This window comes from Atractosteus spatula, chromosome 13 (genome assembly GCF_055471065.1).
Source record: "Atractosteus spatula isolate fAtrSpa1 chromosome 13, fAtrSpa1.hap1, whole genome shotgun sequence".
Taxonomy (NCBI): domain Eukaryota; kingdom Metazoa; phylum Chordata; class Actinopteri; order Semionotiformes; family Lepisosteidae; genus Atractosteus; species Atractosteus spatula.
In genome coordinates, this window is record NC_142718.1 from 3,336,808 (window position 1) to 3,478,462 (window position 141,655).

General features: G+C 45.3%; 8 protein-coding genes across 14 annotated transcripts; 2 read left to right on the forward strand and 6 right to left on the reverse strand.

Annotated features, from left to right (window-relative positions):
- Positions 1-5,203: 5,203 nt before the first annotated feature.
- tmprss6 (transmembrane serine protease 6) lies at positions 5,204-27,588 on the reverse strand. Its single transcript, XM_088929860.1, has 18 exons — positions 27,346-27,588; positions 25,135-25,264; positions 22,899-23,041; positions 22,427-22,494; positions 21,590-21,768; positions 20,683-20,724; positions 19,574-19,778; positions 19,104-19,240; positions 18,435-18,547; positions 16,653-16,762; positions 15,366-15,508; positions 13,934-14,032; positions 12,514-12,627; positions 11,706-11,822; positions 10,772-10,940; positions 9,448-9,719; positions 8,101-8,237; positions 5,204-7,622 (listed from the first exon to the last, which is right to left on the reverse strand). The coding sequence occupies exons 1-18, from the start codon at positions 27,433-27,435 to the stop codon at positions 7,464-7,466; spliced, it is 2,427 nt and encodes an 808-aa protein (XP_088785986.1). The 5' UTR covers positions 27,436-27,588; the 3' UTR covers positions 5,204-7,463.
- An 11,331-nt stretch (positions 27,589-38,919) lies between these two features.
- LOC148821663 (interleukin-2 receptor subunit beta) lies at positions 38,920-76,980 on the reverse strand. Of its 3 annotated transcripts, none has more exons than XM_088931264.1 (10): positions 76,895-76,980; positions 53,900-53,993; positions 51,819-51,924; positions 50,691-50,775; positions 50,054-50,156; positions 49,517-49,650; positions 48,344-48,533; positions 46,604-46,730; positions 46,263-46,341; positions 38,920-43,300 (listed from the first exon to the last, which is right to left on the reverse strand). In XM_088931264.1, the coding sequence occupies exons 1-10, from the start codon at positions 76,931-76,933 to the stop codon at positions 42,572-42,574; spliced, it is 1,686 nt and encodes a 561-aa protein (XP_088787390.1). In that variant the 5' UTR covers positions 76,934-76,980; the 3' UTR covers positions 38,920-42,571. The 3 variants fall into 3 exon arrangements, with proteins under 3 accessions (XP_088787390.1, XP_088787389.1, XP_088787391.1); XM_088931263.1 differs by having other exon boundaries at positions 50,691-50,778; XM_088931265.1 differs by lacking the exon at positions 76,895-76,980 and adding an exon at positions 56,744-57,331 and having other exon boundaries at positions 50,691-50,778.
- A 13,507-nt stretch (positions 76,981-90,487) lies between these two features.
- On the reverse strand, positions 90,488-98,988 carry LOC148821664 (SUMO-conjugating enzyme UBC9-like). 2 transcript variants are annotated; one of them, XM_088931216.1, is made up of 7 exons: positions 98,963-98,988; positions 98,029-98,122; positions 96,890-96,973; positions 94,633-94,705; positions 92,656-92,765; positions 91,751-91,830; positions 90,488-90,790 (listed from the first exon to the last, which is right to left on the reverse strand). In XM_088931216.1, the coding sequence occupies exons 2-7, from the start codon at positions 98,092-98,094 to the stop codon at positions 90,727-90,729; spliced, it is 477 nt and encodes a 158-aa protein (XP_088787342.1). In that variant the 5' UTR covers positions 98,095-98,122; positions 98,963-98,988; the 3' UTR covers positions 90,488-90,726. The 2 variants fall into 2 exon arrangements, with proteins under 2 accessions (XP_088787342.1, XP_088787341.1); XM_088931215.1 differs by lacking the exon at positions 98,963-98,988 and adding an exon at positions 98,737-98,946.
- Positions 98,989-101,420: 2,432 nt separating this feature from the next.
- On the forward strand, positions 101,421-103,689 carry LOC148821665 (3-mercaptopyruvate sulfurtransferase-like). The gene is made up of 2 exons (XM_088929971.1): positions 101,421-102,000; positions 103,195-103,689. The coding sequence occupies exons 1-2, from the start codon at positions 101,421-101,423 to the stop codon at positions 103,515-103,517; spliced, it is 903 nt and encodes a 300-aa protein (XP_088786097.1). The 3' UTR covers positions 103,518-103,689.
- Positions 103,690-104,989: 1,300 nt separating this feature from the next.
- On the reverse strand, positions 104,990-110,575 carry mpst (mercaptopyruvate sulfurtransferase). Its single transcript, XM_088931205.1, has 2 exons — positions 109,934-110,575; positions 104,990-106,700 (listed from the first exon to the last, which is right to left on the reverse strand). Exons 1-2 carry the CDS (start codon positions 110,520-110,522, stop codon positions 106,402-106,404), a joined length of 888 nt encoding a protein of 295 aa, XP_088787331.1. The 5' UTR covers positions 110,523-110,575; the 3' UTR covers positions 104,990-106,401.
- Positions 110,576-110,884: 309 nt separating this feature from the next.
- Positions 110,885-115,183, forward strand: rps19bp1 (ribosomal protein S19 binding protein 1). Its single transcript, XM_088931274.1, has 4 exons — positions 110,885-111,082; positions 112,230-112,415; positions 113,012-113,109; positions 113,784-115,183. Exons 1-4 carry the CDS (start codon positions 111,028-111,030, stop codon positions 113,931-113,933), a joined length of 489 nt encoding a protein of 162 aa, XP_088787400.1. The 5' UTR covers positions 110,885-111,027; the 3' UTR covers positions 113,934-115,183.
- Positions 115,184-116,758: 1,575 nt separating this feature from the next.
- LOC148821668 (uncharacterized) lies at positions 116,759-122,387 on the reverse strand. 3 transcript variants are annotated; one of them, XM_088931272.1, is made up of 4 exons: positions 121,926-122,387; positions 120,977-121,381; positions 119,790-120,765; positions 116,759-119,738 (listed from the first exon to the last, which is right to left on the reverse strand). In XM_088931272.1, exons 1-4 carry the CDS (start codon positions 122,385-122,387, stop codon positions 116,875-116,877), a joined length of 4,707 nt encoding a protein of 1,568 aa, XP_088787398.1. In that variant the 3' UTR covers positions 116,759-116,874. The 3 variants fall into 3 exon arrangements, with proteins under 3 accessions (XP_088787398.1, XP_088787399.1, XP_088787397.1); XM_088931273.1 differs by having other exon boundaries at positions 116,759-119,698; positions 119,777-120,765; XM_088931271.1 differs by having other exon boundaries at positions 116,759-120,765.
- Positions 122,388-125,914: 3,527 nt separating this feature from the next.
- Positions 125,915-136,783, reverse strand: LOC148821669 (uncharacterized). 2 transcript variants are annotated; one of them, XM_088929883.1, is made up of 4 exons: positions 136,611-136,783; positions 131,139-131,601; positions 130,241-130,645; positions 125,915-129,834 (listed from the first exon to the last, which is right to left on the reverse strand). In XM_088929883.1, exons 2-4 carry the CDS (start codon positions 131,598-131,600, stop codon positions 125,944-125,946), a joined length of 4,758 nt encoding a protein of 1,585 aa, XP_088786009.1. In that variant the 5' UTR covers position 131,601; positions 136,611-136,783; the 3' UTR covers positions 125,915-125,943. The 2 variants fall into 2 exon arrangements, with proteins under 2 accessions (XP_088786009.1, XP_088786010.1); XM_088929884.1 differs by lacking the exon at positions 136,611-136,783 and adding an exon at positions 136,070-136,125.
- Positions 136,784-141,655: the final 4,872 nt, after the last annotated feature.

Here is a 141,655-nt window from a genome sequence, read left to right on the forward strand (position 1 = left end):
TGAAGGAAACCCAATGCCCTGTCTTGCTTGGTTGGTTGGTTGCTGAAACTTCATTGATCACTGAAAGATTTAGATTTTAAAAAAGGAGGCAATTCTGGAAACAAAAGAATGATTTAGGCTGGAAAATAGGTTAAATTCAGGTCATGCCTACAGATTCTTATCTTGCATGGGTCATGGGATTGATTTAGGTACTCACATCGTTAACTAATTTGGATGAGATCTGCTCTTGAGATGCTTTGACGTGTACACAAGTACAGAGACACGTTTCTATTTGATTGTCTTTACTTACAGCAGTTCACAACTGCAATTGCCATGATAATGCCTCCCAAGCTTTGTAAGATGTTCTGCCTGTGAAATATAACAAAATGAACCATGAATTTAAAAAAGGCGTTGCTGCCAGCAAATCAACTCAGTGTTATGCATGGCCTAACATGCCCTTTGTCTGAGCTGGAAAAAAACAGAGGTCTCTTCTACAAGGATAAAGAATCTATAATTTCCATAAATACACCAGCAAATGTAGCTCGCTCTCTCTGTGGCAGGGCACATAGTGGGGGTTCTGGTTCTAATTATATTAAGTCCACACCCTTTCCCTGAGTTCTGGTTCTAATCTGTACAAACAGCGGTCAAGACTGCTAGCCAGCTGGAAGATTGACATACTGTAGGCTAACAATGGATCCCTCTGCATAGTACTGGGTTCATAAAGAAGCTGCAGAAATAAGTCATGAGATTTTTTTAAAAAAATCAGAGTATCTGGAGAGACCATAAAATCTGGAGAACCCCAGTCCAGGATGAGCCCCTACAGCCTGGACATCACAGCCAGGGCCCCAGTCCAGGATGAGCCCCTACAGCCCAGAGATCACAGCCAGGGTCCCAGTCCAGCATGAGCCCCTACAGTCTGGAGATCACAGCCAGGGTCCCAGTCCAGGATGAGCCCCTACAGCCCAGAGATCACAGCCAGGGTCCCAGTCCAGGATGAGCCCCTACAGCCTGGAGATCACAGCCAGGGTCCCAGTCCAGGATGAGTCTCTACAGCCTGGAGATCACAGCCAGGGTCCCAGTCCAGGATGAGCCCCTACAGCCTGGAGATCACAGCCAGGGTCCCAGTCCAGGATGAGCCCCTACAGCCTGGAGATCACAGCCAGGGTCCCAGTCCAGGGGCTTCTCTCCCTGTCTGTGTGTCTCATGGAGAGCAAGTTGGGGTATGCGAAAAAAGACAAATTCTTAATACAAGAAATTGTATATGGCCAATAAAGTGATCTTATCTTATCCTGGACTGGGACCCTGGCTGTGATCTCCAGGCTGTAGGGGCTCATCCTGGACTGGGACCCTGGCTGTGATCTCCGGGCTATAGGGGCTCATCCTGGACTGGGACCCTGGCTGTGATCTCCAGGCTGTAGGGGCTCATCCTGGACTGGGACCCTGGCTGTGATCTCCGGGCTGTAGGGGCTCATCCTGGACTGGGACCCTGGCTGTGATCTCCAGGCTGTAGGGGCTCATCCTGGACTGGGACCCTGGCTGTGATCTCCAGGCTGTAGGGGCTCATCCTGGACTGGGACCCTGGCTGTGATCTCCAGGCTGTAGGGGCTCATCCTGGACTGGGACCCTGGCTGTGATCTCCAGGCTGTAGGGGCTCATCCTGGACTGGGACCCTGGCTGTGATCTCCGGGCTGTAGGGGCTCATCCTGGACTGGGACCCTGGCTGTGATCTCCAGGCTGTAGGGGCTCATCCTGGACTGGGACCCTGGCTGTGATCTCCAGCCTGTGGGGTTTTATCTTGGACTCCAAAACACATTCAACGTCAGAGATGGTGGTCCAGCTGCTAAGAACAACATATTATACGCAGAAATTTCAGAACGTCAGCTTTCACTGACAAGCACACCCGCTGAGCGTGCAGTTGGCAGACAAGGTGTTTGTGCCAACTCGTGAGCAATTGACTTTCTAGGATGAAGTCATGACAAGTCCATTAAAGAACCCACTCCCCCCCCCCCCCCCAATTTAATTTAATTGCATTCGCCAAAGAGCCTAGTACAACATGCAAGAAACTGGTTATTAGCTTATTCTGACTGTAGGGTTTTTTTACACTGTTCCATCACAGTTCTGTGAAATACAAGGTCTTCCTTACACATCTATGACATTGTTTTTTTTTTTTTAAAGTTGCAATATGTCAACCCCATCAAATACACTAACAACCCTAATGGCACTGACAGCCTTGACTGCAGTGATTGAGATGAAAGTGGTGGTTTGCTCTTATTAATCGACCGCCTCATTGGAAGCAACAAAGGCATCTTCAAAGGAAAGATTCTTCATGCCAACCCCTCCCCCCTCTCTTTCAAGTCATGTTTTATTGCTCCCCATCAAACATACAGGAAAAGCCATTTTCATTTGATTTGCATAATTGAAATGAGGGGACACAGGAACATCAGTGCCCAAATAGCAGTAGTCTGCTAAAGACTATTTTAATAACTGAATAATTGTTGTATGCAGCTGTGACTGCAATCTACTTTTAAAATTGCAATTCTGGTGAACTGTATTTTGTTCCCCCAGAACCTGCAATAGCACCAGGCCCAGGTACACACGGTGGAATGCAGTTTGGGAGCATTCAGACCAGAAGGCAGGAGAAGATTCTTCACACAGAGAATCACTAGGATCTGGAAACCACTTCCTAACCATGTGGCTGAAGCCCGTTCTGAGGGATGTGCTGAAAAACTCTTTGATGGAATTCTTTGATCATTAGCGACCCAAGCCAAGCGAGCACGAAAGCTCTGAAGTAAGTTTCATTACTCATTTTTCTATTGTTGTCTCGTTGTTGTTTACTCATGATACAAACTTTCTATTCATCCCCTATAAATAGTTTTAAAAGGGACTTATTATACAATTATTGCACCTAATTGTACAAGGCTTTCCATTAATCAAGAAAGAAAGAAAGAAAGACTCTTCTTAAAGGAAAACTGCCCACTTCCAGCCTCTTGCCCTTCTTTAACACCACGAGTTTGTCAGCTGAATCAGTCAGTTTCAGCACAGTTTGCACAAACTCTTAAGAGGCCACAACTGGAAAATAAGTTAGGACAAGCCCACAATGGGATCTGCCTACTCTGCTCTGCTGTGATTTTGCAGTACCGATTAATTTTGGAGTAAAAAAAATATTTGCACATCAGCGAAGGTTTCTGTTTCTGTCTCCATTTCAAGATGCAATTACTTAAAGAATCTTTGCTTATAAAATGCATACAGCTACCTTGAAATTACCACCCTGCTTAAGACTAATACTTACACAGGGCCAACAGAGGAAATAGTTCTAGTAAAGCAATGGAAGATGGCAAAACTCCATTTCAAACTCGGTGATTTTATCTTGTCACCATTCCCTTCTGGGCCACTAGGTGGCAGTGGTAGTGTAGCAATACAGCGGTGGAGCTGGCAGGCGGCCTGCTTGATTGGCCGCAGCCTTTGTTTACTCCGGAGAGACGTTCAGTCTGCGGCGGCCGATAACTCTGTAACTCAAGGCTGGGAGAGGTGTTTGACACGGGGTTTGCCCCCGGGGTCTTCATCGGCTTCTTTCGAGCTGCTCACGCATACAGTATGCAGACATCAGGTGTTGCATACAAAGCGGCGCTGCCCTCCCCCCCCTTCCAGGACTTTGAATATCGTAATTGCACGTTTCCTATTGGCTCCTTTTCAGTGGCAAAGAGATTCATGGGGATCGCATGTGGGGGCGTCTAGGTTGCACACAATACAGCTGGACTTTGCTCCCCCCCACTGAGCTGGGACCTAAGACTCATTTTTAATATTCATTTCCATACAACCAAAATAAGTTCAATCATCTTGACCTTTCAGTTTTTTTTCCCCAGAGTATAGTACGGTGGAGTGCTGTTATCTCCCTAGACATCAAAAGCCAGAGAATTTAGAAGTTCTATTTAATTTCCATCTAGGAACAGATAGAGCATAATTCTTTTAGTTGGTGCAAAGAACACAGGCAGTGGTCTACTGAGCAGTGAGTGGAAAAGAGCCATATAGTCAGACGAGTCCTCCTTCACCCTGTCCTCAACAAATGGATGAGCACATGGGTGGAGCATGCCAAAAGAGACGCCTACGGGCTTAAGTGCTTGTCTGCCACAGTGAAAAGTTCGGGTGGGTCCGTTATCATGTGGGGTGCACTTTTCTGGCATGGCTTAGGTCCATTAAACCCCTTACAGGCCAAGATCAATGCTAATAAACATACAGCCATGCTGAGGTGAAGTACTTTATCCTGCTGGGATGACAAGGCCCTGCTGTGGTCACTGAGTGGTTTGTTGAGGCATGGCTGGCCCAGTCGCTGGAGCTCAACCCAGTCGTCCATTATGGGAGATTTTGGAATTCTGGAAAGGTGCCTGAGCCAGTGCTTTCCATCACCATCAACAAAACATCAACCGATGGAATTTCTAGTGGAGGAATGGTGTCACATCCCTCCGATAGAGTTCAAGACACTTGTAGAGTCTACACAGAGGCACACTGGAGTCATGCTGATGGCTCCTGGTTGCCAAACACCCTATTCAAGACCCTTAGCGTTTTCATACTGCAGTCAACTTGCAACGTATGCAGGAGTTTCATACTTTGAGTAGAACGTAAAGCCAAATTTGTGTATAGTAAACTTTTACCCTATAAGCCTTGTAAAACCCTCCTACTACCCTCTTGCGTGAATACAGATGATTAAATAAATATTAGGATAAAAAAGTAAATAAGACAATGGTAGAGGCTCACCAACTGGCCACTGCACACGGCTCAGCATTTTTATTTTCTGTTCTGCTTTCTGGTTTTCAGCCTGGAATTAATCTCTACTACTTGTCCCCCAAACCAGTAAAGGTGGTTTCTTGCTCTATGAGCCTCAGGTTCTTTAAGCCATGTCCCATCTGCCATTTAAAAGCTGTCTGTTAGCGTTGGCCTAGAGAGCAGGAAAATAAACCATGGACTTGGCTGGTGCAGTCCCTTGCTTTATTGCTTCCCTTGCTCTTATGTACAGAAGCATTCCAAAGTGCAAACATTCCATTCCTTTTACTAGCGCAGCCCAAAAATCGGGGGGAGAACAGCCTGACAGCATTGAAGGAACAGCCCCAAATCCAGCGGGGATAAACACCTGCCAGTCTGTTTATTTCAAAGCAGCCGTTTCATGGGAACCAAACAGCTGCTCGCCCTACCTGACGACAAGCTGTACAAAGAAAACAGGAGAGGGGTATAGGATCTTTAGTTTATTGCTTTCTGCCAGCGTCCCTGTCTTTAATGCATTCAGGCTCCACAATCCTTCTATAAGATAACCTTATTAAGAACAAGGCATTAAAGCGATCTTCCGCAACAGCACCTGTCTGAGAAAACCTGAAGATTATGGAAAGCCTGGGCATTAAAGAGAAAATAAAAACTAAGTAACAGCCTCAATGGCTTTGCTTATCTTAACAGCTTAACCGGTTGCCCATTTTATTTTTGCACATACAGTACAAGAACTGCAACAAGGGCTTCAAAGAGAAAGGGAAGATTTGCAATAATTACATTGGCCAACGTCTACCTGGATGTTTCAGGCTACAGCTCATCACCATAAGTCCGCGTGATGAGCTGCAAGTGTAAATGGTGTGCCACTGAGAAGGAAAAATGCCATCTTAGCCACATTCAGGTTGCACACTCTAAAATGGTCTCCCTTTGCATTCATGAAGAATGTTTCTTGTGAGCTTCGCCATGTATTAATGTCTTTCCCCCCACATTGACCTAGACAATGTACAGCTGAATCATTACTCCATGAATGCATATTATTCCCCGTCCTTGATAAATGTATAAAACAAAAACAGACTTCAGATACGTAAAAATTAATTTTCATAATAGTAGGTTGTCACATGATTAACAAGTGCAGAGAGATCTATCAGGACTTATACATCCCAATGTCTTAAATATTTGCTACAACAGTGAGATCTTGTTAGGAAATCGTCCATCATAGGAGACATTCCTCCTAGATGTCGTAGACAAAAAACAATTCAAAGTGGATTCAGTTTGAAACTGGATTAAAGGAAACCCGAATTGATTATAAAGGCCATAGGACCCCATTCAAAACAGCATCCATTCCAAAAAGGTGATGCAGAATAAAATAGAACTCAACCACCTAGTTACTTTAGTACAATTAGTACTTTTATGAGTATTAATGTTTTCCCATCATTTCACAGATGGATCAGGGGCCTGGACTTCAAAGAGTGGCAAGAGTTGAAAGGGATCCTTCATTGGAAATGTGTTCATTTTGCTACTCAATGCCATCTCGTTATAACACACCCCAAACATACCCAATAGATCTCCTCCAACAGTGATTTGCAGCACATGGCAGAAATTCCCCGCATTTTTAATTCCACATCACGCTTGGTCTTATCTCCCAGCCGTAAATCGCAGACTAGCTCTTGATCCCAGCCTCCATTAGCAGCCTCAGCATGAAGATGGGGGGTCGATGCCAGCGCTGCACATGTGCGTTCAAGCTGGATTTGTTTTATAAAAGCACTAATTTAAAACAGTGGAGCGCAAATACCAGGAGCAGTAGAGACGCCCAGCATGGTCTCCCACGTTTCTCGCTAATTTGGGCCCATGAGGCCGATCACAAGCAAGTGGTCACACTCAATGCCCAACCCAAAAATGAGCCCTAGCCTGTTCAGTAGTAGATTGCATCCATCGAAGAAGTCTTCAGGATGCTCTATAGGGCCCGCAATCTCCAATCCAATAAATAGTATATAATTTACTATTCTGGATCGGTCTTCCTCCACTTAAGGAAGACCAGATTACATGGCCTGGCCCTGTGTTCTCCAGTCTGTAAGGTCATCTACATGATGACATGGAGGATAGGCCCTGCAAGATGAACCCTTGCACTTGAAATTCTCAAACTTATCTAGGGATACTAAACCACATGCAGTGGCGACCATTACTTACGCATATTCTGTTCTTAACTGGCCCTCAGAAATTTAAGCCCTGAGTGCTCAATATGTGGGTCCCTATGTTTATTAACCAGGGATCAGTCCAGGCCAAATCCCAGACTCCAGACCTAAATTCCAAATATTTTGCTGGAAAGGGTCCACAAACTACAGAGAGAAGAGATGTACCAGGCGGCAAAATGACATGTTAACACCACGCAACTCCTGCAAAACAACATCCCGGTGTCCACTTGGAAAAACCGTTCAGGATGTCGAAGCCAAAACTTCCGGTTGGCTAGGAGGTTTATCCTGCAAGACTCCATCACCTTTTTGAGAAAGAGTTGAAAGGTGTCCTGCACGGTCATTCGGTCATTCCTCAAGGGGTTCTGCAAGTTACCTCTTGAATCCCAACCCAAAAATTCAGCCGGAACTAAAATCCTTGCAAAAGTGTTTCGTGGTAGGGGGGGGGGAAGGGGAGGGTTACGAAAGCATTCCTAAGTACAGCAGACAACTTGGACCAGGTGACCCGATCTCAGTTCTAATGTTTAGTTTTGAAGCCCATCTTCAGGAAGTCACCTCCTTGATCCAGTCAGTCATCTTGGTTATACGGGTGTAAACACCATAGTAGTTGGGCCGCCCACATCCAACGCCCCAGCTGACCACCCCGGCCAGGAACCAGCGCCCGGAGGGCTCCTTGCACACAAGTGGACCTCCGGAGTCCCCCTGAAAAACAGAGCATCCCCCCCCCCATTACAAACACACCAGCGAGCAAATCCATTGGAACACCTCACAGGTTTGAGGTTACAGTACCAAGCTCCCAACTGTATTCGTAGTGCCAAACATTGTTGGGGCGACTGAATTAGGAGTTGATCAATTTCTTGAACCCTTGCAAAGAAAGCACATCGTTAAGTTAGTTCCAAGGGCACCTTCTTATTTAGCACAATGGAGATACCGGGTGTTAAACATGGCCAACCTCATTATATACACAGGCAAACACTTTCCAACCAGGTATTTACCACAACTACTATGTGTGTTGTAATCTATGCAGTAACAATGACTGCATGATAATTATGACAAGGGAATATGGAATTAATCTTTGGTTAAGTTAGTGAAACACTTCCACTGTGTTTGCAATGCCCTTAATCAGTCCTTCAGACAGCAGGCACTACCGGAGCGCATGAGAAGGGGTTCGCTTCCTCACCTGGCATGCATCCTTCTTCCCATCTGGGTACCCGGCGCATAGCATCCTGGGAGAGATCTGGTAGCGGTACGACCGATTACAGATGTCCTGGCTGATCAAGCGCACGTCAACTTTCTGAAGGATGCTGCTGACGGGACCTAGGAGGATGAAGGTGGCAAAACTCAGGAGGGCCATGCTGGCACTTTCAAATGCACGGTGTCTCGTGACTCATTTACAGCTGGCTGGACTGCGCTTTCAGATTCAAGATCAGAATGCTGGGATTTTACATAGATCTTGCATCATATAGGGCGAGATGCGTGATCACCTGAGAAGTTGGCCGCCGATGCTTATCAAGGCCACTGTAAAAGAGTAACCCCAGATTATCCCAATGCATTCTGGGCTTGTGATCATGGGCTTTCAAGGACAACTTCACTCTTCTCCAGTACCAGGGTCCAGGACAGAGTCCTGACTTTTTAAATGCTTGCATATGGGCAGATTTAACTGATCTGGCTGTTACTCTTCAGCAATTATATATTCATTGCCTTTGTAAGTTGTCTACACTGACGTCTTGGCGTGAGAAGTGTCCCCCACAGTCTGGCATGGAAAAATGAGAGAAGGCAAAATTTGTAGCTACCATTGTCCACTTTCTACCCTCAGTGTGAGGGTGGTTAGTAATGGTCTGAGCATAATATTGAAGAAAATGCCAAGAGGCCACTGCTATCACAGCTAGGCCATAACTACTTAGCATAGCAGAATACCAGAATGCCGAAGCATAGTATTCTGTTTGGATTTCAATTCTCTCTCATTATTACTGTTAGAGCAGTTTCTCTTTTTGTACCAGGAAGTAGGATCCTGGTTCTTCCTGCATTGAGGGCAGCTTAGGCTAAGATGCAGTCCATAGCAAGAATACAAATTTTATCAGCAATATTAAGATTACTGCAGGGACTAGACAGCATTGCTCCAAGGACCAGTCCTGGTTCTTTAATAGAATGTTGCTAGTTTCCCCTGGGCACTATCTGTTGAGAAAAACCAATCAAACCAAGCCTGCCCGACTTTGGAAAGTGGGAAGAAACTGATGCACCTAGCAAAATCCAAAAGCAGAATCAAGCTTGGGTCTCTGGAGCCATGAGGCACTACCAATCTACACGTGAACTAGTTGCAGCTCTCTGTTGTTGTCTCTGCTGTTTTCTTTCATCTTAGACCCAGATCTTTTTGAGCCAGACTCATGTACTTCATCGGGACATCAGACACTATACGGCTCTCGTTGTAACGGTATGGTATTTTAACGTTATTTTGTTTGAGGGCTTTCCTCAAATGTCATGATTGACCCAGATGCTGGCCCTCTCCCGATTTTGAGGCTCAGGTCACCTCCTTCTTTCTTGGCCCCCCAGCCCGTCACCCAGCACAGGATGCCGGGCTCCAGGAGGTGGGTGGGGGCTGGCAGGCAGGCCGGCTGCGCCACTGTGGTCAGGAAGATGGGTTTGTCCAGTCGGAGGAGAGCCAGGTCGTAGTCGTGGGTCTCGTCGTCGTAGTAGTGGTGCGTATGGATCTCCTGCACCCGGAAAGACATCTCGCTCTTGCTGCTCTGGTCCAGGCGGAGCTTCCCCAGGTAGACGGTCCACTGGGAGGGGGAAGCTAGACTGAGGGAGAGCGGAGAGGCAGGAAGGAAGGAGGAGGCATGGAGGAGGGGGCACAGAACGAGATGGAAGAGTGATTAAATCGGCCACATGGCCACACAGGCGAATGTTTTCATCGAACCAAGGTAACCAACTTCATATCCTGAGAAGGGCTAGCTGCTCTGTATCCAAGACTTTCCTCCACAAATGGCAGTAAATGGACTAGGAGGCTACTCCTGCTCAACACCAGGCCTGTGGCTGAATCCCTAATCTGTTATCAGCCAGGCTGAGACAAGAGGTTCTAAACACTATTTCAGAAGTGAGGGCTGTAGTTGAATGTGAGAGAGGGTACAAGTAACATTTCATATCTAAGGATGTCCCTCACCGTTCAATATTCTTACATAGAACATCTTATGGGAATACAACATTTCATCAGCTGAAATCTTTCTGCAGCAGAGAGAATATAAAGCAATCTGCAATGATGTGTCCAATTTCGAGTGCCAAGCACAAATTAAAAAAAGGCACCATCCTTCATGTGTGAATGAAAAACCAAGGGCCTGACTCTGCGTGGTCATTAAAATTCCCAGGGCATTTCTCGAGAAGAGGAGGGGTGTTATCTTGGGCCAGGTGTCCTGGCCAAATTTCCCATTGGCCCTTACCAATCATGGCCTCCTAATAATCCCCATCTATGAACTGGGTTCATCACTCTGTTCTCCTCCCCACCGAGAGCTGGTGTGTGGGGAGTGTACTGGCGCACTCTGGCTGCCATCATATCCTCCAGGTGGGGAGTCCCCATTACCTGCACAACGCTTTGAATGGAGTGTCCAGAAAATCACTACAGAAGTCTAAGGAATTATTAGATTAAGTCTTTGCAAAAGAGATGATGATTCAATTTTTTTCCTTCCACTTCAGTCTGAGAACTCATTACAGCAACCTGCAGTTGATTTCCCATTATATTCTTCTCTCACACATCTGCGATATATCACCCAAAAAAGCATTACCTCATCACGTTTCTTTATCGGATTTTTACAGCACACATCATATAATTTTGACAAAATCAAGGCAGCACTCCTCACCTATCATCTTGGAAGCAATGTGCAGCGGAGACCACCCACTGGCTGGAGATCAGTGCTCCCCCGCAGAGATGGCGACCTTTAACCTGGAGGCTGGCCTGCCATGGCCACTCCCCTTCAGTGGAGTTGGTCCCGCCCACCACCCGACTTGTGAACTGCTGGAGGCCACACTCTGCAACATCGCGAAGGAGGATTAAAATCACGCTGCTCGCTTTAGGACGCAGACCAAAACAGAACACGAAGGCAGAGAGTCAGGGTCATGCCTGGAAAGAAAAAACTGTGTGGCTTTTGTTTCGTCAGCTTTGCGATGTCTGCATCCTGCTATCTGGATCGCACAGAACTGTAGAGCAGACGTTTCAGGAAGTGGCTCACCGTGTGCACCATATCTCTCCTAGGAAAGGATATGAACGGTTGCCAAACTGTGCTTTTGGAATGTTAAACAATTGGAAACACCTTCTCCTTTCCTCACCCACCTCTTCAATAAAATCAGAATCCAGCTTGCCCTTGAAGTGAATTGGTTTTACTACATACTCTAGATTTGCACTTAAATAGGGTATTACTGGCCACTTCCAAGCCATTCTGGTCCAAAGCCTGCACAGTTGCACTCCATTTTGCACCAATACTAAACCTGTCCAAATATTTCCCAGTGCTCCAGATTAATGGCCTACCTACATTCTCTAGGCCGATAGACTGGGATCTCTTTGTCCGACATGGAGAATCATACAAAATACTCAGCTCTTTGAGTATCTCATTTCCTTCATAAAGTTTTATTAATTAATATCATTGTCTTTATGTACCCATACGCCATGATATCTATTAAAAATTCTCTTCATTCAATTCCATTTCCAATAAACCACATCAGTTGCAGTGCAGACTACAGAAGCACGTATTGTTAAAACTCCACAGTTCAGGCGGTTAAAGCAATCTTGGCTCTCACCACAATTCTTCTCATCCGACAGGTCTGGGCAGTCGGTGATGAAATCGCACTGCGGATTGGGCTTCTTGATGCAAGTGCCGTCCGCGCACACATAGGTTGTCCGAGTGCAGTCTACAGCTGGGGTAAGGACAACACAGGCTGACATCTTCGTATTTGGCATTGCGCAATCTACAGTTTCTTTTGCAATGAGACGCGTAATAAGAAAACAAAGGCTATTAATCAAGCTCAGTCTGGCCTGAGTACATGAAACAGCGCGACCCCTGCCAGAATATACTTCCAAGAGCACAAAAAAAGTGGCGTTAAACAATAAAACCAAACTGATTACGTTTTTTAAATGCATTCAGCGCTGATCAGAAAAAAAGTGTTTTTCCCAGCAAACGGATTAAAATTTAAAGCGATTGACTATACTGTTCAAACGAAGATTGTGTTTCTTTCCATAAAGTCGGGAGATTTTGTGCAAGGTTTTAAAATATTCCCTGTAAATGTGTTCCAATTACAGAACCAGTTACTTGTAATTGAGATTTGTACAGCTGAGTATTTTACCAAGTGAAGTATTTGCTCAAGGGGGCAACAGCAATATCCCATACAGAATGCTGTGCCCTCTCCATCACTTGATCCGCAACCAGAGCTTGAACTACCCTCTTCACACTTGTCCCACTTTTTGAAGCTTTTCTACAGAGCGAGATCTGCACAATATATTCTGAAGACAATTAAAATGGTTTAAAAGGCGCATGTGAATATATAGAAAGCACACAATGCTTCATTAACAGGGTGAATTCTGGATGCATCAGTGAAATGCCCAGCCTACCCTGAGTGCAGTTTTCCTCATCCATGCCATTCAGACAGTCCAGATGCTCATCGCAGACCTTATAGTGATCCAGACACTGGCTGTCCTCTGGGCACTGGTATTTTGCAGTGCATACTGCAGGAAACCAATATAAAAACATCTGTTAGCCATGTCTTTTGAGACCTTGGTCGAGCTTGCATTTACAGTAGGGCTGGGGAAATCAGTCCCTGGAAGCCTACTGAGTCTTCTGGTACTCATGCAAACATTGATGCCTCGCATGTAACCATTTCTGGTGCGTTTCCCTCCCCCTGAAGCTTGTAAAAGAAATATTTTCTTGGCGTTGACGGGCATTAGGTGTTCTGGAGACAAAGTATCAAGCCAATTACAGGATTTGCAAATCGGTTTGAGCTCTGTGCTAACTAGTAAGGTTCAGGATTGCATTCAAGGTACGCAAGCTGAAATCTAACCAACTGTTCACTCCCCCAGTGGGCATGTTTAATACAGTGCCAATCCCACCAGTGTGTTCAGCAAAGCCTAAATTCTTAGTTGAGGAGAGCCTACATAAATTTTAGTGTGCTGAAGCCGTTAGAAATATAGCAATTTTTCTACTGTATTTTTTAAACCAAGGTCAGAATTCAGACAAAACATCAGTTACAGGCAGCAATTAGCACCACTGATTAAAGGCAGACACAGTGGTCCTCCAGCATCAGGATGGCAAAGAAATGATTCAACATGATCTTTCTTAATAAAATACCAGCGAACAGAGGGATGTGAAACTTATGATATATTAGCAAAGCCCAAACATACGTCACTGTTTGCATCTTCTTAAGGGCAATTTAAAGAAAATGTCTTGTGTGGAAAGGAATGTAATTTAAATCAAATGTTAAACTTGTTTAGGTCTTATGTCCTCGAACCAGGTTTAAGCACACCACTGCTTAGTTATAAATCATCTAAAACGGAGCTTCAAAATGTAAACCGTAGACCAGAAAGAGAGGCATTTTTCTTACTCTTAAACTTTGTTACCAAAGAAAAAGATTAGTAATTGATTGGCTAAGATATACTGTAAGCCTCCTTCAGCTCTCCTAGGGGAGAGACACATACTCTTTTACACAGAATATATTGATGGGTCATTTTTCAATTTTAACTGTTAATCTATTGCTCAGTTCCAGAGAAGACAAGGGAAGACAATGAACAACTCCATATACGAGACATTCCTGAAGAGGTGATCGTACTTCACAAATGCAAAGAACTTTACTGACATTTTTGGAGCAGTTATGGACTCAAGTTGTCTAGTGAATAAGAAGTCATGATTGCACAGCGACCAGATTTAATAAAGCAATTACACATCTTGCCTACCATGGGGGGGGGGAAAAGACATCTTCAAAAATTAAAAAAAGTTGACACTGAACAGGACAAATCCAGAGATCTCAGTTCGTCTTACCACAGTTCCTCTCATCCAGTTCATCGGGACAGTCCTTGATGCCATCGCAGGCTGGGACACAGAGGCCATTCACAGTGCACAGGAACTGTCCAGGACAAGCTGTGGGGTATCACAGAGATATGGAGAATCCGTACTTCAACACTGCTGTTGTTAAGAAAGCAGGCAGCACACCCGTTTTCAAATGACCCTTTCAGTCAGCTAAGAAAATAACTTGTCTGTGCAAGAGTGGGCAACACTCTCAAATATCTGGGTATCAGAATTTACATTTAGCTGGAAACTCAAATATTCCTATACCATATACTGTATATCCTTTAACATTCTGTTTAGATCCATGTGGTGCCTGTGTGACCGTCGTGGTACTGTGCGGGCTCGTGCCCTCACCGTCCCACCCGCCGGTTCGTCCTGCCACACCTGGGGCTCGAACCTGGGTCTCTGGCGTAACGCAACAGGGGAACCAGCCGAGTGAGCTAAAGGAGATCTCCCCCAGCCCAGGCGGCTGAGGTCCCTGCTACGCGCAGGGAGGGCGATGACGTCACCGTGCCCCAACTAGCTCCGCTACACCTGTGTCCTAAACATGACATTTATGGTAAGGGAAGAGGTTGACCTGGGCAGTGCCTGCTTTATAAAAGGCCCTAGAGAGTTTCTGTCGTTTCAGAACATTTCTCTGCTGTACCTCACAGAAATATGATCGCCTACTAAGAGCGATTTATCATGCTACTGGGAAGTCAACTCTTACTGACAGACTTTTCGGACTTGTTAAGAGATCTACAACTAGGAAGTTCTGAAACCGAGATGTGAATGCAGTAAACAGATCAATTAACCCTAATACTCAAGCTCAGGTTTATGGACCAGGGCTGAGAGACACTGTGAAGGAAACCACTCCGATTCAGAAAAGACCCCTGGTTTATATGAATCAGCTTCTGCCTACTTCCTTTCTATCTGACCAGCTATCACCTCCATGACTGCTTCATTTCTGATACTCTGCCAACCCCTGTGGTTTGGCAACATCACTACCATTGATTGTAATAGGCAAATTAGTCAAAATTAACTGCAAATTAATTGGGGCAAACCAAATCGCCTTAAATATCCTCTACAAACGGGGGATGGCAAAGAAAGTAATGTATAAGGGACTGCGAGTTCACACTTCTCCCATCTGGGAGACGCCTCTGTGCCCGCTGGTGTGATACTAATAGACACAGGAAATCTTTTTCTCGCCCACTGCAATATCTCTTTCAAACAACGTATCGTAACTATCTGCTCCCATATCTTGCTGTAACACTGTTACACTGACTTCTTGGTTGGTAAAATTGTGTCTGTCATCGTGTTGTTATGCTGGGACTGTTCTGTTAAACAAACTTCCCCGAGTGGGACAATAAAGCTTGAATTGAATGGAAGCACTGCCTGTGATTGGCAGGCTGCAGAGGGCACTCACGATCCGATTGGTTGAAGAGGCTGTAGAGGACCTGAACTCCCGGGCCAGTGAGGGAGACCTGTGATGTCATGGCGACGGTGGTGGATGGAGACAGCAAGAAGAGCCTCTCGGCGTAGGGTCGCAGGACCCGAGTGCCACACAACCTGGGGGAAAAGCAGGCAGACTGTCAACAAGCAGCTGGACTGGGGAGACCCCTGTGGACACACTATGATAAGATAAGATTAGCCATATACAATTTCTTGCATTAGGAATGTGTCTTTTCACATACCCCAGCTTGCTCTCCACGAGACACACAGGCACACAGATGGGGAGAGAGAAGCTTGGGGTCAGAGCGCAGGGTCAGCCATTTATACGGCACCCCTGGAGCAGTTGGGGTTAAGGGCCTTGCTCAGGGGCCCAACAGAGTAGGTTTCCTCTGCCGGCCCGGGGGATTTGAACCGGCAACCTTCTGGCCACAGGGGCAGATCCTTAGCCACAGTGCCACCATCTTTCCAACATGTTAAATAAGAAAGCACCTGATACTACAAGCAGGAATACTGTGCAGTCTTAAATTTGATCTTGCCTGGTACTCATTCCACAAACCCAGACCAACAGGTGCTACAGTAACTCCTGGATTTCACTCAAGGCTGGCCTTGACATTAGGCACCTGATCAAATTGCCTGCTTAGGTGGTCATCACAAGCATTTTCCTGTAGTTGTATAATCAGCTGTCATTCAGAACAATAGCAGTGAACCCTACAGGGCCAAGCTCATGTCTCTCTGTTAAAATGCAAGGCAATCACTTGGTACTGAATGTTCTCAAACTCGTCTTGCCATGGGACCTCATTACAAGCCTAGTTTAAAACAAAACCCTGCAGAAGGATCATTTTGGGAAGCCACTACTGGGTAACAGACCATTAAAACTACAGGATCACATAGGAAAGCAGGATAACAAGGTCAGAAGTCAAAATGGAATGAGAGGGGGCTTCGTTTGACAGGTTTGGAGTGCGTCATCATGCTTTCCCTGAAGAACTCTCTCCCCCCAAATCCCCACACAGTCTTGGAGGTGATCCCTGGTTTGAAAAGGCAAGAAAGGTCAATGAAAGAATGAACAGAGAATCACAAACAAAAAGGATTATGGGAATACGAAACAAACTACCCAGCTGTGTTGTTGAACCCGATAACCTGGTTTCTTTCAAGAAATGGCTGATTGACCACCTTGAATTTATGAGCTAATAACTCCCTAATGGCCTAGATGTCCTTATGACAGCCAGCAATGCGCACACACTGACAGCCAGGACACACCTACCTGCGGTTCTGAATCACCCACTGCCCCTGTGTGCATGGCTGATTGTAGTTCGCCCTGCTCAGCTCGTATCCCTCGATGTGTAGCGTCAACCCATACTGCACAGAGGGCACCTAGCGCAGAGACACGGCACACACAGTGAGGACACAGCAGAGCTCCTGCATGTCCCAGCCAAGTCTGGGTTCCTCTGCCGAAGTGCATCTGTTAATGCTCAGGCAGCTGTCATGCGTGATAAACGTCATGGACAGCACGGAGCAAACGGATCACCAGCTCACAAATTTATCAATTTAGCTTCGCATGCAAGAAATATTAGTTTCCGACAGATGTTTGTGCGCAGTTTTGGCAAACATCTCATGTAAAATTAATCCTGAGCCAATGCATTGTCATCTGGTATAGCAAACTTTGATATCAGTAAAGGCTTAATCTATTAAATGGAGTTTCCTGGAAAGTCCCTTTAGAGACTTTTTAGAACTGGTCTCTCAAGACAAGCTTTATCCAATTCCCACTTCGATGATTGGCGTGAAGGTCAAAAGATTTATGATGGGTTTGATGCATTTGTTAAATATCTCCGGGAGTTTCCAACTTTGTCAAACCAACGAGACGTTTCTTAAAAGTGCACTTCTGTCCAACATGAAAAGTTGACCACATTTAACCTACACAGAGTCGTGCTGTGGTTTGCTTTGCTATAGCACTCAGTGACCTGAGATTTCCTCTCTTTTGTGAAAGCTGGACAACTTTTAAATAGTCCTGGGCTCTTTATGTACTGTATGGGTTTTCCCCTAGCGATTTTAAATGAGTGTAGCAAGATATTTTCTGTCGATAAATGGTCTTTCAACAATGTGGCCAAGAAAGTCAATTGCTGTGGCAATTAAAAATACCAAGGGTCAGGAGTGGTGTTTGTTTTTTGGAACAGAGTTCTGAGATGAAGTGATCAGTGAAAATAGTTCAAGTGTTATGATGGACTGGAATGATCTCTGGACTATTCATTTCTCAAGTGGCTCTCCTGTCCTGTTAACCTCTCTTTTTTCCCCACTATCCATTGTTTTCCCCAACTCCAAACGTGTTCCAGTTCAATCTGTAGTGAAGCCAAAACAAGTCATTCTCCTATGAAATATATGGTTCTGAGCTCCTGTGACAAGAACTGGAAAGTGAAGATATGGTCTGGAGAACAAGATCCTGACTGCACTGGACCAGTTTGAAGTTTTAAGGCTTTTGGAGTCACTGAATTAAAATCACACACATGTAGACACTAGTACAGAAATCTCTTGATTTACAAGGTATGAATTTTCACTCTAACAAAGCATGCAATTTCATAACTTTTTTTTTGGCGTTTCAGGAGAGATTTTGGCTAAGAACACGTGTCCCTTGTAGCCCAGTAGAAGATGATATCCTCAGAGTTCGACTTCCTACTATACTTCCTTCGTCTGTCTGTGCTCTTTGAATATTTACAGATTCACCTTCTCTGTATTAACTACTGTACCAGGCTAAAATGAGAGCACTGAATCATGAAAATAAGGATAATCAGGATAATGACCCTGGCAGGGTAAAAACATGCATGCTTGGGTGATTTTCTAGACCTTGGGGACAAATCAGGTTTCACATGAAAAGATGGGGAAACTGCATTTTCAGTTTAAGAAATTTCTCCTTATAAAGGTTCAGTGAAAGATTTGTTTTTAATTCTGAGGGATGGGTGTATTCTGAAAACTGAGGAGTACGTTAACAATAGTATATACAGTATATGGATTAACAGCAGTAAAAAAAAAAAGATTGAAAGACGGTACTTACTCTGAAGTGCCAGGTACAGGATGTATTAGGGGGGTAGTAGCTGGGGTAGAAGGGGGTGCGAATATTACCCTGAACCCCCAACACTGATTCCAGGGTGATATTGCCTGAACACACTACAGAAAGGAGGACAGTGGAAGTTAAAACAGTGATTCACAATGGTAGGAATTCTAGTCGTCGGTAATGGACAGCAATGAGAATAAAGAGTAATCCTTACATTGAGGTTATAATTGTACAAGACATTACTAGTAAATCCTGAATAGGACAATATTGAGTCTTGTGCTCAGGAAGGTCACTCAGACAAAAGTTTCAGTTTAATGTTTAATTCTGATTTAAATACAATTTAAATATTTAAATTATAGTTAAAATAAATTCAATCTAACATTTCAAAATCGACAACGAAACCAGTAGTAAAAACAAAGAGCAGACCCAATAAGGGCTGAAAATAAGGGAGTGGGTCTTTACACAGAGAGTGGCGGATGGATGGAACCAACCACGCCACCACATGCAAGCTTGCTTGCTGGGATGTTTCAGGAAAATGCTTATTGACTTTAGCAAGCTGCAAAGAAAAGAAGCCAATTAAGCTCTTCTTGTCTCTGAGAATTCCCGTGTTTCTTTAGCTAGATCACACTGCCCAGACACGTCTACAAGAACGAGGTGCCAGGGACTTACCCTGATTGGGCCGGGCCCGGGCGAAAAGGAAGAAGGGGTCGTAGTAACTGTACAGGCCCTGCTTCCAGACCACTGACATCACCCCGCCTGATGACATCACCAGCACCACAGGTTCCTGTCTGCTGCAGCCGTACAAACTGAGCCAGAGCGAAAGAGAGAAGAAATAGAGGGAGGGATCACACAGCGAGGGAATCAGACTGACTGCAGTGCTGGCTGCTACCCACATCAACGATTTTAAAAAAAAGCCTTCGTAGGGTTGCAGGATTAGTCCCTTGCTAACAAAAGGCTACTCTACATACATCACAAATAGAAATTTCAGACCTCTTGAGCACTGTCAAATTTATAAAACTTTCTTTAATATAGGACTTGCCGAAACTTGCAGGGCTGGCCACAAGATTCAGGTTTCGGGATTCAATGGAGGAAAAGAGTGGTGAACTGTAATTTTCTTAAACTAACGGGCGCAGACTCACGAGGTGATGAGCTGGGAGTCGGAGGGGGCGATGGAGTCGTACACGGCCAGGCGGTCCCGACACTCAGGGAGCGCCCACTCCAGGCGCAGCTCCACCTGGTGGCCGGAGGGGGCGTGGATGTGCCACAGGCAGGAGGAATGCTGGGAGTCTGGGCTTCTGAGGGCTTGGAAGTCTTCAGTACCCACTGAGTCATACCTATAGCAGCCTAGGCCAAGGGGAAAAGAGGACTTTATAACACTACAGGAAAAAAAAGCCCTGGTGAAAGGAACGTTATTTAATCTCCTAATACAGAAGTGGCACAATATCGCATCACCCCAATTTTCATATCACACACACTGTGGGGGAAAACATGTCCAACTAAGGTGTAGGTCTCGTAGCCATCAGAAGGGCACCATAAACATGAAAGTGACGCACAGATCCTCTCGAGCACAGAAAACAGAAGTGCTAATTAGAGTTTAGAGCCATCCGAAGGCTGGCAGTTTAAAGGGGAATGTCATACACAAGGTAGGGCAATGGAACAGAGGTGTTCCGTTCTTGAGCGCTGAGGACGTACAATGCAAGTATGCAGAATCTCGAAAGCTCTCATCAGCATCAAACCAGTGGATTTCTTTATGCTCAGTAGTAGGAAAAATGAAATAAACCTGAGAGTACTACCAGACACTGTGTTTAACAAAGAGAAGGTGAAGCTCTTTCCACACAGAGGATTGCAGGAGTCTGGAACAAGCACCCAATTTACTGTAAACCTCTAAAAAGGCTGTACAGCTCCTAGCATTCAAACTAGCACAGTGGATTATTGTGTGGTTCATAGCCTTTAAAGGTTTGTATCGAAGGACATTTCAAGACACCTGTGACCCAAAAAGGATGTTCCACAAACCCAAACTTGACAATGGAACTGGTGCTCATCTTTTTTTTGAGAAGAGACGCCTTGGCAGACAGTCCTTCGGAGTTTTAAAATGATCAGTGGTGGATACAAACGACTAGAAGTCATGATCTGAATTACACAACCCTAACAGGATGCATTTTGAGGCTGGCTCACTGTGGCTTAAACAAAATGAAATGGAGAAATGAAGAGGAGAAAATGAAATTAAAATGAAGAAAAAAAAACCTACCAAAAGTAGCTTTGAAGACATCTATAACTTTGGATTCACTTTCTGCACAAAAAACAAATAAAAAACAAAAGAAAAGGTTATAGAAAATCAACAAGGAAAAAAATCTCATGCAGTAGCTTGATTCCTCTCAGGTTTTTAATCTACAGTCTCGAATATAACCAAACACCAGGTGCTGGGTTATTTTAAGACAGACATCAAATTAACAGTTAACATTTAGCTTAACTGTTTCTTCAAGAGCTTTTGAGCAACTCCCTACATCTTGAACTCCTATGCAAGATGAATAGGTGGTAAATTGGAGTAGTCCTTTTTCCAGCATCAACTTTGATTACAAGCAGCAATAACTGCTTGCTTGTTATTCTGGTAGGATCCCTCAAGTACTTCAGATACAGAAAGGGACCCACTTCATCCACCACTGAGCAGATAATACGCACACAGTAGATAATCTGCACCAGCAACCCCACTTCACAGCAGATAAGGGGGAAAAGGGAGAAACTACTCAAATATTCTTCTTCATATCACATTCAGGTGGATCCTCAAGTAAGGCAGATTGTACAAGCAAAGTTTATTCTAGAGATCAGGTGTTGAACTTTGAAGCAACAGCTAAAGTAGGCTGTAGTACAGTGTGTATAACCTGGTCTTGAATGTACGTCTTATTGAAACCACAAACAGGTTAGATGGTGGTCAGGGCAGGGAGGGGTGTTACATCATCTTAAGCCCTTCTATCTTCTTCCCTGAACCGAACTCCAACATTTCCAAACTCCAGATTCTAAAATATGGCCTCCTGAAAATCTGTCCTGACACTCTCATATCTACACAATTTTCCCCAATGTTAAAACAGGTCTTTAGGATGCGTCCTAGCTCAGCGAAGGGTAAAGGATGCCGGGCCAGCGATGGAGAAGATTCCCACCAGTGATATCCAGTGAGGAGAGGCGGAGAAGGTAGTCCCCTTGTCTGGCAACAGTCTCTGTCCCGCTGGCTCTTAGGGCTTCATACAGACTGCTGTTGACCCGGCTGACTGTCACCTTCTCACTCTGGCTCACCGGCACGGACAGAGTCAGCCAGAAGTGCGCCACCACACTCCCTTCCCTGTGGAACAACACTGCGTCACAAAATGGTTCCTATTAATACAGCTGCCCTCAGGACCTCTTTTAAATTCCTTTCAAGTCACCAAGAACTGCAAATGTTAGATAGCACAGGGACCTGGTAGAAAACAGAGGGCAATGTAGGTGTGTGGGACATATCACTCAAGCCATGTGACAGATAGAGAGTTACAGGGAGTACTTGGGAACAGTCCTGATAGAATTCTAACAAATGAGAAAGTGAAACAGGCCAATCAGTTGTCCTTTTAAAGTTCTCCTGCCATTTATATAAACTTTTGGATGTGTTGCTCCAAGCCATGGCAAAAATGTCTTGTTCACAGGGGATTTGTCTTCATCTCTCTCATCAAGATAGATTGAAATCACACTTTCGGAGCAAAAACAAGTCATCTGAGACCGTTACGCCTGCAAACCGACTGTTAAGGCAAACTCACAACCAAAAGCTTCAATCACAATTCACAGGCAATTTTGAAGTCTCAAATTTTGTCCCAAAAAACTGTTTGGCCTGAGTGAGACACTGTCTCACAAGTGGAAAAGTTAACCGATTCATGGTGCTTGTATAAGTTTACATTAAGGAGTCCCACCGAAGGTGAAAATAAGACTTCATCCACATGGAGTGGGAGTAAATACACATTCACACCCCTTACCCAAAGGCAAAGACGGTGGTTGAATTGTAGTACCAGGAAAGATCGGAGGATTTCACCAGCTTCTCCACCTGATACAGACCGAAACAACAACAACAAGGGGGAGAATCACTCTATGACCTCGGGCTCCATAATGACGAGATATTCACTTGAAAGAACCCTGAGGCTCCAGGAAGAATGGAACAGGTGAAGGTTTTATTCCATGCTGAAAAGAAAAGCGAGACGATGTTTCAGCTGTGGAGCCTTCTTCAGGCGTGACACCTGAAGGATTCACGGAGGAGGCTCCACAGCCGAAACGCGTTTTCTCTTTTCCTTTCCTTTCAGCGGGGAATAAACCTTCACCTGCTCCTGTGCAGCCTGCGCAGGCTGACGCAGCTCCCCGTGAGAGCAGAGGGAGCTGCTTAGGAAGCGGAACGCGATCAACTTCGACGCAAACCCAGTTTCAGACGGACGGTAAGGCCGCACGCGGTCCTACCATGTCCTGGACTCCGCCGGCTTCGGCTCTAAAGATGGCGGAGGAGTGGCAGGCCAGCTCTGAAGAGAAGTTGCGATTGAGGATGGCGATCGTGGCCGTGTAGTGGTGCGACGCGCGGGGCTCCAGCAGTCTCACCCTGTAATCTGAACAGCGGGACACAACCCTTAAGACAGCGTTCTACCCCACAAGCCCGCGCCTGCCCCTTGACCCAGAACTTTCCGTGCTCGTTTCACCACGCTGTCATCGCTTAATGAAGGAAAGCACTCAGCAATGAAACAAAACGCTGGCGATGCAGGATAGGGGTCCTAGGCCAAGATATTCACCACAAAATCTTTCCAGCACTAAATGCTAAACAAAAACAATACAAGCAAAAGAGAGAAGGAGGTCCCCACAGGCAGGAACCTCCAGAGAGGCCTAGAGGTTGCTATGGCAATGGGGCCCTGCACCGCAAGGCTACCAGCTGACCCTCCCCAATCCTCCGAGACTTTAAAACCGGAAATGTTGTTAAACATACCGCATGCCTTCCCCAACAGAGACGGCGGCTCTGCGGTCACGTCAAAAAGAGAATCGTCTATTGCGTGTGCGCTCAACAATACTGCAGTCGAAACTGCCGCGCGAGAGAAAGATTAATTCGGGCTACATCCCTTTACACTTCAGACATAAAATCAGAGATTGGAGATTTTCAAATTGGAAGACCAGCAAAACTAGCAGTTGATTTACTGGTCTTTTTCGTGTTTTGCTTTACCCAGACTTTGTTTTGTGTTAACAGGATCGGTCTCAGCTCATTCTACTCAAATAAGCTCTGCTTTTATGCACTGCTACTCAATAGTGGTCCTTTAAAGCATGCGAGAATGGCCCTTGTTGACCTAATACAGATAAAACTCATTTTATCACACCAATATAGGAAACACGAACACAGTTTTGAGTGATATATATATGCAACCTTGAATTCCTAATTCCTTTGTTTTAAGCCATTTTGTCCATTCTCCATATTTCCTATTTGGAGACTGAATAGTCAATACTTGCCCATGTCCTTAGATGTTTACATACAGTATAGACGTCACATGCACATCTTGATGAAATATCAAGATATAGATGTCAATACTGTAATTAACTTCAAACAGCAATTGTTAATATATTTCTTTCGGTTAATTAATGTAACTTAAATGAACTTAAAGCCAATGCATTAGTACTTTAATTATCATGTAAAAGGAGGGTTTCTTATGTCTTTAAACCATACACACTATAAACTGTAGTATGTTATGTGATGGGGTGGACTTTGTTATGTGCGAGTTTGGCTATTCGCTATGGTTCTCTGCACTGAACCCTCGCAAATGTCGAGATCCTACTGTGTACGAAAACATCATTCCGGAAGCTGCCAATGAGTTACATCGGAAACAGCCTCCCGGGACTGTGTGCCAAGGAGGCAGCCCAGGCCTCAGGTGAGCCGTTCCCAGGCAACCGGAACAGGTGACGCTCTCAGGATGGGGAGCGCTCCACCGTAACACTCCGGAAGGAAACCAGGCCCGAGACACAAGGTTCCACCATTGTGTCCAGAAACAGCGGGATGATATCCTCTGATCTCTTTGTTACCAGCAACCAAACAAACAAGATGAGCCCAAATGCCTTCTCTCATTTGTATCCTCCTATGCTTCTTAAAAAAAAAAAAAGACTCCAGGCATCCGATCCAGTGGGAACCCCCCTCCCCCACCCAGCCCCTTGCAACCTGTGTGTCCCAGAAAGGTTCCATTTCAAAAGCCCTTGCTAGAAATAAGCTGCGTTCGTATCGCACAAGAACAGCTGGTGGCGTTTCCAAATCAACACCTGTCAAGAGAGAGTGGGAAAAGCCGAGGAGCTCAATTGCAACCGGATTCAGCTCGGCTCACGGCAAAAAAAAATTAACCCTTCGACCCAGGTTTACCACATGAAATCTTCACCCCCGTTTTCAAATCAGTGAGTTTTAAATCGTGTGCTTATAAGAAAATGGGGGAAAGGAAGGATCTGGATATTGGAAGGTGACGGAGAGGAGAGGAGAGGGAGCCCTGCATGAGCTGGGCACACAGGAGGAGCGAGGCCAGCAGTATTTAACCACAGCGGGTTCGTCTGTAGACAGCGTGGCGAGTGGCCATTTTTTCCCCATCTCTCAGTCTTTCCAGACGACGGCAAGACGCAGAAAGAAAGACTACACAGACTGAGAGAAGCCTGCGTCCAACACGACAGCTGCTCTCCAGCTTACCAAAGAAGTACCACACGAGAAGTCCGGCCCCAGTTACCAGCAGGGCGGCGACAACGAGCAGAGCTGCGATTAACAGCTTGAAGGGCCCCTTCTTTTTCGGACACGGAGGGGCCGTTCCAGGAGGCTGTGCCTGTGGTGAAAATGCCAAGAGTTACAGTTTAACGCAAAAACCGTCTCGGGCGTTGGGAAGAGGTTGGCACCCTAAGAAGCCAGATCACTCTCATCCTCTTCCAAAAGGCCGCTTGGGAACTTCCTTCGAGCTAATGAGGAGCACTGGCCGAGGGCTGATGTGTGAATCAAGTTGCTAGAGCACCCCACCCCGCGACAATTGAAGGACCCCCGCCTTTGACATCAGCCGTCTTGCCAGAAAGCATTGACATTTCTCAAAAACAGACAGCTTGACTTCGGGCCTACTGTGATCAGCTGCACGTATGATCGCGGGACTTCAGTGACGAGGCCTTTCTGCCTCTGCAGGAGGTAAACAACTTAATTAGTACTGCTCGATTACCATCGCTTACTCGCTCGAAGGAAGCCGGCACGCAGCTCATCCTGCAACCTTTTCCGCTAATTAAAATAAGGCTTTGTGTAAGAGGAACACAGCCGAGTCGCCAACATGTTGTGTTGCATTATGGGGGAAATAATGCATTGGCTGAACAGTTCCCTTCGGAATTCCCTGCCCGCGTCACAGTTTCTCACCACCTTCAGCAGGGTGCTCAGATTCCCTCCCTTGGTCTCGGGAAGTGCTGCTCTGCTTTCATTCCAATATTGCATTGCATACAGAGGTCCCCAATATTGCCTTGTGCCTCTATATCTCTCTCTCTCTCACACACACACACACACACACACCTGCTGGCCTGTGCCAGATCCCAGTTGTGCAACTGAACATTGTCCCATTGTCTTCATAACAGGATTCATTTGAGCGTTCACCTGTTCTCAGTTCTTAAACTAGTGAGCAGGAAGGGCTGCTTCACAGCACAGCACAATAATGGTGACTTACAGTACTTTCACAATGTTCCCGATTTTGTGCTCAATTTGAAATGTGTCAAACTATTTTTTAAATTGGTTTTTATTTAAAAAAAAACATCAATTCATTTATCTTGTTACTGACATTTAAGAACCAGTCTGAGAAACTGGGAGTGCAGTTCCCCCTTTCAAGCTCCACTGGAATCAAAACCAGCAGGTGTGTGGGTCTCCAGTAGCAGGAATAAGAGCCCATTTATCTACATGATATGAATTTTGTAATCACAAGAAGTGCACTAGTTCATGCACTACATTTCAATGTATAACTTAACACATTCATTTAACTTATGGTGTTCTTGTATACATAACACATTGGTTATTGCAGTAGGCATGATTGCCCCAACCCCTATCCAAAATACAACACTCTGATGAGGTATATAGCAGATTACATTTTGCCACCTTAAAGCATATTATAGTTAGACACTATATCTTAAAGTAGAGGGTATTTAAACCCAAGTCTCTCAGTGCAATTCATCACCCAAATAAAAAAATAATAATATTCAACATAATCCCTCTTTCGCCAGAACAATAACCTTAGAAGATTTTCTGGTGCACTGCTGGCTGAGAAATATCTATCTACTGACATTTCAGAAGGTTTCCCTCCCTTGTAATTTCTTAGGGCTTTTCATCTTGACGGGACTGGGTCTCGCTCATATCGGCTGTGGCACTCGCAGAGATAGGCTGTCTGCCTGCTTCTAAAAAACTGCGACAGTACCGACTATTCGATTGTGCGAAGAAACCACTGCCAAGACCAAATTCAGACACGTCGGAATGAGCAACTGGACACTTGGTAGAAACATCTGATGTCTCCTGGGCAGGCAGAGCGAGTATCGCAACTCGGCACCTGCTCCGAAACCACGCGCGGGTTGTTGTTGGTGGCACCTCCGTTTTGTGGATCCTGCTGTCGCGTTACTTGCATAACTAGCAGATTTTTCGCTCCACAGTAGAATAAAGACCGCTTTTACCCACAGTGAAAATCTGCCCCCTTATCACCATCTATCCTCTAAGCAGGAAACGCAAAACTCGAGCAATCAGGAGCTCGTGGTTGCGTTGCTATTTGATCTTGATTGAAAGGAAACCGCTTTCTTCCTTATATGTCAGGATTAGTAGACAATAAAATGCTTGACCTTCAGAGGAAGTCAGTATCTTTAAAGTTATAATCAAATACGACATTCAAGTTAAATAACTTGCCTGCTTCTCGTCGTCCTTCGTAGAAACGTCCTCACTCTGTAGGCCTACATCAGAAGCACTCAAATTTTTTAATCCGTTTTCCAAAGCCATAACGCTACTCGCTTTGATCTGTGTGCTCCACTCGATTACACTCGATTTGGAAACACAGGTGTTTGTCTTCACATCTTGTCTGAGATTGTTTTCATCATGGTAAAGGGCGCCGTTTAACCGTACGGGGGGGAAAAAAAGGCAAAGTTCTGACCAGACTCCTGGCTCAGAACAAAATCTATTTGGAAAGGCAAAGGTCTCTGCGGATCAATATTCTACACCATGTCAGTTTAAACAACCTGGTAGCATGATCTTAACCCACTGTGCCGCGGAACGAGATGGTTGAAAAAAATCCGGTTAGGTATTTCAGCAGAAATAAAATATTTAAATAGGGGGAGAGAGAGAAAGTAGCTGTGTATCGTTTAGTAAATACCTGTGTCACACTCATCCTCCACTGGCACAGGTCCAGTTTATTTTGGGCAGGTGTAGGTGAGGAGACAACGCCTTCGATCACTCATCTGGGTCCTAATGCCCATTTCTTATCAAATAGAACCACTTCAATGGAAATTAATCCCAGTCTACACTTATCGCACAACAGACCTAGGTGACTAATGTTCATCTCTGTGCAAAAACATACGATTCGACTTCAGATGGCTGCACGAGTTAAGTAAACCGTTAAACTAGTTAACTGTATGAATTATACTCTCTTCCAAATTACTGCAACTTTGCGCCATTCTTTTCTGTGGTGAAAAATAAAAAACAAAACACTGCACTCGTCACCTTGAGATTGTATATATATATACACTCATATTTAATTCCCGTCGTAAACCCCTGTTAACACAAGATATGCTCTTCCCAGGCAACCGGACAATATCAACCTCCTATAAACTGAAGCCGACCTGCACAGAGATGATTAAGGAATTAGTTTCCCGGTCAGATTGCAAATTTCGCGTCTAGTAACTTTATCAGCACTTACAGTTGACAACACGATTTTCGAGACCCAAAACAAAAACTAGCTCGCAAAGCAGTTCTTAAAATCTGTCTTGTGTCTCTATGAATAGCTTTCAGAGGGTCTGTATACCATGTGCCACAGGTAACTATAAGGTTGCAGACTCTGGAGTTCTTTTGACAAGCGTCACATTAGTGGTTTGTGTTCATTACTGCTTCTCTTTTATGTACCGGTGTCGTATCCATTCTTCTTCTCATCCTCCACATGTAAAACGATGTATATGTAACACCTAAGGAGAAAACTAGCCCCTGTGTGCCATCCTGTAAAGATAACTGAAGCTTTGCTTCACGTGGTAGCCGTAAAACTGTTTATATCACCGTAACCCCTAGCAAACACGCTGCATACTCCGAGAAACCGGTATAAACACACGCCAACAACCGGCCCCTTTTTATCCATGTCGTAACAAGCAAAGACACCATCACGCACACAAGAGCGGCCCGCATCGTGAAGTCTCCTGGGGGAGCTCTGTGGAACGCATGCGCTTTAAGGAGAGGGGGGGTACAGATTTCCTGGGAATACTAATTTGGATACGACACCTGGGCAATTAGCCGCTACGTAACTACTATGCTCAATTGGATTTAAAGGCAAATAGAGGTTTTTTTTTTTAAACGCATGACTACTTAGTGATAAAGTTGGGAAAATATGGCTAATCAAAAGAAAATGTTCTGGGAGGGAGGAATAATAATAATAATAATAATAATAATAATAATAATTTACACTTATATAGCGCTTTTTTGGACACTCCACTCAAAGCGTTGTGCAGGTAATGGGGAATGCCGCTATCACCACCAGTGTGCAGCCCCACCTGGATGATGCGCCAGTCCGCTCCCCACACACCAGCTCTCAGTGGGGAGGAGAGCAGAGTGATGGAGCCAGTTCAGAGAGGGGGATTGTTAGGAGGCCATGACTGGTGAAGGCCCAGGGTAACATACTCTTTTTGAGAAACGCCCTGGGGTTTTTAATGACCACATGGAATCGGGACCTCGGTTTTACGTCTCATCCGAAGGACGGGGCCTTTTTTATGTAGTTATAGTGACGGGGATACACAGTCTGCAGCATGAGCGCCCCCTGCTGGCCCCACTAACATCTCTTCCAGCAGCAACCTTAGTTTTTCCCAGGAGGTCTCCACTGCAGGTACTGACCAGGCTCACAGCTGCTTAACAATCGTTAAGACGATAATTGATCAACAGTCGCGTGTTGTTCGCTCCGTCCGAACTGAAATTACAGACCCAAGATACAAAATGACAACAGTGGCGGAATTGCTAAAGAAATGACAAGGTAAATAAAGTAATAAGATTTTCTCGTTCTTAATTCTGTCCCCGGAGAACCATTTTATTCACATTTAAAATACAGAGTGAAAACTGTATTTAAAAAATATTTTAGTACCTTGAAAACAAGAACATTTGTCAGGTTCTCTTTCGAGAAGGGTCTGACCGGCTTGCTTAGTAGTAGGAAATACATCTCAAAATCGTTTCCAGGCGCTTTTGAAGGATCCCACAAAGTGCGTTTTCACACTATGAATGGAAGCGACGTCAGTAACCCAAGACTTCTTGTATACCTTGTGCATGCTAAATAAGCGTTTCCGTTTTCAGACCTCAATTTCGCTCTTAATTTCCAAACTTGTCCTCGTTTCTCTAATTAAATTGTTTTGATAAACGAGCAGTGGAGTCGAATATGGATTCGATCGCACTGAGAAAAAGTGTAGGGAACAACAAAGGAGTACGTCACTTTTTCTTTTTTAAAAACGCATTTAAATCCAATTTAGCATAGTAGTTCAGGATTACACGATTGTTTCTTGAAATATTTTTTCTTCGCTCTTGGTTTTGGGATACACGTTTTACCTTGTTTGAGCACGTTGAATTTCCTAAGTATATTTTATTACTGGACAAGCACGACGACTTTTGATTAATACGCAATGGTGTCTAGATGACATAATCGGATCGATATTTTGAAAATCTGTGAAGGTATTCATTTTTAAAGCTACAAGTCTGCGTATCGCTGCTAGAAATCTGGCGCATGGTTCTGTCAGGTTGTCATAGAACGATTATTTCAGCTCTCATGTGTTTTTCTTCTGAGGTAAATCTGCTCAGACTCTTTACAGTAAACGAGCCCCGTGGAAAATCTCGTAAACTTCCACAGCTGATCCATTCGATGTGACGCAAGTTTCTTTACCTAGAAGAAACCTCCCAGTATCTATTTCACAACGACAGCTCCCGGGCGCCCGTGCTTTCTCTTTGTCAACCCTGGCGAAAGGCGAGAAAATGGAAAAGCAAAATGCGAGACCACTTCCTTCAGTACAGCGCTAGGGGGCAGCAGACTGTCGCTCTGAAAATGGGAGCTCAGCGCTTCGGCGGCTTCAGCTGCTGTCACAGCAAGAATAAGGACATCGAATCAAATCAAAGATTATTGATCAAATACAATACAGCGTGCAGCAGTAGATGCTGGCAATGAAATGTCTTTTCTACGAGCTCACCGGGGGGTTAAAATCACAAAATTAAGGTTACAAAATAAGGTTACATATTAATAGATAATAATGTAATAGAAATTGAATAAAATAAACTCTGACAAAACTCAATATGAATAGAGCTGCTATGTGTCCATGGTGTATGCGATATATTATGTCCAAGTAGTGCAGTATGCCGAATACAATGAAAACCGTATGTCCGTGTAGTCATTACAGGTGATTTGCTAAAGGAGCTGCAGGTGGGCTGTTTAGCAGTCTTATTGCCTGGACGTAGAAGCTGTTCCGTAGTCTGTTGGACTTGGACCGAATGCTTCGGTACCGTTTACCGGACGGTAGGAGGGAAAACAGTTTGTGACTGGGATGACTGGGCTCCTTGAGAATGGACCTGGCCTTCTTCAGACATCTAGCTGAGTAGATCTCCTGGATGAGGGAGAGGAAGGACACCATGGCAACGTGATCACGTCTCTCGTCTGAAACAAGTCAGACAAATTGCGAGACATAAACTGAAGTTTCCAAACTCCACGTCTGGAAGGAGAATTTGTCTCACGTTCTCCGACAACCTTGTTTAACTTAATGTTCTCTGGATTAATTTCCTTAATTATGTCCTTTCTAATTTCCATATTACTCAGTTGTAACATAAACTGTGAAAATATCATGAGTGAAGAAATAAAGAATTTTTGAGGCCGTGCCGTTGTCTTGAATTGGTATATAGGACGTGCTGAACCAAAACCAGGATTCTCCAGGTTCAATCTAAGTTATAACTCAAAAGGATACGCGCAGCTTTCATTATTAATTTTGCGTCTAAAAAAGAATACGAAAAAAAGACAAACTGCTTTATCTTAAAAGTAAGTTCCAAGCTTAATTTCTTTCTCTTTGAAGAGAATAACGGAAAACCAGTTTATGTACAGAAATAGCTTCATTGTATACCTAAGCAGTTTCTATAAAAACATCCTATAATGAATGCGCAAGTCAATCCGATACAGACTCGGAAGAAACCCCAGTAACAGCTACTAGTTCAAACTCTTTTTCTTGCGCCCTCCATTGACCCTATTGGTCACAACGGCGCCGTCTTCTCGGAAAGAGGCAGAAAGCGTGATCTCGCCGTTCTGGTTCGATGCTACGAACCAACGGGGATTTTACAAATCAAAAATGTTTGTTTTTTTTTGTCTATGCATTTTTCTGACTTATTTCAGGCGAGAGACGTGATCGCGTTGCCATGGTGTTATTCCTCTCCCTCATCTAAAAACCTAACAGCACCGAGTCGTGTTAGAGTTAGAATAACAAGAATGGAACCATGGTCTGGTTGGTAGAAGAGAAAGGAAGGTCAAGTTTCAGTGACTCGAAACTAGCAGCCTGAAAGCCCTAAAAAAGTCCAAGCACATTCAGAGTACCAAGAATCAATAATTGTTTCATGGTTGGCAAAGATGAGCTGGTGAAAGGTCATTAGAGTGAAAGGTTTATGCATCTTCCGTTGACTTTGGTATAAGGACAAGCTGGGAAAAGGGGTTCTCTCATTGTTGCTGACTAGTAAAATAGTATCTGGGTCATTTGCACGGAAAAGCAATTCTGGGAAAGGATTTACATACATTTTCCCCTATCAAGTTCTATCACTGAGGTTGTGCGGTTTCTCTAAATCCAAAAATGTTTCCGTTTTTGTGTTTGATTCTCATCGAATTCACTTGAAAACTATTATACCAGTGCTGATAAACCCGATGGCATATAAGGATATAGTTTCAAAGACGTAGGGTATAGAGGAAGGTAACTTCTGGTACAACATTGAAGATTTTGGTGAGATTTGATTTAGAGCAGAGGTGCCTGGTCTTGAATCTGGAGCCCTGCGGTATCTCTGGGGTTTTTAAGATGTCTTTCAAACATCAGTACTGAAAGAGCTGAAAAAAAGTTGTTCTTGATATAAGGATGAAAACACAGCACAGAGCTGAAAACTAACTCATGTTAAAAACACAGTTTGTTGTATGTAGCCATTGTAAATCATACAAACGTAGGACAATTGGAGCACAATGAAATCCTGGCATATGATACACATTCACTGTGGTCACCATTCAGAAGGAGACGTCCTAAGAACTTTCAAGAACTGTAGGGATGAGATAGAGTGATCTAGTGGTCTCCTGTTTATTAGCTTCATCATTTTACTGCTACTACAGTGCTGTCTGGATTCATATGGAGAAACAGCCTGAATTATTTTCACTCTGACATGTGGCAATACACTTACAGTAGATACACCCAAAGTTGCGTGACCTTTCTGTCAGTCCCACTGTTGTTGTAAATGTTGGTGATCAGAGACCGTGTCCTCACCTAAAGGTGTTCTGTGATTGATTACTTTGTGAATGGCTACCGTTTGAACGGTTGTAATAACTGGGACTCCCCAGCCCACACACACACAATACAGTAATTCAGTTGTCTCCGAGAGCAGAGAATTGCACATAACTGGGAATTGGAACTGATCATTTTCGTTTTCTACTCTTCAGTCTTCAGTCAACACTGTCGGTACCCTGGCTCATTGCTGCTGCCCGTGTTCCAGCAGAAAAGCAATGCAGACCACATGCCAACCCTTGCCAAAGCCCACATCAGCAACAGCAGGGTCAAATGCCACATAAAGGACAGAGGAGGCACCTCTCGGTGATGTCACTGTAGATCACAGTGCCCGTCAGGCCATGAGGTCAATCACGTGCAGCTTCAAGTCCATTGTACCACCTTAGCACCACTGCTTTGGACACTGCTCTAAAGTTGACTAATCTCCTAGCCCAGATTAAAGCCAGGCTTATACATTGCCCAGCCTGTATGACTTTACAAAGCCGGCAGTGGTCCTGCAAGCTGTAAGATGTTTCGGGGCACATCCATTCCAGGCAGAAATGGAGGATGAATGGTGGGCTGGAGCTTTGCTCACCTTCCCTGCTTCCTCATGTTGACCCTGCCTGCTCCTGTTATGTTCTGCAGTTAAGTTCTGTTATGTGGCTGGTTCAGTCACACCATCCTAGCAGACCATTCCAGCAAAACCTGCAGCACAGATGGACAGGTGGAGCTGAAGCCAACCGGTTTCAGTGTTTCGGTGCTGCGCTGAGTTGTCCTGTCCTGTAAGCTGGGTTTCACGCTCCAGTATGCTTGATTTCTCACTCGCTGGTATTGGGATTTTGTTTTTGGAACTGCCAATTCTGATCCACCGCCCCCGTCCCCACGCCTCCACCAGCTGCCTTTTCGAGCTCTCCTTTCGTGGGGCTGTAGGCAAAGAGGAAGTATAAATCAACCCACATGAAAGCAACAGTTTCCTTTAACAAGCTTACTCTTTAAAAGAAAAATCAGGCTTCCTGTCGCACGCCAGACACTGGCACTGTCTTTCACAGCCTAATAAGGCAGTGAGCTTGAAAAGGTGTCTCATCAGTTCTTTCCTTTTCTTTGCCTTCTGATTCAGGACTACCCCTCCACTCCCTGCCCTGAAGTAACCTGTACTGGAAGTTGTGAAAAGCATTATTTTTTGTAGAAAAAAGATAAAAGTGTGGATTTTAAGGTACCTCTAGATTCTGCTGCTGCTATAACTTTGCCATGGCTTGGCCATCTTCATCTGGAGTGAACGCCTGTGGCTCCTGAGGGGCCGAATCAGTAAATGTGCCCCCTCAGACAGTGGGCTAGGCTTGCCAAATTTAGACTGGGGTATTGTTCAGTCCAGTGTTCACCAATCAGGACCATAAGTGGCTGTTTTCTGCCATGGTGGAGGAAGTTTCAGTTAGCTGGGCCTGCCTACACATGCTCTAGCCCCACCCCAGTGACATCATCAGAGCTGTTCTCCTCCTCCAATCAAGTCTGACTCTCCTGTAGGTCACTGTTGATGTCACAGTACAGTATGTCAAATGGCAAATGACTTAGAGAAATAGGTGTGGTGGAAGAATGAGCGCACAGGGCCTTGTTACTTCCAGGTGTGGGGGTGAACCAAGGTACGAACCTGCAGGTGATGCCAGATTGGTGTCACGATCGTTACTCCTCCTCTTAAGGGCGCTCCAGCCCTTCCTCGTTCTGTCCCATTCCCCACACCTGTTCCTTATTCCAGCCCCTCTTTAGTTCCACCTTTAAAGCCAGACGCAGGCGTTTGCCCGGGGCTTCTCATTGATTTCCGCATCGTGAGAGCCCGGGGTCCTGCCGTGTCTGGCTCTGTTATGGTTTTAGTTTCCTGTTCCTGATTCCCTGCCCCGCCAGTCCCGACCCGGTTCTGGTTTTAACTTCGGATGGATCCCCTGGTCTTGGACTAAAGCTCCCGTCTTGGATTCCCCCTCTGGATTTACCCTTGGATTGTTCGCCCTGGATTCACTCCCCCCGGACACCTGCACTCCGCGGACACGCCCCCTGTCTCCTGACCCTTCTCCTGCATGACTATTTTCCCAATTGTATCCTCACATTCCGGATCGTGTCATCTGCGTAGGGCCCGGAAAGAACTGTTCGTGACAATTGGTGGGCAGAAAGTATAAAATAATTAGTAATATTGAAGAAAAGAAAGCAAGCCCCATCCAGTGCGTAAGGACTGTCCTTCACTGACGCATTCAACCCAGAAACCTTCTTGGGCTGTGTTCCCAAATTCCTGTCACACAGCCTGTGGAAGTGGGTATTGCAAATTGCACTTCATAACAAAACGGTATCAGGATTGCTGCTGTCTACACTGATTCACAAGGTGCTTTCTGTAAGTATGAACCCCTCTACCACAGTCACATAATGCATTATTGTCCACTACTTAATGTGATTTTTGAATAAGCAGGAATTAGTCATCTTTCCAAACATTGGCCCTAATAGAATGTAAGCATTGATAGTGTCATTTAAAACTCAGGTTTGTGTTGGACAGATCAGCTACATATTACTACACAGCTATCGAACATTATAGATGATGAAAAATATGTATAGATACCAATATACGTTGGAGAATTTAAATGGATGTAGAAAATAGGACAGTGCATTTTGTAAACGTGTCTAGGGGAGGTACTGTAATAAAGACAAGGCTGCAGTGAAACTTCTTCAGGCCTGTTTCTAGCTGACAAGGTACGGGGTTTTACAGAAAAAAACTGTCAGACAGAAAAGTATAAATTTATCATTAATAGTAACTGAAGCCACAGTGCTTCTCAGAAACCAAACTGGAAAGGAAATAACAACATCCTGTTGCATTTATGTCAGTAATAGTTCTATGATCCATTAAAGGCTGTTGCACACAGATATTCTTACCCAAAAGATCAAGCAGCCTTTGTTTAACTGCAATGTGCATGAGGTCATGGGCTACATTCTGCCAGCGTCATTATGGAGCGTCACAATGTGGCCACGTTCTGTCATGTCCAGAACAGTGTCTGGAATATGAAGTGAAAGAGGGAATGAGTAAGAATGAGCACAGACAGTCGCTGATGAAGAGTCCTCACAGGAAGGGGGATTCTGTGGGAGAGGTGTGAAAAATGAATTCTCTAAATGAACGGAGAGGATTGAAAAAGACATTAGCCTGTCGTAGAGAGAAGGGGGAAGGTGTGATCCAAGGTGAAGGTTAATCTTGGCTTTGGTTGTCTTTCTGGAGTAGGAGCCGACCGTGGCCACCAGAAGTGAAATGGGGAATTATCGGCTTGGAGAGACTAGTGATCCTCTCTGCTCTGACATGCTCCCTGATCTTCATCCAGCCTTCTTGTAGTTTTGTCAAAGTAAACAGCGGGGGGCATTTTCCTCAGTCAGAGACATGGGCATCTAACTGACAAATCTGGAAATACAGTATGTACAGTATATAAAAGATTTGAAATGTCGTGTCCAAAGAGGTAGAGGGAGAGAACTGATGTTCATTCTTACTCACTGCACTCATTAGATTCACTAATACCTTTGAATCTCTCCTGAGAGAAATGCTTGTTCAGTTTTTAAAAAATGCACCACAATGGTTTGATGAGGAATCTGAAGAAAACACCCCTCAATGCCATTTTTATTTCACAAGAGAAACTGGACAGCTGTGCCTATCTTGCCTGATAAATCAGCCTGTTCTTAGATGGACTGATGTGTTTTTCCCATACTGAGAAGGATGTCTGTGAAACTTTGTTTAAGCACATATTTCAATGTACAGCATCTCCTAACAAGAAGGGACACACATTGACCTGTCGTCCCATCAGCTTCTGTAATATAAAAGAAGAATTAGTTGTTGCTTTATACACTTCAATAGAAAGTACCCACTGTTGCTCTATCCCAGCTCCTCCCTGCGATATCTTACAATTTTTATGGTAATTATTGTACTTACAATACAGTATGATGTAGCGATTGGAGACTAACGGCTGGATCCAGATGATGGCAAAGGGAAGATGTCAGCCAGGTGAGAAGCAGGTGAAAACAAAACACAGTCCGGAGCTGTAATCCAAAGGCAGGCTGAAGGTCGAAACCAGGGAACACAAGGAAAAGGACCAAACAGAGATCCATAGGCAGAACCCAGGAAGTTAGCAAGTCCAAAGCCAGGGAAACGTGGAAAGCAGTGGAGGGGAAATCCAGAAATTGTGGGTCAGAGCATAGAGGTGTGAATGATGAGAACCCTGAGATGAGCAATGAATTACTCAGACTGAGCGTTCTAGCAATGCACAGGTAGCCCCGAGCTGAATGCGCGCAGGTGGAACATATCTTCTTCCACAGCGGGTGGTCACAGCCTGATCCACCTGTTGTACACTGGAGAATTTAAAGCATGTAGAGCACAGGACCATGCACTTTGTAGACATGTCTCAGGCTGACTTAAGAAAGACAAGCTTGCACTGAAACTGCTTTTGATCTTTTCCTTACCGACAAAGCATTGGAGTTTTTCCCCAATCAAAAATTCCGCTAATTCAACGAATTGCCTGATTAGTAGATCCACCTGTTGTATTAGGAATGCCCTGGACTTGGGCAAGAGTGAGTATGACAATCCTGGGGGTAGCCCAGGTTTTCTTAAGAAGCAGTACGTTTCTTGTTAATTCATCAGTTAAGTCTCAATCAGAGCTAAAATACAAACAGAACATCATTGTTTGCTGAATTTGAAATTGAAGCTATTTTTTTTAGCTGAATTGCAAATCGGTTTTTAGATTTGTGTTGTGGTACTGGCATTTACAACACTGGTTTAAAACGGTGGCATTCAGTGACTAGTGATGGCATGTGCATTCCTTTAAAACCAGCAGTTAAATTTCAGAGGAGGAGCGAGACTTGTCAATCGTGTGTAAATTGAAAAAATAAATCGCCACCTTCCCCTTTAGCAGATGCGTTGATAGCTGTAATAGCCCTAATCGCTGACATTGTAAAATTTATATTCTGAAAAATTATAATAATAATAATAATAAACTTTATTTTATATAGCGCCTTTAAAGGTGGCTTCTCAAAGCGCTTTACAGGATGACAATAACAATAAATAAGAAGACTACAACAATAAATAAGAAGATTTCACAAGATAGGAGACAATTATAATTACAACAATACAACAATAACAATAGAGGAGACCGTGGAAGGTGGTATTAAGAAGAGCAGAGGGGTGAAGAATGGAACCAGTTAAGTAAAGGCTTTTCTGAAGAAGAAGGTTTTGAGTCTGGATTTGAAGGAGTTTAGAGAAGGTGACTCTCTAATATCCTTGGGCAAAGAGTTCCAGATTGACAGGTTTTCTCTGTTTGTGAATTGCTGTAGATGCTGATAAAGGACAGAGTTCATTTACCCTATATGGAGGCTTGCACGCCTTTAGAAAACCTAATTTCACTCTTCTGCTGTGAAACCCCATCCCAACAACACTATCCCGATACACTATGTACCTGTATCAAATCATGAAATTTCGAACAAGTTCGTTCATTTGAATTGCTGATGAGTCATTTCACATGAGTACCGTATAATCTTTAGAACAGCAGCTGTGCAAAAATTGTATTACCATTACAATCAGTTTTCAGTTCCACAATTTGTAATTAAACCTCTCACGTGGTTGTGTCTGTTGTTAACAGACACATTATGTGGCAAAGCTATAGCTCACACAGCCAATTGAATAAAAACACATGAACAAGCCTTCAATAAAACTACTTTATTACGAATACAGCTGTCAGTGAGTAAGTCCTCATATTTAAACTAGCAGCATGGTTTTTATTTCCGTTCTTATACAAGTACATGCAAATAGAAAAAATGTCATTTTCAGAGTAATTTTGTTTCCACCAGAAGTTACAACTGAAGAGAATTTTGTCGTTCAATTGCAATTCAATGTTTTCTACCTGATAGGAAGTGTAAACCTTCCAAAGAGCAAATTTTACTCTTAACACTATTATGAATGATTAATTTTACTCCTAATAAACAACAGAGATATGCAAAGAAATAATGGAATACAATTTTACTGAACCACAATGAAGGGGCATTGGCTTTACTGTATTTGATGCGCAAATAAACAAATTAGAGCCAATTCTCTCGTTTGCAAAACACTTTGAAGGGCATCCTATTAAGATCTGCTACAGAAAAATGTTGCAATCACTCAAAACATCTGTTCAATTTAAATGCCTGATAAGCCCCTGAAGGTTAGCAAAGCTCTGTCACCTTTTTTCAAACTTTATTAACTTTAAACTTATTAACAGAACATTAAACCCAGAGCAATCTGAAAGATGCTGTGACAGCATTATATCAGACTACAGCTACATTACATGGGTTTCCCCTACAGTGGAAAGACATCTTCTTATGGTATTACTGTTGACTCAGTAGTTACTTTTGTGTACCCAGGTGTGTGCTTGGGGATTGCTTCTAATATTGTAATACTGCATGTGCTTAGGCACATAAAAGTAACAGCAAACACTTAATTCCAAATTCTACTTAATGACATTTGGTGGTGAGCAGACAGACAGGAGTCAGCTATTAACCATACCAACCAACCATTATTATTAATCATATCAGTAAAAATATACAGAAATCATAAATAACGTACTGTATACTATACTAGCCTTGTTTTTGGCCACTAAACAGAAATGCACTTTAAACACTTTCTAAGATGCTAGTGCCTAAGACAGTCATATATGATTAAAAATCCAGACAACAGCTGAATCAACAGAAATAGAAATCATAACGAAAATATACCTTTGAAAAACAAAAACACGCGATACCTAGACATTGACTGCACTGTTTTTTTTTTGGTTTCTTTGCACTGCAGGTTTCTGGGCCAACCACGATAAAGCATTTCTCACATTAAAAAAAAAAAAGGGAGCCCAATCTTCTTCCTCAAAAGTGGAGCTAGTAAGCCTCCTGAATGTTCATAAAACAAAACGATAAAAAAAAGACAGGAGAACCTGTCGAGATACGGTGATAACACTGACACAAGATAACAAGATAACGGCGTCAGAGCCAGGCCAGAAGACGTGTTCTTCGGAGAAATTAACAGTCTGAGGTACCAAAGCATTAGCCTTTAGTTTTTTTTAAAGTATTGGAGACCAGATAGCAGTATTTCTACTCATACAACCAGTATAGAAATGTGCTGCACCAGCAGATGGCATGAAAGACCCAAACTCAATGTGAAGTCTATCAAAATTCATCGAGACTCATATTGTCCTGTACTTTGAACACTTGACAAAACTGTACTTGCTACATCCTGCTGTATATTTCTCCTTGGTGTACAGCAGTCGCATTCCATTCATTTTGCACGCACTGCCCCTGGTCTGGATAATTGCTAAGTGTTGAGTGAAAGAAATGTCAGAAGGCTTCCTGTAAACAGTCAGATGCAAGATTGCTTAATGGCTTGTTGTACTGTTCTTGGAAGAAGCCTCGTGCTTCTGCCTAAGAAGATTCTCCAGACAGCCAGAACACAAAATAGCTTATAAGATGGTGTCCATATTTGGTAGGTAGTCTTGTTTGTATGATGACCTCGGCACGCTTCGTAAATAACATAATGATAACAATAAAGAAATAAATACACAGTCAGCTAGCAATGGCTATTAAAAATGGACCCCTCAATACTAAAAGGGCAAGAGACAAAACCATTTGTCGGTGGTCCCCCTTATGGAAGTTTGTACTGTTCTGCTGTTCCTGTTGTGTCTGCACCTGTCCCATGATTCTCTTCGGCAATGCACAGCAGAGTATGACAATACCATAATTTACCAGAAGAGGGGTGTCACACACACTTTGTAAGTATCTGCTGTCATACAGCTCTTTGTGGAGTGCAGAACGCAAGGTGAAACCGATAGTGTAGAGGAAAATTGGTGAAACTTTAGAAGTGCAGTTGTCAAGCATTTGTGTTGTCAGGCCTTGACAGGTTAAAGCAGTACAGAATGGAAACACTGAGTACAGAACTTTCTGTTCTGCAGGTATGTGACGGCACAGTCTTTTGCATTATATGCAAGTTTTCGCTCACGCCATTCTGGCCAGTTTATAAATGACAGCTGCTACCAGAAGGGAAACAAAACCAAAATCAGCAAAGATCACTTGAGACCACTGTTTCATTGTCGTCATTAGTCATTTCACAAAGAGCAGGCAATCATTCTCCCTGCACATTGCTGTGTATGATGTTTCAAGGCAGCATGACCTAAAACTTCAGGCTTTCCTTTTTGTTTATGTCTTTATTTCCTTTAGGCACAGGAAACCTTTGGCAGAGAATCAGGACCAGCGACCTGTGCTTGTACACACTTCGCTGTGCTATCTGTGTAGAGAGAAGTAGAGATTTGGGGGTTTAGGAGACGTTCCTGTGTTCACTATAGGGCAGACTACACTCTCATTCCCCACCTACTCTCAGGGTAGAGACTTGTTCTGCCAGTGATGGTGCCTATTGAGAGAGTAGATGAATCAGTGTTTCTCAATCCGTTTTTTTGCACCAGAGACCAGCTCTCATTCTTTGAAGACTGTGTAGGTGAAAATATGGTCCAGAACAAGAATACAGTTTTATTGGTAATGTTACTTAAGGTCACAGCAGGGACTGGTGCAGATCCACAGACCAGGTGCTGTGAAACGTGGGGTTAAATGCTGGAGTCCGCTTACTACTTGTCCTGGCTTGGACTATTTCATCGACACAATCAACCAAAATAGAACTAAACCCCTGCAGCAAGTACCTTTTCATAAACCAGTCAGTGCCGTGGCTTGGAAAAGGAGACAAGGCACTGCCTCGTAACTCTGCAAAAGTACAAGCCTATGCTCAAAAAGTGAACACCTGCCCCAAAATTCCCACTATATGCTTGATTTCATTCAAAATTGGAGTATCAGAGACAGCCCTGTATTTTGGCAGGGACTGGCGTTTATTACTCCCGAAAGAAATCAAGCTTGGAAAACATGTAATAATGGAAAAAAAAATTCAGTAATATTTCATTCTTAGCACACCCTCTCTGTCTGGATGTGCATGACTGGGTTTGAGGTGCAGTGAGTTGCTGTGACCTCAGACCTACAGGTTTCTGTTCTACCAATAAGGTCCTGGACCATTCCTGTGACTGAATAGGCCTGATCAATCTGGGACTCAAGACCACGTTAATAATCGACAGGTTAGTCCGATACTTTGGTGTCCCTGAAGCAAAGCAGGCAAAACCCAGGAGGCACGACGGCTCTCCGGGATCCGGTGTGGGAGATCGTGCCCGGAGATCGCCAATGTTCGAGTTCGCTTTACATTCCTTTCCCTGCGCAAGTTAGCTTAGCTGCGAGTCATCCTAGCCGCCACTACGCGCGGCTGGGATTTGAACCAAACAAAACAAGAAGGGTTGCGGGGGTGGGTTGGACAAAAGATGTCGCGCCACACTTGAATCCGAAGTCTCCTTCCAAGCTTCCTGGTTTCAAATGGACTTGTTGCAGTATCGGTTCTGGACATCGTTCACGGACAGATAGCCGCCTCCGGAGGGCTGGATCAGAGCTGAAGAGGCTTTGGAAAGGGCACTGTCCAGCGCCTGTCCGCTGCCGAACGCTCGGAAGTCGAAGCCAGGCAGGGGGAAGGGGAATGGGGGGTGAGCCAGCAGCTGGGGGTGACTTCCTGGCAGGCGAAACGGAGCGGGGAAGGCAGGAAGCATAAAAGCTGGGTTGAAAGGAGGCGGAGGACAATCGGGCCCCACAAGCGAAGGATTTGCTTCTTCTCCTCCCTCTCTCTCGTCCTCCGTCTCCTGGTTGCCTTCTTCCCCTCTTTCCAGGCCGCACCCCGAATCGGGATGCTCGGGATCGGATGGCTCGCGCGAGGAAGGATCCAGCCGCTCGTAGGAAGAGCTGGTTTGAATGGGGGTGTCGCCGCCGTCGCTGCCGCCTCCTTCCTCGCTGTCGAACTCCGCCGGCTGGTAGCTGAAGTAGACGGAGCAGGACTCGATCTCGTACGAGCTGGGGTGCTTGGAGTAGAAGTAGCCCATGTTGGAGAAGCAGGAGGACTGGCCGCTGCTGTCCCAGTGCTCCTGCAGGCTGGGGTAGGCCTTCTTGAAGAGGCTGGTGGTGTCCTTGGCCTCGAACACTTCCACGGGCGAAACAGGCTCCGAGTTGAGGGTGTCAAAGGATTCGGGGGAGAAAGTGGGGCTCAGCCATTTCTGAGACAGAAAGGAAAACAACTTTTTAATCCCCAGGCTCACCAAAAAATCCAAAGGTACTTCCCCAGAGTTCAGGTGCCTTCTAGCTCTGTACCCGATGTTACTGAGATCATTCTGAACAGACTGGCATAATGGTTTCCAAATCAAGCCCCTGGGGAACCCCTTGCAATATTTGCTAACAGAAAATGAATTCATTTAACAAATGTAAAAACACATTTCAAAAATGGACTGTCCGGCTGCATAAGCCTGCCACCGAAGCTTGTTGAAAATGTTTCATTTTCCTAAATCGCACCACAGTTGCATGTTTCGGTGTCTCGCACATAACCGTACCGTATATATACACAACATATGCACGTGCAAGATTAAAGTTACATGACCATTTCCCGTGCATGATAGAAAATACTATCAAGACAAAAATGAGCTGCCACATCTTCTTGATTGCCCAAGCAGTCTAGGACTAAGAAATTCAAAGAACAGATAGCAATTTAAAATAAAAACAGCTAGTGCTCTGGGAAGAAATGAGATTTAAAAAAAACAAAACATGTAGCACAACCCTACTAAAGAGGATGGGTTTATTTGCAAGCAACCATTTTTCTGGATTTTACACCTGTCTTAACCAACTCCATATTTAAGGTTTTAATTTCTGGAAGTGCTCCCTATCACCTGACATCCAAGTATTAAGAAGTAGATCAGAGAACTGTCATCATAGCTGTTTTTTTTCCCAAGTCCCCATGTGGGGTTCTGCTGGAAAACACATATTGCCAGTGAAACATTGGGAAGTGTAAATTAGGGGTAATGTGCTGCAATTCATGACAATGAATTGACAACTGCTAGTAATTATTGCCAGGCGTAAAACCCTAACAGTGCAGGTCTAAGGCGCTGACATCTGACGGTTGTTATTAACTACTGTTTATGTAGTGATGTCAGAACAAGTAATGTTAACTGAGGTGGCTGCCACAATCAAACGATAATGAATGAAAAAAAGTTTTCTTTTCCATTTACATCAAAGACATTGGTCAACTGTTCTGACTGGTTGTGGGAAAAGGGGAACGGCTAACTGGATTGCCTCATTCGTCATGCACGGCAACTACACATCAGTATGCATGTTAGCAAATGCAACATTTCCGTGTTAGATACCTGGAATCGAAGGGGGAATGTAAGCAAGCTTCCCGTTTTACAGGGGTTTGAAGATTATGGCAAATAATGATCGCTGCGACTGATTCACTTGCAGACAATTTCACCATCAAACAACAGATGGCATTTAGCAAGAGCAAACATGACACTACAGAGATTGCCCGAGCGTGAGATTTCAGTGCTCCTCAAGTGTGTGTGAAAAGACTCATTTGTGCCGCGTTTTTCTCAGGCATGAGGAGAACCCACATCCTGCTCAAAAAGCAGGCAGCGCTCTGTTTATCCCTCCATCCATTCATCCACTTGTTGTTTTCATAAACGTGCTTTTTCCTTCTGCTCTTCTCCCTCCTCTCCATCTCTGAACCTTCTCTCCCTCGCCTTTCCCTGCTGGTGCTATCCTTCCCTTGTCTCTCGCTGTCTTTTACTTGCACTCATGATGCCATCAAGCTGGGCCAGGAGCAGGCGGTGTGTGTGTGTGTGTGTGTGTGTGTGTGGGTGTGGGTGTGGGTGTGGGTGTGGGTGTGTGTGGGTGGGGAGGGGGACTCAGCACAATACAGAAACCACACAAAGGCTCTTTTCTCAGAAGGCGTTTCCCTGTGGAACACACTGCGGGGCTTTTCGTGTGGTTGAAAGCACTTCCTTGAGAAAGCAAAAAAGTACTTCAAATTTTTCACACTTTTCTCTTTTTGTGCATGTCTGTAAAATGGCAAAGTCATAAGCATGGGGGGGTTTTGTCCCTTGATTTTTTTTTAAATGAGGCAGTGAGAACAACTCCATTCCCTCAAAATACATCAAATAAACAGTGAGATAAAAAGCCAGCCTTTTGCTTGAATGGCTTGCTGTTCATTTTTTTTTTCTGTGCAGGTTTTGTTAAAGGTCAACCACGGAGTCTGACGTCAGAGAAACCTTTCGATTTTCAAGGATCAGCAATGCTTCTGTGCTTTCCGTAAACTAAACGGGGAGAAGGTATGTTTTAATTATGCTTTAAGGCCTAGCTCACTAACCAACATAAGGTAAAGGATTCAGTAACACACTCACGGAGGAAACTATAGAGAATAATATAGGAAATCATTCCATCGAATTCCATCTATTCTATCCCACTCATCCATCCAATTCCATCCATCCTATCCCAATCCTTCCTATCCCATTCATCCACCTGATTCCATCCATCCTATGCCATTTCCATTCATCCCATCCAATTCATCTACCCAATTCCATCCCATTCAGTTATCCCATTCCATCCATCCTATCCCATTTCATCCCATTCATCCACCCAATTCCATCCTATCCTTTCCCATTCCATCATATTCATCCATTCTATCCCATCTATCCAATTCCATTCATCTTATCCCATTCCCTCCTATCCCTCTTTCCCATTCCATCCATCCTATCCCATTTCATCCCATTCATCCACCCAATTCCATCCTATCCTTTCCCATTCCATCATATTCATCCATTCTATCCCATCTATCCAATTCCATTCATCTTATCCCATTCCCTCCTATCCCTCTTTCCCATTCCATCCATCCTATCCCATTTCATCCCATTCATCCACCCAATTCCATCCTATCCTATCCCATTCCATCATATTCATCCATCCTATCCTTCTATACCATTCCACCCATCCTATCCCATTCTATCCTATTCCATTCCCTCCCATCCATCTCATTCCATTCATCCACCCAATTCCATCCTATCCTATCCCATTAACTCATCCCATTCATCAATCCCATTTCATTCCATCCCATCCCATTATTCCAATTCTATTACATCTCATTCCATGAACGGTTACAGTATCAGCTGTACCAAAGTAAGGTGCAGGTCGCATTACCTGGAAGTTTCCGCCGTGGACAGAGTTCAGAGGGTCAAAGTACTTGGAGGGATCGGGGACATGAAGGCACTTATAGGACCTGAAAAACAGTAGGGAAAGGAAAATCTCAGACACATGCAGAGGCAGCTCCCTCAAGCAGGCAGAAGGCTGTTTAAATCTGTAACTACCATCGCAAGAACTTCAGGACAGCTTTCAAACAGTCCTGCCCTGTTATCTGACTTTTACTAAACCTGACCCTATTTTCCGTACAAAGGGTTAGGTTTAATTAGAAAGGAAATTCAGAACAGTTGAACACTCCTCTCATCCCATGTCCCACACCTCCTCGACGGCTGGCTTCTTACCATTTAGGGCTCCAAATTCCACAAATACAGATGGTCAGGAAAACTGCTATCACCGCTGGAATCGCCACTGCTAAAGTGATGTCCATGATCTCCCTGTCGTTTGAGCCGGGGTTGTAGGCGCGTTTTACTGTTGGAAGCACAGGCATTGGATGAGGAAACGTACAGTAATTCTGTTGTTTTACTTCAAGAGAACAGAAGAAAGGTTACGAGCGAGAGGTGGCCACTTGATCTGAGGGTCTCAACCAGCCCTTCCTTGAAAGGTGCAGGGGTATCGGCTGCAGCAACGTTGCGCGTCCCAAACCCCCTTGATTGAAGATGCGTTCAGTTTTAAACTTCATAAACTCCCTCCGCACACCAGAGTGGCTCAGCCAGCAACAGGGCTTGCTCCGAACCCAGGCTCGAGCTTTATGATCCAGGCTGCACGTCTCAGCCTGGGTCCCGTACTGGCAATGCCAGCGAGGCCAGAGCTTTCTGGGGCCACTGCACCCCAGATGCACCCCAGCTCCTAGCGGGTCAGGAGATTAATGACTCGACAGGCGGCAGGTTGGAGCTCCCTGTCTATACACTTTGCTCGTGATGTCCCTCTTGTGGGCACAGGAGTTGTTGAGTCCAGACGTAAGGGATTTACTCCCAATTCGGTGTATGTAATAAAAAAATCTGCAATTTCAGAATTTAGAATGCCTCCCTCGATTTGATTAGCTTGAGCACCCAGATGAATACCCTTTCCCTCAGATGTTGGAGTATAAAACTTAGGAGGGACGCTTCCTCTCAACAAGATGGCACCTCTTTATCGGTCAAGCTATTGGCTTAAAAGGTTGAAAAGGTGTCACTTTTCTCCAGATCCCAAAATAGGTGAACTGCTTTTGTACTGTATCATGCATCAAACATTTCATATAAATATACTCCTTTTAAAGATGCTGAAACAATAATGACATTAAGACAAATGTTCAGTAGGAGGTAGAACTGTAATTTCACGCATTTCTGCTCACTGGCATATAAATATCACACTTCTTGCTCACTCACTCACAAGCAATGCACTTGTCACTTGTTTTTTTTAGGAATCTGGGGGCAACATCATGTAGTGGGAAAGTCTCTGAACCCATAACTAGTGGTTAGTGGGTTCACGTCCCTGCTGCAGGACCTGATTTTGTTCTTAAGTCAAGTATTGTACCCCAGTTGCTTCAGTCCACCTAGTTGTATAAATTCCTGGGTGTAATCCCTGTGATGGACCAGTGTTCTATGCCCTCTTGTTCTCTTAATGCCATTATATGATGAGCTCCAGCCTACTTAGAAGTGTCTAAGATATGGAAACAGCCTCCCTACGGATCACTATCTGTTATCTTATTTGTTACCAAGTTGTCTTCACCAATGAAAGGAGCTGCCTCAGGTTATTCAGGTGTTACTGTGGTGATGTTTCAGAAGAGAACTCATTACGAACATGACGGATTGGCAGCCCTTATTTTATTCATCCATCCTTGTTCCGACTGCTTCATCCAATTAAGAATCATAAGAGAACTGGTGCCTATCCCGGCAAGCATAGGGCACAAGGCAGGATATACCTTGGACAGGACGCCAGTCCATCGCAGGGCAGACACATTGACACAAACACAAATTTAAAAGCTTAAAATGTTCATGATTTATCCAGTCAGATCGGTATCCCTGGTGTAAGAAATGGAAAACCATCTGCTTATCAAAGTGAAGCAATGAAGCTAGTGTAAGGGGCAATGACAGGGAACATACCGGGCTTGACGATGCCAACAGTGGATGTCCACTCAGAGACAGGGCTCCAGTGGCTCCACACTCCTTTCAGTGAACCCGTTTCAGTTGGACGGACCCTGACCTTGACCTGATACAGTGCACCCTTCTCCAGCATGTTCTCATTCAACTGGGTCGAATTCTCCTTGTTCACAACCACCCTGGACTCTGCCTCCTAGAACACACAGGAGCAAGAACATCAGCAAGCTTTCTCTAGACACAAACCCCCAAATTAAATAATTCCCAGCATCCATGTCCCATAGTTTAAGGTTGCTGAAGTCGAGTGGTTTACTGGAACTGTTTAAAACTTTTCTTTAACATCTCCATACTCTGAATTGGTGCAATCAGTGAAATCCCTAAACGACTAGTAATTAGTACTCCCCCAAAACAGCAATGTACTGTGTCACAGTGTGGTACAAATACTATTCCATAGTATACAGTACAATACCTTTCCATCCCACTCCATTTTCAAGATGCTTTCTCTCATGCACCATTTTTGTTAGGGGTGCAAATGTCTTTACAAATACTTGATAAAAACCAAGAGGAGCTTCAGCTCTCCTGTTCCCATGACATTAGAGGTCATTACTGCTGTGTTACCTGTTCAGGAATGAGGTCAATAGCAATCTGATACTGGTGCAGCCACACTAACACTCTGGAAAGAGAACATTCTGTTCTCGAACAACATACTGTGAGTCATCATTACACACACATATTGACACTGACACATTGGCTGAAGAACATACTGAGAATGACACACCGTTATACAAAGATACTGACAGTGTCAAACCGGATCAAGAGCATGCCGACACTGAGACAGTGTTGCACAAAGATTCAGACACTGACACTCTGGATTAGAAACACACTGACTGACTATTGAACACCCATACTACTCTTTACAATGGCATACTGTTAAACAAAGACATTGACACTGGCACTAAGGAAGAGCAACATACTGGACTGACTGTTAAACACCCATACTGCTCTTTACACTGGGTTACTGTTAAACAAAGATGTTAACACTGGCACTAAGGAGGAGGACAATACTGGACTGACTGTTAAACACCCATACTGCTATTGACAGTGGCACACTAACTAGAACCGAACATGAGCACACACTCTGTCACTGGTCATCTTCCTTTCACATTGTGTCACACTCACCTCCCACGTTTGATCAGCACGTTTGTATTTGATGTGAAATTCATATTCGTATATAAGCCGAGAAACCCGTTCACCAGCACCCCAGGACACAGTGGAGTTCACAATGATTGGTGCGTCTGGTGGGCTCATCCTCACTGTGAAGCACAGCACGAGAGGAAAGCTTAAGAGTCTGTGAGATAGCGCTGCAGTTCTTAATAGTTTTATATTAAACAGCAATATTATTTGTGGTAGAAGCTGTAGCACCAGTAGCAGTGGTGTACAAAACCTAATGATATTTTCATGCAGTGTTTTCAGATTAGCATTATGGCCACTACTGCTGCCACTACAGGTGGCAGGATATAGTTATAGTAGCAGAAAGTAGTAGTTGTTAAAAGGTTTAGCAGCTTATTTTGAAAAGGTGCTCCTTTTTTATAATCGACTAGAGTTAACAGCACTTCCTAACATACCCATCACTCCATTTACAGACATAAATTTTGGAGGACATGTACAATAATATCTTTTCTATTTCTGTGTCATATACACAAGAGAAATAATTACCATTTTCGCAAGGTTTAAAGACCTTTATTTTAGCAGCAGGTTCTTTGGAGTCACCACACCTCACCTCAATAGCACATTCATCTACAAATGTAAATGACTGGGTCTGTGGAAGGGAGATGGTTACAGCATTAGTTTATGTATCAGAATCTGGTGTACCACCTGCTACAGAGTCTGTATCTATGGTTGTAGATGTGCATGCATGTGGATTTACAATGCTTATCTGCAGGTCTAACATATTGTTAATTAGCTTGGTCATGTGAATACAAGTGTTTAGTTCCAGTCCCTGGGAGAGCAATCTGTTGATGTTGGATGGTCAATTGACTTTAAACTGAATGTCCAAGACCCCATGAATAGCATTATCTTCTTGTAACTTATATTGTAACATCTGTGATGATCTGGAGAACACATTCAGGCTTTACCCATTTCACACTCCTCGAAATGGAATTTAAGGGAAACTAAGTTATCGTAGTACTGGAATTTGCTTCCAAACTCTGTTCACATTGTAATCCAATATGTGAGGCTTCCATGCAGTGCAGAGGGTATGTTGCACATCCACTATATTGTGTAAGAAGCGATTAAAACCCCCAACTTTCTATTATTCCATTGCATATGCTGAGAAAAATGTAAAGGATCTTACATTTGCATTTTTTGTAACCTGGATGCTACAACTGCAAACGGTTGGCTCATCTGATGCAATGAGATCGCACTGGAATTGCTTACGCCTTCTGAAACAAAAAAATTCGGATCAGTCTCTTGTTTTTACATAGTTTTCAACATAAAGCAGCAGAATTCACAAAGTCATCCCAGCAGAACCTCTATAAATTCCTTCTCTGAAAAGAGCAAATACAGTACAACACACCCTCCCATCATTAATACTCATACTATTTATCCTAAACCTAACCTGGCCCCTCTCTCTCAATGTATGAGAAAGTAAATATGAAAACACCATCCTCTCCTTAATGCAAACAGAACCCTTCTCCCTCCATTGGCAATCAATAGAAACACTAGTTCCCTGCCTGTGTATGAAACTACACTCCTCTGTGAAATGCTTCTACACATTGTCCTCGAGATTGTGAGAGACATATATCGGGAGGCTACATTCCATTGTTTTTAATTTACCCCCTAAGCTGCTTGTGCTGTTGGTGGTCTAATAGCAGTTATTCCCCTCTGTGATCGTATCTTTCCTGATTGTGTTGTTTTTTTTGTTTAACTTGTTCACCACAATGAACCATGATCGTTATAATCCAGTGTGGCACGGTGCTGTGTTGATCTGATAAAACGAATAAGAATGGATAGCAAAAGTCAGTGTAATGAAGCTGAAGGTAATGCTAAAAGAGAAGAATATTCCTTTTGTAACTGATCTGCGATGAGGGTGAAGTGATCTCCAGAGCCAGGGATGGAGATCCCTGATTTAGGGTGATCTATAGCTTGATTGGGGCTCCCTAGGAAAAGTTTGGAGACACCTGGTTTAGTGTCATATACTGTAGAACACAGCACCACCCAAGTGTCGCCACTAACAGATTCCAGGGGTAAATTGGTCAATTTTCCCACTTTTGCTGAACACCTACTGTCAACCTACTGTCAGTAAGCCCACAGGAGAAATACAGGAGAGCACAGAGAAGGCCAAGCAAATCAGGTTTTAAATATAAAAGAAGACTGATGCCACATTATCATACAAATAGCCCACAAAAACTATCATAAAGACATATCAATTATACCGCTGTGGGCACAAAGGGAACGGCACACCCTAACGGCATACTCCTACCTTACAAGATGAACTCTGCAGGAGGTATTGCTGTAGGCTTCTGAGCTCCTCCACTCACAGGATATATTGTTGATGTAATCGTTTGTGCACGTAAGACTGGGGACAGCTGAGACAAGAACACAAAAGACCATAAAAACTGGGGCAGGAGAAAGGCGTAGTACGATTCTGCGCGCATTTATTAAAAGCCCTTGTGATATCTTATCGGTCAAGCTCTGAATGTAACAGCGCCTTCAGTTTCTCGGGAAATGGCCTGCTCCATCAAGTCATCCGAAATCGAAAATCATTTCAAATTGGGGCCCATGATGTTATGAGAACATGAAATTTGGACCTGGGTTTGATTTGACTGTGAAACTCCAGAAGGCAGAGACAAACCTACCCCACAGGAGCCTTCAGGACTGCCAATGAATCAAGGACACTAGTGGAAATAAGATTCAGGGACCTCAAACCAAGGTCGTGAATACTTGGTCTTTAAAGATCCCAGGCACGCTTCTAAAGAGCAGGGGTATCAACTCCAGAGCCCCAGTAAAATTCCACTGGGCACCTGCTATTCCCCATCATACAGCAGGAGAAGCAATTTCCCCTCCTGATCTGCTGGGTAGCGGGACTGCTGGTGCAGAGGAGATTACCGAGTGTCACCCAGGTGACTTCAGTAGAGGATAAAGTGGTCCCCTCCTGTAAGTGGAGTACGTTAGGCCAGCAATAGTGGAAACATGAGTAATTGCAGTTGCAATATGAGCGGTTTGCAAAGTAGTATCAGCACTACAGGCGGGAATGGCAGCAGTAAAAGAAGATGTTGCAGTTCTGGTATTGCAACAGTTGCGAAATCTGGGTGATTGTGGTTTTGGGAGGTTTTGGGGGACACAGGTGCCATTTGCAGTCAAGTATGGTATGGTATGGGGGTGTAGGGGTCCCCTTAGTGTGAGAGTCAGGCCCGGGGATCTCATTTGCACAAAAGCATTATCTGGGGAATGTTCATGAAGGCCAGGTCTTGGGATGGTTGTGAACAGTTCCCCTGGGAAAGTACTCATCATTCTGGAAAGGCCGCTGGATTATCTGGGGCAGCTGGCAAGCTTCATGGTAGCAGTGGCGGCATTTCCAGTACTAAGATTATTACGAAAAGCCCTCCAAGGGGCAGGGCAGGCAGACACCAGCGTTCGAAAGCACCGGCCATCTCTACATGCTTTTATATCTCAGTCACAGCCAGAACAGTCTCCCGTGTTTCCAAAAATGTCATGTCTTGCCAACACCGGATATCAAAGGACATGCAAAGGCCCAAGTAAACATTAGCTCAATATGACCTGTATATACTGTATGCTCATCTGCTCAAAAATGTCACAGTCTACAGGATCTTATTCAGCTAAATAAAGAGCTGAACTGCAGCAGGTGGAATGTCCTTTATAAGTCGTCCTGAATTCTACACCTTCCTAAAAATCCACCACGCAGAGCAATTTTGCTCTTTTGCCAGGTTTTTCTTCCACTGTTCAGATTCATCGACTTTGTTTCCCCTGTGCTTTCCAAAGTTGTAACCGTGCATTGATTGCATGTTGCTACAGAGCATTAATTATATAGATGCTATGATTCACCTCGGCTGCCTTTTTTTTTTTTACAAGGAGTGTGTAATAAGTAGCACAGCATGTCATAACAGCTGACTGTACTAAAGCCCACTGCGAACATGGGGGCTAAAATGATCAAACGTAAGGGAACTTAAAGTGAAACCTAAAACAATGACCCTGGTAAAAGGGTTCAATTACAATGCATGATTACCAGAACCAGTATGAGCAATACCAGGTGAAGTACTGTTTTGACTAGTCTTGCTTCTAATATAGTTAGTGGTAGGAGGTGTAACATTGATATAAAAGCATTTATAGACTTAGCAGATGAGGCAGCAGATGAGGTTGGCAGCTGCAATAGGAGCAACGGCAGCTGCCTCAGTGGTAGCAAACGCTATCTCTGCTGTAACGGCTGCAGGGACAGCAGGAGCAGCAGGGGTGCAAGTTCATTTTTCGTAGAGACTGCCACTCCTCTGGGTGATGCCCCACGGAGACACTGGGCTCTCTGCGCTTCAACGCAGCAGGACTAACCTGGGCTCACGTGGCTGGACACTTCAGCAGCAGCTAGGGCGACCAGGAGAGGCAGCAAACGCAAGGCCATCATCCCGAGAACGGCACGCTCATTCTGTGGAAAACACAGGAACACAGAGGCGGGGTAAAGAACATGAGGGCCTGAGAGTCCCGATTCACTGCTTGTTGACCAGGATTTCATTTTCCTGCCATTCGTTGCTGGGATATGGAAGGGACAAAGCTATAGAAGATACAAAGTTAGTATGGAGACATTGCTAGTAAAGCCTGGTTTCCAATCCACTGCTTGGCGATCAAGTTATATGAAGGTTCCTTTCTGGGGGTAATTCAGGACAGAAGAATCCCATTATTAACTTCCAGCCTCCAAGGGAAGTTCTTCATCTCTCTCTCTCTCACTCACTCACTCACTCACTCACTCACTCACACACACACAGTGGGTTAAAGGGAGGGAGCCTCCTTTGGGGTTTTGAAGAGAGCAGGTTAAGCACGCAGCGTTCAAAATCCTCATCGGGCGCCGACGTCGCTAAACCCTGCGAAGCCACTTCAAAGGCCACTCATCAGACTGGGGACCCTCGGGGAGCACCCGGCGAGGTCGGGGGGGGGGGACGATTTCTGCCAGAACGGACGCCGAGCGACCCCTGAGCTCCATGGTTCAGGCCGAGCAGAAAGAGCCCCCACAGAAACCAAGGCCCTGCAGCACTGAGCAAGATAACACACGCCACCCAGTCATACAGAAACCAAAACACGGCCGCGAAACTGCACACTGCCTCCCAGTTATGGGAAAGTATGGTACGATTCTCATTAGCGCTGAACTATGGGCAATCATGAAACAGAAAATAGGAGAGAGATCAGTAATTTCAAAAAGCAAAGGCTGAGACTTGAATTTATAATGCTTGTACTGTGCTCCTGCCTACAACAGAAAGCAGAATCAGGAGCTGAATGTTGAAGGGTAGCCTTCTGAAGAGCTTGGTTTTGTGACAGCAGTTTGTATCGAAATGTATTGACTGCTTTCTTACAACCCGTTTTATGCAGACAGTGTTGAAATCCACATGGAGAACTGCTCGTATCTCCGAATACCTGCCTGAGCCGTGAGGAACAGATGAAGCTAGAGAAATTCCTTCCCTGTCATTTCTTTATTCAGTTAATCAACTCCCAGCCAAAGGCGCAGTGCCGTACTCTAGTTATATTTAGAATGTGTTTGCAATTCATTAGTGAAAAACTGGTATTTACCAAGGCGATCTGTCCCAACACTAAGAAACCCTTAATAAAAATATAATGATGTTTTATTTTACACTTTGCTAATTTAGCCATTTATTGTTGCTCATTACACATTACACAGTGCAAGACATAACTAAAAGAGCTGGAGGCTTTATCATGAACAGCACCATCTGACTCTCATTTCAGCTTCAAAGGGCTTAATTGGAACGGTTATTTGTTTAAGGGGATTAAACAGGTTAACCCACATTTTGGGCATGGGCAAATTAAAGTTCCCTTTAAAGACAGCGTGTAACGCGGCAATTACGTCTGGCGAAACGACAACGATCAATATTTTCACACAATTATTTTGCAACATTTTTTCCCACAGATCTCCTCCCCCAGAAAAGCGAAGGTTGTTTCCTCAACCCTCTCTTGTTAGTTTGACGGCAGCTCAATTTCTCTCTCGAGAGAGAAACGAAATACTTGCAGATGTGTTATACGTAGGTATGCGGTAAGTCACCGATCCATCCCAGGGCACGCGAAGAGTCAAACTCACGCACAAAAATGGGGCGATTTTCCCCAGAAGCCAGTTTAACCCACCAGTATGCCTTTGGACTGTGGGAGGAAACCCACGCGAACACGGGGAGGACATACAAAGTCCGCTTCCAGGAGGTGGCACCCCAGGGCCCCAGTGTTGCGTCCAGTTACCCCCCAAATCATGGACAAGAGACAAAAAGACGCGTTTGCATCACCGTTGTCCTAATCTGCTTTTATTGTACCTCCTACTTCATCTAACCTTTGTGACCTAACCTAACTCGCTCTTTCGTACCGGTCACTTGTTCTTAATGTATGCCCCCGCTCAGTTCCCGTAAGAGTGCTGCGCGCTGTGCGGAGTAAACGCTAAAATGTTTCAGTAAATGTGAAAAAGTTACTTTACTTCGCCGCATCCCCTGTATCTTGGTTTAACTTGCCTAAATTAAATCGATAAATGCGAGAAGCGGTTGTTGGAGCTACATTGGTATTCACCGTTTTGAACTCTACAAATAAATCTCCCTCTCCTCTTTCTCGCACAGTGACGCATCTGGTCAAATACTTCAGTTTTGGTACTCGCCAGAAAAAGACATCTCTCCGAATAAAAGCAGGTGGGTTTCTGACTGAACCCACTATAACTGGCTAAACCACAATCTCCCACATTTCTCTCACTGCTCCTTTTGAACTAAGACAGTCAACCAGCAACCTGGAGTCTCATATTTTAGGAGTCTAAAACCTTTATCGAAAGGCACCGAGGCTCCAGCTACATTAAAGGTTTCAAGATTTTTCAGTACACAGTAAGAATCGGTATGGAGTGTCTTGAAAGAAACCTCTTTCACGAAGGCATTATTCGTGTCCATAGTAACGCAGTGCTTGGAAGCACTTAGATTGGGTACAGGGGATGGTTCCCGAGTCTCTCCGAAAGAAACAAACGATCTTATCTGTCTTCCCCACTGAACGTTACAGACAGCACAGCGACTGTTTTTCTCATCCGACACTGACAGCACGCTACCTGCAAACTCAATCATTCACAGGCTGCCCGGGTGTTGAACAAACATACTTCTCCACAGCTGAAATGATTTCAAGCACTCCGAGCAAAGCAATGCGCAATTCACCTACCTGCACAGTGACAGCCAGGGAAACTTCCGTCGCCTGTACTATCCAAAACGTGTATTATAATCTCGGGAGCTGGTTCCCTGAAGACGTGAACCGAGCACCAGAAACTCACGGAGAAAAAAAAACGTTTTAGCCTGACTAAGAAAGTTTTTTTTTAACTCGTAATTGGTTGGTTTTCAGCCCACACGTCTTCTGTTCAAGTATCGATACGCCTTCTTCGGTGGAAAATCGCAGTCAGTTTGTACAAAGACGTTGGTACTGGTGGCTGTTTTGCAAGGTCGGAAATGTTTAAATGTTTTTTTTCAACGTGTTTTCCCTCAAGTTCCTTCTGTCGCTCTGTATATTATCGTAGATAATGTCTGTGCATTAATGATATAAACGGACGGAGCTGGTCTACGCTTAAATGCTAATAACCAATATCTACCTTTCCAAGCGCCCGTCCAACAGAGACCAAGAGCGGTCTCTAAACTTGCAAATAAAAAGCCGTGGACGTTTTTAATATTAAAAACAGCCCAGCCAGTCTCTCTCTGTGCTCTCTCTTTAATGCACACATTCGATCAAGGTGACCAATATATCTATCTTCCTCTCTGACCCAGCGATAAACCGATTGAGATAGAATAGGAGAAGAAAACCGCAATCTCTTCCGAGATATGACATTTGCATTCGTACAGGAAACCAGAGGATGGAGACTGTCAATGCTTTGCTCTCAGACATCACAAACGCACACACACACACTCGCTGTTGAACAAGAGTGTAACACATGGGCCCTCCGGTTGAAGGAAGATGTAAAAAAAACAACAACAGAGAAATATAGTTGAGGTGCTGTTTTAAAAAAACGATCATAAAAAACCACTTCCTTTATTAATGCCATCAAGTACTATAATATTTTCTAGAACAGTGCCGACACAGAAACGCCTACGATCTCGAAAAGACGCTCACGCACAGAGCCCATTCTAATAATATATTATTCGCGTATTTAGATCATGTTAATAATGCACCCATATATCATACATAATAATCACATAATAGTCACATAATAATAGCCTCGAAATTCATTCATCTATACATTTCTTTGTACTATACTGTTTACACAAAATCCAGTCGGTCTTCTTTTCCAAAACACTAACTTTTAGGTGGTTTTGTTTTTGCTCACATTCAACATCTTGCAATTCACTTAACAATGCACCCACATATAATGAACAAAGTCAGTGAATAAAGTCAACTTCTATTTGCCTAGAATTTGTCCCTGTTGTTTGTTCTCCTTCATTTTACTGTGTAACAGTAGCTGGATCTTCAATTCGCACTAAATTAGCACAGCCATAAATGGATATAACCAAGGTGGTCAGCTAACCTGAATCTCCACACATCTGTGGACCTTTAAATCCCCATTTAGAAGAAAAGTAACCCAGCTGCACACTTGGTTACCCACTGAAAACAACGAATAAATTATTTTTATGGCAACTCAGCAAGTACATCTGTGCAAACAGTTTGCTTTCCCTTACTTAAAAACTACTTAGTCCATGCTTCAACAATAACGGAGATGAGAGCTGTATTGAGAGATTTCTTTGAAATCACAAGTCACTTTTTAGCATATTCATAACCAGTCACAGCACAAAGACAAAACGTGCCTTATAAGTCCTACATTTTGTGTTACTATTCAACTATTACAACTAACCCCATGTTTATACATGATCTCAAACAGTATTTTGTGGATTCCTAATCACAAGTGCTGTTAAAGACTGCATCCCACTCCCCAGTGGAAAAGGGTTGGATTGTTCATATGCCTTCTTGGATAATGTTGGGACACATTCAGCAAAACAGCAGACAGCTCACCATTATTCATGGCCTCCATATAAACCAAGAAGTGAAGTCCTCTGTCCACTTACACAAATCGCCTAAAGTGAGACTTTCCCTTGGTTTTTTCCCCAGTATTTCTTTACTTAAAAGTCTAAGCTTCAAAGTGGACAACCATATTGTAATGACTGTCCACGATTAGGGATCTGGCAGTTGGCGGTAAAGCCTTTAGTTACAGGGCCTCTAGCTTATGGAACAGTCTCCCACCCCATATTCGGGATGCCGAGTCAATCTCAGTATTCAAATCTAGACTGAAGACCTCCAGTATTACTTCAGCCTAGCCTACTCACACCTTACATCATAGCCTGCTGCAACCATGGCTGCTGGTGCTGCTGTACATGCCATTGTGTCTCTCTGTGTTGGCCCACCAGGTAGATACATCTGTTCTGACCAAACTATCCTATTCTCCTCCCCACATGTCTGGATGGCAGATCACTGCCATGGATCCAAGAGGGGCATCGTGGATATAGCTATCGTTTAGGAGGATTTTGCTGGTCTACAGAGATCTTCATGGAGTACTAACACACAGAAGACATGATGGGTGGATGGATTAATACCCTCATTCATTTATTTCCTTTTTTTTTTTAATTGTATAATGTTAGCATGCCCAAAGGGGTTGGGCAGCCAGTTGACCTTGGACCCCTAGAGGTTTTTTTTCTCCTTACTAGGGAATTTTTGGTTCCTCTCCTCCATTGTCTTCTGGTCTTTTCTGTGCTGTATTCACAAAATGTATGGTTACTTGCATTGTAAAGAAGTGTAGATTTCAGCCATTGACTAATCAAGGTGTCAGTTCAAGCAGGACCATATCCTGAAGTAACATGTAAAAAGGTCAGACCATTGAAATGCTGCACTCTGGGTGTGGGGAGAAACTCTGCCCTCTCAGCTCAAGCCCCTGAGAGCAGGTTAACAACCGTTTGTCTGCACATTATTTGGGGAGTGTTTTGCATTTCCTTCCAGAAATTCTGCCCGACATCCTTCCTGTCTGGTGTATTTCACACTCCCAAAATGACCTAGACTGGTCTACATCCGTGATTCCCAACCCTGGTGCTGGTGACCCACACCCCTGCTGGTTTAAATTCCAGCCCACCTTCATTAGATCACCAAAGCCTTACCTGAGCTAAGATCTTGGAATATCTGCAGTTTGTCTCCAGCCACCAGTTTGGGATTTTATTTCACTCACAAAATGCAATGGTTAAAGCCCCAGCTTGTGTAAAAGCTGGGAACCAACAGCTCCCAATAATCCTGTTATTATCGAGTCAATGAAGGGTTTGATTGTGTCACTGAGGGCTGGTCTAGAACAAAAACCAGCAGGTGTGAGTGGGTCACCAGGACTAGGACTGGGAATCCGTTTTACTCCTCGGTCTTCAGAGTGCTCTTGATGAAGTATAAGACACCTAACTCCTTTCAAAATTAATTTTGGCTAATACCTTTAGTAGAAGCACCATGCATTTTTACTCAGTGATACAGTTCAGCATTCCACTGTACTTAAGCATACTGGATAACAGCAGTGCTCAACCCCAGAATTTAACCCCCAACAGTCTAGTGACAACTCCAGAGCCTGTCACGATCGCTACCTCTCCTCTTAAGGGCGCTCCAGCCCTTCCCTGTCCTGCCTCATTTCCCGCACCTGTTCCTTATTAAAGCCCCTTTTCAGTTCCCCCTTAAAAGCCAGACGCAGACGATACTCGGGTCTCTACATTGACTCCCGGTTCATGTGAGCCCGGGTCCTGATGCGTCTGGCTCCGTCATGTTTTTAACTTCCTGTTCCGTTTCCCCCTGCTGGTCCCGACCCTGTTCCCGTTTTTAATCTCCTGGATGGATCGCCTGGCCTTGGACTTATGCCTGTGTTTTGGATTCCCCGTTTGGACTTCTTCCTGGATTGTTTTCCCCGGTCTCACTCCCCCTGGACACCTGAGCACCAAGGACACGCCCCCTGTCTCCATTCCCGTCTCCTGCGTGACTTTTCCCCCAGTGTTTCCTCACTACTCCGGATTGTGTCGTCTGCATAGGGCCTGGAAAGAACTGTTCGTGACAGAGCCCTGTGCTTTCCTCTACTCAGCTCTCTGAGTGAAGGTTTCCATGTGTTCTTGTCTATGGTTGTTCTATCTCTGCCATTGTGTTGGGGCCGACGAATGAATGCTCCTTTTTGACTTGTGTCTATTTTTTGTCAAGGTAAATAAAGATGAAGAATTTGATAATTAGGTCCACACACACACACCTCGACAGACACACCATTTAAAAAAAAAAAAGTGTTCAGATATCTGGAAGGAAGGTTTCTTTAGTGCACTACTTGCGGTCTTTACAACCCGATGACTACTACTTTTTTCACGTTATCTCGCCACTTCTCCATACGATTGCGTCGACGTGTGTTTACAAAGCAAAACTGAAACGACTAACCGCTTGCTTCACTGTAAGATAGCATGATATGAGTTCTCAGAGCTAGCTATGTGGAATATTTCACAAATACTTCATCCATTAACTACAGAAATTTGTCATCTTTTTTTTAACTTGGTACACGAAACTAACTAAAATTGCACATGCGTTTCTTCAACGTGTCGTGTGAGGTCATTAGCTTTGTGAAATATGAAATCTTGCCTCATCTTTCCCCTTGGTACTTCTGATTTTGTATGCCTGTTAATGATACCATCTAGGATGTCCACCTCACAAACAAATTAGCCCTCCTAAAAAATCCCCATTTTAAACATTCAACATGTGTGGCTTAAATAAAGCGGTCAACAAGATTATAGAATAATCGTCTTGTTCGGTCAGTAGGTCGATTTCTGACTCGGAAAAAGACCAGTTTTTCATGTATACCCACGCCACAGAAAGTTGGAACGCAGAATAGTAACACTGCTGTTGCTCTACAATGTTAAAATTCGGTACCATTAGCAGAAAGCTTAACGACTGAAGAAGTTCGGGTTGGGAACTGAGTCAGTCTGTGTTGGCTACAAAGGAGCAAGTAAATGTCTAATTCCATGCCGAACATTATAAGAAAGACACATTTAGGCTGTTGAGCTTTCTTCTACAGTAGAAATGTTGTATTTCCTTTTTCTTCCTTTTATGTGATCTTTTAAAGCGTTAAGATGATCCAGTTCTCGGGTTCTGTCCTCAGAACACCTGGGTGTTTAAATCTGGTTTGTTTCCAATGGAGACTCAAGTAGCACAGCGTTCTGAAGAGTGGGCCCTACGCACTGGAAAATGAAGTAGTCACTGACGCAGCAGAAGAAAAATGTCAAGCACCCTGATATTAGTGGTGCGCCCTTCAAGATGAAATAGAATATAGGTCAAAGTCACTAACGGAAAAACCGTGCAATAGGCCTTGAAAATAACTGAATACAGTTATGATACACTTATAACTGAATATGAACTGATTGCTACTTGATTATATATGAACTTTCTGAAACTACAGTCAGATTGGAATTGTGAAGAAGCATCAGCAACAAAGAACCTCACTGATTTAGTCCATAATTTGTTATTAAGCCCACAAGTCCGCCACTTAACGTCACATATTGCCAAAACAAAAAGAAGAGTACCTCATTCTGCCTGTGTGTCAATTCAATTACCTCTTTAGTGACCAACAAAACAATCAGGCAGGAAGAGACGGGAGAGGTAGTGGAATGCTAACCACAGCCCGGCCATGATGCTGTATGACCTTTCGGAAGAAGACACGAAAAACAAGAGGAGATGTGACATGCTTCTGTTTCTTTTCTCTCTCTGTAGGAGGGAAATGAGCACTGGGAAGGTCACGTTTTCACTTTCTCCCTCATGACTGGGGCCACCAAAATCTCACATCTGCTTTTCGGAGGTCAGAGGTCAGAGGCAGTGGGCAGCTGTCTCTTTCTGTGTGTGTGTGTGGGGGGGGGGCATTCACACAGCTTCCAGTCCTCTCGTGCCAAGGTGACCCCAGTGGTCATTTGGAAGTGGGCAGCATGTTACTCTTCCGAGAAAGAAAAAACAGGTTCTGCAAAGCCACATTCCTGACAGCAAAATCGAATAATCTGTGATTTTCTGCACAAGGCGGGATGTCCCTATGCAGGCAGATGACAATGGATCGGGGTCAGCTGGTCGTTTTACAGGCCTTTTTCTGAGGCTGTGCAAAAAAAACTTCAATAGCAATTAATAAAGTAAAAATAAATTCAAGTAAAATAATTACTGTTACCTAAAGAAATAAAACTTTTTAAATCTTAATTTACATCAGCTGCCATGTTGACGTTGCAAAGCCTTCTGCTGATGCTTGTGAACAAGAGCACAGTTGCATAGTCCTGAATTCTTTTGCAAACTCGAACATTTTTTTTGCAAAAACGGGATAGCGTTTCACTTGGCATGGTACTGGCCTAAAAGTGAAGCTGTTTTTGCACTCAGAAGAACGCATATGCAAAGACCATGTTTTTTTTTAACAAAAAACAGGTGGGGGTGTTGATGTATTTTAAAAAAAAGTCATTAGAGGCTTGTTTCTGTCATTCACGGTGGTATGTGGTGTTTTATATGTTTGGACAATATAGCACCTTTGATCTTCAGAAACGCGTCTTATCTCCAAAATCTAGTTTTTAGCGCTCCGGCCTGGTGCCAAATTTTTTCACACCTGCGGAGAGAGCCGATCCATCAGGCGATGCGGTTTCGCTTGCTGTTTGCCGAAGCAAAGGCGACAAGTGTTGTTTTTTTTTCTCATCGAAAAGGTCATCTTCCGGTCTGGAGGGGTCTGCTGCGCGTTTCAGAAATGAGAAGCCGGCACGAAACCAAAAAAAAAAAACCACACAGCCCCCAGGGGGCAGGTTGCAGGGTGGGCGGTGGGGAGCGTTTTCAGGTACAAGAAAACAGATATGCAACAACACAGGCCGAGATGGTGCTACAACTGGCTACAGACGCAGACTGTAGTTGCCGTGGCAAAATCTAAAAATACATAACAGAGGAAAACAAAAAACACATGGTAGGCACAGGTCAACACAGAAAATGGCTTAGTGGTAAGGTTGTAGAATAGAGGGGTTGCTGGAGGTGTCTTACAGGCAAGAAGTCAACCACAAGGCTCAGGTGAACCTGTTGTGTGGTGTCTGCTCTCACTGTGATGAAAATGCCTGTTTTGAAAGTGCACAGCGTGGGTGTGCTCTCAACCCCATTCACATGACAGAAGGCGTTCGAGCTCGCAAGACCACTAACAGCGTTTCACACAGCCCCGCACGCTGTACGCTCTCACTTCTCTGTCTGAAGGCACGTGACAGCTGGGGGGGGGGGGGGGTTGTTGATTTTTTCACAGGAGCCTGCAGTGGCGAGCAGCACCTCACGGAGCTGTTTGGGAATCCTGGCACCTCAGTGACAGAAGCCGTCGCCAGCCCGTCCTTCTCGCCCGTGGGCACAGAGGAGTTTCCCAGCTGCCTTCCTCTCCTCCCAAGGTTTTTAATCATGTGGGCATTGAAGCTGCGGCCATTTCAGGGTTTTGCCTGCCCCCTCCGCGGTGAATTATTAAAACTGCTCATCCGCACATCCGAGACGGTCTTGGTATGTCAACGCCATGTAAACGCATTGGTAACACACAGCCGTAAGCCTAAGAATACCCTCTTCTTTGTGGGTTTCCGAACCTAGCATGATCAGCAAAATATAACATCTGTGGAGGCAATCTGACGCCGTCTTCTTTTCTATCAAATCCATACTGACAACCACCAGCTCACCCAGTCAAACATCATGCTTGGTATCAGGAGAACAGAGTCGTTTGTATAAGTCTCTAGGTTGAGCCATGTTCCCAAATCTTTTAGAATAATAAATAAGAATCTTTTAGAATAGAAAAGTAGATGGATCTTAATGGACATCTTAATAAAAGATGAAGAACGCCCCCTACTAACCCCACCTCTTCCAGCAGCAACCTTAGTTTTTTCCCAGGAGGTCTCCTATCCACGTACTGACCAGGCTCACTCCTGCTGAGCTTCAGTGGATTGTGGCCAGAAAGAAAACCGTTTGACTTGTCTGTCCAGAAAACATGCTTCCAGTAGTCTTTCTGGATCGTCCAGGTGCTCTTCGGCAAACCTGAGCTGGGTAGCTATATTCTTTTTGGCTCTCCTCCCATGAAAGTCATTTCTGTTGAGTCCTTTCCCGACGGGTGGGGCATGAGCACGGACACTAGCTGCAGTGAGGATGGCCTGCAGATCCTTAGCTCTTCCCCTGTGACTTTCTGGATTATATTCTAGGTGGAACTTGGGGGAGATCTACTGCATGGATGGGGCCCAACATGTTTAGAAATAGTTTTGTAACCCTCTCCAGACTGTTGAGCATCAGCTCCTCTTTTGACCTTTTGATTGTGGAATATTGTGTGTCCACTAACCTGCATGGTGGAGATTAAACAAAGTTTCTAACCATTTTACAGGACAGGGTGGCTCAGAGTCAGTCCATTTTTCTTTAAGGAAACATGCTCCAGGACCAGAAATTAGTATCATTATTATTGCCATTCATTCATGCTACATTTAAGTCCCTTGCCAACTGTTTGGAGATCTGATAGTTACAGAAATGCATGTTGCCATGTGTGGCTACATCTGTTTGCAGTAACAACTCTTATTTCCTTGAGCTTACCTCACACCCCAAAAGGGCAGCTGTCAAGTTACCATCCATAACTACCCCAGTGTAGTGGATATACCAATGCCCAGAATAAATGGCATGAATCAAAATAACAGATGGCAAATCTCTCAAATGGCATTCCTCCAAATAACTGTACAGGTGGGTATGAACCGTTTCTCCATGTGTATTTCAGATTCTTGCTCTTTTCTAGCATGCCGAATGCAAAAACATTTTGAGTCCTCGATGTTTAACCTTCAAACTTAATTCCTGGGCTGTGCAATGAGATACCGAGCGCTGGAATGCTTTGAGAGTGTCGTTTCCTCCTTTTATCATACCTGCTTTGCATTTCACAAGCCTTGACGTCTCTCTTCACGATCATTTCCTCTCAAGCCAAAATCGAGTAGGCAAATAAATGAAATGGCTCAGTAGTTATTTTTGATCGGTTTCTTTTTTCTAGTCCATGCAAGCGTTCATGATCTCTGTGGTTATGAAGAACACACAGATGTGGTGTCACCCGCAGCATAAAAAGGGAAACAAGTGGTTAAAAAAATAACTTAGAAATGACATCAGGACATGAACAGGGAAGGAAAAAGTTTGATCCCAGAGCAAGATTATATTTTCAATGCCCTAAATCTTTAGGCTAGATATATAACAGACATATTGAGGTGATTTTGTAATAGAGCACCCCAACAGTATAATTTACACCCCTTAATACAAACAGACTTCTTTCAGCTGTGAATACTGGTGGTGCACTAGTATTTTAGGACTATACTGCAAGGCATGTAACACAGGGATGTGATTTTGTGGACAGAAGTGCCTGCAGGTTTTCCAGGGCTCTACAAAGCAGTATCATCTGAAGAGCTGGGAGAAGCTGTTAAGGTCCCATTAAGCCAATATTGAGCTGATGTAGGGTATTAAAAACCAAGTTGGAAAGAAAACCTGTACCGGCTCTCCAGGATCAGGATTGTCTGTTCCTCACCAAAGACATCATGGATAGCAAATATGGAAACTTTTTATGTGTACTTCTCACATTTTAATGTAATAAATACATACCATATACTTGAGGAACAGCTATTTTGTCTCTGTTTTGTTCAGTGTAATTATTGGTTAAAAGGTTTAGTGTGCTAAACTATTTCAGCTTGTATGTGCAGTGGTTTTAGGTGTGATCAAATGTTCTAAACGGAGTTTTAGGATAAAAGGTTTTGACCTCGTGTCTGCTATTCTTCTGCTTACAGGGCTGGCAGAAGTTCAGACCCTTGCTATGGCATCTCAATTTTTTTTCAAGTTACAAAATGATGCGTCCACATTACACACTTTTTTAAAACTTAATTTCGTTCAAACCTAAATGCACAAACTGAAGACTCTAAGGGTATGATACATTTCGGTAAAAGTCTGAGATATTTTAATTGCCCAAGTATTCACTCTTCCCATTGTGACAGATTTAAGGGTATGATATGTTGCAGTAAATGTCGACAAACACACAGGTCTGAAATATTTTAATGGCAGAAGAACTCGGACCCATTAATTCAATTTTTGCTGGAAGCACTTTTCTCAGCAATTACAGCCCCAAGTCTTTTTGTGTAAAGTCTCTACCGGCTTTACATACTGGCTTGGAGCAATTCATGCCCGTTCTTCTTAGCAGATTGACTTAAGCTCTCGCAGGTTGCTTACGTTTTTCAAAGCATCCTGAATTTAGGAAGCATTTCTCTCGTAGAATAAAAAAAAGGTAGCTTTTAGTTACCTGACCTGTGTAAATGGCCTAATGAACATTAATGCTATTGCATGCTTAGGCCTGTTGTATCACTCTAATTTCCAGCCCTTCTCCAATCCCAACCCCCCCCCCCCGGGCCAGTTCAAATCTAAAAAGATTTAAAAAAGACAGTTCCACTGTAACCGGACTGTACAAGATGTTGTTTTGGGCCCAGACCTCATTCTGATGGCCCTCCTTGGATTTCCTCCAAAGGTACTGGACGTTTTGAACATTCACCCCCCCCCTTGATAAAACCCTCTAAACAGTTCCTGAAGCAAAAACACATCCATCATTCGGGTTGCAGCTGCTCTCGATTTCTACAGCATCACTGAAGGAGCTGGACAGCTGGAGATCCCCACCCTGTAGGCCAGAGGACTGTAGGCTTGAAGATCAGGAGGGGAAACTGGCGAGCAGTAGGTGAATTAGAGTCGACGCCGCGACAAGAATACGAGTAGGAGTGTGTGTGCGCGTGTGCGCGTGTGTGTGTGTGGTTCCTCGGCTTCATAGCCCTCAAATGAAAATTTAAATAACAGGAAATAATAAGTGTTGACTGCTCTCGACCGCAGGCTTGTTTGTCACAAAGGCGGTGGGAGCAGATAGAAGAAACGGTGACCCCACGAGGGCCGTACTCTCTCTCTCTCTCTCTCTCTCTCTCTCTCTCTCTCTCTCTCTCACCCTTCAGAAACTCATTTCTGCGGCCCTCCCTCCCCCCCTTCCATTCCTCACACTTTCTTTCGTTCGGTCGCTTTTCTGCTCGCTTGGTTTCTAATTGGCGAGCTGCTGCGACCACCTCCAGCGCTCTCCATTTTCACCCTTATTGCAAAGCGGCTCCCCCTCTGAAGCTCGCGTGGCAACAGTATTTCACCATCGCCTTTCTTTCGGCTTAGCCTGCTGTTCTGTCCTTGCCCTCTTTCCTCCTCTTTCTCCCGTTTGTATTTCCTGATGCCCGGTCGGATTGCTCTCCTGCCTTCTTGCCGTTTGTTGTGCAAACGTGTGCGCCGGGCTGCGACAAGTATCGCACAGATCGCTGCAGGAAAGGAGAGAGTGTCCTAGCTGCGTCACTTGAGGGTCATGCTGGGCAGTGACCGTCATTTCCACTTTGGCAGTTTACACAAACCCGTTCCTTCCCCCATCTTAATTAGGAAGTTGAATGAGTTAGCTTGTTGGCAGCTGGCTCAGGGAATACAGCCTGGCCAGCAGGACGAGATGGGCAGAATTCTCCCCCTTTTTTTAAAATCAGGGTTCAGCCCGGGACCTGCAGAAAGGGGGAAGGCTGGGTAAGAGGGTAAATGAGCCAGCGAAGGCTCCTGACCTTCCGCTGTACTTCAGTTCGAAACGCCATTGAAACCAAGAAGGTGCGTTTCGTGTCTCTTAAACTTTAAAATACTTTCCCGATTAGGTCTTAAAACTACTTTGAAAAACAAAAAACACAGAAAGCATTTTTTTCAAACTCGTATCAATTGCGATATTCTCAAGTCACCTACAGCTTTAATGCCTGTAGCCAAATTGCTACCATATTAACAATGACCGATTATTAAATTTTTAAATGAACTTTGTTTGCAGTTGCTATATCGATCCAGCATTTTTCAATTACAACGATCATTTGAATGCATTTGTTCTTTGGTTAGTCAGGGGAAAAACACCCACATTTGTGTCTGTAGGTGGAGACTGTCCCATATCACTGAGAACCCATTAAGTGTGAGCAGCCGATGCAAACCCTGGGCAAACAGAGAGATACTGTATGGTGAATTAGGGGCATGGACATTATGTAACGAGACTACTGCCCTTAACTCCCACCCCGAACTAGAAGGGTGTTCGTTCCATTTCTTTTAACTGCACAAAAGGTTTTGTTCGCGTTTCAGCAAGTCACTTGGAAACGAATTCTTTCAAACAAGCAATTTTGGCATTTGAAATCACTGCCAACAATGAAGCAATTGAATTACTGGTTGTATTCAAACAGGATAGCCAAACTAGATGACAAAGCTATCTTCCGGGTGATATTTTTTCTTTGGAGACAGCGTCTTGTTACTGGGGATACTTTACCTTTGCTCAAACCAGATTTCAGGTATGCAAGCCATCGTCTAATGGAACCACAGAAACCAGCATCACCTCTGGGCTCCGACACCAGACCCATCTGTTTAGACAGCACCACTGATCAGCTCTCAGGTCCCACCTCCAGCCTTGCAATAGTCCTTACACTGTATTGACTAATGCTTTGAATTCCCAAACTCGGAATGAAATCTGTGATCACTTTTACTCCTTATAAACCCTGAATACACACCAACAGGGTGTTAAAATTACTCCTCTGTATTCAGGACTTTAGATTTTGCCAAATCATTTGCATTACTTCACCAGCTTGCGCAGGCCTTAAATGCCTTTTTAGACATGCATTTTTACCTAGCTGTACCCGCAAAGGTATTCCTTATACTTACACAGAACGTAAATACATTCCACTTACTGCACATTGCAAGTTGCCCTAGGTATAAGCTTCCGTTCGGCAAATTAAAACATTAAAACACTATCAAGAATAAACTACAGCCCCATTTAAATTGAGGGCAACTAAACTTAACCTCTTGTGTGCATCTATGTCTCAACCAAGACTAACCACTCAACGCTTCACTACCTTAAACTGCTCCATCCGACGTTAAATTTAAAACCATAAATTCGGAGAAAACTTCACCGCCTGGTCACAGCCTTTAACCACAGAGTTAGAACTGATAGGACACAGATTGGCATTCCTAAGCTGTTCCAGATGTATATGGGGGCTCCAGCACAAAATAAAAACATCCTATTTAAAAAAAAAGCACATACAGTACACATGCTTATTTAGAAACCAACCTCTTGTTAAGCTTTGTCTCGCAAATTCAACAAGAAGGCTGAGGTATCCTGACCTTTTTGACAGTTTATTTATGTTAATCTGTAACAGATCTAGAGCTGCTCTTTAGCATGTGATAGTGGGGTTTTCTTGAAGAAGTACTTCACAGAAGTTTAGCCTTAGAGGGTTTAACAGAAAGATAACAGTTCAGCATGCAGATAAGAAGTGCCAGGAGCATAAATTAAGCCCCAGGTATGGTCCTACATATACAGAGTCTTTGCACCAGTACCTTCTGTATTTTTGTACAGTCTGTTCTAGGGTTTCAGCGTGGCACCCCTGTTCCTCACTACCATGATAAAGGCTTCTAATGTTTTTTCACAGTATAGTATAGTGTTCCTGTGGCCCTGTGTAGTACAGCTGGGTGAAGGCATGTTGAAACTCCAGGAAACCATGAAATATTATACTAAATCTATGATAAGAAGTGCAAGAGTAAAGGCCCAGGGACTCTCCAGTCTTACTGTCATTCAATGACGCCGGTATCACTACGGTTACTCTAGATTACTTGAGTCATGCTTCCACAGGGTGAATGCTAGTGAACGATTTGTGTTGCAGACGGCACAACGCCGGCCTGACTGACAACGCTGGGTCAGCTCCGCCGCTGCAACCGGATTTTCCGAAGAGCGGACGGACTGCTCTGAGACCTTGCCCCCGTACGTTCAGGGTGCAAAGTTTCCTGGAAGTCTCAAACAAACCAGGCAGAGGCGAACGTCACAGGAAGCTGCCTGACAGCACAGACCAGAAAAACAAAATAGTGCGATTCCAGCTAAGCTACGAAGGGGGAAGGACATGAATTACTGTGACAAACGGCCGTGCTGTTGCTCTCGTCAGAGCGGGCTATGTGACCTAGCATTGGGTATTTGTCGGATGTATATGGTTGTGTTTTGTGTGTTTAATGCGTGTTGCGGATCCACAGACTTGTCTTGTCCTGTGCTGTCTGTTCCATCATCTTGAGTCGGGTTACAGAACCTGCTGCCTCACCCTGTTAAATGTGGCTCACCGGTTATTCAGTCGGGACCTGGGGGTGGGATTTAGAGTATTTAGCCTGGACTACATGGGGGGAAACAGAGAGTTTTGTTTGTACTGTTGTGCTGTTTGAACCTACCTCCTGTATTACCTTTTAACCAGTAACATTTTGCACCAGTTCAACTTTATCTCTTGGTATCCTGCATTTTTCCGTGACCTGACAGACCATCCTTTTTTGGCGGTCGAGTCACAATTACCAGTACGACTTCCTTTGTCTATGACAAAGGATGTTCAAGCAAGAGCAGTCTATATGATATCCTTCATATAGAAGACAAAAGAGGTAGAGCCTAGTTAGTCCATTTGGCCAGTTCTTCTGACAGAACCCTTGTTCAGTTCTTGAAAGATTCCTTGATCTGCGCATGTTTGCCCACAGCGAAATACTCCAGCAGATCAGGGAGTAAAAGCAGGTTCACACTCTTAAGTCACCAGACCTCCCCCGTCGTTTCCCTTGACCTGGTTTCTGCCTTGCCCCGAAACACAGAGCTGACTTTCAGGATGTGTCACAGGGGGCTGCTGGTATCTGATGGGTGTGGCTCACGTTGGCTCATATTGCCAAAAGACCAGGTCTCCTGCTTGGCAGAATTCTACAAGGTGTAGATTGCAGTGCATAACGTCATCATCTGCAACAGCATCTGCTCCTGAACTGAAAGGCTTCCTTCTACACCAGACTGGTGTGCCATCTGCACCCGCTTGACGATACTCAGATTAATTCCCAGTAGGCATGCGGGTGTAGCCCTGAAAATCAATTTGCTAGTGAGTAAGCCGAGTGTCCTTTCTCTGGGACACTGAATAGAACAAGCACAAAAGTGGTTCTGTGTGTATAAAACAAAACCGACAAAGGCAGGACTAGAAGATCCAGCAAAGATCGGGCTGATAACGCCTTTTAAACTACATAAACTACGATAAACTACAGGTGGCAGTCTGCCATGAGAGTCCTTTCTGCTTCTCACTTCTGCTCAAACAAAGCACAAGGCACAGAGGTTCTACACAGCCTTAACCAACTGGTGTTTGCATTCTTTATACAGTAGTAAGCAGGAAAATAAAATGAGCAGATATGAAGTCGTCCTTTATCACTGCCTTTACTCTTGAGCCGTTAAGTACAATTAGTTCTAGCCTGTGTGGTTAACACAGTCGTGCTTCTGATGTCTGTCAGAGCTGCTGGAAAATCCATTTGCTCCCTTCCTAATAGCGATTATAGTGCCTGCGCAAGGGGACATGTTTAATTGTCAAGCTTTCAACATAGACATTTTCAATAATGGAAACAACCCACTTCAATGGTTACAGCAATGCATGTTGATGCATAAAACCGTATTTCTACTGCTGGCTCTGCTTATCATTAAAATACAGGTTGGAGACACCTGTTATAAGATGTCTCAATTCTTATATAGAGTCAAAAGGCAGAGCTTTGTCTCTGTGTAATTTTTCATAACGCTACCATGTTAATAGACAATGCTACTGCCTAAATAAAGGACCATCACTTGTGAAACTGATATTTTTTAACAGAGACTTATGGAATACAGTGAAACATCCAAACATTTATACTCCCGTTTTTAGAGTTTTGAAACCAGTGTTAGATTTAAGCAGATGCGTTTCCAAAGAATTACAGCAGACACTGTTCTGAGTTTCCCCTAGTATGCTCGTCACAGATGTATCAAAGACGAGCAAAAGGGTTTAGCATGAGATCTAGAAAACGATAGTTTTCCACAGCACTGCGACGCAGAAGGTAATTGAAAGTCAACTGAAAGACTACAAGTCTCTCGCTACCTCCGCCTTTGAAATGCATGGGGTATCTTTGATAGAGTTGTGCAAGAGGGCTGCTTGGGCGCCTCTTCACAACAAGCAGCTGAAAACGAGGTGAAAGACATTTTTCGAGGTGGCTGGGCAGATCTGATACGAAGAGCCGCGCTACACTACAAGTACAAAAGGCTGATACCTCGGGGAAAAAAAACCCAACTACGCCACTGAGCTGCAGACGCGAAGTCCCACCGACGTCAAAGCTGTTATCACCCTGAGCCCGGCTGTTATGAAAGACGTGCTCTATGTCATTTGTGTTCATCAGATTAGCGTTCCTTTTCGTGACCTAGGCCTCACCCGGTTGCTGGCTTCTCATTTTTACCTTACAGAGGCGTCATTCATCATTCCGAAAGCCCACGCAAGACAGGGACACTGGCAAAGTGTCACAGAAAACAGCGACGATTTTATTACATTTCTGAGGCGAATTTGGTGGCTCGGGTCAGAAACAGTCTTTGGACTGTGGAAGGAAACAAGAGCGTCTGGAGGAAACCCACACAAGCTCAGGGAAAGCCTAGAGGACGAGCTCCACACAGGCAACACCTCTGGTCTGGAATAGGAGCCAGAGACCCAGTGCTGCAAGGCCGCAATGCTAACCACAGCACGTGCCCACCCACAAGTGCAAAAACAGGCTTGTGGATATTAAAAGAAAGTGTATGTGGTGAAAGAAAAAAAGCACCTCTTTGCAAAGAATATATATGTCACGAACCAGTCAAGACATGTTAACTAACCTCCTGGGTTCTTTACAAAAAATGGTTTTGTTTCCAGTATCCATTAACTTGTAGCAAACCGGCAAGAGAGACTGATCTGCCATAATGCAGAAATCCCAAAAGAACTAATACATTCCAAGTCACCACCACCCTCTTCTGTGCAATTCAGTTTTGATTCATTCATCTCATGCCACTGAGTGCCACTGTTAAATATACCATGATTCATTGCACCATCACAGCAGATACTGAACGGTACTGTTTGTGTGCAAATTGTGGTCGAAACTTAACAGAGTAAAATTCCCTGGATCTGTAACTTCTGTACTTTCCACGGCTGCTCTTCCTGAAGGGCTGACAGAATCTGATCAGAGGCCGGCTGTCCACGTAGCAGCGCGCAAGGGGAAGTTAGACCACCAAACTGGACCCATACAAGAGTTCAAGACGCAAACCTATTTCAGTGCATCCCCCACTAGAGGGATCAAAGGTCAAGGGCAGACAGGCACCCCCAGCTAAAAACACAGTGCATGAGCAGAGCGATCATATGACAACAGGGAGCATTCAGACAGAATGGGATTTTGAAATCGTGTCCTTTTCTATTGGATCACATTTTTTTTATGTGGATAAAAACGATGACATGACACTGAAAAGAAATGAAATGTCTCCCTCTTTCCTCCACTACCCATTTGACAAAACCCATGGTCTGCCCAACCACAGAGAGCCCCAAGAAGACCCAGCAGATTGCATGGGCTTGGATGGGGTTCACCACAGCACCCCAAGCTCGACAGTCCCCTCTTCTCCTGCACAATGGAATTGTCAATTTAAGACCAATTTCTCACTCTTGCCCAGCTTCAAGGATAGGATATCCTTAGGCATTGAGGAAAACAAATTGAAAGGGGGAATATGAAATAAACTGGGACAAATGTCAGGTTTAATTGTGGAAAGCAACAAAAAAATATCTTAAACAGCTCCGGCAGTACAGGAGTAAAGAGCACTTATTTGCCATTTAAGCTCTCGCATATCCAGTCATTGTGCACTTCATCACCAGTGTCGTGTCATGCTTGTTAAATCTAGAAAGGAGGCCGTGGCTGTTGTAAAAGGTTAAAAAAAAAAAACAGAAAAAAAGCAAAATTGGGCCACGTAGTAGAGATGATCAGAGCAGATTGTGCTGCGGTTACAAGCCACAGAGCTCTATTCCTGCAACTACATCTTGTCACCATTTCTCTGCATATCAGCCAGCAGTCATTTCCAATCACAAACAGGCAGAAAACCACTTCCCAACCCTGCTACGCTACATCCACTCTGCCACCTACTCACACTCCCCCCACCACCCCCACAGCACTGTGGGGCAGACAGGAAGTGGAGCCCACTGCCGAGATGTCCAGACGCAGTCACACTAAGGCTTTTAATCACCGCTAGCGATCCCCAAAACCCTTCACCGACACACCTGTGCTATACTGACTACCAGGACACAGGAAAAGCTGCTAACAAGAGAAGACTGCTTGGCCTAGTTTGGTCATTTCATTGTGCACTTGTTCTGGAATATCATCCACCCTGCTGCTGACGTAACCCAAGGATGGAGTTACACAGATATGAATGCTTAGTTTTTTTTTTTCCAGACCTCTACCACTCTCGGTGTAAAGAAGCGCCTCCAGCTTCTAATCCTAACAGTATTAACAGTATATTGTGGGAGGAAAAGCATAGCCGATTAGCCTTTGGACTCCTGACTGACGGGTTGTGGGTTCGAGTCCCTGCTGTTGTATCTTGAGTGAGGTACTTTACCCCAGTGGCTCCAGTCAACCCAACTAAGACATGTGGGAGATAATCTCTGTGATCAAGCAGTCTTGCATCCAGAGGGGACAGCATGTGCCCTCTAACCTGATTAACGCCATAGAGACCAAGCCGAACTTTGGCCTTATTCTCCTCTGTGGCTCTAGTCTGGACTGGACTTTTTGCCAAAGTGCTTTATTCTTCCTTCTTTTTTCCATTCTCAGCATGGAATTATCCTGGATTTGTTCCATTGCAGCTCCCCAGTCTAAACTCGAAATCCGTTGGCTAACCGAAGTGCAGATATCTAACATCATAACGCACAATTTGATTAAAGACAATGTTTGCAAACTCTCCACACGGGCTGGGTATCTAAGGCCAAAAATGTAAACTCATCTGGTCCTAAAGTAAAGCAGTTTTGGATCTCCAGGCAGTGAGTCTGAGGTCATAACCTTCTTGGAATCAAAACGCGTGGCAAATTACAGCCAATGTGATAGCAGGATGCTGAAGGAATTATGTAGATGCTCAACTCCATCTGTTTTAACCAACACCGAAACAGAAGCAGAATGTGGCAGCTGGTGACCTGTTGCTGTAAGGGACATTCACATTGAACCTTTAAATATTTCATTTCTGACTCTTACATACTCATTATCCAGGCTACAAATGTTCACTAGTTGATTTGGATTTCCAGACTGAAGAGTGCTTGTAGTCATAGAAATGTAGAAAGCTGTAGAGGGGGACCATTTCATGCAAAATTTAATAGGGGGCATTCAGGACTGAAAATAGCAGGGACGCCTCTGCACTGAGAGTGGCGGGTGACAGGAACCAGACCAAACTTCAAGCTCAACTTCAAGGCAGGCTGGGCAAGAGATCGGTGCCCACCAGTGGGAGGTGCCTGTTCGAGTTCCACTCCTTACCAGGTGCCTGAGTCACTCGGACACCTCCTTTCGATTTATAGGAATAGAAACTCCATTCCAAATAGCTCAGCTCCTCCCCTCAGCAACGCACAATCCCTACAAAGACACAGCTTTTACAAAAATAAAAAAATATATATATAAAAAAAAAGAGAGGAAGGTGTTTGACTCGCCTAACCTGTTGGGTAGATTTAGCAGTTAGGTGATCTAAGGATCACATTCCCCTGCGGCATCTGGTTATTTTATTATTAATTATCATTGATAGTTATTTTCTTTTTTTCCCCCCAGAAAAACACGGCATTTTTTTCAAACGTTTTCATATACTGTAAACGATTTTCCTGATTCATGACCTAAATCGCCTGTTAACAACGGGGAGGAGTGAGGTGAGATTTGATCCTTTTTAATAGGACACTGGTCCCATGCTACGTGACTTTATAAGCACAAAAAACATTAGAGAACTGGAGCAGCGGTAAGCGGTGAGCAGAAACAGAAGCCCACTACAGAGAAAAACATGAATCTGGGACTACTGTAAAGATAAGGGTATCTCCCATCGCTTGGAACTTGAAACCGTACTGTAACAGCAGCGCTGTTAATGTTTTCTTCAGAGATGACAGGCAAGTCTTGCTATGCCCTCTCGAGAATGCGTCAGGTAGGAGGTGCGAAGATCATTTTTGAGGTCTTGTTCAAAGGTTTAAAAAAAAAAAATCCCCCAAACAGAACAGAATAATAATAACAACACATATTACCTTTTATCTCACCGTGTTTTCAAAGGATGTCAAAGTAGGGACTCGCCCAGGAAATATACATAAATATAACACCTGCCACTGTTTCATGCATACTGTTATTCTAATTGTTAGTCGTCATCATTGTTGAGCAATTCACGGATGGTTAACAGAGTGGAAAACACTATAATAGTATTTAAACAGGCAATCCTACCCTGTTCATCGCCATTCGGGATGAATGAGCAACTTCCATCAGGTGCTTCAGTAGGCTGCCTTCCTGCGCCTGGTCGCGTGTTTTTTTCTGCGTTCGGCGATTCAGAAGAACAAGCTGTTTTACAACCCCCTTTTCTCGGTCTCTCCCCGTTACGCAGATAACAGCCTGTACTGGGAGGCTGAACTTAAAACGAGAAAAGAAAGCGCTGCTTCAGACGAATCGGGTTTCTGTGGGTTCTTCAATAACCACAGCTTCGGTCTAGTAAACGTTAGATATTATTTCGCTCCTTCAACTCAAAAGGCATGTTGCGACGGAAAACCCCTTCTTTCGTTTCATGTGCTTTTTTTTCTCGATCTTTTTTTTTTCTCTGTTATTCTTTTGTCTTTTCCAGGTCGAGGGTATTTTTTTTTTTCAGCAACCGACTTTTTCTAATGACTTTTCACTCTGCCCGACCTCTCTCTGCCGGTTTGTTTGCAATACAAGTTCAAATGGATCATTAAAAAATATTCGGTGGAAAGAACTATCTTCTAATTAACCCGAAAGTGCTGTGAACTCGTACACCCACGGCTATCTCACCTACACCCCATTCTCATCGAGTTCTTTAAATTACAGGCAACTTAAGACTTGGGAAGTTAGACTGGTTCAACCTCAATTGGAAGTAGTTTATCCTTCCTTCCATCCATCCATCCATCCATCATGGACCTCTAAAACTGTTTAATCATTCATCCATTTTCTAAATTGTTTCTTCCAGTACAGAGTTATGGGACAGCTGGAGCCTATCCCAGCATGCAAATTAATTCTTTTGATGAGTCCTTGTTGCCCTCTGACCTCTAGTGTCTTCTGGCTTTGTTCCAGCCTGATCAGTCAATTAAGTAATGAACCTAATAACTGTCTTCATTGAACATTTTTAGAGGTTTTTCTTATGGGTCGTTTAGAGCTCAAAGTGTTTCTTGGAGGGAGAGTTTCCTATGAAAGGCCTTGCACACAGGCCAGAATATCACGGTCTGCAGTTAACTTAGTTAATCAGGCCAACTATGTCAGTGAAAGCTCATGTGAAGCAAAGGCCAGGAGACACCGGGCCCTCCAGGAGCCGAGGTTGACTCCTGACCTGCACCACGGTCAGGTGTTGTGTTTCGAAAGGTCCCCAGGCTTGGCCTGGGCTTGCTCCTCCACTCCTGGTGGGTCTTCAGGGCAGGTGGGTGGTTAATAAGTTAAATCAGCTTGTTACTGGCTTATCTGGACCAGTTTGATTGCTTCTCCCTTAGGTGCTGCTGAAGCTTCTTTAAACAACCCCAGACAACCTGCGGAGATACCTGATCTCCAGGATCAGGATTGGAGACTCTTGATCTTGGGGACAGACCCGGTGTCTCCGATCCATATATTATAGGGCATGTGTGTTTCTCTAGGTCTCTTTATAGCACCTGGATTTCAACAGCTGAGAAAAGTTGTTAACTTAGGCGCCTAGACCAATATAATAGTAACAAATTGATTTAGGTCATTAAGAACTAAAAATGGAGTAACAGCCCATATACCAGGGGACCCCAGTCCTGATCCTGGAGGGTCAAGGAGCCTGCGGGTTTTCTGTAATGTATCAGCACCTGAAGAGCTGGGTGAAGCTGTTAAACTGGGCAAACAATGCCAATAACGAGCTGCTTTGGGTCACGACGAGACCTTCACTTTCTGAGCAGTCATGCAAATTAAGGTTTTAAGGCTGCCACTCAGATGAACCAGCAGCAGCTGTTGACGAGGTGGGAGGAAAGCAGTACAAACCTTCACAGCCAGCACTGCTAGCTCCCATGCGACTCAGCCACACTCATCTCAGGCCTGGGGTCCTCCTTTCCAGAGGCGGCGTTTTAATGTCACCAGTGAGGCCAGGCTGCATACGTGTACATTTGTGGCCAGAAGCGTAGGCACCCCTGGCCAAATTGTAGGCGACAGTCTGACGCAACCTCTGTGTGGTACAAACGTAAACATCTTTCTGCAAATTTGAATGCACCATTACTATTTATTTGCTGACCTGAACAGACTGGAAAACAAAAAAGTGAAAAGTGTATTTTATTTTGGACTGTGGGTGGAAACCAGAGCTCAGCGAGGAAACCTACAGGGAGAACTTGCAAACTCCACACAGACAGCACCCCAGAAATTGAACCCAGGGCTCCAGCACTGTGAGGCAGGAAATCTAACCCCTGTGCCATGCCACTGAAATCCTAATCCATTAATCAAATTATTGTTTTTAAGACCTGAATTTGACAACACTGTAGCTAAAGGATAAGAGCTGTTCTTTTATGGCACCTTTCAGCAGCTAGTTAAGGTGCTGTAAGAGAATTTCAAGGATGAGCCTAGGGCAGTGCAAATGTCATCACCAGAGCTACTGTCCAGCTAGTGCTACATTTACAGTATATGGCCCCTGGAGCTGTTATTCTGGACCCCTCACATAATCCTTTGCTTTCCAGGGGGGAATTGCTAAATTCCCCCATGCACACTTTGAAAATGGTTTGGTCTGGGAAAGGGAAAGTTCAATTGATCCAGCTGGCATTCCGTACAATGAAAATGTGAAGAAGGTCACTCTCTACTTGAGAACGGGCTGCAACATTAAGATCATTTTATTGGCCATATACAATTTCTTGTATTAGGAATTTGTCTTTTCGCATACCCCCAGCTTGCTCTCCTGAGACACACAGACAGGGAGAGAAGCTTGGGGTCAGAGCGCAGGGTCAGCCATTTACACGGTGCCCCTGGAGCAGCTGGGGTTATGAGCCTTGCTCAGGGGCCCAACGGAGTAGGATTCCTCTGCCAGCCACGGGATTAACGCTTACGTTTGGCGATTCAGTTCAGCTACAGGCAAGACAGCTGCGGACCAGCAGCCTCTTCAAATCCTTACCATCTTCAGATTTGGCCAAGAGGCTAAACTGATCCAATTAAGAAACTAATTGGCTCAACTACCTAATTAAGAACTCAAAGCTAACCAGAGTTAATTGTCATCATGTTAGGCAATTGACAGTGCAGTGTAAGGTAAGGTCTCTTAATTAATTGGTAGGAAAGTCTCCTGGCTGGAAGGTGTTTTGTCTGAACGGTGAATATATTGCATATCACACCTTCATTTTTCTTTCAAAAGACCAACTCTGGTTCTCTTTTTTTTTTAAGAGACCGAGATTCTTGGAATTATAGACCACCACTGCTTCTTCTGCCTCAGTGTCCTTTTAGTGAGAATCATCTCATGATGTCAGAATTAATCTGCCAAGCTCATCAATTTGCGCAAAAAAAACGTCAGTCATGCCTTTTGCAAAAACGTCATCACCACCTCGGTTCCAGCTGCAGGAAGGTTCTCAAGAACAATAATCTCTAAGAAATCGCGTCAAACGGAAGCTCTCTGTCTGTATATGTAAATGAAAATAGATTTGTACAGTTCTGTGAAGAAAAATGACTCAGAAGTGTTAAACCTAAAATCCCATTTTGAGTTCTGAGGTAAGATAAAGATGATCTCCTTGTTGTTATTTTTATATTTCCCCCACAGGCCTTTATCAGCCTGTAGTTCAGCGATAAGAGGTTTTTTTTTTGTAACCTCCAAGAATTTTTCAATTGAAAAAAAGTTACACATTAGGCGGCAGAGATAATGCAACCGCGTGCAAGATCGGATATGATTTGGTGCGGCTGTGGAAAATTCATCGAAACATCGTCTCTGCTTCTGGACTCTTCCAAGAAAAAAAGAAACTTTGATACCGGGGAAACAGGACGGGCCCTGGACAAACTGGAGGTGGGGAAGCTCTGGTCAGGGTGAGAGGCTGCTAAATTTTGACAGGGTTTTGGTGAGAAGGAGATGACGAAGACAAGACCCTGGCTCAGCCAAGATCCCTTCTTAGAAAGCCAATTATTCCTGGTAAGGAATCTCAATGAGGCACAGACCACAAGAGACATTTTCAAACATTTTTCAGTCCACGTCATGTTTTGTACTCCGGATCTGTAAATCTTTCATTTCCAGGACACAGGGGAAAGTCGTCCAAACTGAGAGAACCCCTCTTCCAAGTTGGAATTCCTTTAAATGTTGGGAAACTAGGCTTAAGATGAGGTTACACATTTTGTTAAAAACCCATACTCCCCTCTATTCATGAAAATAGGTACCTGAGCCCTACCTGGGTCTTTGTGTGTTTTAGTAGTGTGTCCACAACAAGACAAGAGACAGAGAAAATACATTTTTGTGCTGAATATTCTTACATATGAGTCCAAGCTCAGACCAATCCATTCCCAACATAGGGACAGAAACAAATACATTAAGAGTTAAAAGTAGATCTATTTCCCCTACACTAGTGCACTGGATACATTAATTTTCAACTCATTTACATCGAAAGGATAATGTACTGGTAAGTTTGTTTGCAATCGGCTACTGTTATGAAAAAAACTTTGAGAAACTTTAAGGTACAGTATTTTAAGTGTAAACCTTGCCATACAGAGCTTTCTAAAGTACTGGTAAGCACAGTGGCACAGTGGTCAGCATTGCAGCCTCACAGTGCTAGGGCCCTGGGTTCAAATCCTGATCTGGGTGCTGTCTGTGGGGAGTTTGTATGTTCTTCCCATGTTTGCGTGGGTTTCCTTTGAGTGCTCTGGTTTCCTCCCACAGCACAAAGATATACTGGTGGGTTCACTGGCTTGTGGGAAATGAGTCTGTGTCTGTGTGTTCCCTGAGATGGACTGGTGTCCCAGCCAGGGTGTATCCTGCTTTGCATCCACTGCTTGCTGGGATAGGCTCCGGCTCTCCCATGACACTGTACTGGATAAAGTGGTTAGAAAATGGATGGATGGTAGGCTTGGTCATATCTTCACAAAAACAATGGAAAGACATCATTAACTGAGGTGTTTTTCCAATCAGGATGAAATCCAAGAAGATCAAAGCTCCCAACAGCAGTCACAACATGGGATGACTGCTGTATGCTGTATAAGATCACTTTATTGGCCATATACAATTTCTTGCATTAGGAATTGGTCTTTTCACATACCACAGCTTGCTCTCCATGAGACACACAGACAGGGAGAGAAGTTTGGGGTCAGAGCACAGGGTCAGCCATTGTACAGCACCCCTAGAGCAGCTGGGGTTAAGGGCCTTGCTCAGAGGCCCAACGGAGTAGGATTCCTCTGCCAGCCCTGGGATTTGAACCGGCAACCTTCCAGCCACAGGCGCAGATCCTTAGCCACAGAATACACCGCGCCGCCCTTGTATTTCAACCAGGCTGCTAATTGCTCTGATGATGACATTACTTTTTCGCATAAAGAAATGCTCAGCAATGCTCTTCAGTTGTGCTAAGTTCCAACACTCCCAGGAGTTGTAAGATATTGTATTCAGAAAACAAATGCATTCTTATGATTTATATCCAGCATAAATTATTTGATTTCCCTTTTGATGAGCCTGGAAATACTAAAAGAACTATTGTTACATCTGTTAATTGTGTATTTTTCCTGTATTTTTTGTCACAAGAATAAAAGCAAAAACAGTGCTAAGGTGTACTGCAAACGTCAGTAAAACTTCTATTATCTGTGAGCGAAGAGGCACGTATATTAAAACTTTCATCACAGTTTCTTAGAATATCACTGCAAGCAAAATCTGCTATGTGTACATTAACAATGAGGCATTACTTGTAAAAAATGGCTTGTAATAAATTTAACAGCACAAAAATACTTTCTGTGCAAACACCATGATTTTCCATTACTGGGTTCAGCCCAAATCTGCATAAATTGAACTCACCAGAGTGGGAAACCAAACAAGAAACAAAATATTCAGGCACCATTTTCTAATGATTTTTTTAAAAAGTTTGTTTTATGAAAGGGAATCTCCTCTTGCTGTCATTATAGATAATATCTTGCAAGGGGGCATTTTCGCAAATTTTGTGACCAAATCATGTAGCACTGACCACATCGACATGCACATGTCCTCTGACATACACAGCAATCACACACTAAATATAATCGCACACAATCACACAGACACATCAGTATTCTGAGACGCAAGATTCACACAGTAACTGGTATAATGCTGAAGTGTTTAATAACACCCCCGCTGTTATGCAGAAAACCATGCAACACCTCCACAGTACATGTATTAACCTCAGGCATTTAATACTCATGCCAGGCATAAACATTTCTATTTTAAGCATTGCATGATTGCATAACACAGGCAGGCATAACCCCTATCTGCGCTTTGTGTGCTGAGGTGAAGATAGTGATGTGGTACAGCATGTTTTTATATCAGTAGTTCTCAACCCTAGTCCTGGAGGACACCTGTGCCTGCTGGTTTGTATTGCAACTGAGCCCTTAATCACCAGTGCTAATTGCTGCCTCTAATAGATTTGCCTGCTGGTTTAGACTCGATCTGCACTCAGTCCTTGGTCTGAAAAACACGCTAGTTAACGGTGCATGATTTACACCACCTTGGGCACTCACAGTCAGTCACAGTTTTCATTTCGGCTCAAGTCCAGTTGTGCTTGTGTGAGACCAGACTTGAACCTGGCTAATTCACGCAGGGTTCATACAGATTACAGACCTCATTCGGCCTTTTAAGAGCGGAAAGCACACTTTAAATGAAAGACTGAAATAGAAAATGGAAACCTGTGGTTCTCAAAATAGCAAGAGCACAAACCAGATTACACAGGGGTCTGAACTGAGAACCTCTGTACAAAGGTTCTCAGTTACTAAAGTAAACCAATGAATTGAACAAGTTCAACAGAGACTTCTGGTTCATGCATTTAAGGATGTTTAAAGATTAAACCACAAACCAGCAGGACATATAAAATAAGATTACTTTCACTATAACAAACTAAAAGAGGCAAACATAAAAAATACCAAAATAAAAAAAATAAAAGATGAAGTAGCTTTTCCTGTCAAGATTTCAGTCAGCATTTCTGCATGTAACAGAGATCATTTTTTTCCAGGAACCACAGCAAATTTTATTAGCAAGGGGCTAGGTTGTGAAGAAACAGGGCTGTCTTCTCCATTTCTGTAGTGAATGAGAAGGTATGTGTGAATTACTAAGTATTTAAGCTCTCAGTTCTTGCCATTCCTACTCCCTGTCTCTCCCAGGGCTTTGTTCAGTTTCTGGTTCATAAAATTTCTTTCTATCCACTTCCCTGAAACAGAGAGAGACAGAAAGGGGTGTGAGGGTTGTGAGACCACAACTATGCTTGCTACAAATATTCCAAATTCTCTAAGGCAAGTCTTTACCCAAAGGGTGGTGGGAGTAGGGAACCTGTTACCCAGCCATCTTGGTGAAGCTGATACCCTGGCTCTCTCTCCACGAAAAGCTGGATGAGACCCCTGTATCGATTAACTACCAACTGGGTTCGATGGGCTGAATAGCCTCTTCTTGTCTGTAACCTTTCTGAGCTTCTCATGAGAAGAAATGCGAGAGAAAGAGAGAGTGTAAATAACACTCTCTAGCCACAAAACATAAGGGGGGCGTACCGAGAGCGTCGGTCTTGCGGCCATGCCAGTGCAGGGGGTCTCGGGGGGGGATCTCAGTGGAGTAGGAGTCGCTGGCCAGGGAACAGCAGGTCTGTGGGAGTCCTGTGCAGTAGGAGGTGGGGCAGACATGAATGTGTTAGTGTACTGTAGATCTCGAGCAGTTCCAGGGTCTTATACTGACATCTATCATCTCACTGCCAAATACCGCAAGTACTGTACAGAAGAGATCCATAAAGCCTAATAAATGAACCTCTGAGTTCCTGCTCATTTTTGTGTCACACATTCTTCTTCTGAAACAAAAAAGTGAAACTTGTGGTTCTAATAATAATAATAAAAATCACATTCCTTTATGTCAGTGCAGGTTCACAGAAAGATGTGTCCTGTACCGCAAACAATGGCATGAGGAATGATATACTTCCACCCTTTAGGACATCTGTTTCTTGATGGAGATCTGTGGTTTTCAGGATGCAGACTAAGATCCTCATAATACGTACAGGGCTCTCCTGCTATCCTGTTGTCTGTATCTTTACAATCCACTTTGGTTTAGAAAGACAGTTGTTTTGCTTTTGCTGTGGTAGGTACTCAGCAATTTGTCCCTCACATGCATTTGTACTGTTTTGGAATCATCACCTTTTAAATAAAATAACCTATATCGGCAAGTAAGCATGCATATCTTAGTCACTGAATGGATCTGCTTCTTCCGAATTATTCTACATAATTCAGCTGTGAGAATAACTGAAACATGTGTGGGACCATCTTGATTCCTGGTGGAAAACTGTTCTGAAGCCTTATTAAAATAATTATCCTCTTCGCTAAACAGATGTAATTTTTTTATTCCTGTATCCTACTTTGACTTCTGATTCTTCTGCATTTCTGCCCAAACATGTTTAAAGGACCTGTGCGGCATCCTATAATAGGGTTAAAACTATTGCTGGAGCTGAAATTCCCCCAGTGGTGCAGTGGCATACAGACACCCGAAGTGTGCATTTTTCACTTACAACCCACATCCTTCAGCACTCTGCAGGTACGATAGTGAAATCATGTCAGAGACTGACATCAAAACCAGTGATTACGGATGTCAGATAGTAAAAAGTAAAGCCTGTGGTGCAGAAGCATTTTTCTGACAAGAATTGATCTGGTTTTATCATTTTTTCATTCAAGTTCCAGTCAATGGGAAATCAGAACAGCATCACACCAGTAAAGGGGTTCCCAAAAACCCACTCCTGAGAAGCTGCAGTACTCCATTCTTTTGTCTTTACCACTGAATTTAACATATTACTTGAACTGGTGGTGCATTAGACAGGCTTGTAAAACCTACAGGATCCAAGGCATCTGTATTTCAGATCTGGGGACAGCTGGGGCAGATATGTAGTGTCAGAATGAAATTTCTTCCAGCTCATACCTGGGAAGATGTTGGTACGAAGGCAGTGTCCAAGGCTGTAGTAGGATCCATGGGGCTGAGGGAAGGTACCCGCGCTCACTCTGAACTCGGGTACGAGGAATGAGGGAACATGGACACAGAGCAGATCTCTTCCCTGAGGCTGCCAGACACACGGGCAGAAAGGTGTGTTCATACAGGCACACCATGTAAAATACAGAAGAAGGAATTCAGAGTTTTTTGCAGTTCTTATATGTCAAGTGACCCATTTTATACTTTTTGCTCCAGGTCCTAAGTTCTTTTTTTTACCGCTTCCAGATGACCTCCAGTTAAGTTTCTAAAGCTATGTGGCATGCTGAAGGGCCATGAATGTACTCAGTTTCTTCATTTCATTGGTCATGCACTAGTGGTTTCACCTGTCAAGAGGTGGAGGTGAGGCATGGTGTTCAAAGCACAAAGGTATGATTCACGGCATGCAATATGAAGGGACCAGCCTACAAAAATTACTGAGTTATCATCAAATGTATATTAGTGCTTTAAAGCAGTCTGTGGCGTTAAGGTCAGAGGTCTCAAATTCTAGTTTTGGAAGACCACTGTGTCCAGCTTTTGTTTCAGTCCAGCTGGGCTCTTAATGTCTTGGGTCAGTTCATAACTGGCTGAACTGAACCCAATTGTCAGCTTCTCCGAACACCTGAAGATGCCTGGACAACCTGACACACTGGTCCTTCAGGACTAGGAATGGACAGCCCTTGATTAAAGACTCACATGGGTGTCTACCAGCGTTCCATCCATGGTCTCAACGGCCCTCTCGCGGTTAGCCTCAGCTTGCTCTTGATGCACCTTAGTAGCTCGGTCTGTGACTGGTGCTTCGGATGCACGGGTATCTGCTATTGGATGACTGCCCATTTCTGATGGACAACCATGTTGACACAGGGCTTCATCTTGTTGGACAACCAGCAACCTTTCCTGGGTTGCAAGGCGTGGATCTGACCTCCCAACCATTACTGGGCTGGGTGCTCTTCACCAGCCTGGAGAACGGGTCCTCGCAAAGCTAAAGCGTCTTTTGCCGGTGGCCAGTAGTTTGGGACAAGACTTCGGCGGAGCCGGTTATCTTCTATTGGCGAAGCAGGGTGAATTTCAGAGCATGTTTTAAGAAAAAGAGACCTGAGAACACAGAGAAACAACGAAGACCCACTTTGTTGCTTCTGCAGTTAATGGAAATGAGAAGGCGGGTGGGAATCTCCTTAAATGCGTGATTACAGTACTGAATGGATCTTATCATTAGTGGATCAAAATAACCATTTCTCCCATGTCTTATTCCCTGAAGGAATGGAATAATAATAAGCCAAATCATAGATAGGGATTATTAGGAGGCCTTGACTGGTAAAGGCCAGGACCTTGGTGATATGTCTCATCTGGTGGATGGTGCCTTTTTTACAGTATCCCACTTCTAAATTGCAGGGTGATATAGCTACGAGCTAAATAGCTTCCAGACGTTAAAACACAGGACACGTATCGCTTGCATTTGGACTGCATTAAATAACTTTAGTTCTTTTAACTACAATTAACCTATCAGAGGTAACTGGGTGACTTCTCAGCCTTGTAAAAGTACATCAGTTCCACGTTTGACACCTGGCTGTGATCTCCAGGCTCGAAGCCCTTATTGTATTGAGTGTCTCTGTGAAATCTTCTTTAATGGATTCATCGCTAAGAGGCAATTTTTACCTGTAGAGTTGTATGAAAAGCTACCTACGCTTTACACTCGCAGTGTGCGACAAAGCTTTAATGGCAGTAGTATGACAATTTGTGTAAATGTCATTAGTCTGCCATCTAGAGGTGCCGATCTGCATTAAAGCGTCTGTTAAGCACCTGATTATTAAATCAGCTCATTCTAGGTTTCCCGTAGGTGGGCAGTGGACAGTTTTAAATCAAAACACTACTAAAGGCCTACTTGTTCTTGCACAAGCACAAAACATAACGAAACGAAAAACTTTCACGAATGAGCAGGCTTGCAGTACAAATACGAGTATCCTTTCTCATATTATTATGTGTCGGTCGTATCTGAGGCGACTACGGTAAGTAACCAGTGCAATTAGATCATCTCGGTGCCACTAGAGGCATTTTCTCGATGTATAAATTTCATTGCAATGCGCGCTGTGCTTAACGGATGAGTTAACAGGGGGAAAAAAGTCGCCCCGTCGTCAGAAGACAGCGCGATCAAGGGTAAACTGACTCACTTCTGTTTAAAATAAGGGTTAAAGTTACCACGTGCGTCACTGCTGCCTGTGTCGGTTATAAAAATATTGCTAAATGTAGTACTTCGAAGTCGAAGTTTCCTGTGTGGGATTTAAATGTCACGCTATGAATAATATAAAGCATAAAATGTAAATGACGAGAAAACCTCGAACTTGAATCCCCTTGAATTGCGTCCATCGCAGCGACAGACTTGCCAAACGCTTAGACTTGCACCGTGCTGAAAAGAGACTGCAGTGCAAGTCTTCAGCCACCTGCGCAAGTCCAGTGGCGTCGGCACCTTTCTCAGCGAATACTCACCTCTGTGCGCCTTAACCAACGTAACAACAACAACAACAACAACAACAGGGAATCGATTTCTCTTTGCACCTGCTGAAGGCACACGAGCGCACGCGGTCACCTAGGGGCATTACGTCATAGGAGCGCTCCGCCGTTGCCCCGGGAGAGCTGTTCACACACACGCGCGCGCGCGCGAGCGGCGCTGCTCTAGAATCTAGAATAACAGTCTAGAATAACCGAACAGGAAAAAAAAAACACGTTTATCTTAATGGCAATCACTAAAGGGTCAGTATTTGACGGACTGCCAGCAGCGGTGTGCGCTGTGCGTAAGCTCTTTTGTCGAGTACTAAACTTCTCGAACTTGCCAAATGTGTGTGACGCGCCACTAATCGCGTTTAGCGCTGCACGGTGATTTCCCTAACCTGTGTTTACGATGTATTTGACCAGGGGTGCACTACGCCCTCCTATCATAATGCAATGCTCCGGAAAATGACAACTTCATTTTACCACATTGTAACCCTGTTTAAAAAAAAAAAGGGGGCAAACTAATAATACTCCCAAATCATGCGAATTTCACGATGAGGTTTTTGTGCAGTACCTGGTTTACGACAGAGTATTTTTCAAAAGCATTTAATCGGGCCTCGGTGCTCTGCGAAGGGATCCTGGCCAGCACGGCATCGTAACCTGGCCGTGGGGTCATGGACGGAATTAAAAATAAAAAAATGTAGACCTGAATCCTACCTTGGCGTCTCTGGGTGTGAAGGATTTCACTGCGAGAGATTCAGTTCTGCAGGACAGCAGCCCCCCCCCTCCTTTGCCTGAAGATTAAAATCAGTTTGAAGGCTATGAAATTATTCTGGACAGTCTCTTAGGAAAGATTCAAGATACCCCTTGAAAGAAACTCCCTGCCCCAGAGTGCATGAGGAAGCGGAGCCGCTTCAGGTCTATAATAGTGCAAGACTTACTTATACATCCCTTGCATTTTTATAGCTCCTTTTTATACTAAAGTGCTTCACATGGTCGATAGGACGCACCGCTGAACTGCGGTCGGCACCTGGGTGACGCCCAGCGGCCATTGTGAGACAGGAGCGCTCAGACAGGGGAGGGAGGGATGACCTTCTCGCTGAATGAAGGCAAAACACTGGGGAACACCGACTGCAAACGCCCGGGGTGGAATTTAATCAGGATTCCAGGGACTGTGCCGTGAGATCTTTAACGGCCATATAATCAGGACCTCGGTCTCACGTCTCATCCGCAGGACGCCCCTCGTACTCCACAGGGCCTCTGGTTACTATACTAGGGCAATGGCATTACCGCTCCGGGGTGGGAAACAGCGCCATCTGCTGCCTCTCCAACACTGCATATAGCAGCAACCTAGTTTTGATGACCCGCGTTTTTAATGTTGTTCAAGTAGTATTGTATGTCCACCTTGTAAGCATTGAAGGAGTAGCATTCGACGTCTTTGTTTTGTGAATAGCTAACCTTGTATTATTGACATGAAATGTGTTTTTTTTTCCCATATCGCATATCTCACATACTTGAGGCTTCAAGGCTGGTGACGTCATGCTTTTTCTCTGTTGTTCCCTCAAACGTTTGACCGCCCTTCGCTAATATTTGAATCGGTCTCTTGTTGCGGGAGGTTTCCGTCCTTGTCAGGATACTTTCACACCTGATACGACTAGATCTTCAGCAAAGCGAACAAATTCACCAGAAACCAGAAAGGCATAACAGCATAACCGCACTACTTGTATATATTGCATACACCATGGACACATAGCAGTTTTATTCAACATCTATTACATCTATTATTATGTAACCTTATTTTCATAACCTCAATTTTGTGATTTTTGTGTTTTTAGGATTTCTGTGATTCTTGTGATTTTTGTGAGCTCGTAGAAAAGACATTTCACTGCCAGCCACTACTGCTGCACGCTGTATTGTTGTGCATTTGATGAATAAACTTTGATTTGATTTGAAATGCTACAGGCGTGTAGAAGAAATTACTCATCCAAAAAGCAGGGAAGGCTGGCAGATTACCTTTTGGTTCTGGTGTCTCTTTTTCTTTTCAGCATTGAACTAACCTTCACCCGTTCTTCTGCAGCCTGCGCACGTGGACACAGCTCCTGACTTTAAACAGCTCTGGCTTCTCCTTGTGCTGGAGTAAATCTGAGCCATCACTTTAACACGTGCTAACAACAACAACAACAACAACAACAAAAAAGAAAAGAAGCTTTTGGTACTAATAAACAAGACTTTAATTAGAATTTTATTTTTTTTTATAATTACATGTTTTGGCCAATCATTAAGACACAAACACTGACTTGCTAAAATAAAAAAACATCTGCAGAACTCACTCTATATTTATATATTTACAGGTGCCTGCCGGTCCCCCCCCCCCGTCACCCTCCCCAGTCCCATCTCCTCCTTCCTCAAGTGCTGGCTTCTGTGGTCAAAGTGCAAAGGTCAGAGTTCAGGCCTATGTGGGAGCAAACTTCTTGGCCTGTGCTCTCACCCTCTTCTCGTACTCCATTCTGTTCTGACTGAAAAAACAAGGGAAATGGCAAACAGGTGTGAAAAATACACTACAGTCAAAGGGATCCGAGGGCATTCTGCAAGTTATTCCTTCTGCATTCACCTTCAGATTTATTCATTTTGCATTACAACTATCAATTGTTTAATAGCAGTGGCTTAAAACAGAGTTTGAAGTTCTGTTTACAGATGAAGGACTTTTATGTCACCCCCCAACTCAGGATATACCCATCAGAGGAGGAGTGTCAATCACAGTCCTATGGGTTTTTATAGCAGGGCTCTCCAAACCAGGTCCTGGGAAGCTCCAGTCCAGTTATTCTTACAGGTCCCCCTCACAGCGGTCTCCTACCATGGTCCTGAGGAGCCCCAGTTGAGTGATTCTTATCGGTCACCCTAAAATCAGGGGTCTCCAACGCTGGTCCCAATCCAGTCATTCTTCTATTGCGTTATTTAAAGATTAGCCACACGTTATTTAAAGATTAAGTTTAAAGGACTTATCAATGTTTCAATAAAGGGAAAACCATACAGCACTGTGTCTAACCAGGACCGGGGTTTGGTACTCCATGGTTGGATGCGTCCATATGAGAAACATGGGATCTTTGGGAATTCACGGACAATTCATGGGAATTAACAGATTAATGGCTATATGTGAACTGCCAAGGTTAACGGAGAAATAGCTTTATGATCAAAGCCCTCTAGCAACAAGCTGCAACATGCTTAATCCCGAATTCACCATGATTTCTCGCAGGCCTCTCAAGTCAGTTAACCGGAGCCCGACGCGACCCATCACAGACTGCTGAGCCACAATGAAAGCAGGCGAATTATGAGAAAGATGAAGTAAACGAGGCCTTAGCTAGAAGGATAACCTGCGGGACGCCAGCCCCCCGATCGAAAGCCCTTGGTGTCGACGTGAATCACAACTAACTTGTTAATCCACGGCTAGGCCGTGGGAGCATCGTCTGAATACTCACCAGTATATTGTGTAGGCTTCAGCCTGTGCTGGGTCCTGTATGTTGGGTTCGTTGAGCAGCTCTTGGACTCCTAACAAAATCTGAAAGGCAGAGAACGACAAACATCGAGAACTGGATATTCCTGGCTGTCCTCAGAGCTAGCGCAGGGTCTTTAAAGATCTCAGCTAATGTCAGCTCATCTACAGAAGAATGCTCATTTAAAATACGTTTACCAGGACTCTGTTGCCTGACGTTACTGCTTTATATATACTTTATTATATTGCAAAGTAGCCCAAGTGAACACAGATTAAAAATGGGGATCTGCCCTAATCTGTTCTCCATCACTACACGCCTGTGGGCAGCTGGGAAGCTGTAGGAGGCACTGTTGAGACAAGAGTTAAAGACAGCCCTTGCCCCTAACCCACGGGCCACCAACTGGGAGTCCCCAGTGTCACAGTCTCATGAACTCTCACCCCGGTGTGAAAATAGGGACCTGCTGTGCCTGCGATACGGACTGCCAGAGGAACCGTATCAGCAGCGCAGCCTCGGGACCACACGGCCCACTGACCTCGCTTCTACTACGGTGACCCCAGAAAGCTCCACCAGCGGCGACGCGAGATGTATGAAAACAGAGAACTGGTGTAACCCTTTTTGGTGTTACTTCTCTGCTTTTGTTCTCACTTTTAAAAAAAAAAAAGCTTAAGAATATTTTACGCTGACAGCAAGGTGCCTTCGAAATGGAACCTGCTGACATGTCCTTGTTTAACAGCACTGAGACCTCCCCTGGTCCCTCCCCCGTGCCCTTAGAAAAAGGAACACGAGCTGCAGGTTTTTTTTATCATTCATAAGACCACACAGACTTCTGTAAGTGCCTGCAGCTCACAGAGCGTGAACTCCCTGGGGGGGGGGGGCCCTCTGTCTCTGACCTGTTTGATGGTGATGGCCGGCCTCCAGTCCTTGTCCTCCTCCAGGATGGACAAACACACAGTCCCCGAGGGATAGACGTTGGGGTGGAAGATGGGGGGTTCAAACTTGCCTGTTTGACACCAAACAAACAAAAAAACTGCTCAACAGCTGTTTGGGTTTTTACATGAAATTCTGTTGATTCTGGACACAGGGGCAACCCTGGCTGTGGAGAGCCCTCGTCCAGTGTGAGCTGGAGGTCACCACTAAATCATTTTGTAAAGATACAGAACAATTCCATTGGGATCAACTAAACAGGCAATATGGTCCATAATTTAGAGATCATTTCGCACTCAAATCTATCTTTTATCCCTTAAAACCCAGATTTCTCTTAAAAAAACAGGCTACTTACTTGAATCATTAGCATCTTAGGTGTTACTAATCTTTGAAAACAGGTGACCCCTAAGACTGCCTGAATTGGGGTGCTACAGGCCCGGGGTAGGTGACCTCTGGACGAGACATTAGTAAAAACATAAGCTGGCAAAGAGCCTGTGTTCCCATGGAGATATATGTTTACAGCACACTGCGGTTAGAAATCTGTAAAAATTGCACTGCTCCGGAACAGACCTGTGTCTTTTTAACCTGAACCAGAAGGAAAATGATTGTAGCAAATGTGACTGACACCATTCCTGAATTGTCAAAACATTATACAAGCACATTTTGTTAAAAAAAATATATATTCTCCACTAAACAATGTTTTTGGTGAAAGCACTTTACAGAATGGCAACATAAGCATTTAAAAAGAGTTTCGATTTTCAGACAGTAAAATCATTTGATGCATATACTGTATATATAACAGTACGCACTTTGTAAACTAGCCCCTTGCTCTTCAAACTGGTCATAATGACTAAAGATTAAGATTATAATGATCTGTTTGTTATGACTCAGGCTGCAATTTAAATAACCTGGTCTGTCTCAGTGTAGAGCCCGCTATAATCTGCTATTTGCTTTTGTTTGTATTGATTACAATGTATTCTTTTGGGGTATTCTTCTCGGACGTTGTATATCTCCGTGTTCTCCAGCTGCCTTATTAATAAAAATTCTGTTCTATAAAATAATGAAGGTGTCGGGGTAACATCAGGCTGGAGCCAAATTTAAAATTGCAAGTACCATTACGGAGGAACTGTACAGGCAAAATAAAGAACATTTAATACAACCATGATGCCGCCCAACAGCTGATGTGAGAAAGCAAAAGGACTTATACATTATATTTTGTGGACGTCACAACAGCTTGTGGTCCACCAATGCCCACAGACCATATTAGATGCAGGATGCTCAAGGAAGATGTCTGGCCATGGCAGGGATTTTCTAAGATTACATGTACTCAGTAGAGTTCATATCCATCAAACAGACAAGCCACAACCCAGTTAGGTAACTCTGTATGGTGCCAGGCCACAGGAGAATTCACAGCTGTCGATCTGTGTAGGATCTCTTAACTTGTGCTGGATAAACAAAATCTTCCAAGAGAGACTTCACTCTCTTTATGCCAAAAGTCATTAAGACAAAAATGGCCAACAGTGAAATACATGTTTCTTTAAACCACACATTCACTGAATAAGGCAGAATAATTCATAAGCAGAAAACGTTAGATGTTGCACTGTTATTTCACTTTGAAGAAGCTGGCTGGGCAGAATTCCATCTTCCAAAAATATAATGAGCGTAATGTCTCAATACACACCAAAAACCAAGTGTGCTTTTAGTTTAAAAATCCTTTTAATGAAGAGCATGAGAAAAAACATATTTCTGTGATAATTAATAACTGAGGATGCATGAAAAGCTCAAATGAAATCATGAGTGGTTCTAATAAATCTGTGCACTCTGCTCATGATCATGCGGTGCTGGAGAACATGCTGTTGATATAAACCGCTCCTTCGCTGTTTCCTTGGAATACGCCAGTTTTATCAGCTCTCTCCCTTCTCCCGTGCCAAGAAAATACTCACATTTCGGAGGAGACGAGGGATAATCATCCTTAAACAGCATCCTCAACTTGTACTGGCCACCTTCCCACAGCGTCTGTCAATAAATTGTATCCATTAATAACCCCTTTCAATATCGCAATACTCCACAAACGGAACGTACCCGACCTTGCAGAAAGGTGTTTGTAAAACATGTTGAACATCCACTCAAAGTACTGTTCAACTTCCAAAATTTGTGTTACAACAATATCTATAAAATTACTGTAAATAATAATCTCTCTTACTTAGACAATGTACAGCATTTTTTTACGGTCTTTAATTGTTAACTAGTCAAAAACATTCACTTCATTAAGGTTACAGTTACCTATAAAACGCCTCAGCATCTGGTTAAAATCACTGTATTTAATCTGGCCAAGAGCTTAGATGACAGAAGAACCAGCAGATAACAGGCCTTCAGGAATATGAGCGTGACACCCCTGCTTCAGAAGATAGAGGGCTCGTCAACTTTGAGAGATGGTTCCATTTTTTTTTGTGCAGTTTTTATTCTCTTTACACTCCTAAGTAACATGGTAATAATTTACATGCTTGCAAAATGACAGCTTTACTTGCTTACTACAAAAATACAAACGGGTAAATGTCACCCAACACTTGCCACTTACAAAGACAATCCCTTTCATCCCAAGCAGTACTGACGACACGATAATACTTTTCCAACTTCTCACAGACTCGTTTTGCATTCAATCATCTATGTTTTACACGGAGATTAACATAAAACATGCAAACATTAAATTAAAACCCATAACATTACATAAAAGCTATTGATTCATACACAGTTACCACATGCCACTTCTACAGGAACCCTCATAGATTACCAGAACCTGCAAAGTTTACTTTCTCCACAATCACCCTCATCCCCTACAACTGCACATACCCCTTTATTTCTGTCAATAACGACCACTGTAGTAACAGACAAATAAGTTGTGGAACCCGAGAAGAAGTTTAAACAACTGAGTTTATTGCATGCAAGGGACAATAAGACCAAAGAACTGTTCGAAATATAGGTACAAAACTTCCAGTTTATATAGCAAATTTCAGCTGCTTCTGATGCAAATTGTTACCATGGTAATGGGGGGCCACCTGTGTTTGGACTTTCCCAAGATCTTGAACACTTTTAATGGTTGGTTTTATCTTTCCTTAGTTGGGGGAGGGGGGGGGGGTCTTTATCTTGCACTTGGAATTTCATATCAATTAACTCCTATCTCTGCCGTAACTCAAAGGTGCCTCAGCACAGAATGGAATGTCTTGTGTTACAAGAAGTCTTTGTGCAGAAAGAAATCAGTTAACCCCTTTTTCACATCTTATATCTTTCTTCATCACTTATTGCACTTGCCCCTACACCTTTACTGTGAGCTCGTGGTCATTCATGGATTGGGTAGTGGATAAAGGAATCCCTCACTTATGTAGAAAGCAATTCCCCATAATCAGTCTGTACTAAGGTCAGAGGATGTGCTGGTGCTATGCCCCACGATTAGGCTGTCCCCTATAAAGCACGAAGACAATTAATAATAATAATAATAATAATAATAATTGCTTACACTTATATAGCGCTTTTCTGGACACTCCACTCAAAGCGCTTTACAGGTAATGGGGATCCCCTCCACCACCACCAGTGTGTGGCCCCACCTGGATGATGTGACGGCAGCCAGAGTGCGCCAGTACACTCCCCACACACCAGCTCTCAGTGGGGAGGAGAGCAGATTGATGAAGCCAATTCATAGATGGGGATTATTAGGAGGCCATGCTTGGTGAGGGCCAATGGGAAATTTGGCCAGGACGCCAGGGTAACCCCCCTATTCTTTTCGAGAAACGCCCTGGGATTTTTAATGACCACAGAGAGTCAGGACCTCGGTTTTACGTCTCACGGTTTTGTCCCCGTCACTATACTGAGGCATTAGGACCCACACAGACCACAGGATGAGCGCCCCCTGCTGGCCCCACTAACACCTCTTCCAGCAGCAACCTTAGTTTTTTTTCCCCAGGAGGTCTCCCCTCCAGGTACTGACCAGGCTCACACCTGCTGAGCTTCAGTGGGTTGCCAGTTGTGAGTTGCAGAGTTATCTGGCTGCTGGCCAATTATCCATCTTGTCTACCGGGCTCTCAAACACAGAGGAGATGTGGCGCATTCTGGTCTGGAACCGGTAGTTTTCAGACCACACCATAAAATCGTAACAGAGGAGTTTGCCCAGGAGTCTGGGAAAACTGAACTGGATGGGTCACTTACCCCTTTTTTCCCAGGAATAGCACATTCCCAGTTCATCAGATTCAGCGTGCCATCGGGATTCTTCGTGGGAACAGCGACAAAGCCCTGTGGAGAGGTGGAGACACTCAAGTACCGGATATCTCAGTTCCATTTCCTTTAACGTTTTAGTAGCTTCAGATGTATATGCAATAATCCAATTATTACATATTCCTTATGTGCCCATAATGAAGTTTATCGCCATTTCTCTCTAGACTGCTTTTAAAACCTATTCTAGAGCCACATAAAATTACAAGTTGCGGATAAAAATTCTCAAGGCAGCCGGGAAGTCCACGTGAAACACTGGGTCTTTCCCGATGAGGGGCGTCGTTTGAAACAGTACTGGAAACGGGAATCACAACAAACACAAATGGACACAGAAGTACAGCTTTACCTCCTACATGCCCTTGCAGATAAGCTCCTGCAGAAAGTTGACACTACTAACACAGGACAGGGAAGTGCCCAGAAGAAAAGACCACATTTATGGGGGGTGGGGGTGGGACGGTCTTACTGTAATGTAGTAGGGATCAGTCACAGTCCATCCACTGTTTTTTTTAATATGGAAACTGCCATTGGAAGCTTTAGCTTTTATTACATTCACAAGCCTACAGCCAGAAAGGTTTTTTTTTTCCAACTAAATCACACGCTGCTCTTCAGGGGAAAACAAGACAATTACCCGACAAGAGTCCGACATGAACGGTAGCAAGGCGTGTAACAAAGGGGTGTCAAAAGTTCACTCCCGGAAAACCTAGTTTCTGGGTTTTGTTCCACCCGATCTCTCACTTCCATAGGCGATCTAATGAATTATGATTGAATTTATCGTTGTTAAGTATGCCAACCCAACGTGAAGGTGTTTAAAAGGGAGTGTACTTGTACTGGTGCGCTTCTCAGCCATCAACTGTAAAAGACCTTAAGAAATTCCATGTGTAGGTCTCATTATCAAAATGATTAATTTAATTGCTTAATTGAGTAATTAAACCAGAAACCAGAAGATAGAAGACAGAACCAAAAACCACTTTGACACAAGGAGTCTTAAGAAGTTAAAGGAAACAAAGCATAAAAGCAGAGTCTTCTGTGTTTTCAGGGCGGAGTTTTATCAGATGAAGTAAAAAGTGAAAACTCACAAATGGGTGGTCTTTCCTCCACGTTTTCCGCTCCTGCGCCAGCCTACTCAGAGCGATACCAGACATGGCTACTCATGAACGCTCCCAGTCGGCGCTAAGGGGGGGGGGAGAAAACACAATTTAACACACCACATTCCTCATAGATCCCCTAATACAACAAAAAAAAATACAACCACAGAAACCCGGGCGCGACAAATTCATGATCAACAACGCGGTAGTGAGTGGTGACTTCGGGACAAAAGATTACTTTCACGGGGTGTTTATTTCAAAGTAACAATTGGCTTAGTCATCTGGGACACTGATTTGACTCAGGCTGTAACGTAGTAATAGCGATCCCTTGTGTTTGTGCGCGTTTTTAGTCGCCTGTGCTCTGACAGGTCCAGATGGCGACTCCTGAGCTCAAAGCGCTTCCACTGAGCCGGGCAACCACGCCAGAGCCCCCCCAGTTACGTCACCCCGTCAGTCTCGCCCCGCTCGTCGGCTCTGCACATCGTACCCCGAGTTTCTCCACACCCACTGCTCTTATATATATATATATTTTTTTTAATTGTGCTGATCGAAAGTGCAAAACCGAAATGTAAAAAGCAAGACAAGAAACGCTGGGACGTCAAGTGCGCTCTCCGTCCCCCTCCCTCCCCCTCTCTCTCTCCCAAGGCAATCAGGGAGATGGTACAGGAACTCCTGTCCCGCTTCGAGCAAAGCGCTTACCTTTCGACTCAAATGACCAAAAAAAAAAAAGATTATTATCCGCGATGGCAGCGCTCTTTTTTGCCGTTTGTATTTAAACCTCTACTGATATTGTTGTTGTTGTTGTTGTTGTTTGTCAAACCACTTGCTCTTTCGCGCACCCTGTGATCGCCTCCTTGCACCATCAGCACCACTCGGTAACGACGCTGTCAAAACTACGCGAAGGTAATTAAATAAAATTGCACACCAATATGGCGAAGGCAAGGACCTCCTTAATTGCCCCCCCCCTCTCCTCCTAGGACCTTCAGGCGCTCCTCCCAGACAGCTCCGCGCCAGGCTGCTGGCGTCAGCGGCCATGCTGGGTGTGTCAAAAACATCCGAGCGCGGCCGGGGTCATTTTTCTTCGTCACCGTTTGAACTACCAAGATTGTGTCAGTATCTTACCTTTCTAGAGGGTGAATGGTCGCATTATTGTTGTGCAGTTACTCGTTTTCATGTTTGAGTGAACTGCTGCACAACAGCTTCATACAGTGGATTGTCTTATTGATATATGTGGACGTGAGCACCGCGCTCTGCCACTCTCAACATGGCGGCGCGTCAACTCTCCCCCCCCCCCGCGCGGCCCGCGATAGCAAAGCGCCGATTCGCGCTAGATTTTAAACTGGCGAACAAGAGAAGGGTGGAAAGTGAGGAGTCCGCGATAAATAATATCGTTACAACCTCAGTAGAAAATACATGTGACAGTCCTGAAAAATTAAAGTAGCTTTTTCGGGGATACTTTAGAGCTGTGAAAAAGTTATTAAAAAAACCCCAACTAAATCAGGCTCTTTTTCGGACTCCTAAATCTTACATTCAAACCAGATTGAACCGGTTCCGTGTCGGCTGAAAGTAGGAAGTTGCTGGAGTTTAATTTCGTTTTGGAACGACTTATGGAAGAAACCACAGCCTTTACAATGTCTGTTGTTTTAGCTACTCCGTGAATTTTACACACTCACAACTGATAATTCTCATTAGTAAATCAAAGATTTGGGCTCTAATTAAAATAAATGCATGACTGGATTCTGGAACGTTCTCAGTGTGACGTCATTTAAGAGCTGCTTAATGACGTAATCAGTTAAATCAGTCTTAAAGGTACAGTTCCTCCGAAAAAAGCAGAGATTCACTTGTATGTATAGTTTCTCGGCCCCCCCTTGTCTTCTGATTTTAGTTCTACTTGGCATTTATTTACTTAATCTTACTAAGCCCTTAGTTGGTGTATTTTTAATCAGCTTTTTTTTTTTAGCTTAGTCTGTGTACTCACTTGTAAAACAGACATACTTTAGGTCTCAAAGGAACAAGCTAAACGTTTATTCCATGCTGAAAAGAGAAGAAAGGAAACACAACGTTTTGGCTGTGGAGCCTTCTTTGGGTGTGAGCAACTGACCGTTACTCTGGGTGGCGTCAGAGTCAAAGAAAAAAGTGTTCAATTTCAGGTGAAATGCTTTGGGAATTATAACGATGACATCTGTAGAGGGATAGGAGGTGGTTAGAAAGCCTGGTCTTGGAACAGATCGCTGTGAAGAGACAGAATGCTGGTTTAGTGAGAGAAGGGGGCAAGTGGCTCAGGGAGGAGGAGGAGCAGGAATGACAGAAGAGATCTAGAAAGAGACTTAGAGGAAGGCATAGTGGGTATTTTTGACCTGCAGAAAATCTGCTAGATTATATTAGCTAATTGTGATATTTTTGTGAACACTAGACTATACTGTAAAAAAGGCAGCGTCCTTTGGATAAGACATAACACCAAGAAGGTTCTGACTCTCCCAAGCTTTACTCAAAAAAAGAGTAGGGTGGCCAAATTTCCCCCTGGCCCTTACCAATCATGGCCTGCTAATAATCCCCATCTGTGAACTGGCTTCATCCCTCTGCTCTCCTCCCCACTGAGAGCTGGTGTGTGAGGAGAGGACTGGTGGGGTACACGCTGGTGGTGATGGTGGGATTCCCCATGACCTGTACAGCACTTTGAGTGGAGTGTCCAGAAAAGCGCTGGATCACTGTCAGGAATGACTAATTATTATTAAAACTATGATTTTAGGACTATCTACTACAAAGTGCTTTTACAACTAACACCTTTGCAAACATGAACACGAGTAGGCTACCGTGGTGTGAGTTTTGTAGTAGCTCTGGGACAGTTGTGCACACCTGGACAGATCTACCGAAGCACAGAAAAAGGAAAAGAACCTCACCTCTTTCTCCATTTATGGAATCACAGGTGCACCTACGCTACTCTGCCTCTTAATTTTTCTATAATGTTTAATCTTTCTATATATCAATATTTTTCTGCTTTCGTGGTTTATTTTACAGTTACGTTATGTTGTTTACATTGTGCCAGCATTAACAATATAAAAACATGCAACTGGTCTCAAGATTGTTGTTGTTCTTGTTTTTTCGTAAAACCAAATGTATGCCTCTGGCGGTGCACAAATATTTCTTTTTTAGGAGCGCCTTTAGCTTAGCCGCACGCCTATCTTCTCAGCTCACACTTCAAGCGCCTTTAATTATCTTATTTAATTCGTCTGTTTCGCAGTCTTATCTTCGGATAGGTGGGCGACGCCTCCGCAGTAGACGTTGAACGCCAAACGTATGAGATACGGTTAAGCAAAATCCAGCATAAACACGCTCCTGACTTGACACCGCAGACAATCCTTCACTGTGCGCGGCATTTCCAAATGTCGGCTCTCGTCTCGGCGCAATGGCTCTGGAGAGCAATCCAAGACCCGGGCAGCCGACCCAATCTTCACATTTTAGATGCGTCATGGTATCTGCCGGAGATGAACCGGGATGCCAAGAAGGAATTCAGGCACCCGGGACACATACCTGGAGCCTCGCTGTTCGATATCGATGCCTGCTCCGACAGAAGGTCCCCCTTCGACCACATGCTCCCAACCGAGAGCGAGTTCGCCGCCTACGTGGGGAAACTGGGCATCGGCAACGACGCGCACGTCGTGGTTTACGACGCCAGCGACTTCGGAGCCTTCTCGGCGCCCCGGGTGTGGTGGATGTTCCGGGTGTTTGGGCACCGGGCTGTGTCGCTGCTGGACGGTGGGTTGGTCAACTGGATCCGGGAAGGATACCCGGTCACCGGGGAGCACTCCGAACCCAAGCCGGTGACGTTCGTGGCGAAACTCGAGGCTTCCCGGGTGAAGAGCTACGAGGACATCCTGGAAAACCTGGAGCAGAGGGCCTTTCAGCTGCTCGACGTGAAAACACCTGGCAGATTCAGAGGAATTGAGCCGGAGCCCATGGAAGGTGAGGAGTCTCTGGTTACTCTCTGGGTCGATGTCTGGTCTATCATGATACTCGCATGTCTTGCATGTGTAAGGGGTCAAGATGGTGAAGAAAAAAGACATTTCTCACCCGGAAAATTAACAAAAAACCCCAACAAAATCTGGATTTCAAAGAGCTGTAGGAGTCTGTAACAAGCTGCTCATGAAGGTTACAGACAAGGAGAGTCCATGTGTTATTTCTTGCTGTGGCTGCAGATGGTTAGCCGTTTCCTGAAGAATCTCAAGAGGATCAGATCCAAACTATTTGATTTTGCAGTTTGTTGACAAGGGATCCCAGATCATCATTTTTAACTACATGTGTGAGAAGTGCGTTCCTTAAGGATACTAGAGAAACAGGGACTGGACAATTTATTTCCTTCAAGTATCTCGAAGAATCAGCTTTAACGACATGACTGAGAAAGTTTGTTCCACAAAGGAGCTGGAAGAAGCAGCTTTAATAACATGGCTGGCCAGCCTATTCCCGAAGAATCAGCTTTAACAGCTTGACTGCTAGATCTTTGCGTCAGAGCTAGGCATCAGAGAATTCGTCCTCGCTGGCTGAAAACATCCATTAACCATTAACAATGTCGTCCCATTGGCTGTCTCCGTTTCTCTCTTCTTCTTTCTTCTCTCATCTCTTATCCTGCTTCCGGGTGAGACCACTTTCACGTAAGGCACAGAGCCAAACAGGCAGGTGAACGTCATTAAGTGCTGAGAGGGAGCTCGTCAACTGACTCAAAGGAGAGCCACCCCGATCATTGTGGGGACCCTAATAAAGAGGAAATTGCACGAATCTAATATAATTATTATATAATATATATATACACTCATACTCTGTTTCCTGCCATTCAGGGTCATGGGGGAGCCAGAGCCTATCCCAGCATGCAACGGGCACAAGGCAGGGTACACCCCGGATGGGACGTTAGTCCATCACAGGGCACACACAGACACACACTCACACCAGGGCCAGTTTTCCCAGAAGCCTACCAGTAGGCCTTTGGACTGTAGGAGGAAACGGGGGGGAACATACAAACTCCACACAGACAGCACTCCAGGAACTGAACCCAGGGCCTCGACCCTGTGAGGCAGCAACGCCAACCGCTGTGCCGCTATGCCACCTGGGTGCTTTGTTATCTCATAGAAGTCCTCTGTGTGCCTTTGGTTTCCTCTCACACAGGTGTGGAACCTGGCCACATCCCCGGCTCAGTGAACATCCCCTTCTACGACTTCTTAACCCCACCTGGGTTCTTCAAGCCTCCCTCCCAGATCCAGGAGCTGTTCGGCGGAAAGGGGCTGGACCTGTCGCGGCCCCTGGCGGTGACCTGCGGGTCAGGGGTCACGGCCTGCCACGCGGTGCTGGCCGCCGCCGCCCTCTGCGGCAAGGACGACGTGGCGGTGTACGACGGGTCCTGGGGCGAGTGGTTCCGCAGGGCCCCGCCCGAGCTGATCCTGTCCGAAGGCGAGGGAAAGAGGTCCCATGATCCCCCCAACCGCCCCTGAGAGCCGAAGTTACGCCAAGCTCTCTTTAGAGGCAGAGGAAGCAGGAGAAGCCGCCCTCTGGCCAGGTCCAGAAGCCTCACATGCTTGATCTCCAGCCCCACATTTTAGCATGCTGGGATCACCACGCTAGTCCCTAAAAACTCAGGGAAGTCTGGGAAATGTATCTGTAAATGACTCCTACGGGCACAAATGACAGGGACAGGACTAAATGTCTGGAAATGAGTTGAATTTTGTAAGGCTTGACGCCATTATCAGCAAGACCATTTTAGTGCCACAGATGTTATCTTCTCACAAAAGAAAAATAAAGATACGTTTGATTACCTTTTCAGGACATTATTTCTTTTATTGTTGTTTTTTTTTTTTAAATATTGAAGCCTCTTTAATTGAAGATGCTCGTATGCCCAGAGCAGCCACTAGAGGGACCACTTCCCATGTGTTTCCGACAGGTGGTGGCTACCGTGCCTTGTCATTTCAATTGGCATCTGCCAATGTCTCATGTCAGGGTACCCACAACCCACCTGGAATAACTTTCCAAGATTTTTCCCGTAGCATTTTTTACTGTAACACAAATAGCCCTCTCCTACAGCTATTAAAAGCAATGTGTCATCACATGAAAAGAGTAGGGGTGTAACCCCGGTGTCCTGGCCAAATTTCCCATTGGCCCTTACCAATCATGGCCTCCTAATAACCCCCCTCTCTGAACTGGCTTCATCACTCTGCTCTCCTCCCCACTGAGAACTGGTGTGTGTGAGGGGACTGGAGCATCATCCAGGTGGGGGCTACACACTGGTGGTGGTGGAGGGGAGTCCCCATTACCTGTAAAGCGCTTTGAGAGGGGTGTCCAGAAAAGCACTATGCAAATGAAAGGAATTAATATTATTAATTAATAAATAATAATATATCTGCACTGCAGTGCAGTGGTTCTCAATCCTGGGCCTGAGTAACCCCTGGCTCAGGTGTTTGTTACAGCCGAGTTCTTAATCGCAGGCTAATTTATTTCAATTCTCTGTTAGAGGCCTTTCTTTAAAAAAGCCGAGCAAGGTCTGTAATGGGTTTGAACCCCGTTTTATTAACAAGGTTCAGGACTATAAGCTGAAATGGACGTGAGCAAGAAAGCAAATTCTAATTTATCAAGACGGGGAGAGACAGTCTCAACGTCTCTGTGTTGACATTGTTGGATAAACTATGCGCTTCAACGGAGGCGTTTTTCACCCCAAGGACTGGACGCGGAGAATCGTTTAAATTAGCAAGTGGGTCAACCACAACAACAATTAGCACAGCTGATTAAGGACCCAGTTGGAACAAAAGAACCAGCAGATGAACAGGTCCTCGAAAACTCGGACTGAGGACGACTGGTGTAAGAGGAATCTGTCATATGATTACCCCAGACACAGGAACGCAATGACAAATGCCTGAGGTTCGGACTAGACCTGCAGTGAACACAGACACAGAGGCTTGCACATCTGTCACTACATGTGTACAAATGATTTTATTACAAGATTACTTACTGGATGATTTAACAGGAGAGTTCTACACAAGAGAAGCCCGTTAGCCCCGATCCCTCCAACACCTGCGAAGTCAGCAAGGAAAGCCAGACACGGTATTAAAAGAAAAGAGGAAGACTCTCCAGCATCGTGTGTGAGACAGGTGGGCAGGGGCGGAGGGAGCAGGCTTCGTGTTCTCACAGGAGGAGAATTCCGAGGAATTCCCGGACAGAAAAGGAATTCCCAATCTTGGTACCGGTGCCCCCAAACGTCCGCAGGTTTTCTTTCCAGCCAGACTCTGGGCTACTTAGTTAAGCCCCTGCAATAAGCTAATAAAACAACAAATTAGACCTTCCTCATTTTGCTGCTCCTACAAAGTGGCACTTTTCGAGGGACGCAAGAATGTCGTCAGGCGAGTTCACATATCGCATCAACCTTTCTGAACTGTTTTTTAGGTTTGGAACCAAGTGGAAAGTGCAATGCGTGATCCAGTTAAACAAACAAGAGCTCGGCTGGAACGCAAACCTGAGGACCTCGGCTTCGGGAAGACCTGGACTGGAACGCCCTGGGCCGGGCAGTGTCTATAGAAATGAACAGGCCCAGGCTCTCTTCCCTTGGCCAGTCCACTCCACATCCTTTCCAGGTCTTTGATCCAGCCGGGACTTTTTAACAGTTAACCTCTCTCATGCTAAAGGCCACTTCAGCGTATAACGAGCTGCAGCTCACACATGGCAAAGAAATGAGAGCAGAGGCTGTCTATCCCTGAGACGGAGAGATGACGGGAAAGAAAAAAAAAAGACGACAAAATACAAGAGCCTCCCAGTTCTGCTCCAGAGACTCTGCCTGACACCCGAGTCTGGAAGCAAGTGCAGCCTCAACTTAATTAAATTGGCTTCATTAAACCTCTCAAACATATTTTCAGTTGCTAGAGACTGAAGACTACCTTTAACAGCTTGAAAACAGGAAAAAAAATCAGGACCCCGGACCATTGCAAAGGACTAATCAATTAAGCCTAGAATGGAAACACCCTAGCGTAAAGGAAAGAGAGAAAAGGGTGCTTTTTTGTTAGTGCAAAGTAGCAAATGCTAGATAATCAGGAGGATCTGAGCTTCCAACAACAAACGTCCAATTATGGACGCACAGAGCCCTGCTATTTTACAACAAGCACCCCCAAAATAAAGTGGCATCTGCCTTAAGCCTAAATGACACTCCCACACACAAGAGCACGCCACTGCCTTGTTTGTGCCTGCTCCGTTTTGTGCTTGGTATTGTGTCTCTCGCACCCCGAAGGCGACTCCGTCTAATGTAGCGGAGCTCTGTAGCTTGCAGGAAAATTGGCAGCTCATTAGACTTGCCCCCACACCCCAACCCCCCCCACCACACCCCAAAAAACCCCGTCTTCAGACGTGCTTGCCCCTGCCCTCAGAGATGACGTGCTCCGGGAGGGCCCGCGTGTACCACTCCGACCAGGCCCCGTCGTACACCGCCGTCTCCGGGTGTCCGCACAGGAAGGCCGCCAGGGCCACGTGACACGCCGTCACCCCAGAGCCGCAGGTCACGGTCAGCGGCAGCCGCAGGTCCACCCCGGCCTTGTGGAACATCGCGGCCAGCTCCCCGGGGGGCTTCTCGTGGCCCGAGGGGCTCAGGAAGGAGCTGAAGGGCATGCTGGTGGAGCCGGGGATGTGGCCCGGTTCCGTGTCTGCGAGGCAGAGCAAGAACACGGGGGATCTGTGTTAGTATCTCAGCTCCCGGCCTCCCGCAGCATCCGGCCCAGGCCCTGCTCGAGCGGGGCACTCTCCACCGCGAGATCACAGATCCCAGACTGGCTTGAGCAAGCTCACTCCCCACTCTCCACGCCCTCACCCGCTCCCCACTCCCTCACCCGCTCCCCACTCCCTCACCCGCTCCCTCACCCGCTCCCCACTCCCTCACCCGCTCCCCACTCCCTCACCCACTCCCTCACCCACTCCCTCACCCGCTCCCCTCGCTCCCTCACCCACTCTCTCACCCACTCCCTCACCCCCTCCCTCACCCGCTCCCCTCGCTCTCTCACCCACTCCCTCACCCACTCCCCTCGCTCCCTCACCCGCTCCCCACTCCCTCACCCGCTCCCTCACCCCCTCCCCTCGCTCCCTCACCCACTCCCCTCGCTCCCTCACCCGCTCCCTCACCCACTCCCCGCTCCCTCAACCACTCCCCGCTCCCTCACCCACTCCCTCACCCGCTCCCCACTCCCTCACCCGCTCCCTCACCCACTCTCTCACCCGCTCCCCACTCCCTCACCCACTCCCCTCGCTCCCTCACCCACTCCCCACTCTCTCACCCGCTCCCTCACCCGCTCCCCGCTCCCTCACCCACTCCCCACTCCCTCACCTGCTCCCTCACCCACTCCCCACTCCCTCACCTGCTCCCTCACCCGCTCCCCGCTCCCTCACCCGCTCCCTCACCCGCTCCCCGCTCCCTCACCCGCTCCCTCACCCGCTCCCCACTCCCTCACCCGCTCCCTCACCCGCTCCCCACTCCCTCAACCACTCCCCGCTCCCTCACCCACTCCCTCACCCACTCCCTCACCCGCTCCCCACTCCCTCACCCGCTCCCTCACCCGCTCCCCACTCCCTCACCTGCTCCCTCACCCACTCCCCACTCCCTCACCTGCTCCCTCACCCGCTCCCCGCTCCCTCACCCGCTCCCTCACCCGCTCTCTCACCCGCTCCCTCACCCGCTCCCCACTCCCTCACCCGCTCCCTCACCCGCTCCCCACTCCCTCAACCACTCCCCGCTCCCTCACCCACTCCCTCACCCACTCCCTCACCCGCTCCCCACTCCCTCACCCGCTCCCTCACCCGCTCCCTCACCCACTCCCCTCGCTCCCTCACCCACTCCCCTCGCTCCCTCACCCACTCCCTCACCCGCTCCCCACTCCCTCACCTGCTCCCTCACCCGCTCCCCGCTCCCTCAACCACTCCCCACTCCCTCACCCACGCCCCACTCCCTCACCCACTCCCTCACCCACTCCCTCACCCGCTCCCCACTCCCTCACCTGCTCCCTCACCTGCTCCCCACTCCCTCACCCGCTCCCTCACCCGCTCCCTCACCCGCTCTCTCACCCGCTCCCTCACCCGCTCCCCACTCCCTCACCTGCTCCCTCACCCACTCCCCACTCCCTCACCTGCTCCCTCACCCGCTCCCCGCTCCCTCACCCGCTCCCTCACCCGCTCTCTCACCCGCTCCCTCACCCGCTCCCCACTCCCTCACCCGCTCCCTCACCCGCTCCCCACTCCCTCAACCACTCCCCGCTCCCTCACCCACTCCCTCACCCACTCCCTCACCCGCTCCCCACTCCCTCACCTGCTCCCTCACCCGCTCCCCGCTCCCTCAACCACTCCCCACTCCCTCAACCACTCCCCACTCCCTCACCCACTCCCTCACCCACTCCCTCACCCGCTCCCCACTCCCTCACCTGCTCCCTCACCCGCTCCCCGCTCCCTCAACCACTCCCCACTCCCTCACCCGCTCCCTCACCCACTCCCTCACCCGCTCCCCACTCCCTCACCCGCTCCCTCACCCGCTCCCCACTCCCTCACCTGCTCCCTCACCCGCTCCCCACTCCCTCACCCACGCCCCACTCCCTCACCCACTCCCTCACCCACTCCCTCACCCGCTCCCCACTCCCTCACCTGCTCCCTCACCCGCTCCCCGCTCCCTCAACCACTCCCCACTCCCTCACCCGCTCCCTCACCCGCTCCCTCACCCACTCCCCGCTCCCTCACCCGCTCCCCACTCCCTCACCCGCTCCCTCACCCACTCCCTCACCCACTCCCCGCTCCCTCACCCGCTCCCTCACCCACTCCCTCACCCACTCCCTCACCCACTCCCCACTCCCTCACCCTCTCACCCAAATCCTGGACTGGCACACTCCAGGACCAGGATTGGGGGCTTGCCGCTTGATGGAACACAAATGCACCGAAACACAGGGGCGGGACATGCAGACTCCACCCAGACAAGTTCCTCAGGCTAGAACTGAAACGGATACACGGTCTAGGTTTTACGTTTTAAGAAATGAAATCGATCCATCCTTCCTGTTGCTGCTAGATCATCAGCATGCACCTCATAAAACAAGGAAGTGATCACAGCATGTGAGGGGGGGATAAAATGAAGCCAGCCCTATTGCTTTGGGTTCCGACGGGTCTGACTGCAGAGAGGTGCTTCAGTCCATTATCAGTGGACTTTAAGTAAACAGAAGAACGGTTAATAGCCGAGTCAGCTACTCTGCTCAAATCAAAGTACGCTTCCGAGATAAGACAGCTCGAATTCATCCTTAACTGAATATTGTTTTTCGTCTCCAATTCCGAGGTTAAGCTGTGCCGTGCATGAACGCAGCTGATAGAATTGCCTCCGACTACCAATACTGGACTCGCAAAATCGGAATGGTTAATTATTACACTGGTTATCGTGGACGAGTTTTAGGTGAAAGATCGTTCTGTTATTATTTTATTAATGTTCAGCCGGGTCAGTTTTTACCTCTTTGACAGACAGAGGTGTCCGAGGTGTCTCCGTCCAAAACTACATTTTCAGCACATCCTGTCCGACGACTATGACATCCACTCAACATGTTGGGTAGAACGGCGCTCCTGACCTATCACAAACCGGCGTTTCGTTTCAATTTGCTTTAATACTATAACTTTAAATCGCAGGAATCCGTCATTAAAAGAAATGGAATTCGGTACTGTCGCCATGTCTCACGGATTATAATAAAAATGAGTGTACAAAAGATTGTTCTAGACTGCACTGCTCATTTCATTTCGATCTTTGACATTTACCAGGGAAACTAGACTTGACACTCACAGCCTCTGGATGCAGGGATATGAAAGGTGTCGTATTCTGGAGACACTGTAAAAACTCATATTGGGGATCTAACAAGTTGATACGTACTGTCTCTCGGTTCTGGTTCGATTCCCCGGAATCTGCCTTCGGGTCTGGCGTCCACCACCTGAAACTGCTTGGTCTCTAGATTATCCAGCATATCCTCGTACGTCTTTATCCAAGAGCGCTTGAGTGTCGCCCGGTACTCCGAAGGCACGGGTTTGGAGTACTCCGAGCTGACGGGGTGTCCCTCCCGGATCCAGTTCTTGAACCCGCCGTCCAGCAGCGACACCGAGCTGTGCCCGAACACCCGGAACATCCACCACACCCGCGGCGCCGAGAAGCTCCCGAAGTCGCTGGCGTCGTACACGACAACGTGGGTGTCGTTCCCGATGCCCAGGTAGCCCACATAATCCGCGAACTCGTTCTCGGTGGGCAGCATGTGATCCAGGGGAGAAGTTCTGTCACAGCACCGGTCGATGTCGAAAAACGAGGCGCCGGGAATGTGCCTCTCCTTGAATTCCTTTCGGGCGTCCCGCTTGAGCTTCGGCAGATACCAGGAGGTGTCCAGGACCCGCAGGCCGGGTCCGATCCGATTGCTTTTCACTGCATCAGCCAGCCACTTCGCAGCCACCAAAGCCCGAGACTGAAGCGCCATGCTGGATTTTCGAGCCAAGGTGAAGCTCCCGCAGGTAGTTACAGAACAGCCACGCCCCCTGACCTCTCAACTTTCAGATCTTAAAAGGCATGAGGCTGCTACCGTATTTGCACTTAATTTGCGCATCCTTTTATTGCGCAGTTTTACAAATACAGTTTGCTTCGTCTGTGGCGCTCACGCTCCTAGTACCTTAGCCTCCAAATCAAAATCTATATATATTGTTTCCACAAAGCGATAAAGAAAACCAAACAAACAGCATCGGGATCCAAATTAGCCTCCTCGTTCACTGTTGTTTCCAGGCGGAACGGTTTCGTTGCCGCACATCACCGCCGCTTAAAAAAAAATAACGTTTCCTACCCGGAAGGTTATACCGAAGCGCCAGGTGCTAAGCGGAAGTAAAAGCCGCGTGTCTTATTTTGACTTGAGAAATAAAGTTTGGCTGTTTTTTCGTGGTGTTTAATCTAGAGGCCTTTAAACAAAGGAAAGGATAAAATACGAGTCTGGTATGTCGGCTTCGCTAATAAGGAGAGGATTGGAACTCTTAAACGATGACCTTAAAGGTATTATTTTCATGATGCCAGGGTCTTGGCAGAGAGATGCATGCTTTTTGAATAGTCATATTCATAAATATGGGTCATAAATGCTTGATGTATGTTTCATGAAAGGGTTGGAGGCATACTTTAAGAAATGTTGGGCTTTAACGGTACAGACAGTTATTTTTGCCTATAAATTAATACCTGGCTAACGGCACTGAGGACTCGAATGGTAGTCCTCATCTCAAATACTGTATAATTCAGTCTATGGATTTTTTACTTTTTTCCCGTGTTTTATGTAATCTAACTAATCTGAAGTACTGTTCTTTTGAAAAGAACTCACAGATGGCCACGGTCAATTCTTTGTTTATATCATGATCTGTGCAGAGGGTGTTGCCTGCTTGCTCGGCTCCCTAGTTTCTCACCCGGAATTTGCAGAACTTGGATCTTGTTTTATTTTGGCGTGCAGTGCGAAAGCTGAGATCGGGCTTTGTGCACCTTTCAGTGTTTCAGCGCCGCCTTGGAATGGAAATCAAAACTGGATTTAAGAGGGGGAAAAAAAAACTTGGAGAAACGCATTCCGCGTCCTCGTGTTTTAAAAGACCCCCCTCGCTCACTATTACCGGTTTCGATTCAAAGTACTTTGCTCGTCGCCGGCGGGAGGGGAAAGATTTAAGCAGCCAGCAGTGCAACATACATCACATACTAAATTAAACAATATGACTAAGGCAAATATTAATACAAGCACCAAACGGACCATACAAATGATCATGAAAGTAACACTGTGCAATATTTAAGAAAGTATTAAATTACATGCGCATTTGCAGAACGGGCTCTATCCAATAGGGATCATAGGAATAAAACGATAGGCTAAATTTCCTGCTCTTTGTCTTGCACTGTGGACAGCGAAAACGTCTTCCTGAAGGCAAACGTTCAAAAGCCCGAGGAAGGACTTGAGATGGGTCTTTAGTGTTGCTGTAGGTCTTCCTCGAGGTCAGCTGCACAGAAAAGCTGTTCCAGCAGTCTTAGAGGCTCACTAATGATTTTTAGTGCCTAAGTCCATGACATTTTGAAGGTGTTTTTTTTTTTATCTTTTTGTCTGAGTGAAGTGAACCAGCACTTCAAGCCGTGAGATAAAGGAACAGAGTTATCGGGTTATTGCCTCTTTTCCCAGGTGAATCAAGCGACGGGAAGCGGAGGAGCCAAAAAAAGCCGGACGTGGCTCCGGGGACCAGCGTGATGGACCGGATCCGCTCCAACAAGCAGGGGGTCACCCGGCAGGTTAGGCGTCTGCGCGGCCAGCCAGGCCCGGGGAAGTCTCAGGCTACGGTCAAGGACAAGCGGATCAAGTCTGCTGTAGGTATGACTGTCGCCCGGCTCCTGTTCTCAAGAGCCTCTGTCAGCGTTCCGTATCTCTCGACCCGGTCCTGGTGACCCACACACCTGCTGGCTTTCATTACATCGCTGAAGCCTTACCTGAGCTAAAAAGCCAGAATATCTGCAATCTGTTTATAGTCACCAGTTTGGGATTTTATTTCAGTTCCTAAAACACAATGCTTAAAACTCCAACATGTTTAAAAGCTGGGAACAATCAGTTCACATTATAATTGTTGTAGTTGTTGTTATTATTAAGGTAACAGAGGGATCAGTTGGAACAGAAAGCAGCAGGTGTGTGTGGGAAACCGCTGTCCTAGAAGCACTGAAATAAAGGGTTTCGTTATTTGTACGATCGCTGATAGTGCCTCGGGCGCCCGTCCTGTGACGCAGTTTGCTACTATTATGAAGAATCGGCATGTTTTGTGTCTGAAATAACAGCCACAGGGTGACATGTAGAACTCATTTCGGTTTGCCCACCAGAACAGTGTCGTTCGATGCCGCTTGAGAAGAGTCACCTGCCTCTTCGATCTCTCTCTCTGACCCACGGCCGATCATGTGCAACCTTCTTGTGTTTTTCAGAGGAGTATCTGAAGAAGCAGAGCAGCAGCCATCTGAAGAGAAACCTGAAATACTTCCTGGGCAAGGGATTCAAAGCCGAGGAGAGCGTCACGGGCAAGGTGAGCTAAGGTGCTCCTTTTTCACTCCCCACCAGTGACAAGAATCTGGCTCTGCCCTGCATACATTATACTGCTCTTTAAACCAATGATATTCACTACCGGTCCTGGGGGAGGCGGGGGGGTCAGGTGTCCTGGTTTTTGTTCTGCGTTAGGCTCTCAATTACTTGATTTGAATCGGAATCACTTAAGTACTTTTTACCGTCGCTATTTCCAAGTCTGAAGAGGTGTAAACTATCACAGACCTGGCCTTCATAAAGTCACGGTGCTAGGTGGGAGCCATGACCAATTAAGCTGGATTTGGGGGGAACAGAGAATGGTTTGAGACTGATGGGTGTCACATCTTAATTGTGGCATCTTGCGTCTCAAAATACTGTTTGTTCCCCCAACTCTAACTTCTCAAAACACTGTGGGGGGAAACTGGAGGTAACCCATGTGAACACAGGGAGAACATACAAGCTCCAGGTCTGGAATTGAACCCAGGACCACAGTTAAGTTAAGTCTTAACACTTTATCTAGTGTTTAGAGAATTAAGATGGGTTTGGGAGAAGTGCCCATGACTGAGGATGAATTATACAAGTTGCTGAACCGGGGCTCTCAGGACCAATGTTTGGACACCCCCTAGTGGATAAAATGTGCAGGGCTGCGCCCGTGACCTCCTCTCTGCCTCTCTGCAGATCTTGTCACAGCACCAGGGCCGACAGGCCCGAGATCGCCCCCGCAGCCCTGCCAAGAAGAAGGAGGAGAAGAGATCGGTGTTCACTGAGGCCGAGTTCGAGCAGTTCCAGAAGGAGTATTTCGGCAGGCTGGTAGAGGAGAACGTCTGACCCTGTAGGGGGTCCCGCGGGACAGGGGTGTGCAGCTGGTTCCTCAAGCAGAGAACAGACCGAGCCCTTTCTGACATTCTTATTTGGGCACCTGATCAGCTTCTCTGAACTGTGCACACAGAAGCAATATACTGTGGATGTGATAGCGGGGGGAAAAAAGATTAACTCTTCCCATCGTTCCTCCTGTTATTATTATAAACGTCTTTGACTGGAGCAGCTTAGCGATTTCTCTTGTTCGAGGGCAGGTGGGCTTGGTGGAATAAACTGGGAAATCTGTTTTATTCCAGCCAGGGCTTGAATAAATCAAGTCCTGAATAATCAAGTGTGTTTGATTAGCAGCACCTGCCTGATAATTACCTTCTTAATTCCTATGGAAGCAGTAAGGGTGTACTTAATTGTTCCCACCTGGTTTCTGCATGTTGGCTTAGTTTTGGTTGAATAAATAATGACAAAGTGAAATCTGTTGTGTGTTATCTGAGGCTAGATTTGTCTAATTATAGAAGTTATTGAGGACCAGATTATTTATGCCCTGAAATGTAAAACCATTGAATTGGAAGAGGGTCAACTTTCTTTTTCACATGACTGTCGGTATATAAAACGTCAGACAGTGGACCTTGCATATCAGAGCTGAGTCCCCCTTTGTGAATGTATTATCTGACAAAGTGGCTGTTTTCTTGTATACTTTATTTCTCATGAGTGCTGGAGCAATAGTCAGTCCCAGTACTGGATGACCAAACAGTAAAAGGACTGTTAAGATATGCAAAAAAAAGTGCTATATGCACAGGGGCATACAACAGACCTTTTTCAGAGCCAAGCCACTTTCTTTTTAAATATTTAATATTGTACTGAAAATATTCATTTTTTTTGTAGGAATTCAAAATGTTGCAGATTAGTTTCCCTCCCCACCTTGCACATTTAAAAATATTTTGGACCTTTATTTCCCTGAGCAACTCGAGGGTAAACTACTGCCAGGAGGGATAGAGTAGCCTTATGAGAAGGAGAACTCATGAGAGCCAGTTGCTCTCAAGGATCACAATGGACTTTTAATTGCTAAAGGTCGCAGGACACCACCATTCTCCATCCAGCAGCAGGTGGGGCAGCTGTGCATGTTCTGAGACTGAGGTGAATTGTGCCTGGGGTCACAGAAGTACCCCCTAGTAGGTATCCCACCTGTCTGAAAGTGTGGCTATAACCAGTGTCAAGAGCTTGACTTCCCTTTTTTTTTTTTAAAATTAAAGGACTTCCAAGAGTGGATATTGTTTCCCTTCACTATACTAATTTCAATTGATTAGTTACATTATGCAATACTATAAAATTAAAAAGGACAGCTTAGGTGAAAAAACAGGAAAAAGTATCTTACTTTAGAAAAGTAAGTATCACTGCTCCAGTGGAGGGGTGCATAATTCCAGTCATGAACAGCCAAGCTCTCTTTGGCTATTTGCTCATTCTCTGCTCTTGAGGACAAAATTGAACAAAACACCACCACAATTTCACAGGTAACATTTATCTAAACCTAGAAATGATACTAGTGTCTGGCCAGAAAGGACTGGAACTGTCCACCACTGTGCTCCAGCTGAGCCCCTAGGGTAAAGGGTTTGTGTACATGTTCCTCTGGACTTTCCCCAACTGTCCAGGGAGATTTGAGGCATTGTCCCTTTAGTGAAAAAGCCATAAAAACCCTCCTACTCAGGCTACCACACACAAAAAAAACCCACACGCTACAGAGGAGATGGGGCCCCTTTTCTAGAAGGGGTGATTATCTGCACTGAAACATCATATTTACATGTAAAAGTAAAGAGCTTTCATCCACAATCCTCAACATGTCAAAGCTCAGTTTTGGATACCAGGCTATTAACTGGATTTCAGTCTGGAGACTGAAATCAAAAGGCAGAGTTCAAGGACAGGTTTCTAGGTGCTTGTGAGCTAGGCATCAACATTTTGCAAGAAAACGGTGCAAATTCAGAATAAAGTAAGAGGAAAGCCTTCGAGTCAAAAATAGAAGTTGCTTTATTAAATGCGACATGATCTTCTATAAAGCAAATAGAAGAAACTTTGAAAAGTGCAATTAATGAGGGATTTAACACCAAGCATTAATCGTAAATGTAATGGTTAGGTCTTGTTTTATGAAAGGGTAAAACTTTAGTTTCTGGTAATGCAGCTTTACCCAATTGAATTCTTTATATAAAAGAAAAGGAAACCAGAGCCAAAAGTGAACGCTTGAACATTTTATTTTAGATCTGAAAGCTGGCCATCTCACTGGCAGTACAGACAAAATCCCATCAAGCTCTGAGCAGGTAACATGATGGAACAGCTTTTGTGAATCAAGATTGCAAAAGTATATTGGGGGGGGAAAATCAATTCTCTTAACAGAGAATGCAATAAGAGAAACTTACCCAAACACCAACACCAGGAGAGCAGAGAAATTCGCAAAAGACAACTGGTTAAGTCAAAATGACAATGTGGGTAGAATGTCAGTTTGCACTTTCTAAAAAGGGGGCAACTACAAATGTATAGATAATCCCTGTTTGATCTGATAAAGATGTCCTCAAATCGAGGTCTCGTGAATGTATAGACCACAAAGCTGTTTCAAGTCAATCAATAAGAGAAACATCAAAATCAGTGGCAACTACTAGCAGGAATTTAGTCGGGGGGGGGGTCTTCATCCTATCAAGTGCTATATCTTGATCACTAACTTTTTAGGTTAGCTTTTCTCCATGACATGCCTTCACAAACATGTCAGGCCCCAAAAATAACCCAAAGTTTCCTAGCTTCAGTCATGGCAGAACTCAAGCCTTTTCCTCCTACATCTGCAGAAGTGGAAAAATGACAACTGCAAAAAAAAAAAAAAACCATTCATGTACATGCATATTGAACAGCCTACATGAAGGACTCGGATGTAGGAAAATAATTCGGGTGCGATGTTATTACATAGCAGTTGCTTTCATGGTAGGCATTTCCTGAATTTCATCCTAGGGATAATGTGCATGTCTCGGACATCATTGTGTTGAAGCAGCCAGCATAGATAACGCTCTGTTCCCATCCCCCACCCACTTGTGAGCAAGGGTTTGACCCGTCTCATATCAACATACCATTTGTAGACCTCTTCGGACACCGTGTGCTGCTTTAGAGCTTCCTGTACCTTCTCGGCAGTGGAGTGCCGTTCACCAAGCCCCAGAGTCTCCCCTAAACCCAGGAGCAGGTCAGCCGCTTTGGCCTTCTGCTTATTGGTGCCATCAACATAGGCTTGATAGAAGGGGACGCCAAGGTGATCCATCTCGGTCAGCCACACGGCACCGCCAAACTTCTCGATCAGTACCCGCTCCCCTTTACGGGTCAGCTTCCTGCCGAACTGGGGCTGGCCCTCTACTACCCACTCCAGGCATTCTTCTGATGGCATCATGGTGAGGGCTTGGTCCAGTGTCACTCTGGGAAAGCATTTCAGCCCGCTAAGCTTTTCAAGGAGGCTCTCGGCATGGGATAGGGTCCCAGCAGTCTTGAGAATGAGGTCCGCATGCCTTCGGAGCATGGAGCGAGTCAGGTACGCCACGTATGCTTCTGCTACTCCGATGGCTTTCTCCATGTCCCCCAGCAGTTCACACTCCACATGGTAAAACTGGTTCAGGTGAGTAGCATCAGGATCTTCTCCCCGGAAACTGGGGGACACATAATAGGTTCCTGGCAAACCTTCCTGAAAGCGGAGAAAGTATTCCAGAACAAACTGCATGGAATCTGCCAGATAGACATCTTGTCCGAGCAAGTTCACACGTACAGGCTCCGAATCGGATCCCAGGCCCATGGGAGAGGAGATTGTGTACGTTGTAATGGGGGTCAAAGCATATGCATACCTGCAGGTGTTGTGGAAGAACTCCACAGTTGCATGGTACAGTGTGTTCTGTATTTGGAAAAGGTTGCGGTACCACTGGCTTTTGATTGCCGAAATAGCATGCTCTCGGGGGTTCTCCCACGAATGAGGAGGCCCGCTTTGGGTAATCTTGGCCTGGAGGTCCTTCAAGTCCTGGGGGTTGGCAGGTGGCCCATCCACAGAAGATACATGGCCTGTGTAGATGGGGCAGAACTGTGGCTCGGGAGCCTCAGGACCTTGAGAGGGCATGATGAGAGGTACAAGCTTGGCATGGGCGTAGTCAATTTCTAACCCCTCGAAGATCAAAGCACAACTCTGGGCTCCAAGGCCCTCCTCCAGTAGCAGGGCCACCGTACGAGCAGCAAGTGCCAGCTCAATATAGTCCTTTTCATCCAGGCTGAAGAGGTCACTAGGAAGATGACGACGAGGCGCCAGCACTGTAAAACCAGGTGAGTTGGGAAAAGGGGTAAGAAAGGCCACGTGGGCGTCATCCTCCCACACTCTCCACTGCTTCTTCTCTGCACCTTGCACAATGCGCGAGAACAGATTATCATCCACGGAATTGCCAAAGAAATGATAGCTGGGGGTAAGAATGGGTGACCTCAGCTTAGCCCGGATCCTTGCCTGGACCTCCTCTAGGTCTGCATCTGTAGCTCGTGGGCCATTCTTGGAAGTGCAGTAGCCTCGATACCAGAGATGGAATTCCTTCTCTTCATGAAGATATGGCTTCCACTCTGGTTCTAACCCATGCAATGGGAGCAACTTGACATGGGCTGGTTGATCCGCCTGAGCCTCCGCAATCAGAGCACACCGGTGAACTGGCATCTGCTGGCACAGCAAACCAGCCACGGCTCGAGCCCCCAGCATCAGTGCTGTGTACTCTGGCAGAGGCAGATGAAAGATACTGGATTGCCAACTTGGGCTCTTTGAGGTCAGGACAGTGGTGCCAGGAGTCCAGGGATTAGGATGAAGGTAGGCCACCAGATCCTCCGATTCCCAGATTACATTTAAATAAATCTTCTTTGGTCTAAGCACTTCTGCACGTGTGACACCGCCTTTGACCGATCCTACAAACATTACTGCAGCATTGGTTTCAACCACTGCTTCCCCCTTGGAACTGACAGCAATGATGCCTCCGCAAGAGCCTTCCAAACTCTCACTGAGGACCTCTTTGCAGGCCTCTCTCAAACTGTATCCTTTTAGGTTGTACATGTGGGCCACTTTGCTGGCTACTGTATTCCTCAAAAATACATCACCATCTCCTGAGCAGGTCACAGCCACGTTCTCATCTGCATAAATCCCTGCACCCACCACAGCCGTGTCCCCGATCCGCCCCTTCCACTTGCCCACAAGTCCACCAGTAGAGGTAGCAGCTGCCAGTTTCCCCCAGCAGTCAAGGGCTATAGCCCCAACAGTCTGGGGATGGCTCGGTCTTGTGGTGAAGCCACTCCGTTTTGCTTGGAGCTCCATCCAGCGCAAGTCAGTATGGAAGTATTCTGAATGCACAGGCTTCTCTTTCAGAGTCTCCAAGAAGGATTCGACCCCTCCACCGGAAAGCAGGGCATGGGGGGATTTTTCCATAACCAGACGGGCAGCCTTTACTGGGTTTTTAATGGTCCGCAGACAAGCCACAGATCCCGATCGCTTTCCGCAGCCCTCAATGATGGTTGCTTCCATTTCCTGTTCACCATCCTGGTTGTATACAGAGCCCCTGCCAGCATTGAACAGGAAGCAGTCTTCAAGGGCTGCAACACAGTTCTCCACAGCATCAAGACTGCTCCCCCCAGAAGAGAGCACCTGAGCCCCAAGTGAGGCAGCAGCTCTCAAGGCAAACTCAATGACCTCCACCACCTCCTGCTTCAACATCATCTCCTCACCAGCTCCTCCATGAATGATCAGGGTACAATTTTGAACTAATTTTGGAGTTGTCCCACTTGGATATACTTCTTCAATCAGACTCTGGCCTGGAAGATTAAAATTCTGATTTATATCGCCCCCTTTTTTCTTATCTTCAGAAGAGTCTCCTCTTTCCATCTTCTGGAAGGACCCCAGCAGGCTTTCAACAGCACCCATCTGCCCCGCGATGGCATATCTCAGAGCCAGACCCTTCACCAGCATAAGTGCTTCTTTCAGGTTCTTCTGAAGGGTTTCCAGACGTTCAACAAATGTTCCTTTCCCTGAAAGCACCATCCGAACCCGATCTCTCCTTCCCATGTATGAGACTGCAAGCTGATCTGTAGCATAGACATTGCCCACCCCGCATTCCACCCCAACCACAAGGTCTTTACCAGTGAGGTAGACTGAAGGACAGCCAAAGGGTTTGAAGAACTGCCCAAGGGGGCTGCCCTGAGGAAGAGAATTGCGGAGGATGGCCAAATGTGGACCAATGCCTTGGCCACTCTTGGTGGCCTTGATGAGCTCTTTGTGCTGCTTGAAAGCCTGGTGAAAGAGGCTATAGAGCTCTTCAGGACTGTACTGGACACTAGAAAGTAAAGCCTTCACCAGCGCGCTGGACTGCTTTGTCAGGGTGTATGTGGGGTCACATCGGCCATGCTTGTAGTGGCGCATATGGGTTGGCGTGACCAAAAGAAAAGCATCCTCTCCACAGGTCTGCTTAAGTGCCAGCTGCAGGGAGAAGTTGACCCAAGCGTCATATACTCCTCTTTGCCCCCGCAAGGTCGAGAACACATCTGGATAGGAGGAGATCTCAAAGGTGACGATCTTGTGGACAGGTTCTGGTGACAAGGATGATGGGATATCTGGATGGCATTTGTCTTGTAGGGAGAAAATCAGGGGCTTCACTGGAGGGGTCTCGGGTGTCCCCGACTGCAGGTCTAGTCCATCTAATTTAAGTGCTTCAGAAAGGTGCCACACACCCTCTGCCACTATTCCTGCCACCATGCCATCCACAGCACTGTGCTCAAACACCATGCCCGCTGTGCCATCCTTAAAGACCACCACGTTGACCACCTAGGCCCAGGGGAAAGGAAGAACAGATCACTACAAAAGGGCCTTACAGAATAAAGATTTGTTCTATTAAGTCAATACCTGTATAAAGTTAAATTCAACACCTTTCTTGCTCGGGATGATAGTAGCAATCATTTGTCAAATGATACCTCCAAGCACAGAATGTTCTTAAAAGCAAAAATAAACCACTAAAACTTAGTTCTGCTGGCCATACCTTGTCATAATATCTGAAGTAGTGCCCGCCCTCGCTGCCCTTCCCCAGCTTCAAAGCGTTCAGCGCATCTGCTGGATCGGGTGGAGGGTGGCCATCTTCCAGCACCAGAGCGACCACCGCACTCTCCAGGACCTCCATCACCTCTGCCACCGCACTCCCGCCTTGCTCCAGCAGGGTGCGCCTCAGGGCGTACCACACCCGCCGCTGCAGGCCAGAGAAGCTGCAGATGGGAACCTGTGTGCTCCTGTCCAGATCTGCATGGCGGAGCACCTCAGACACCTGCCTGTGGATTTCTGGGAGAGGTAGGGGAGAGAGGGAGCCCCCCTCTACCGAGCGGGACAGGATATTCACGGGGAAGACAGCTCCCGCGTGGAACAGTACAGCATGAAGGCTTTGTGGGTACACCTAGAGGAACGACAGCATAGAAGATGGAAAAATCAGGAGCTTGGAAAGTAACACTCTGGTTAATGCAATTTGAAAATCAACTTTCTGTTATGGTCAGACTCTCTCTACTAAGTAGGTTTGATATCAGGAATGCCTTTATTAAATGCACATTTGAAGGTTGTGCAACCTTACAGCTCTTTAAACCAAGCAGTTCACTATTCATGTCCTGGATTTGAACCTACAGCCTCCAGGTTTCAGGGTTATGAAAGTACTAAGGGGCTAGTACCAAGAGCCCCGTCTCAACACTAGGTTTAATGGAGCAACTTTATTCCTCCCCCCACGTTTTATTGTTCAAACTCCAAACAGGAAAATAGTGTAAACCACGCCAGACAAGGAATCCACTACAAAAGACCAAATCCAATGTTGTATAAAATCTAGCCAGCATCAAGTTCTTATTTAAATGAAAAGGAACACCCTTAACTCCTCCCCATCTTTGTTCAGTAGGAGTTAATTATGGACAAAAATCAGAAACAAGAACAATACAAATAAAAACGCTTTGCCTAACCTTGATCTCATCTCGGGTTTCTCCAGGCAAGCGGCTGGCAGAGAAGGCCTCCGACTGCTGGGTGCGCTCGGTCAGGGCACCTCCTTCGACCAGCCAAGGTTCGCTCCGCAGTTTGGCCACTGCCCACAGCAGGGCAGCCGCCCTGTCCACCTGAACCCGATCACGCCGCTCAGGGCGCTGCTGGGCAGCGGAGGAGGACAGTAGCGCAGGGATAGCAGTTGAAGTGGGCAGGGGATCTGGGAGGGAGAGGAGGTAGCTCTTGAACTGCTCCGTCACCCAGTTCTCCTTGCCCGCCACTTGGGTAGCAAAACGGGAATGAATATCCTGCAGTAAGCCCTCCTGCTCCTTGAGGGCGCTGCAGTACTGCAGGTACAGCTCAGGTTCCAGGGTTAGCTGCAGCACACGACTGGCTTCCTTCAGGGTGCACTCCAGATCAGGAACAGGGAAGTTAAACAGTGCCATCCTGTGGACAGGAGGACCCAGCAGTGTTAGATATTGTACACTGAGGCAGTAAAACCAGATTGTAAACTCATGAGAAGTAGCTTATCAAGAGAACAGTCCATTCAGGAGTTATCAATACTCTAGAAGAGTAATTGCACAGGAAAAAGAACCAGTGCTGTGCAGAAGTAATCAAACCTTCTCACATTTTGTTGCATTAATGCTTTCAGTTTGACACCAACTGCTACCTTCCAGTATCTTGTTTGCACAATGTACTACACACAAACAATTGTGCTTGCAGTCTCCCCCAAAGGAGACTCTATAAATGCAAAAACATTCTAATCCTGAGCCCATATATACCCCATCTGTGAGGCTCCTTAGTCAGGTAGTGAACTGCAAGGACACAGGACTTCTGATGCTACGCAAACTTGAGCAATTACGTGCTGCAAGTTGAGACTCATTTCAAAAGTGTTCAATGTTCAAGAAGGTGGACTTGTGAAGCTGCACTTTTAAGCGTACAAAGAAAAAAAACATTCAATAAGCTCAGCTCACGTGACTGGGCAAAGCAATCCTACTGCCAATATGGTTCACTTCTCATTCAATTAATTGGATAAAATGTTACAACTAATAAAGTCCCAATTATCCCATGTGCCAATTGTGCACTGTGTGAAAGACCCCCCCATAAGGTCTCTCCTCCCTCTCAGGGTCTCATGGCAGTATGCTGCATTGTCACAAGATGCTTTTCCTCAGCACCAAAAGCAGATCATACAAGACGGGTATGCCAATTCCTTGAATTCATGAAAGGTACTTCTAATCCTAAAGTATAGGACACCCATTCATCCATCAATGAAGAACTGCCTCATAGCCCCTATGTCAGTTGACCAGCAGCACAGATCAGGGGAGGATTGAGGACCTACTTCACCCAAGTTCCAACAGCTAGATGGGCCAAATCCAGAACTGAATTTGGCAAGGAAACCACCTAAATTAAATGAGTGGAGTTAACATTTCACCTCATTCCCAGGGGAGGGACAAACATTGACAACAGGTGGTACAACAATTATCGAAGAGCAGAACTTCAAAAGCCTTCAGATTTCAGAAGGCAAGAAGTTCAACAGCCCACAGCGTTGATGCTCTCAGGGACACTAAGGAATCTGGATTTATGAAGCCGCTCTTTATAAGCAAGAGGAATGCTAAAAAAAAAATCTATTTAAATGAAGAATATCGTGAGAACGCGTCTAAGGTGGATTCAAGCTTTGAATGAATTTTACGCCGCTTTAAAAAAAAAAAGGACTTTGATCTGATCAGTTCCCCAATCGGAAGGTGAATGATACCGCAAGACACCGAGCTGGAAAATATTCTAGCTCATACAAAAATGCGCACTCCTGCACTGTTCGTTTTATATATAGTTTACTAAATCTACCCGATTATAGTTCCATCTGCGTGATGGAACAAGTGAATGTTACAGTTACAAGGAACAGAACACACTAACATCCAACACAGAGCTCACCTAGTGCTTAAAAAAAAGCAAAACATCAGCACATGAAAGTTCTGCCCTTAATTAAAAGGGAATAGCTGCTAAAGTTGGAGTTTGTGACTCCACAGGTTAGTTAGCTCCTGGTACTACCACGGAATTAGCAGGTATTTTAGCGGATAATAATAGGCATTGTGCTCGCCTCCTGATTTCCATAAGAAAAGCGCGACCAAGCCCACCGATCTTGTAAAGTTTCATACCTTGCAGCGCTGCCGGGCGAACCTCACTCGGCAACCCTCTCAAAATTGTCCCGCGACTCCGCACAAACTCAGCTTCGGGTCTTTATAAGGGCTGCGGCCCGAACCAAAGCGATAGGTAGGGGGGAGAGGGGTGTCATGACTCTGGAAATGTAAGTCGGTTAACACATCTCAATGTGTGTTATCTAAAGGTGTGTTTGTTCCGAAATTATCTATTATGTATGTAAGTGGGTGTGGCGTTTTCTCTGTGAAAAATCCGTAAAATATATAGATATATAGCATCGTTGTGGATCCATATCCCCGCTGTGAGGGATAGGTTAGTATCGCCCACACGGGGGGTTGGAGAAATTAAACCCCAAGATTGTTTTTTTTTGGGGGGGGGAGAGAGGATTTATTGTCTCCAAGTGATATTTGATTTGCCAAAGAGCTTTTCATTCTCCATCCAGCATCAAGTAGTTCAGTTCTCAGTGCGCATGTTCTCACTGAGACTGAAGTACATTGTACCTTATATTGTCTCAGAAGCACCCCCAGGCCAATAGAAATAAACGTTCCGTTTCACTGCTGAAGGGGACAAACGTACGGGTCTTACTGTGCTGAGTACTATGAGTCTAAAAAATGCCTTACTCCTCCACTGGATGCCAGTACTTCTGTAGGTGCTGGGGGAATTTGCACACGTGAATCCTGAAGATATGAATAGTCATCATCTTTCAGTGCTGAATCATTTACACTACATTGGCTCTGAGCCATAGGCCAGAAGCGATATCACTCTGCAACTCACAAGTGGCAGCCCACTGAACCTCAGCAGGTGTGAGCCTGGTCAGTACCTGGATAGGAGACCTCCTGGGAAAGCTGAGGCTGCTGCTGGAAGAGGTGTTAGTGGGGCCAGTAGGGGGCGCTCACCCCGCAGTCTGCATAGGTCCTAATGCCACAGTATAGTGACGGGGACATTATACTGTAAAAAGGCATCATTCTGCAGATGAAATGTAAAACCGAGGTCCTCACTCTCTGTGGTCATTAAAAATCCCACGGTGTTTCTCGAAAACAGTAGGTGTTACCCCAGTGTCCTGGATAAATTTCCCCCAGGCCATTACCAGTCATGGCTTCCTAATAATCCCCATCTCTGAACTGGCTTCATCACTCTGCTCTCCTCCCCACTGATAGCTGGTGTGTGGGGAGCGGACTGATGCACTATGGCTGCCGTCACATCATCCAGGTGGGGCTGCACACTGGTGGTGGAGGGGAGTCCCCATTACCTGTAAAGCACTTTGAGTGGAGTTTCCAGAAAAGCGCTGTATAAGTGTAAGCAATTATTCATTATTATTATCATTTAGAGATTCCAATTTGGAAAGGGTTATGATCTTATTTGGGAAAGCTATTAACTATTGCTGGTAATGTGATTTTGTCATATGAATGAGTCAAAGAAAAACAGACAGCAAATTAAACCACAAGGCAAATGTTTGAATGTTTTATTGAAGATAAGAAAGTGGGTAGTACAGGCCAAATAAAATCTCTACCTAGCTCAAGCCCTGAGCAGGTGATGTAAATATATGTAAAAAAAGGGAAACCATGAGATTTAACACAAACTGTGAAGCAAGGTATCAGCAAAACAAATTTCAATGCAGCTGTTCACTAGAAGGACCACAACAAAGCTTGAGTGAAACGTTGAGCCTTTGTCGTCAGAGAAAGTTGTGCTTTTTTATACATCTGCTCAAAGATCTTTCACAAGACTTGTTAAGTCAGGTTTATTTGTACTCAGGAAAACAGAAGGAGAAAAGAGAATTTAAGATTCTATTTAAATATCTCATAATTTCACAATTTTGGGGGGGGGGGGGGGAGTATTGAACGGAGGAGTTCATGGTAAGTATTTCTTGGATTTCATCCTGGGGATAATGTGCATGTCTCGGACATCATTGTGTTGAAGCAGCCAGCATAGATAACGCTCTGTTCCCATCCCCCACCCACTTGTGAGCAAGGGTTTGACCCGTCTCATATCAACATACCATTTGTAGACCTCTTCGGACACCGTGTGCTGCTTTAGAGCTTCCTGTACCTTCTCGGCAGTGGCGTGCCGTTCACCAAGCCCCAGAGTCTCCCCTAAACCCAGGAGCAGGTCAGCCGCTTTGGCCTTCTGCTTATTGGTGCCATCAACATAGGCTTGATAGAAGGGGACGCCAAGGTGATCCATCTCGGTCAGCCACACGGCACCGCCAAACTTCTCGATCAGTACCCGCTCCCCTTTACGGGTCAGCTTCCTGCCGAACTGGGGCTGGCCCTCTACTACCCACTCCAGGCATTCTTCTGATGGCATCATGGTGAGGGCTTGGTCCAGTGTCACTCTGGGAAAGCATTTCAGCCCGCTAAGCTTTTCAAGGAGGCTCTCGGCATGGGATAGGGTCCCAGCAGTCTTGAGAATGAGGTCCGCATGCCTTCGGAGCATGGAGCGAGTCAGGTACGCCACGTATGCTTCTGCTACTCCGATGGCTTTCTCCATGTCCCCCAGCAGTTCACACTCCACATGGTAAAACTGGTTCAGGTGAGTAGCATCAGGATCTTCTCCCCGGAAACTGGGGGACACATAATAGGTTCCTGGCAAACCTTCCTGAAAGCGGAGAAAGTATTCCAGAACAAACTGCATGGAATCTGCCAGATAGACATCTTGTCCGAGCAAGTTCACACGTACAGGCTCCGAATCGGATCCCAGGCCCATGGGAGAGGAGATTGTGTCCGTTGTAATGGGAGTCAAAGCATATGCATACCTGCAGGTGTTGTGGAAGAACTCCACAGTTGCATGGTACAGTGTGTTCTGTATTTGGAAAAGGTTGCGGTACCACTGGCTTTTGATTGCCGAAATGGCATGCTCTCGGGGGTTCTCCCATGAACGAGGAGGCCCGCTTTGGGTAATCTTGGCCTGGAGGTCCTTCAAGTCCTGGGGGTTGGCAGGTGGCCCATCCACAGAAGATACATGGCCTGTGTAGATGGGGCAGAACTGTGGCTCGGGAGCCTCAGGACCTTGAGAGGGCATGATGAGAGGTACAAGCTTGGCATGGGCGTAGTCAATTTCTAACCCCTCGAAGATCAAAGCACAACTCTGGGCTCCAAGGCCCTCCTCCAGTAGCAGGGCCACCGTACGAGCAGCAAGTGCCAGCTCAATATAGTCCTTTTCATCCAGGCTGAAGAGGTCACTAGGAAGACGACGACGAGGCGCCAGCACTGTAAAACCAGGCGAGTTGGGAAAAGGGGTAAGAAAGGCCACGTGGGCGTCATCCTCCCACACTCTCCATTGCTTCTTCTCTGCACCTTGCACAATGCGCGAGAACAGATTATCATCTGCGGAATCGCCAAAGAAATGATAGCTGGGGGTAAGAATGGGTGACCTCAGCTTAGCCCGGATCCTTGCCTGGACCTCCTCTAGGTCTGCATCTGTAGCTCGTGGGCCATTCTTGGAAGTGCAGTAGCCTCGATACCGGAGATGGAACTCCTTCTCTTCATGAAGATATGGCTTCCACTCTGGTTCTAACCCATGCAATGGGAGCAACTTGACATGGGCTGGTTGATCCGCCTGAGCCTCCGCAATCAGAGCACACCGGTGAACTGGCATCTGCTGGCACAGCAAACCAGCCACGGCTCGAGCCCCCAGCATCAGTGCTGTGTACTCTGGCAGAGGCAGATGAAAGATACTGGATTGCCAACTTGGGCTCTTTGAGGTCAGGACAGTGGTGCCAGGAGTCCAGGGATTAGGATGAAGGTAGGCCACCAGATCCTCCGATTCCCAGATTACATTTAAATAAATCTTCTTTGGTCTAAGCACTTCTGCACGTGTGACACCGCCTTTGACCGATCCTACAAACATTACTGCAGCATTGGTTTCAACCACTGCTTCCCCCTTGGAACTGACAGCAATGATGCCTCCGCAAGAGCCTTCCAAACTCTCACTGAGGACCTCTTTGCAGGCCTCTCTCAAACTGTATCCTTTTAGGTTGTACATGTGGGCCACTTTGCTGGCTACCGTATTCCTCAAAAATACGTCACCATCTCCTGAGCAGGTCACAGCCACGTTCTCATCTGCATAAATCCCTGCACCCACCACAGCCGTGTCCCCGATCCGTCCCTTCCACTTGCCCACAAGTCCACCAGTAGAGGTAGCAGCTGCCAGTTTCCCCCAGCAGTCAAGGGCTATAGCCCCAACAGTCTGGGGGTGGCTAGGTCTTGTGGTGAGGCCACTCCGTTTTGCTTGGAGCTCCATCCAGCGCAAGTCAGTATGGAAGTATTCTGAATGCACAGGCTTCTCTTTCAGAGTCTCCAAGAAGGATTCGACCCCTCCACCGGAAAGCAGGGCATGGGGGGATTTTTCCATAACCAGACGGGCAGCTTTTACTGGGTTTTTAATGGTCCGCAGACAAGCCACAGATCCCGATCGCTTTCCGCAGCCCTCAATGATGGTTGCTTCCATTTCCTGTTCACCATCCTGGTTGTATACAGAGCCCTTGCCAGCATTGAACAGGAAGCAGTCTTCAAGGGCTGCAACACATTTCTCCACAGCGTCAAGACTGCTCCCCCCAGAAGAGAGCACCTGAGCCCCAAGTGAGGCAGCAGCTCTCAAGGCAAACTCAATGACCTCTACCACCTCCTGCTTCAACATCATCTCCTCACCAGCTCCTCCATGAATGATCAGAGAAAAATCCGGGACCAGTTTTGGAGTTACGGCAGTTGGACATATTTCCTCAGTTAGACTCTGGCCTGCAAGATTCAATTTCTGATTGATTTCTTCATCTTTTTTCTCAGCTCCTAAACACTCTTCTCTTTCTGTCTTCCGGAAGGACCCCAGCAGGCTTTCAACAGCACCCATCTGCCCCGCGATGGCATATCTCAGAGCCAGACCCTTCACCAGCGTAAGTGCTTCTTTCAGGTTCTTCCCAAGGCTTTCCAGACGTTCAACGAAGGTTCCTTTCCCTGAAAGCACCATCCGAACCCGATCTCTCCTTCCAATGTATGAGACTGCAAGCTGATCTGTAGCATAGACATTGCCCACCCCGCATTCCACCCCAACCACAAGGTCTTTACCAGTGAGGTAGACTGAAGGACAGCCAAAGGGTTTGAGGAACTGCTCGAGTTGGCTGCCCTGAGGAAGAGAATTGCGGAGGATGGCCAAATGTGGACCAATGCCTTGGCCACTCTTGGTGGCCTTGATGAGCTCTTTGTGCTGCTTGAAAGCCTGGTGAAAGAGGCTAAAGAGCTCTTCAGGAGTGTGCTGAGCACTGGAAAGTAAAGCCTTCACCAGCGCGCTGGACTGCTTTGTCAGGGTGTATGTGGGGTCACATCGGCCATGCTTGTAGTGGCGCATATGGGTTGGCGTGACCAAAAGAAAAGCATCCTCTCCACAGGTCTGCTTAAGTGCCAGCTGCAGGGAGAAGTTGACCCAAGCGTCATATACTCCTCTTTGCCCCCGCAAGGTCGAGAACACATCTGGATAGGAGGAGATCTCAAAGGTGACGATCTTGTGGACAGGTTCTGGTGACAAGGATGATGGGATATCTGGATGGCATTCGTCTTGTAGGGAGAAAATCAGGGGCTTCACTGGAGGGGTCTCGGGTGTCCCCAACTGCAGGTCTAGTCCATCTAATTTAAGTGCTTCAGAAAGGTGCCACACACCCTCTGCCACTATTCCTGCCACCATGCCATCCACAGCACTGTGCTCAAACACCATGCCCGCTGTGCCATCCTTAAAGACCACCACGTTGACCACCTAGGCCCAGAGGAGATGAAGAAAGTTTCATTGGAAAAGGAGAGTTATAAAACACATGCCTTTAAAATATCTTATTCTGGTCTATGAAGTCTATGTATATAATAGTTTTTATATAAAAAAACTTTAAATGGTTCATGTGAGCCGGCTGAGGTCCCTGCAACCCGCAGGGAGGGCGATGACGTCACTGTGCCCAAACTAGCTCCGCTACAATTACATTATGTAAAATTTCAGCTCAAATATCTTTGACACTGCCCCTTTGCAGAGAATGTTTTTCCATCAAATGATGTTGATCTGATCATGAACAACTTTAGAGCTCTGAGAACTAACTGTGTTCAACAGAATTTTATAATAAACAACATTATTTTAAGGTGCTCTTATTCTTTAATTTGTTTCCTCCTGGCCATACCTTGTCATAATATCTGAAGTAGTGCCCACCCTCGCTGCCCTTCCCCAGCTTCAGAGCGTTCAGCGCATCTGCTGGATCGGGTGGAGGGTGGCCGTCTTCCAGCACCAGAGCGACCACCGCACTCTCCAGGACCTCCATCACCTGCGCCGCCGCACTCCCGCCTTGCTCCAGCAGGGTGCGCCTCAGGGCGTACCACACCCGCCGCTGCAGGCCAGAGAAGCTGCAGATGGGAACCTGTGTGCTCCTGTCCAGATCTGCATGGCGGAGCACCTCAGACACCTGCCTGTGGATTTCTGGGAGAGGCAGGGGAGAGAGGGAGCCCCCCTCTACCGAGCGGGACAGGATATTCACGGGGAAGACAGCTCCCGCGTGGAACAGTACAGCATGAAGGCTTTGTGGGTACACCTAGAGGAACGACAGCATAGAAGATGGAAAATGGAAAATCAGGAGCTTGGAAAGTGAGGTTCTAGGTTAAACAGGCTTTTTTATGAAGGTTCAAAGGGAAATATATTTCACTTATAGCCAGACTATCCTGTCTACCAAGCAAGTCTGACACTAGGAATGCCTTTAATTAATTGTATGCCTTTCAAGGTGTCTATAGAGGTGAAATGCATATATTTGTGATATGCTCTTTGCAATTTAAGCTCAACAGCCTTTCCCAAATGTTAACACCGTTTTTGCCCGATTTGCATAAATTAGAGCATTTTAAGTATTTTGGGGGAGACTCAAAATATGTTTGGAATTTTCTAAGGAGAGACTACTATGAGAGCATACAGTACATGAACTGTAGATGGTGCCCCAAAAACCCACTTTTGAATTGTTACTATTACATGGTATTTTGTGAACGTATCCAATCTAAAACTGTAAATGAACTGAAGCTAAAAACACTTTGCCGAACCTTGATCTCGTCTCGGGTTTCTCCAGGCAAGCGGCTGGCAGAGAAGACCTCCGACTGCTGGGTGCGCTCGGTCAGGGCACCTCCTTCGACCAGCCAAGGTTCGCTCCGCAGTTTGGCCACTGCCCACAGCAGGGCAGCCGCCCTGTCCACCTGAACCTGATTGCGCCGCTCGGGGCGCTGCTGGGCAGCAGAGGAGGACAGTAGTGCAGGGATAGCAGTTGAAGTGGGCAGGGGATCTGGGAGGGAGAGGAGACGGGTCTTGAACTGCTCCGTCACCCAGTTCTCCTTGCCCGCCACTTGGGTAGTAAAACGGGAATGAATATCCTGCAGTAAGCCCTCCTCCTCCTTGAGGGCGCTGCAGTACTGCAGGTACAGCTCAGGTTTCAGGGTTAGCTGCAGCACACGACTGGCTTCCTTCAGGCTGCGCTCCAGATCAGGAACAGGGAAGCTGAGCAGTGCCATCCTGTGGACAGGAGGACCCAGCGGTGTTAGATATTGTACACTGAGGCAGCAAAACTAGATTGTAAACTCATGGAAAGCGGTTTAATGGGAGAGCAGTCCATTCAGGATAAATACACACGTAAACAAAAATACTGTGCCTTACAAAAATATTCAGGCACTTTTCATTTTGTTGTTTTAAAGCTTTCAGACATAACTTTGAAGTAGCTGTTAATTTGTTGTATAAACAATGTACTGCACACATTCAAAGCCAAACTTGAAGTAGATGTTAATTTGTTGTACAAGCAATGTACAGCAAAAACCAAAAAACGTCCTTGCACGGTTTTCCTTTTAAAGGAAAAGTCATGTCTGCATGGGTATGCTCCTCTTTTGCCCATGAACCCCTCTAATGAGTCCAAAATAAACACCTGTCTATGAGGCTCCTTGGTCAGGTAGTGAATATCAAGGATCGAAGAATTCTGGCACTGCACACATTTAAGAAATGATGTAAAATACCTACGGGAAAAAACCTACATCAATCTTGAAAGTGTATAAAGTTAAAAATGTGAAGGCAGTATGCAGCATCATGTAAGTTAATTCATTTCTGACACAATGAATTAACTCTGGGAGCTCACATGATTCTGTCAGAAGCACTCGGATTGTGCTGCCCCTGGTTAACGTCTCATTCAATCAATTAATTGCCAACTAAAAAGGCCATATAAATGTAACAGTGTCTCGAGGGTGGGATAATTGTGGTGCAATGTGTGGAATGCCCCAAGAGCTTCCTGTTAGCTTTCCTGCCTCTCTTGCTCACTATGACAATATTACTTCTCTCAGGTCTCAGTTTTGTATGCTTCATGCCCAGTCGCAAGGTGCTTTTCCTCCACATGACCAAAGGGCCATGACACACACTGTACAAAGTCTGTTACAACCAGAACGTCCAAATCCGGAGTGAAATTTAGCCAATTCAATGGGCTGAAATCGAATTTCACATCTTATAAAGGGTAGATCAGGGAAGAAATCCTTATTCCCACCATTACTTCGTTCATTCCGTCACTTTTCTCGGTGGTGCCCCTGCACACAGAAAAGTGCTGAAACACAATTTGTTTTTTGGAATGAAGACAACAAAATGTCGTGGCACACAGTGCAAAGTTACACAACATTGTATTGCTCTACCATGAACAAAATCCATTTGTCCGTTTTCTTACTGGTTCTTTCAAGTCAGGGTCGTGGGGGAGAGCCTGAGTCTATCCCAGCAAGCTACAGGCGTAAGGCGGGGTACACCCTGGATGGGACGCCAGTCCATCACGGCACTTGTTTGTATACATTTATACCGAAGCAATCTGAGGAGGTGTGGCACAGTATACAGGCGTGTTGTAGAGCCCCAGGCAGGGTTTGGGTCATTTGTGAGTCCAGATCCATTAACGCAACCCCATACAGCTGTCCTCTTCCAGCTACCCATCCGTTAGGAGATCATGGATTCAGCAGTATGGGGGGGGGGGGGGGCTGAATCTCTGAATCACTCGTGGGGAAAGAGAAGGAGCAGTGGGGTCTTTTTTTAATCAACCTATGTGTCTGCTTCTTGACGCGTTTTGTGAAATTCGGCCCTTATTAAATTCTAATAAATTATCCTTTTTTTTTATTCCCATGTCCCAAACTAAAGCAGAAGTAAGGCAGCCAAAGAATAAACTTTCCAGTCTGATTTTATTCCTCTTTCGAAATGACTTGTTGTCCGAGTCACGCAGAAGTGCCGAACTAAAGAAACTCCCTTCGAAATGATGTCATACTACGGAGCCCGGGAGGAGCCATCAGTAGGGGGGGAAAAAACGGGAACGATTTATAATTTGTGCGCACGAAATAGCAAAATCGTTCTATTGTTATCTTTAATTCATGCGCACGAAATAACGTTTTCTGACTCTTTCCTTCGCGAGGACTGGTGTGGCACTAGCACTGAAAGAGAGGTGCAGTCCTGACTAGCAGTTCAAGAGTACAGTAGCTACAATGCCCTAATAACTCCTCCCCAAACCAAAATAAAACTTAATCAGTTCATCTCTATCCATTATCCTAATCGACAGCAGTGTCAGATAGTTAGGCTTTATTGTACTAATATAAAGACACAGTAACGTGTTAACTAGTTCAAGTTCAAGTTTATTGTCATTATACTCATATACATGGTATTAGTATAACGAAATGCTATTTAGCTAGCTCTCGGACATAAGTAGTACAAAGAGAAAAAAAAAACAACAACAACAACAACAATACAATTGTGTAGCAAAAGAAAGACAGAGACAACAGGCAGTGTGCAAAAAACAACAACAGACGATGTGCAAAAAAACAACAACAGGCAATGTGCAAAAAACAACAACAGGCAATGTGCAAAACAACAAAAAGGTAACAGGTTATGTGCAGAAATATGCATCAACAGAATAAAATAAAGGGATAGAAATTATGGGGAGTGAGCTTTTGACATGTATGGTAGAGGTAGATTTTCAATGTGTGTTTGGGTTTTTGGTAAGAAAGAAAGGAAGAAGGCAGTGTTTGATAGCATTGCTGTTAGGAGCCGGGGATAATGCTGGCGTTTTAGAAACTTTAGAAACAGAGAAAACGAAGGAAAGAGAAAACGTTATTTTGTGCGCACGAATTGTAAACCGTTCCCTCGATATAACTTTGACTCCAGGAAGATTTGTCAAATTCTGATCAAACCCGTCCCCTTTCTCTGGTAATAATGAACATAGGGTTACTTTTAAATGTCAGATATTGTGTACATTTCCCGGTCGCCAGTTTTTACAATACTCCATCCATCGTATTAAGCACTTCACCCAATTCAGGGTGGCGGGGGGAGCAGGAGTCTATCCCAGGAAGCAATGGGCACAGGGCAGGGTACACCCTGGACGGGACGCCAGTTCATCACGGGGCACACACAGGCACAGGCACTGACGCACACACTCACATCAGGACCAATTCTCCCAGAAGGCAAATAACCTACCAGTCTTTAGGGAGGAAACTGGAGCACCCTGAGGAAAGCGTGACCGTGAACAACATACGATTCACGCAGGGAACACCCCGGGCCAATTGCAACAAAGCAACGAACAGAAAGCAGCGTACTAACAGGAATTCAAGCCGTGGTTTGTGCGTAGCTTCGTGCGCTACCTCAAGACCCGTTATATCGAACTTGGCCTCTGAAATTAGTCCGCAGCACCATGTTTAACCTGTTCTCAATCGCCACAAACCCACGTCGCAGCTGCTGCCTTCTAGACGTTACTAAAGTAGGTGACTAACTTAAAGCGCGTCTTCATATGGACTTATTACTTGTTCATATGGACTTACTTGTTCCTTTGCAGCCTATGCATGCTGCCCATCTTCATATGGACTTGGCGTCTTCAGCGTACTAGGCGGGACACTGGCTCACTTGAGAACTTTCCCGAATATCCCGAAAATAATATCGTCACTTCCTAATGAATTTACGCATCCATCGCTTGGGAAATCATGGTAATATCTAACTTAAAATTGATTTCCAGACACGCCACATTTATTCATAATGAAGTTTGTAAATATGTTTACTAATAAAAGTGTCATTTATTCATAATGAAGTTAAATCTCTGCTAGTAGCTATATTACAGCTAATGCATGTAGTGTCTTTAGTAAAAAAAAAAAAACGTAGAGCCTTTAGTATGCGATAGTGAATTTTAATGATATCTTGAGAACTGAAGGGAACTGAGATTAATTAAATACCCATTTAAATAGCGTCGAAGTCCTAATGTGTTCTGTCATATCCGGGCGTCAATTGAATAGTTCTGTTCTGTCATCCAGGGGGAAACGGGGACATTGAGGAATTGGGGGTGCAGAGAATAAGTTGTGTAGGCAAATGTGAGGGTACGTTAAAGAAAAAAAAAACTAGATGAAGTTCAACAAATGTCGCCGTTGAAAGTGCATGAGATTCAAATGTGGCCAATACAGAAAACCGAAATAGCGATGTGTTCTCTTTCTTCGTCTACAGGATCTCCGTGTGAATCTGTATCATTTTATCAATGGAATTAAAAGCCGCTATAATATGATACCTGTTCAAATCCAAGCCCCCACCTAGTGTACTAGTTTGTTTTGTAACACTAATGCAATCGAGTAGTAGTTGTGTACCCTCATCTGGTACTTTTTGTTTTTTAGCAGAAATGCAGTTCTTAAATTAAAAACGAACAACGGTATATACTGGTCTATAAATAGTACAGTATGACGTGAAGCGGCAGCGGCAAGGGCGCATACCCACGCGAACCCCGGAGCGCTACAATATGTTTTTTTTTATTCTGCCCTGCAATAGGCTGGCGTCAAGTCCGGGGTGTATCCCGCCTTGCGTCTGTTGCTTGCCGGGATAGACTCCGGCTCCCCCGAGAACTGGATAAAGCGGTTAGAAAACTGATGTTTTTTTTTTATTTGTACAAATACTAGATAGAAATATTATTCTGGAGAGGACGTTATGAGATGAAGGACGTCAGGCTTACGTCGTTTGCTACTGCCTTTGGCTAACTTGAGCGTGTTGGTCAACTGTCTGATCCTTCTCAGAGATCAAATCAGACTGTAAATTATTCCGTGGCCGCAGGTACCGACAGAACCTAAAACACACGGACACAGAAACAGCCTGATTTTATATTGAAATCAACGTGCCAAAAAACAAAAAGTCGGTGCAAAACCTTTTCAACTGTAATTGTCGATTTTAGTTAAATACTTTATTAACAGTCACCTCCGCTCAGTCATCTAACCTTAGAGCAATAACATTGTGCGTGTAACACGATCCCATTAAAAATAGCAATAAAAAACTCGAAAGGTTTTATTTATTTCATCATTCATAGACCATTGTTTCAGGACCTGCAGCTTTTTCCCCTAAGAGGAATGGTTTCTGACAGAGCCTTCTGCTGTACCTTACCTGTATATCAAAAACAGCAATTTGTATTTTTAAAAAAAATTCCTTATAATCTGCATCATCTCACAATGCCTTAATATTTCTAGGTCTATACTACTACAGGAGAAAGGTAAATTACTCACCTCGCTTTAATGTTAAGAAGCCCTCTCTCAGATTGTTAGAGTTCTTTGATTGCAGAGGCAGTACGAATGCCACAAAATCTGGACTAGAAAACTGGATTTTAATGTCTGCCTGGTGATTTGAATTAAGCAATCAAATTCAGAGTCCCCTGCACAGTGCTTCACTGTCCGTGAAAGGCGGGTTACTCGTCTTGTACTGCATGGCGGGCTACAGGTCAAATAGTTCAATGGCTGACAACTTTCAGGGGCGGGGAGAGGGTGGGTGTCAAAAACTCACACATCAGCACCCTTTTTCAGGAATAAGGTAGAAGATACAAGTTTGCAGCAATAGCAAAACAGAGATGGTACTAATTCTCCCAAAAGCAGACTCCATCCCACATCCGTATATATAGCGAATGGAGGTAAAATGATTAAAAAAACACCCAAATGAGAAGGATAAGATTATTGGATCAATTTGCTGCTAGCTCTCAAAAGATCTGGATAGGCTAACTTGAAACGGTGGTGATATTCTTACATAAAATAAACCGGTAACTGACGTGAGGTGGTGAAAATGACTGTCAGGACACAGTTATATCAAAGATCTCCAATTTTATTTACCCTAGCTGTTGTAGAGGCCTCTTAACTGTTTTCATCCACCGGGCTTAATTTGGAGAGATTGCCGTCAAGCAGAAGAATATCTCCAAACATGAAAGTAAGTAAAAGGCGGTATGCAAGCTACAGCCTGCAGGTTTTCGGGACTGAAGACACTCGTTTCCCTTAATTACTGCTAATTCTGCATTTCTTAAAATAGATGCGAGGATGAGGCACATATTCGGTGATCTTTCAGGTTCGCTGACACTTTCTTCCCGGTTCAGGAGCGCTTGCTCCTGCTAGCTCTGTAGGTCCCAGTTCGCCTTTCGCCTCTCACCCTGGAGTCATTCATGTGCGCCAGCTGTCCGGTCTAACTAACGCTCTGACTGCCCCCAACTCCTATCTCTGATCTAGAACACGCGTATAAATAGATCTCAATGGCAAAAATAATATATATTTTTTTTAAAAAGGTTGGGACCTAATCCAAAAACCCTTTGCTGATGTAGTAGATTAAAGAATGAACATCTTAAATACATCTTAGGGACAGGAAGGTAAAGATGATTCGCAATATCTCCGACGGCGTCTGCGAGGCTGGCTCGGACGCTTCCGCGAAGTGCCCCCCTCCCCCTACAAAGAGCACAAGTGATGAAACCCACCGCCTTCGTTCTTGCCCCGTGTCTGTCCTTGAAAGTAGAGTTTGTTCTGCTTTCCTTCGACATTGCGTTTTCTTTTTCGGGGTTGTGACGTACTCAGCCCCCCTACAAACGCCGCAGGAGAACCGAACCGGTCTCGTTCGCTAGTGCTGCGTTCGCGCCGCCTTGTGCTGTTGGAAGTAGCTTCCGAGCTGCCTGAGTTCCTGAGATATAACGGATTATTTTTCGGGTAATCACGGTGTACGGCGAACTTGGCCGGTGGTAGCACATTCTGTGAAGTTCAGGCACTGTGTTACTGGGTGAGGGGATAACAACGTCTGCAGTTTTGTTTCTCTATTTGTCTGGGTGGAGGAGTGGAGATTTTAAAAAAGCGAAAATTAGCCAACAATTGCATTTTCTTAAGAAGAAGGCTTTCGCCGTCATGTAATAATACTCTGTAGCTGTATCGGTTTTTGTTTTGATAACTGAGGCAGTGGTAGAGGAAAGTTTGTCAGTGTCCCTTTTAAATAGACAATTCGCAGAACATTTAAAGTTTCGGCTCGTCTAACTGACATAAACACAGATACGCAGACAATCACACCGGGGCCAATTTTCTACCGGAAAACACCGGAGAACATGCAAACGCCACACAGATGGATCCCCGGGGGTTGATTCCAAGGGCGGCAGACACGTGATCACACGATTAAGGCGCTATATCTCGGGAGAGAAACCAGCTGGGAAGCTACTTTCAACAGCACAAACCGGCACAAACGCAGCACTAGCGAATGAGACCGGTTCGGTTCTCTTGCGCCCTTGTGGGGAGGGGGGCAAGTAACGTCACGGAACCGAAAAATTAAGGCGCTATATCTCGGAAACGAAAGCAGGACAAACGCTACTTTCAACGGCACAGACCGGGGGGGGGGGCAATTTCAGGAGTTTATGATCTCCGGCGGGCGCGCTACACAATACAGTAGTTCTCTCTCCTGGACACAGCTCACGACCAGCTTCTTGACTACAGTCTCGAATACATTCTATGTCTACATACAGTCGTTGCATGAAGTTGTTAAAAGTGTTATTTTCGGCGCCACCAAAACAAAAAAAAAAACTTCAAAATGTTCTCTTTTAGCCATTCCGTGTCAACGTTTTCAATTGTCACCTCCACTTATACTGTACATTGAGCATTTATATATATTTTTTTGAGGACGTGGAAACCACGGCGTTACCCGGTAGCTGCAACTTGAGGGCATCTCTCCACCGTGTCACCGGTGAACTAGAAACTCAGGACAGTTCATTTTACAAGTAAAAGGGGGAGCTTTATAACATCAGCATTAACCGATGCTGCTTCAGTGATAGGTAATCATGGCATAGGAAAAGCATGATAAATCGCCGCCCATCGTTACGAATTCCTACACAGTGTATATATATATTCGTATGAGCTTGACATGCAGAAGTTACATAGTTATATTGTCACAGTCAGGTGCCTCAGCCAGTTGCGGCTGGCATCATCCAAATCGATAAAGTTGCCGGGGCATCTGAAGCGAGGGCAGGAGTATGGGATGTGGTCGGCTGTCTGTTCCTTGCCATCACCGCATTCCCAAGTTGGGTCATCAGTGAGACCCCACTTGTGTAGGGTGGCCCGGAAACGGCCATGTCCGGTTCTTAGTCGGTTCAGCTTGACCCAGGCTTGTCTGGGTAGGTCATTTCCAGCGGGTTTGTTGGATACTTTGTCAATAAATTGTTTCAGTCTGTGGTTGTTATTATTCCACGCGTCTTGCCACTTTTTGTTAGCCCAATTAGTGCCATTGTCGTTGTTTGCTTCTTTCATAAGGCGCCTCATTGTGTTAGAAGGTGAGTGCCGGTTTTCTAATCGGAGGATCGTGGTGTTCCGGTTGCAGATGGCATCGTGCAGCAGGTGGTTGGAGTCATCCGAGGCTGTCTTCATCTGTCTTCTTGGTGTAAGGGGTTAACACAGAGCGCTGCTACCAAAGAAATGCCGCCTGCCGTTTCAAAGGTGTCACTACAACTTTCCGGAACTTGGTCCGCAGGATATTTGATCAGTTTGTGAAGTGAATGTAGATCTTAGGTGCCCTCTGTTCGTATTTTTTTTTTGTCGTGCTCAAATGACGTGTGTGGGTAGTCCCGGGGGACGCAGGTGCTAGGGACATTTCTACTTTTGTGGCAGACTCACGTACTAGAGAACAATACTATGGAAGCCCGTTTCAGCCAGGGAATAAACCGCGCTATGGTATCTCAGAGGTCCGAGTTTCTATCTCGCAATTGCGACTTAAAATTTCAATAATACCCGAGATATAAAGTCGCATTTGCGAGATAAGAAGTCGCAATTCCGAGATTCGACGTCGCCATTGCGAGATACGAACTCGTAACTACGAGACATAAAGTCGTAATTCTAAGATTTTAAGTGGCAAATGCGAGATATAAACTCGGACTTCCGAGATACGAAGTCGCAACTGCGAGATATAAACTCGGACTTCCGAGATACGAAGTCGCAACTGCGAGATACCATAGCATGGATCTTCTTTTGTTTACTCCCTGGTGGAAACGGGCTTCTATAGGGGGCTCCAGTTCAGACAAGAAACAAGAGCAGCTTACATTTCCTCTTAGATACCTGTATGGTCTTTGCTAGCTTGGGCGTGTTAGCTTCAGGAAAACAAAAAAGGTAACCAGGAAAGGAGTATCAGATCCGAGATTTCTTTTAATTCCAATTTTTTTTGTCTGTATTTGTGGCTGGTGCCAGCTGAACAGAATCACTGTGGTCTCTAGCCCTTGCCGACGGTTTTTCCGTGCATCTGCTCGATGTCCGAAGCGCCTTGTTGTTTTTCTTCACCTTTCTGATCGTGGCGGATCTGTTCCAAAACAGGAAGCCAAGCAACTTTCCACCGGGTCCATGGGAATTACCCGTCCTGGGAAACATTCTGAATTTCGACACTAAACGGGCGCATCTGTACATTACAGAGGTAGGGGCGATTCAGTTGAGAGATACGGCTCTTAATTTTTTTCGGTTTGTGTTTGTTAAACCAAACCGTTCAGTGTTCTAAAGAACCGGGATACCGCAGATACTGACTCCTGTAAAAAATCGATATTCACATTGGATGAAAGTATTGTGCTGTAGAAAGTGACCAAATATTCATTGTATTGGACTCGGCTAACAGGTAACTTGCGCGTAACGCGGAGAGCAGTGTGATTCAATTGCGCTATTCAGACAGAGCAAATTAATCAATAATCAGAGCTAATTAATCATAATGGTAATTAAACGGCTAATCTCCGTTCGCAATTCTAAAGTGAAGTGTTTCTATGTGGATGAAAAGGTAAACGAAAGACGAAAGAAAACACATAAATTAAGCTATTATTAAGGTCCTCAGCTGGGAGGACCCTGCTCGCAGCGACAGATTGTAGTATCAGATAAAATGACAATCCTGATGTTGGTGAAAGAAGAGTCGTTTATTTTGCTTGCATACAGGAGAGCAGCTTGCAGAAGTTAGTCTCTCTGAAAGACGTTGCTCAGCGCTTTTTATACTCAGTGACAAACAAGCTTCCTACTTTTGACATAGATGACCAAATCCCTAAAACAAACCATCAGTTCTCATGCAAGCTCAGGTAGAGAAAAAGAACTCCTTATTAGAACTTTTTGTTATTGCTTACAGTTGCAGAGCAGAACATTCAACTTCCCTTTTACTCCATTTAATACATGAGCTGTACTTTTCCACTGACCTATAGATGCCCACTGGTATGTTTCCACTTGCCAGGGTTATAAGCAGTTAGGAAGCTAAAAGATAAGTTTGTGATAAGGATATGTTTTTCCAGGTTAGGCAATCAAATGATTTTTGT

Excerpts from the sequence above, each read along its gene's own strand:
- LOC148821665 (XM_088929971.1), top strand. The coding sequence starts at position 101,421 with ATGTCGGCTCTCGTCTCGGCGCAATGGCTCTGGAGAGCAATCCAAGAC. Across the intron at positions 102,001-103,194 it reads TGAGCCGGAGCCCATGGAAG|GTGTGGAACCTGGCCACATC; the intron begins GTGAGGAGTCTC and ends CCTCTCACACAG.
- LOC148821668 (XM_088931271.1), bottom strand. The coding sequence starts at position 122,387 with ATGGCACTGTTTAACTTCCCTGTTCCTGATCTGGAGTGCACCCTGAAG. Across the intron at positions 121,382-121,925 it reads AAACCCGAGATGAGATCAAG|GTGTACCCACAAAGCCTTCA; the intron begins GTTAGGCAAAGC and ends TCGTTCCTCTAG. Across the intron at positions 120,766-120,976 it reads ACTTCAGATATTATGACAAG|GTGGTCAACGTGGTGGTCTT; the intron begins GTATGGCCAGCA and ends CCCTGGGCCTAG.
- tmprss6 (XM_088929860.1), bottom strand. The coding sequence starts at position 27,435 with ATGGCTTTGGAAAACGGATTAAAAAATTTGAGTGCTTCTGATGTAGGC. Across the intron at positions 14,033-15,365 it reads CCTCTTCAACCAATCGGATC|CTTGTCCTGGACAGTTCCTG; the intron begins GTGAGTGCCCTC and ends GATACCCCACAG. Across the intron at positions 8,238-9,447 it reads GGGGGCCAAGAAAGAAGGAG|GTCCCGTCAGCAGCATCCTT; the intron begins GTGACCTGAGCC and ends TCATCCTCCTAG.
- LOC148821669 (XM_088929883.1), bottom strand. The coding sequence starts at position 131,600 with ATGGCACTGCTCAGCTTCCCTGTTCCTGATCTGGAGCGCAGCCTGAAG. Across the intron at positions 130,646-131,138 it reads AAACCCGAGACGAGATCAAG|GTGTACCCACAAAGCCTTCA; the intron begins GTTCGGCAAAGT and ends TCGTTCCTCTAG. Across the intron at positions 129,835-130,240 it reads ACTTCAGATATTATGACAAG|GTGGTCAACGTGGTGGTCTT; the intron begins GTATGGCCAGGA and ends CTCTGGGCCTAG.
- mpst (XM_088931205.1), bottom strand. The coding sequence starts at position 110,522 with ATGGCGCTTCAGTCTCGGGCTTTGGTGGCTGCGAAGTGGCTGGCTGAT. Across the intron at positions 106,701-109,933 it reads CGAACCAGAACCGAGAGACA|ACACGGAACCGGGCCACATC; the intron begins GTACGTATCAAC and ends TCTGCCTCGCAG.
- LOC148821664 (XM_088931216.1), bottom strand. The coding sequence starts at position 98,094 with ATGTCTGGTATCGCTCTGAGTAGGCTGGCGCAGGAGCGGAAAACGTGG. Across the intron at positions 92,766-94,632 it reads TCCCTCGTCTCCTCCGAAAT|GCAAGTTTGAACCCCCCATC; the intron begins GTGAGTATTTTC and ends GGTGTCAAACAG. Across the intron at positions 91,831-92,655 it reads CGGCCATCACCATCAAACAG|ATTTTGTTAGGAGTCCAAGA; the intron begins GTCAGAGACAGA and ends TCTGCCTTTCAG.
- rps19bp1 (XM_088931274.1), top strand. The coding sequence starts at position 111,028 with ATGTCGGCTTCGCTAATAAGGAGAGGATTGGAACTCTTAAACGATGAC. Across the intron at positions 111,083-112,229 it reads CTTAAACGATGACCTTAAAG|GTGAATCAAGCGACGGGAAG; the intron begins GTATTATTTTCA and ends CTCTTTTCCCAG. Across the intron at positions 112,416-113,011 it reads GCGGATCAAGTCTGCTGTAG|AGGAGTATCTGAAGAAGCAG; the intron begins GTATGACTGTCG and ends TGTGTTTTTCAG.
- LOC148821663 (XM_088931263.1), bottom strand. The coding sequence starts at position 76,933 with ATGGAAGTTGCTCATTCATCCCGAATGGCGATGAACAGG. Across the intron at positions 51,925-53,899 it reads GTCCAGCCACGTGAGCCCAG|CTGTCCCCAGTCTTACGTGC; the intron begins GTTAGTCCTGCT and ends TTCTTGTCTCAG. Across the intron at positions 46,342-46,603 it reads GGAATTTGGAGCCCTAAATG|GTCCTATAAGTGCCTTCATG; the intron begins GTAAGAAGCCAG and ends ACTGTTTTTCAG.